The sequence below is a fragment of the Anomalospiza imberbis genome, chromosome 11 (genome assembly GCF_031753505.1).
Source record: "Anomalospiza imberbis isolate Cuckoo-Finch-1a 21T00152 chromosome 11, ASM3175350v1, whole genome shotgun sequence".
In the NCBI taxonomy this organism is placed as follows: domain Eukaryota; kingdom Metazoa; phylum Chordata; class Aves; order Passeriformes; family Viduidae; genus Anomalospiza; species Anomalospiza imberbis.
The window spans coordinates 11,318,013-11,458,292 of record NC_089691.1 but is presented as its reverse complement, the minus strand read 5'-3'; the positions used below and the strand labels follow the sequence as shown (position 1 = coordinate 11,458,292).

At 48.9% G+C, this 140,280-nt stretch overlaps 3 protein-coding genes and 4 long non-coding RNA genes across 13 annotated transcripts; 3 read left to right on the top strand and 4 right to left on the bottom strand.

Annotated features, from left to right (window-relative positions):
• Positions 1-19,540: 19,540 nt before the first annotated feature.
• On the bottom strand, positions 19,541-20,458 carry DNAJB8 (DnaJ heat shock protein family (Hsp40) member B8). Its single transcript, XM_068201926.1, has one exon. The coding sequence runs from the start codon at positions 20,280-20,282 to the stop codon at positions 19,647-19,649; it is 636 nt and encodes a 211-aa protein (XP_068058027.1). The 5' UTR covers positions 20,283-20,458; the 3' UTR covers positions 19,541-19,646.
• Positions 20,459-68,665: 48,207 nt separating this feature from the next.
• LOC137480684 (uncharacterized) lies at positions 68,666-75,703 on the top strand. 3 transcript variants are annotated; one of them, XR_011003030.1, is made up of 5 exons: positions 68,666-68,889; positions 70,913-71,053; positions 71,345-71,452; positions 71,994-72,139; positions 74,670-75,703. It is a non-coding gene; the product is annotated as an uncharacterized lncRNA (long non-coding RNA). The 3 variants fall into 3 exon arrangements; XR_011003031.1 differs by having other exon boundaries at positions 71,946-72,139; XR_011003032.1 differs by lacking the exon at positions 71,345-71,452 and having other exon boundaries at positions 68,672-68,889.
• GATA2 (GATA binding protein 2) lies at positions 73,528-85,751 on the bottom strand. Its single transcript, XM_068201925.1, has 6 exons — positions 85,306-85,751; positions 84,265-84,752; positions 82,970-83,569; positions 80,114-80,259; positions 77,038-77,163; positions 73,528-76,209 (listed from the first exon to the last, which is right to left on the bottom strand). Exons 2-6 carry the CDS (start codon positions 84,491-84,493, stop codon positions 75,910-75,912), a joined length of 1,401 nt encoding a protein of 466 aa, XP_068058026.1. The 5' UTR covers positions 84,494-84,752; positions 85,306-85,751; the 3' UTR covers positions 73,528-75,909.
• On the top strand, positions 84,234-95,991 carry LOC137480683 (uncharacterized). Of its 2 annotated transcripts, XR_011003028.1 has the most exons (3): positions 84,271-84,372; positions 90,528-90,579; positions 90,910-95,991. It is a non-coding gene; the product is annotated as an uncharacterized lncRNA (long non-coding RNA). The 2 variants fall into 2 exon arrangements; XR_011003029.1 differs by lacking the exon at positions 90,528-90,579 and having other exon boundaries at positions 84,234-84,372.
• Positions 95,992-112,709: 16,718 nt separating this feature from the next.
• Positions 112,710-129,058, top strand: LOC137480681 (uncharacterized). 3 transcript variants are annotated; one of them, XR_011003026.1, is made up of 3 exons: positions 112,710-113,937; positions 117,792-117,909; positions 128,949-129,058. It is a non-coding gene; the product is annotated as an uncharacterized lncRNA (long non-coding RNA). The 3 variants fall into 3 exon arrangements; XR_011003027.1 differs by lacking the exons at positions 117,792-117,909; positions 128,949-129,058 and adding an exon at positions 114,268-114,634 and having other exon boundaries at positions 112,710-113,449; positions 113,563-113,937; XR_011003025.1 differs by lacking the exons at positions 117,792-117,909; positions 128,949-129,058 and adding an exon at positions 114,268-114,634.
• Positions 129,059-129,469: 411 nt separating this feature from the next.
• Positions 129,470-130,636, bottom strand: LOC137480680 (uncharacterized). Its single transcript, XR_011003024.1, has 2 exons — positions 130,007-130,636; positions 129,470-129,831 (listed from the first exon to the last, which is right to left on the bottom strand). It is a non-coding gene; the product is annotated as an uncharacterized lncRNA (long non-coding RNA).
• Positions 130,637-132,516: 1,880 nt separating this feature from the next.
• Positions 132,517-140,030, bottom strand: RPN1 (ribophorin I). 2 transcript variants are annotated; one of them, XM_068201922.1, is made up of 10 exons: positions 139,742-140,030; positions 139,071-139,135; positions 137,562-137,868; positions 137,100-137,309; positions 135,947-136,139; positions 135,518-135,617; positions 135,103-135,241; positions 134,816-134,935; positions 134,113-134,358; positions 132,517-133,103 (listed from the first exon to the last, which is right to left on the bottom strand). In XM_068201922.1, the coding sequence occupies exons 1-10, from the start codon at positions 139,967-139,969 to the stop codon at positions 132,921-132,923; spliced, it is 1,791 nt and encodes a 596-aa protein (XP_068058023.1). In that variant the 5' UTR covers positions 139,970-140,030; the 3' UTR covers positions 132,517-132,920. The 2 variants fall into 2 exon arrangements, with proteins under 2 accessions (XP_068058023.1, XP_068058024.1); XM_068201923.1 differs by lacking the exon at positions 139,071-139,135 and having other exon boundaries at positions 139,742-139,968.
• Between the last annotated feature and the right edge of the window lie 250 nt (positions 140,031-140,280).

Here is a 140,280-nt window from a genome sequence, read left to right as displayed (position 1 = left end):
AGTCCATCCGCCCTCTGTTCTGTAGCATCTTTTTCTCTCACCTTTTCCTTGCCTTACCCTCTGTAGTTTGCCACATTTTTTGTCACACATTCATGATTTGAGTTGAACTCCCGGGGCAGGGACTGTGCTGTGGTGGTTGCCCATGGAAAGCCATTTATCCTGCCATGGGTATGAGAATCATTTAGGGATATTCAAGAGCTGCAGTCCATTTTGGGGCTGAAGCCTGAAAGCTTGAGCTGGGTGCTGTTTCTAATTAGTTACATAGCACCCATCTATTGCTTCCTACAATGCTCATAGGTCTGGTTGCCCTCAGTTTCTTATTAACTTTACTCAGCATCCTCAGTACCAGGCAGGTCTGGTCTCCAGTAATATACTAGCCTAGCAGGACTCGTTAATATTTTTAATATATGCACTAAATGCTACTTTTATTAACAACTGAACAGGACTGTGATTTACAATTAAAATAAATACAAGATAATTTATTAGAATACACTATTGGGGTCACAGCCTCCACGGGGCATCTTTCTCTGTTATACTATCCAAGTACTGGAAGAGTTTATTACAAGGTTTACTATGTGGCATCCAAAAATCCTCTATAAAAAGCTTTTGATTTGCACCTAGGAAAAACTTTGAAGAGAAAGGAAAGCTGGAGCCCTAGTTCTTTGTAGGAACACTGGTGTTTCCCTGAAGCTGGAACCTCTGTACAGCCCTGGCCATGGTCTGTGCCCCGCAATCCGCTTTGCAGCAGGAACTGTGAGGAGGTTCCCCAGGTGGTGGTGGCCGTCTGTCGCTGTATTCTGCTCTCAGGCCTCTCTTGCCCTTTGAAGATTCCCCATTGTTTGGGCTATTAACATACTTTCGGGGTGGATGTTTATCTTTTTTGAAACTTTACAGCAGGCGCATTGTTAAAGCAAAGCCCGAGCAGGTTTTTGCAAGAAAGAGCCACAGCCCTTTGGTAAGCCCAACGCAGCTCCGAGGAGCTCTTCCCTTTATTTGATCAGCTTCTAAAACCTAACAGTTCTGTGAGTAAACATTTATAGATCAAATCAAAAGCTCGCAAAAGGAAGCACTCTCGATAGATTAGAAGCTAAACTGATCTAAATTAGAACAGATGCAGAGATAACCTTGCCTGGCTAAAAAGCATATACTATCGGTTGCACACAGATAATTAAATGAATGAGCCTTTTTCTATTGAACAACTGATGTGCAATTGATAAACTTAATTAATAATTAACTTTTTAATTAAATATCAATTTAAAACAAGTGTGGTAATGTGCCAGTCGCATTTAATATTACTGCCTTTTCTTCATTACAGAACTGTCATTAGGGTTATAGGTATGTGTTTAAGATGCCTCCATGCACTGCAGAGGGAGTAAATGCATCCGCTGGGCACTCGCCAGTGAAGAGCTGGTGATAAACAGCAGCGACTGGAGACAAAGCCAGCAAGCAGCTTCAGAGAGTCAGGAGGAGCCACAGATAAATGGCACACCCCTGGATGCAGCTTCCTTAGCAGCAGAAGGACTTGGGTTTATGCCCTTGTTGCGTATGAACAGAGGTGGCAACAGGTGCAAGAGAGGTGAGCCCTCCTTGTATCTGCTCTCTGGGAAGAAAGTTCTAGCTTTATGAATGAAGGGGCTGGATGAAGTCAGCACTTAACATCTAAACCCTGGCCCGTGTTTAGGGGAGAGAGATCCATCAGTTATTGCCTTGTTTCAGCAAAATAATCCTGCATAAGCGAGGGAAAGCTGCGATTTTTTTGCATGTGTCTTCTCACATGATGCCTTAGTGCAATTCCTATTAGTGCTAATGGGGTAATTGGCTCCCCTCAATGTGAACTCCCTATAATGCATCCACATAACTTGATTTGAGAGTGTAAATCCTATTAGCCTGAATGGCGATCTTTTCTGCCTCTAATTTACCCATTTGATCCTGCGAGCACTAACAGCCGATCTCGTCTCCCTTTGAAAGCGATAAGTAGGCATCTGACTTCCGCTAAATGGTGTTTGCAAACATTCCTGGTGCTATCACACCTCGGAGACGCTGCCCTGCTCCGTGGCCCCCCTGAGCCTGCCTTTCCAAACATCTGTGCACAAGGGATGTTCTGCCGGGCCGCCAGCGAGCGCCTGCTTTTCGTCTGGCTCCGCGGGGCAGCCTCAGCTCCCGGCCACATGTGGCGGCTGCGTGGCTGCATCGTGCCGCCCGGGACAGCGGCGGGTGCTCGGGGCTCCCCGGGACACCGGCTGCTTTCTGGGAGTGCGGTGTGTGCCGTCAGATACTGTGGTGCTGGAGGCTTGGTCCACCGGCTGCTGCTCCCGTGGGATGCTGGACGTTTGGAGATTGCAATAAACACACTGCATCGAATGAGAATGACGGGGAGGTGATGGCTTCTTTGCTGCAGACTTCCCCCTCTACCATCCACTGAGTCCATGCCTCATCCTAACTGTACTCCTTTATTTTTTCCTCTTTGTTTAAAAACTTACCTAGGGAGCTCAGCTGTGATTTACGTACCTAAATACAACCAAGTATATTCAAAGCACACAGCTCCTCTGCAACCTTGGCATTTGGTTCCTCCCACCTACCTAGTAAACACTCATAAGAAGCAAAGGAATACTCAGAAGGCAGGAAATTGAGTTTGCAAATTTGTGGGGAGAAAAAAAAAGGTGAAAGGCTGCAAGAAACATTTCCCACCAACTCTGTGTCTGCTAGCAACAAGGAGAAATATTTGAGCACCTCACTGAGGATGTAAGAAAATCTTTTCATGGTGGAGGATCTGAGTGAAGATCAAGGGTTGCTTTTATTTGGTTGTTAATGTCTTGATTTGTTTCCAACCAAAATAAGTAGGGTAGAGGATAAACCAATGGGCTCTGGATTGTCCTTCTGCAATGTGGGGCTTGAAGCCAACTGGCAGTGACTCCTCAGAAGGTACCATCATGGACACGGCACCAGACACCTATCTGGGCGGAATACACTGCCGATGAAAGCATGATTTCTTTTCCTGCTCTGCCTCATAAGAGGATATTCTTGCTTCTCCACATGTGAAGGGAAGATGGGTCCCTCCCGTGGGGAATGTTACTGCTGGCCACCACTTCCTCTCTGAAAACCCCATTTGAAAAGGAGGAAATAGTTGGTGGAGGAAGTTCCTGAAAAGGAATCTTTCAAATTCTTATTTTTGTCAGGTTTTTTTTACAGGGGACACCCAATACAATGGAAATAATTGGTAGGGCTGTCTCAAGTGATGGAAAAATTGCAGAAAACTGCAAAGAGTGTGACAGCAAGAAAACCGGCTTATTCTCCATTTATTGTACAATATTTATCATCAACCCGTTTTGTATATTTTGCTTTCTTTTGTGTAATCTTATCATCACTGGGGTTGAAAACGATGTAATTTTTGCTCCTTTGAGTAGTTGCCAAAAAAGCACTTACGTCGGAGTATTAGTGTATCATTTGGCTAGCACATCACATAATGGTTTTTTTACAGCAAGTATTTAGCCGTGTTTTCATCCTGTGGGAAAGAATGATGGGTCTGTTTTGTGAAAATAAGAGCTTGTGGCAATGTGGACATGCAAGAGATAGAAACATAATGCAACAAATTAGTTTCAACACAGAGAAATGAAGTAGTCCAGGCTCCATATACATTCAACAGTGCTGGTTTCTTTCTCTCTCTTTTGTCTCTCCTTTTTACTCTTATTCTGAAATGTATTGTTGGCTTTTATGGGAGAACTTTGCAAGGAGAAACTATTTGAATTCAATGAGCTGCCTACTTGATTCAGGCATGAAGATGATGTATACTTGTATACATATGTATGTTTATGCAATGAATGTACACATTTAGGTAAAAATAGTAATTATGAGCACGTGAGAGAGAGAGAGAGAGTAGTTCTCGGTTCCAAGTAAGTATGACAAAATTAATCCTTTTTTTAAACTCAATGCAAGTTCATGGAGTTATTGAAAGAACCAAATTTGCTTTATTATAGCCTGGACATACACTTTAGATTTTGACAGCAGAAACAGTATCGTGAAGCAAAAGAAGTCTGAACATTCTAATTTCATCTCAGAAAATGAAGACCTGGAGCAAAAAATAATTTGCCTTTACATGCTTTAGAAATAATTAAGCAGTTAATCATTGCAGTTTGAGGTGATCCCATCATATCCCTCCCAAATGTAGTTAAGTGAATCTCTATTATAATCTGAAACCAAACATTAACTTGCAAATCATTCATGCTGTGATCCCCATCTTTCCAATCTATGTGTTTTACAACCTGCCTTAAATAATAGTCAATCTCACCTCTGTCAGAAAAATGTTAGAGTTGCTGTTTTAAAGTTCTCCCTTTCTTAAACTTTATTTATTAACTATCTCAGTAAGTTGTGACCAAAATTTCTATTTCTTTGTATGAAAAATTCACCAGAATATCTCCCAGCATTTGCCATGTAACTGTATAATCAGTTTGATGTCCACCTTCCTTTTTTCCAGCGGGCACTTACCCATTTGTGCAGTTACATGCAGATTTGTATTTTGTCATGTCTGAATTCAGACCAAGAGTCTGGAGATGCCAAGTACGTGCCTAACTTATGCAAAAAGGAGTGGAGCTGAGCATATGGCTGCATGGCTCCTAGGAAAAAAAAAAAAAAACCATTTAGCAAATTTATTAGGGCTTTATAGTTAGTTATCATCACTAGTTGTACTAAAATACAACCGAAAAGATTCCATAGCAGAGACTTCATGATGGAATAGACCTTTTGGGTGTCTTCCTGTTGCTAATTTACAGCCTTCCATAAGTTCCAAAAACATCTATGAATTGTTCTTTGAAAGCCTTTCATCCTGAAGGGTACTGGGAAACCACAGAGCTCATTGGTGTTGGCTGAGTCAGGGTGCTCAGAACCTGCCCTTTGGGTGCACGATCTTCCCTTTGAGCTAAGGGCTTTTATTGTAACAAAAACATGCTTGAGAAGGGGTTCTCCAGACTGCCTTAGTACTTCAGGATTATTCTCCATGGAAAAACTGGAATGCCCCTGCTGCACTACCATAAATGAGTCATTAGAAAAATGAGATGGGAGGAGGGGGGATGAAGACTCTTCTGCAATCCCAGCTCAAGCATGAGTTGTGGCTTGCGGGAGGAAGATGCGCCCAGGGTTTTCCAAACATTTGATTTCCCAACCAAGGAAGTGAGCAGAGCTTCACCTCTCCTGTGCTATTTGAAGAGTGATTAAAAGCAAAGGAGAGAAGGTGAGTCAACAGTGACTAAAGACCATGCATAAATTCCTGACAAATGGCTGGCAGGGGAGACACAGAGCAGAAACCTGAGGCAGCCTGGTTTTACTTTGAGCAACACTTTATCTTCACTGAGATGTCACCACTGTGTTATATCATTTCCTCCCCACGTATGGCCACGGAAGAACAAGACCCTCCCATAATGGGACAGCACAAGCAACTGGGATAGTTTTCATGGCTGCCTTGGGGTGCCATCAGCTATAACAGCACAAAGATTTGGGGCAGGAGATATAACACAGGGAGAAGAGCTAATAAATGACCTTTCTGTGATTGAGTTTAGCTCACCAAAAAATAATAGGTGAGGTAAGAGTTTGTTCATGAACTGTGTCCTGCCAGAAGGGCATAACCAGGCATTAAGGTAGATGGGAGCAAACTTGCCACACTGGATTTTTTGGAGTGCTTGTGTTACCCTTGATAAAAATCTTGTTGGTATTTGGAGCAGAATACCTCTGAGAGACACTTAGCCTGGCTCTTGCTACACTCTTCCATTACTGCTAAAATCCTAACTTAAAGTTATTCTTGCTTAAAAGGAAAAAAAAAATATTTTGGCCTGGAATAATCTCCTAAATTTTTAGGCGTTATTTTTCAATATCCATGCAGAAATGACTGGTGAAACGGAGCTTCCTCAGGGTTCCCTGTCCTTGTTGTGCCAGCCATGTGTAAGCTGCTGCTAAGCCCTATTCCCTGCTGAGGCCTCACCATGTGGATGCACACCCCAAATGTGCAGCTTGGATACAGCAGTGACCATCTCTGCAGGGCTGCACACACCTCGAGCCTTCCTTGTCAAAGTCTCCAGAAGGAATGTCTTGTGCAGAAAGAGCATTAAATGAAATATAAGCTTCTAGAAGCAGCTGCTTGCCTTTTTTTTTTTGGGGGGGGGGGGGGGCGGGGGGTGGGCACGGGGAGAAATACTTCCTTACCCCCAGTGAATTCATACAGATTTTAGAAAAATATGCTCTTTCGTAGGATCTTGTAAGATGGCAGGAGCCAAAGGGCCCTGCGGAGCCTTGTGTTGCAGTCAGAGTTCAAAAAGGTGAGTTCCCCTGAGAGGGAAAGATTGGTTTTCTTGTTTAATGTCGTCTCTTGTTTAAACTTAGAGGTTTGAATAGCCCATTTCACTTTTTGTTGGTTTTTTTTCTGAAAATGTTTATCTTCATGTCTGAAATATTTTGTGAACTTTGCTTTCCCATCCCTGTAAAAGGTATCTCTTAGATAAGTTCCTATTTCTTGCATTTTCCATCTATAATTGCAGAGATGTAAGAGAAAGAATGTGCCTTTTCATAGAACAGTTATTTGACATGAAGTTATGGTAAATATATTTGCTCTGCTTGTTTCCTATTTGTATTGACTTTCCATTAATATCCTGGCATACACACGCATATATATGTATACGAATATGACTGGCAGCAGATAAAACAGGCTAATGGCAGAGAATGTTGGGGGGTGAGGGGCAGCTTTAAACTCTTTTTAGCGTGTTTTCCTAAAATTTTTGACCACCTAAATGGGCATGTGACAGGTATGTTTGCTAGGAGCCAGATGAAGGATTTGAATTTCAGTTTTCAGATGACAAATGCTGCAATGAGTGATGCAAATCATGAAAATTAGTTGCAGAAAATTTTAAAAAATGTTTCCAAAACAATTGCAGACTCTTTGCTTGCTGTTCGCAGGGAGAAAGCAGAATTAATTATATGAATAATTTGATCCAAATGATTTGTCCAGTTGCTGAAGGAACTAGCAGGATGTCCGGACTTGTGAACTAGTTTGGTTACAGCTATAATGATGAGGAATTAAATGCAGAAAAGCTGAGGGTTTTTTAAAAGCAGTTCCCAAGTTGCTATATTGTTTTCTTTAAGTTTCTGAATGAGTGTTGCTGAACATTGGGAGCGCTGAGCTCAGCAGAGAGCTCAAGGCTGGTCACCACAGCAGGCAAGGCACACAGGGGCTGTGCACACCCTGTGCAAGGCTGGCAGGAGAGCTTCTCGTGGTCCCCTCTGCTGCAATTCAGAGAATCTGTCTCATCCTTTTCCACCGTGAAAGTGCAAAGAGATGACAGAATGTGCTCAGAGGGCTGTTGGCACTGCCCTTTGGGGATGGCTGGGCATGGGGGTGCAGGCTCTGCTGGTGCTCTGCCTGCTCCAGCCTCACCACCTGTGTTGGTAAGAAAAGGCTTTTCCAGTCTAAAAATAAGCAGCTAGTGTCTGGAGTCTGTCTGTGGGAGCGTGTGTCTGATATGTAATTTGAACTTGATTGCAAGGGCCTTGTAACCTCTCCTGGAGCCCGCTCCCCTCTCCCCCAGGTGTCCAGGCTCTTTGTGAACCTGGGCTCCGCACTCCAGACACCTCCAGCTCCTCATCCCCTGTTATCTGTCGGGCAGAGATGACTCACAACACCTTATCGTTTTAACTCCTCTGCCACTGCTTTGCATGTAGCTACTGAAACTCATTTATTTAGCAGCCACTGAAACTTGACACTGATGATGATGAGCAAGGGAAGGCAGAGACCTGTTGTTTCCAAGAGTGAATCTTAACTGCAAAAGCTTGATGTTTGCTGCAGAGCACTTTGGGAAAGCTGTTGGTGTCTTAGGATGTTGCTGTTATGAATGGGGCCAACTTGGAAATTAATTTTTGGATCTCATCTTCCTTGCCTGGAAACTTTTGAATCTGTGGTGTTGACAAGGAAATCACAAGGAGAAATTTTTGCTTGTGAATTGCTTATTCGTGCTGGAACCTCTCCTTATCCAGACTTTGGATGCACCATTTAGTTAGAAGAAAAGTGGTACTAATGGGGAGGTAGACCAATGAATTTTGGTGTTGATCCCATCACCAAAAAGCAGATGCACAAGCCAGACTGTAACTCTGCTCATGGTGCTGGCTGAGGAGGGTTTCCATACAGCTTGAATAAACTATGTCCATCTTGGTTCTATTTTATAGCATGGAAATAAGAGTGGATTTGGAATATGTAGTTGGAAAACCAGGTGCAGCATTGATCCAATTTCCATTTCATCCAAATAACCAGACCTTAGAGAAGGGGTTCTAAGGGAAACAGGTTTGGCAAGCAATGAAGAGGCCCGGTCAAATTTCTCCAGTACCAACAAACTCCCCTGGCCTTCCACATATTTCAGAACCATCTCTCCATCTCAGGGACCCCCTTGGCTATGGGGTTTCTGTGTCACAAAGGCTGGCTCTGGCAAACATTTTTAGAATCACCATCTGTCAGCTTTTCCTTCAGGGATCCCCATTTACAATAGCTTGTATCCAGGCCATGTGCAAATCCCACTGGGCTGAAACTTGGCCCTGCACAAGGTTGGCCTGGATGCAATTAACAAACACAAAATTTATTCAATTTAGTTTGGCCAAAAATATAAGATTCTTTTGTTTGCAGATGCTGAAGTTTAGATGCCTTTCCAAACTTATCAAGGACAAGGAAACCACTTTGGAGAAAATAACAGCCAACCAACCACTTTGGAGAAAATAACAGCCAAGCCCAAAGTCATCCTAGAATTCAAATTGAACTTGAAACCTATGCACCAAGTAGTTTGTGAAGCTTAGAAATTAAGTTCATTTTTCCTGATCCATTTTTGCTGCTGTCATTGAACTTCATTGTTCTAACTGGCCTCTAGATAGAAACACTGAAGTATCAGAAGAAGAAAACCAGTCCTTGCAGCATCTAGGGGGGTACAGCAGGAAGTATCAGAAATCTTCTGGGAATTTTTCAGTTCCAGGAGATTCAGAGAAATATTTGACCCAAATCCCAGAGTTTAGGGGTTAGGACTGTCTTGGGAGCATGTCTAAACTGCTTTGGTCTGGAGATGTGGCTAGAAATCTTGTAAGATCAAGATCTGTCTCTCTTGATTTTCCACCCAGGCTCTCCAGTTTTTAGGTCTTATCTGCCAGACTCAAGCATGATAAACCCCCTGGTGCCTGATTTATCTGTCTCAGACCAAGGGCTGAGTCAGCCTTCACATCTTTTTTCCTCAGCTCTCACCAAAGTGCCAGACCACTTAATTAATTCCTACCCTCCATGCAGGTATCCCACAGAACTACTGTCGAGGACTCGTGCTTCCTTCAAGCTTTCAAGTCCTGCCTGCTCCACTGACACTGGTCCAGGGAGGTTGCAATACTTCTTCCCAAGCTAAAGGGTGGGATGAGGCTGAAGGGTCCTCTGCACACACCCAGCAGCAAGCAGGCCTTGTACAAAGAGCAAATGCAGTGCATGGCATTAAATACTTGCATATAAACATCCCCCCGACTGTTTCTGTCAGAGAGGTAGTGCTGGAGGGTTTGTAAAGATGATCTGAATTAGTTAAAGGGAAGCTGCCCCAGCCATCTCCAATGAAGCAACATCCAGAGGCAGTGGGATGTATGGCCACCCCTTCTCCATACTTCTCAAACCTCTCTGCCGTTAGAGGAGGGGAAGCGGATCAGGGTTGATAAACCCACCCAGTGCCCACTGCAGCAGCCAGCCCATCACTGTCAGAGGAGATAGTGTGCTGTTAGTATGCTCTGAGTATGCTGTTAGTATGCTGGGGCTGTGCAGCTCCTCTGCCATCTTCATTCACCTTAGAAATGTGAAGTTTGAATGGTTTATCTCTATTAATCACCAGCTCAAAAAGCTTTGTGCACCAAGGGCCGCAGATAATTAACTTCACTATACTGCTTGTCTTATCAGTATCAACCTCTTGTCCTCCTGTGAAACAGTTAAAACCATCAGCCCCTTTTTACTTTTCCATTTAACTCTAATGCTTTAACACTGATGTTCTAAATGGCCCTGCGATTCATACTTATTAGACAAACCTTTCTTTCTGCATCGCTTATATTTTTTGATAATTGGCCATGTATGTTTCTAAGGGGATCAACAGCTTTTCATGCCACTATACTAGTAATTAAAGATTTCTCACAGTCTTTCAGATTTCTCTTTACCTTCTTTTCTTTGATAAGTATAATTTGCTGTTTAATTGTGGAGGGAGTGGAGGGAGAAAACTGGTAGTAGCAATAGGGTGACTGCATAGGAAAAGGTTTTGTTTAACAAAATTCTCTAATTTAAAAAAAAATCTACATTGTTTCCTATTTTTGTTCCTTGTCTTGATGAAATTACCATTCTTCCAGCACTGTAAAATGTTATAATAGTCAGGGGACGAAAGGGAGAGACATGACAGAGAAGTCCCATGGGGCTCCCTAAGAGCACCATCTTGCATTTGCAGAGGATAAAGTGAATTTTAGACAACCTGTTGGACCTTTTCTCAGTTCCAGCCAGAGGTGAGTTCCACTGTGCCAACAGAGAGAAGATGCTGGGTCTGGAAGAGCCCCATTGCTTTCATGGCCATAGCTTTTTCCCTAGACATTGCCTGGCTTGGGAGAGGTGTTCTGGGAGCCTTGAGTTAGTGCTGTGGGGGGAGGATGGGATGTGGAATACAGAAATTCTGCTGCTATGACAGCCCATCTAGCTCCGTTTGCACAGGTGAGGCCATTTGAGCTCAGAGGTCCCAATGCCTTCCGTCTTCACCAAAGCCACTCTGAAAAATACTACTCAATACCTCCCGTTGTAATTCTTAAATTAATTAATTCTTCCCATGTACATAGGTTAAAGTGGCATTAATGCTCTTATGGGACATACCTAGTGCACACTTCTAAACCGCAGTTCCCAGAGGTGTGTGATGGGAGTCTCTTTAGCTTTCCTTCAAAACAAAACATTTATGCAGTTGAGCAGAGAAGGACAGAAGTGTGACGCCAGTGCCCTGAAATGATTATACAGAAAAATTCATCCAACACTGTGTTTTCAGGCTTTTGATTTTTACAGCACCTCTTAGTGGGGGGAGGAGGTGGGAGCAAAGGGAAGAGTGAAGAGCTGATTCAGATTTTTGACTGTTGGATATGGGCAACGTGTGGTGCTGTGCTCCTCCAGTCATTGTGCAGCAGCCATTTCTTATCAGTGCTAGTGTTGAATTGCAAACCAAGTTCATGCAGAAGTCATTCACTTATTTTTTGAAGGAAGAATTCATACAACCTGTGATCTATTCTGGAATTATTCCCCAACAGGGAAGGAGGAAGAAAAAGGCTGGTGGTGCCTCTGCTGTGAATAATTCATCCCATCCTACCAGCGTGGGTGCTAAGTGACCCCTTTGCTTGGCCCCTACTGGGGCTGGGGAGGAGGGCGGGATGCCTCCCATATCTCCGTTCGCTGCTGGGGTTAATAGGGGCACTCAACACACACAAGCACACTCTAAGCAGGGTCAGGGGGCAGCCAACACATTGTGACCTAAAATTTGACAGCTTTTACTCATTCCACGTTAGGTGACCCCACTTCTCTTTGGGCAACTGCTTTGCCCGATGCCTGTGCCTGGGGTGCACAGTGCTGCAGGAGCCTGGCTGGTCCCCTCTGAGCACTGGGGACAGCAATGTCCCCTTGCACAGATGCATTCTTTGGCCTTATATTCCATATCCCAAATTGCCACCCAGTATCACCAGAGGAAATGAAAAGCAAGAGCAGCTGTTGAGTGACCAGCCCCTGTCTCTCTGCCATCTCAAGTTGCTTGAAGATGCTCATTTCTAGATAATTTGTATTTCATCCCACCAGGTCCTGGTGCTGTGTTGCAGCACGACAACCCTTTACAGCTCACCACAGGGCCCTGACAGCATCCGGGCTGCTGAAACACCAGGGAGGGACCTGACCCTGGTCAGCCCACGTGTTACCATCCATCTCATCCAGAGATTTATTTTTGGTAACTGCAGTGTAAATAGTGGTAAGATCTCTTCTTGTGCTCCAACCAACATCCCTGAGAATTCTCACTGATGCTTCAGTTTTCTCCCCTTCCCCTGAGACAAGGCTTTGAGGGCAATTCTCTTATCTCTGCTTGTTTTGTTTTGGTATATTATGTGGCAGAATGTCTCGAGGTGTCTCTCCTCTTTCCTCCTTTCCAGTTGTCTGTATCCTCCATCACTTTGTCACCCTCAGATGCTTGTTAGTCTCTCTGTTTTCCTCCTTGTCCCTACTTGGTCCATTTGTCATTTTTCCTCAATAGTCTACACTCCTTCCTCTCCCACTTCTTCTCTGCCTCTTGTTTCTCTCTTGTTTCTCTCTTTCATTTTTTCCCCCCTAGTGTCGGAACTTCTTTCTTTGATTCCCCCCCTCCACCTCCCACCCTTTATAGTGCTGTTATCTGTGATTTTGGCAAAGAGCACATTTATTGGGGAGGAATATCCCCATGGCAACACAGCAGATGGTGACTTTTGATTAACTTGGCTTTTTTTTTTTCCCCGACTGCCAAATCACAATCCGTCTTTGAAATTAAATCAGGCTGTGATAGCATCAGTTGTTCTGGAGAGGGGACGAGAGAGAAACAAGACTAAAGTATTACAGCAGGAGCCAGGATGTAATGCAAATTCATGTTTTTTAACCCCAGCAATAAAAACCCCTGTTCGTTGTGGGAACGGAAGGGACCACAAGAGAGGGAATAATAAAATTAAAAAATTAGATTAAGAAAATGTTATCACCCTACATGGTCTCCTCACTTTGACCACACTGGAACGCGTGTCTCTAACACCAGTGTCGCTCCTTGCCAAATCACTTGATGCTGCTGGGCCTCATTCTGCAGCTGCTTTAACACCATTGAGGGTTTTCCTCATGCCTTGGGTAGTGGGAAGAGGCCAGGTTCTTAAATGAGCAGTTCAAGCAACTATTTATTTACAGGAGTGTAGTGTCCAAAGTGGGAAGGAAAGAATTTGCAAGCAGCAGGAGGAAGGCAAGAAAGCAGCTCTTGGAAGGCATTGGAGGGAGGTGAGAGGAATTCAGGATAAAGTGAGGAAGCAGAGGAGCTGGAAAGGTTGGATGGCGTCACTGAGCCAAGATGCTGAGTGATCAAGGGCATGGGAAAGTGAGGAACTGTCTATATTGGCACCAGGGAGGTCTGAGCCTGGGGAAGGAAGGGCACAAAGTTCTGCCAGCCACGAGGAGAGAGTTACAGGGCATAGCCCCATGGAAGATGGGAAAGCAGATACTGAAGTCAAACAGTAAAGAACTTTCTTGAATGCTTGAGAAGTGGGTGGTATTCAAGTCCCATGAGCTCCTTTGCCTGGTGCTTTTTGGAGGGTGACCAAAGGTGAATGCAATTGAGTGCTAATTGTAGCCAAAGATAAAGGAGGGCTTGAAAATGAAAGCTGGAGGAGATGACTAATGACCCAATTCATGGGTCAGTTCAATTTCATGGGAACTTAAGCTTGTCTCAGGCTGGAAGGCTGCTGGACACTATCTCCACTTACTAATGTTCCCCATACAGGAGGTTACAAAGTGGTTGTCTGGTCTCAGCACTGACTCCTGTGGATGAAGTGAGTTTAGCAGTTATGGCTAAAGGCAAATGGTCACATTCAGTCTTGGTGAGGTTCAGATGAGATAAAGGAGTTTTGTCATAGAATCACAGAACACACTGAGTTGGAAGGGACGCACCAGCTTATCAAGTCCAACTCCTGGCTCTGCACAGGACACTCCAACCATCACACCGTGTGCTAGAAAACAAAGTCAGAAACAAAGTGCTTCAAGGGTTAAAAACCCTTCCTCTCTGGGGTTGTAGCATGGTATTTTCTGGTACTGTGGAGAGCAAGCACCCATAAGCACTTGGCACGCATTGTGTCAGCCTTCAGACACTCATATTCTGTCACTAGGTTCTCTTCTGCCTTCACAAGGAGGCTCTAGCTTTTCATAGCACAGCCTGATAAAAATGTTTCTCCTGGAGGAGCTGCTCTTAATGTAGGATTCAAACCTGTACCTTTCTGCAAAAACTTTAAAGATATAGGATTGTCCTGTCCCTTACATTAAAAGGAAAAACGGAGAAGCTCCCACTATGCTTTCTGAGCAGCAGTTCATATTTTCTTACTCACTAGGAGCTCTGGGCCACCACCGTGTCTCTCCCACTGCTTATTTTTAGTCAAACTGGTACTCGTACCTACTCTGCTGCAGGGGGCTCTGGGGGTTGTTAAGTTCTTCCAGAATAAACTTTGTCCAATAGATAAAATTTTGCTGCAGATGTTGTTTCTTCTGTTTGAGATCTCAGTTCAGGAGTGTTTTGTGTATGCCAAGTGTTAGATCTGATGTTTTTTGAGGAGAAGATAAGATTTAGGTGCAGGAGATGAATCAGGTAGGGATGCCACTGGAGCTTAATTGGCAAGAGATATTGCAGGACCTGAATCTCTCCTGTGAGGCACAGGCACAAGGGAGAGCTCCAGTCTGCAAGGGTTCATGTGTTGGTGGGAAGCATCAGAGGAGGGTTTTGTGAGCACAGTGGGGTCTAAACTGCTGTTTAAATCTCAGTTTGATAGACAGGGGTATCTAACCCATGACTCATTCTGTTTAGATGGCAATCCTCATTCAGACAAGCATTTGTAGCTGCTGGGTGCTGTTTCTCCCCATTTTGGTCAGATTGTCATTTGGTTTCGTGCCCTAGGCACCTTGCCAGTGGCTGTCTTTCCCCAGATCTCCCCTCGCCTTTCATGAATGTCTTGTAATCATGCTCTTCCCTTGCGTGCAGCCCCCAGGGTGGTTGGCATGCAGCGTGCCAGGGTGTAGGAGCCACAAGCCGCATGCCTGTGCGCTTGCTCTGCCCCCTGGTACGGCGGTGCCCCAGGGTCTGGTAACATCCAGCGGGGTGCGGGAGCTGCTGATGGACAGAAGCCAGGCCTGCGGCGTGCCCTGCTCGGCTCTCCCCCTTGGCTCAGCATGTGCTCCCCGAGGGTCCCGGCACGGCGAGCGCGGATCCGCAGGGCTGCGATCCAGCCCGTAAGCGCACAAGGCAAAGCGGCTGCAGCACCGCGACGGAGAGCTCCCGCCTCTCCGGCCTGACACCACGTCGTTGTGTATTGATGCCATGACACCAGCGCTCAAAATAGTATCAGGACAATTTGATTTCCTGCAGATCTCAGGATGGGGTCATAAAAACGGAGACTGTTCTGGAGAAATGGGATAGGGTGGAAATGTTTGTAGTGACATCACTGCCACTTCCATGCCAATGGCCTCCTACTGCTGTGAACATGTGATTGTGATTTTGCTGCACGCTCCATCAGAGAAGTGCCAGACTGGCTGGGGAGGGGGAGAGAGGGAGAGAGGAGAAGGGGCGGAAATATTCTGTTCTTGTATCTCAATTCAAATATCTGACAACAGCCTTGCAGCCCAGGGTTCTGCGTGATCAGGAGTGGGCCCATGGAGCTGAGACTTTTCCCAGATCAGCAGAGCTCAGGGCATTGCAGCAACCTAACTGGGGGCTGAATAAGGACCTTAATTTTATGGTGGAGGGTCTTGGTCTGCATTGGTGTGCTTCAGTGGAGAGTTGGGTGGTCTTGTGCTCACCCTTCCTCACTGGTCCCATTTGCTTCTTATGTTACTTTTCTTGGCAAGAAAAGACCTACAGGCTGAAATATGGCTACAGCAACAATTGCAGACCCGTTGTAGCCATATTTTAGGCCATTATAGGAAAGAAAAGATCTCAGTGTTGGAGCTTCACCCATGAAGCAGAGAACAGCAGGGAGGGATTTAAGTAGCTGGGGATACAGGAGGAGAGAAGGGAGAAAAGAAAGGGAAGAAACAGAACTCATCACCAAAAATAAAACTAGATTGTGTCTGAGGACATTACAGGAGTAAATCTCATGTCAGTTACTCCACAAACAGCACTGAAAGCTGCAAAGCCCATCTTGCTAGCAAGGTTCCATCCTCCCCAAGCAACAGCCAGTGGAGATCAGCCCTGGATGTGCCCAGCACATGTAACCTTATGGGGCTGTGGAGGGGAGCAGTATCTGCAGGGGCATGAGCAAGCAAAGGGATCCCGCTAATGCACCCGTCTATCAGATTAAGCTGTCAAAACCCAAACCACTTCCATCACTGTCCAAGGAAAGACTCTCACTCTGCTTAATGGGATGTCTGTCCTGTTGTTGTCACTCCAGGGAGAGTGGCCTCTGCCACCACCGTGTGCAGCCGGCTGTGAGTTTAAAATCCTATTAAACAGAGACTAACAGTTGCAAAAAAAAAAAAAAAAAAAAAAAAGCAGGTATCCCCTAGTGGGGATTTAAAGATGTTTAGACATAATTTAATTTTCCAAGCAGATGTCATTATTGTTAAACAGTTGCCCACTTGATATGTTCAAGTTGTTGGCTGTAATTGCTAAAATTAGCAGGTCTGCATAGAGCAAAGGTCAGTCGGTTAATATCGTGATTTAGTATTTTATGAAGTAATTCCAAATGCTTTTATGTATGTTTTTGTTTTTGCAGCCTAAGCCCACATTAAAGTAGTTGTGGGCCCTGCTAATAAAATAATGACTCAGCCTCTCAGTGCAGGCTTCTGGCTGCATTCAGGGATGGAGCTCGAGCCACCCTCACTCCCTGCTCTGCCTGGTGCCCCAGGCAGCCAGGGCCACACGCTTGGGTCTGGAGCTGCAGTCAGAAGGGAGGCTTCCAGCTGCCCCCAAGTGTGACATCTTCAGGCAGAACTGGTGCTGGAAATGAGCCCATCAATCCAGCAGTGACTGGAAGGATGATGGGCTGGTTTCCATCAGCAGAACTGGAGTTGGACAAGGCAAAGACTCACAAAGTTGTGCTGTGGCTGGTTGGACATCTGGTGCTGCCTCCTCTGGTGCTATGGCTGCTAAATGGCATGAGAAAAAGTTTTTTAAAACCCCTTGAAGGTGTTGGTGCTTTGTTGGCAGGCTCAGGGTTAGTATGATCCAATGTCCTGGAACAGAAAAGGGTTTGCTTCCAAGCCAAGGTGTGTTGGGGTTCACTTACAGAACTTACAGAATAGGTTGGGTCTCTGTTATTTACTGTAACAGAGACAACACATTCCAGGGGTGATTTGGGCACACCTGGCAGATTTATTGCTATTGCAGGAATGCAGGACTTTGCTAATGCAGATTGACCTGCTATCTTACCACCAGACCTTCATGATCTTGGTTTGTTTTGTTTTGGTTTTTTTTTAATCTCAGATATTTAGCTCACAGAAAGTGCTGCGAGGTGCTCTGTGGTCTGCAGTGCACAGGAAGAAATGGAAGAGGATCTGTAGGTCCTCCTGGACTCGACACTTTCTGGGTGAGCTGGGTCCCTTCCCAGTCTGTGTTCCCTTATTCCTTCCAGCAGGTTTGGGTATGTGCAGCTGCCAGAGCTGCCCCAGGAGATCCCTGCTACTGCAAGCAGGGATCGACACACTCTGACCCACAGATGGAAAAAGGAAGAACTTGCTCTTAGGTGCTCCTTTAGATAGTAACACAGGAGAGGGAATTACTGACACAGGCAAGAAAGGTCTAAGATATATATACTCTTGTATACCTTTGTCTCAGATCAGGAAATATTGATGTGCGTAAATAAATATCCCATTAGAGACAAAACTGAAGCAAAGTTTTAGCCCTAGGAAGCTGAAAAGGTTGAGAAGCTGGGAATTCAACTCTGGTCCAGATTTCCAAACATGTTATTTTGATCAAAGACCATTTCAGTTTCCAATCCAAAGTGTGCAGCTTGATTTTTATCACTGTTGTTATTATTGATCTTTTTGTTTGTTTGTTTTGGGTTTTTTTACCTTGGACTTCCTCTGAGGCAGCATAATGTAGACTCAAGAAGCTATCTCTCATGAATATGGTGTCCACAGAAGAAGTATTGGTAGAAATACTGACTTGTGTTTGCTCTGACCAAAATAATATTTCTGTATCAAGCCCCTTAAATATTTGCAGTTCTCAGAGTCCCAATGTCTGCAGGACTGTTGATGGCTCCCAAACTGTGGAGGAGCAGCAGACACGGTTTGTCCCTGCACGGAGGTTTTCCCTGCTCCATTGCCACTGGTCTCCCTCCATACACCCAGCATGTAGTTAAGCTTCCACTTGCTACACAGTGCTGTCTTTTTCTTACTGGGAGAGGGGCTTAACAGCCCTTAACATAACAAATACAGTTTTTGTCTGTTTTTCCTTGCTGGACATGGCATAAATTGCTAAAGATGGTAATTTAAGCTACATTTGTCTTTACAAGAGAAAAAGGCTTGAATAAGGGGTGGCAGCATTCTGGCTAATTTAACTTACTCCTTAATGCTCAGAGTCCTTTACTAGCAACACTACCTCACAGTCTCCTTCAAAGCACAGGAGTCTGTTATTCCCATTTTACAGCAGAGGAAACAGATGCAAAGACCTGCCCAAACGCAGGCAGCAATTGCAATCTGGATTAAAGTGAAAATGTCCCTGAAAACTAGTTCCAGTCTCCAGGGAGACATCACTGGGCAGGGAAAGCTGGGAAACTCAAGGGAATGTAGCGTGGGACCAAAAATAAGAGGTGTGTAAGATTTTAAATGCTTAAGGTGATCTGGCCAAGCAAGAAACAAGGCTCAGCAGTTCATGTCAGCCCAGGGGAGGGCGGAAACATGGGGAGTGTGTTCCGTAGCTCAGTGGAGGACAAGAACAGCGTGCTGGCAGGCTGTGCAAGAAATGCATTGTGAACTGGCTCTTGCAGCTGTGAGCAAGACAATAAGGATGGTAAAGCATCATCTAAGTCTTCACATCCAGCTTTGCACAAAGAGGCTGAGCTAAACTCAGCCCCCTGGAATCTGTTGGCTCATGGTTTGAATTTAGCTCTTTGTGTTTGAATGACTCCAGGCAGAGAGGGAATATAGATTGTCCCAGTCCAAGAGCCAAATTCACCTTTTCCCTGCTCAATTTCAGCCCCTGAGCTATGCAGTACTTCCATCAGGGTGTCTGGTCATAATTTGCAGGGCATTCTCAAGGAAGCCCCAATTTTCTTTTACAGTTGGAAGAATGATGTTTTATTCCTTCCTCTGGTTTTTTTTTGTTTTCTATGACATTCTCTCTTCTCTAGGCTCCCCATGTCCCACTGACCCCTGCTAACCTTCTTGCTCATGTATAAAATTTTTTTCAATGGATATACATCTTCTCATACACCAAAAGTAGGAAGGATATTCTTCACTTAGTATCAGGATTGTGTATGTGAGTCACATAAGGCTTTATTCATCCAGTTGGTAGAATTTAACACTGGCATCTCAAGGAGTGGGAAGGGAACCTATAGCTTGTTATAGGGCTCTCTTACGTGTCTTCCACAAACCAGCTTGTCTCCTATTGCTGTATTAATCAACTTGGTCTCTTTGGCAAACCAGCAAGGTTGCTTTCACATGTATCTGTGATATATATTTACTGAATAATCACTGTCACCTCATTCAGGCTTTGTGGACTCACACTCTTTAGTTTAGCATAGCCATATCTTTACCTGTGAAATATTTTGTTCCCAACCATTGAGAAGTCTGCATCGGTTGTGTCATGAACTCAGCATTTATTGATACTGTTTGTAGTAGATCTCATCAGTTGAGCTATGAGAGCACATCCCACAGCTTGCAGTTAATGCTTGTGCTGGTGACATTAAGAATTCAGGTAGTCTCTCCCATTGATTATTACATACTTCAGCTGGCCATCTTCTTCCACTTCTTTTGTCTCCTGCCCATCCTCAAAGATTTTCCGGGTGGTGATGATCTTGCCATTGATCTCTTCAGTAGTGGTTATCACTGTTCTGAGACCATATGGTCCAGATGTGTTTCCAGCAAAGAAGGAGGTGGGGTGCCCGCTGGGACAGAATGAATTCTGTTGCACAAATGGCTCCCTGAACCTTCCTTCTCTTCCACTTGTGCTCTGCCAGGTCTCACCATTGATTCTGATGTCTAAAGGGTTCAAGAAAATACATGTAAATGGATACATGCCTCCAAAGACCTCTTCTTGATGGGGAAATCCATGATGGAAACCAAAGCTGTTATAACCCGCTACAGTTCTCTCTCTGCGGGCTCTGCTTTCCTCAACAGACTGGTCATAGAGTGATCGCTTCTGAGGGTCAGACAAAATCTCATATGCTTCAACAATTTCTTTGAATTTCTTCTCAGCTTCCTCCTTGTTTCTGGGATTCTTATCAGGATGCCATTTTAGTGCCAGTTTATGGTAGGATTTCTTAACAGCATCCTGTGAGGCATTTTTTTGCAGTCCAAGGACCTTGTAGTAATCTACCATCTCAGAGGAAAGCTGGGGTTGTTTGGAAGATGCCTGCTTATCTCTCTTCCACCAAGGTTGATCAGCATGCAGAGACTCCTGGACACCCAGTGACACTGCAGTCCTCGGGAAGAGAGATGTTCAGTCTGCCCCATGAGCTGCTCTGTCCTGCTGCAGTGCAAGGCCACCAAGAGCTGCTTGACCACAGACATTCTTTTCAAACCTGTTGCTCACAAACCATGACATTGTGACCTCAGAGAGGGTTCAGCCAATCCTGGCTCAGTTGTCCTGACCACATTCCAGGGTGAGTTGGTTGTCACTGGCCTTCTGTTTATAAATGTAGATCATGCACATGCTGCTGCATCTGCTGGATGTAACTGTGCTGACACAGCTGTGATGTAGGACTGCCATAGAATCATAAGATGGTTTTCATGGGAAGTGACCTTTTTTAAAGGTCATCTAATCCCTGCCCCCTGCCATGGGCAGGGACTACTTCCACTACAATTGGTTGCTTAATACCCCAACCAAACTGGCATTGAACACTTTCAGGGATGGGACATCCTCAGCTTCCCTGGACAATGTCTTTCACTGTTTTACCACCCTTACGACTTTGTCAGGTTACTTTTTGCCTGAACCCACCCTACCATGGGATTTTCAGATACACAGTGTGGATTCATGTGCAATCCAGGGAAGTGTGGTGTAGTCAGGTCATATTATCCCATGGGACATCATTCCTTATGGCAGCAGCTATAGGGAAGCTGCAGTTTGGCTACCCATAGTTCAGAAAGAGTGTGGACAAATCAGAGAAAACCCAGGGAAAGACCATAGAATGTGACTAAGGGATTGGAAAATACACTCTTGAGTGACAGACTTAGGGAAAGAGGAAGTTCAATGTCAGCTACATCACAGTCAGCAAGAACCTGCATGGGAACAGAAATTCAGTGCCACAGGGATCTTCAGCCTCCCAGACAAAGCAGTTGGAAGGTATCATTAGCCAAATTTAAATTCAAAATACATTGCACATCCTTCTTTATGAAGGTAGCAAATCACTGAAACTTCCCCATGTGGCCATTTTTAAACCCTGAGTGTGAATTTTCCTAAAATCAAGATTAGATGAACATCATAATCTTTTCTGAAATTATAGACAAGCCTAACACTTTCAGAAGAGCCTAATTTTCATGTGGGTAGTAAAATAAATTCCCAGAATTACCAACCTTAACCTCTTTCCTATGTGCCTTTTTGGATACCTGTCCCAAGGTGTGTATGCATGTACAACAAGGATGACCCAGGAACTTGACACAGGCAATCAAATCTAGGGTTATCCTGCATCTGTTTCTATTCCTTGGATTTGCCATTCTGGTGGGAAATACAATATCCTCAGAGGGAAACACTGCATGAAGAAGGTCTCCAAGGAAGTGCCAATAATGAGAATTCATCTGTCTGTAACACAGTGTCATAAACACCTACTAACAGCAGCATATGTTGCAGATCACTGCCCTCTTTTCCATTATCCCACACTTTGGGAAGAAGTCAAGAGCCAGCCAGACCAAAGAGCATGTGCACAGCGTATGAGCTGGCTGCTGTCCTAGCACACAGCCGGGGTGGGGGGGCTCTGAAAGGAAGGGGCAGTCATGTCAGCCTAGAGAGAGCAATGTCACAGAAGGAGGAAGGCGATTGAGCTGACATGTGTTGGGAAAGGTATTTGTGCTGCTGGTGTTCTCACTGGTCAGTGATGGGGCAGTAGCACGGAGGCTCTTGTTGGATTTGGGCAGTAAAAGTTGCTGCAGGGCAGTGCATGTGTGGGGGCTGGAGCTGAAGGGAAGTGCAAAGGAGCAAATGAGCTCATGGTCCTGTGGACTCACCTCACTGGAGAGATCTCAGCTTTTGCCTCCTTTGGCACAGAAGTCTTCTTAATTACAGAGTAGCTGTGCCACGTGAATTATTTTTCTGCTGGATGTTGTTTGTTCTGTAGAAATGGCAAAAGTAACCTGGGCCAAACAGCAAGCTGCTGCAGCCCATTTGTGCTCAGAGGGCTCTTTGCACTCCCAAAACACCCTGAACTGGTCTTCTACACTGAGGGAAGAGCTAAGACTTGATCACTCACTCAGACTGTAGTCTTATGCTTGAAATCTTCACAAAAGGGACTAGATTTTTTAAGGACTGTCCATTGGACTTGAGGGTGATCCAAGCTTACCACTCATAAGTCCCCAAAAGGTGCCAACAGCTCCTAACCACTGCCAGCACAGTCCTTCTGCAGATGCTTGGCAGAAATTTCAAGAAGGATTGCTGTTCCTACTCTCTAATACCTAGAAGGGAAAATAGGACATCAGAAAAGTCTGTTGGAGAGGGTCCCAGGCCAGTTATCAACTTTGGGGCTGTGCACGGAAGGGAGGTGGCTGCTTTTTGCTGTGTCTTTGCAAAGAATCTCTTCCCCTACTTGCTTTTGATGCTGCAAGCCCATTTCAGACTGGCTGGCGCACTGGGTTATCTGTCTTGGATTTAGTGCATCCTACCCAGCTGAAAAGTAGGGAGTGTTTTTCTCCTGTCATCCCCAAACGGAGGATGCTCACTGCCTGTCTGTCTGCTGCCTGCAGCAGGCGTCAGTGATTAGCAGCCATTCAAGACAGGCCACTGCTGTGAGCCAAAAGGGTTTGCAAGGAAAAAAGAAAGGGTCAAGGAGAGGCAGGGAGAAAGGGAAATGAGACATACACACATCAAGTAACTAGACCCAAACTGGCCTGGCAGCCCCATCCCTAGAAACCAAGGCTTTGAAATGAGAAATGTTTTTCGTATCTTAAATCTCAAGTACAAACAATAAAAGCCCGCCCAGACTGTGTTCTTTGAAGAGAAAGTACGAGTGACCTGAACAGTGGTTATCAGCAGCGTCATTAAGATAAACCCTTAACATGATTTAAAGCATCCGAAACTGAAGGCAGCACTTTCAGATACTAACAAAATGGTCTGACATTGGGGATGAAAATCAATAGTAATCTGATGTCACTAAAAATACTCAAAAGTGTCCCATGGCTGATGGAGGTGAGATTAGTGTAAATATTTGTATTCTAATCAGTGGCACGCGAGGGCTGGAGGCAGCCTTTCTGTCTATTTAATTAATGGAGTGGCTTTTTAAAAGGATCCTAATCATATGTGATTGTATCTGCTTATCAACATTTTTGCTAATTAGATGATATGGAGGCAGTCACTCTGCTAATTCCCTCATCCAAACAGCATATCCTGCACAGATAAAGTACAGTCTCTTTTTAATAAGAAACAATCATGAGACAGACTAACCTTAATGGTGCTTATTATCCGAGGATCTTTGGGATTTTCTTTTCTACCCGCCCCCTCCTTCCTTTTCCTTCATTCCCTGTTTCAGTATGCCAGATGGATGTGGATGTAGCAGTACCTGTCCCCCCCAGTTCCCCACTCCAAGCACTGCCATGTCCAGCCTTCTCTTTCCTCCCAGCCAGATATTGGGACTGTAAGGGCAGGGATTATCAGCCAGGTTAGGATGGGGAGCAAAACAGAAGGCACTACACAGCAAAATGTCCCAAACTTTTTGTTACCCAGATGACAGGTGACATGCAGCCCCAATCCCTGATCTTACTCTTGGCACCCCAGTGAGCCCTGGTCCAGAAAAGATTGAGTGCCTCCAAGTTGTGAAGAAAAAATTATATTAGTATTTTGATTAGATTAATATTAGGAGCAGTTTCTTCAAGGAAAGGACTGTCAAGAATGGGATCAGGCTGCCCATCAACCAGCAGTGGTTGAGTCACCATCCCTCGAGGTATTTAAAAGCCATCTAGTTGTGGTGGGTTAGTGGTGGGATTGACAACACTGGGTTAATGGTTGGACTCGGTGATTTTAAAGGTCTTTTCCAACCTAAAGAATAATTATTATTGTTGTCATCATGGTCTTTTTCTGTTTTAAAAGCATCTGAGGGCAGAGGAGGTCTACACAAGTGATTTCTCATCAGCCCTGTTAATTCTGTGACAAGACTGGGGTCCTTTTATCTAAATCAACACAAGTCAGAGACATTTGTTCCAAGTTCTTTGACTATCCAAACAAACATGAGTCGAGCTTTGCTCCACAGTCAAACTGTCATTAGATGTCTCCCCGTGGGTCAGCCCTGTTGGGGGTAATGCTGTGCTCGGCCTTGGAAATTTGCCTTGAAGATGCCTCCTCACCTCTCAACTAGATAAGGAGAACCCATCCTGAATGTGTGTACCTCCCATCCCAAGAGCATCCGGGTGGAGCAGTGGAGAAGGGGAGGGGCCTGGCGCTTAGTTTCAGGAGGTCTGGAGTTTGCCTGCTGTTTTTGCAGCTGTGATTGTTGAGCAGAAAAGGCTTAAATGACACAGGTTCCCCACTCTGTACAGGAGGGATCATCAGCATGTCCTGAGCATTGATCCCATGTGTCGGGCTCAGCATGGCCATTGGACGTGGGATGGGAGATGGGGTGGCTCTGGGGAGTGCTGACTAGAAGAGACCCCCAGAGACTGGGACATAGAGCTGGATCTGTTTCCAGCTTTTCTGGGACTCAGACTGGGGCTTAAGACTAAATCAAGGATCAGGCAAGAAGACAACCATCTCTTCTGAGTGGTAGTGGAGAAGGGCAGGAACCTCAAAAAAACATTATTTTTTGAGATATGAAGATAAAGAGGCCTGGTCCTAGTTAGTGGAGTCAAGAATGAGCCTGACATGTTTTTTATGTTAGATAATGTCCCATATACAGGGCTGGACCTTGCTTCAGTCTTGGAAAGCCCAAATGCTATTGTAACTCATGTCCATTGACTCTGACCCCAGCGGAGCTCAGAGAACTTTGGTTTCACTGACTGGATCATCTCCATGTGTCATTGGCAGTGTCCTCTCCAGACATGGCTATGCTGAAGCTGTACTCAGCAACACAGTTGGCCGGTCCTTCTACCACTCCTCTTTGGCATGGTCTCTGGCCCTAAATCCTCTCCATGTAACACACAGGAATTAATCCAGTATTGACCACTTTCCCAAAGGGGTTTCCTGCTGCTTGTTCGATGACTGAGAGCTACAACTTGAAAAGAGGAGGGGCTTGTGGGGCAAGGATTGCATTGCAAGCCGTTGAGTCCTGGGGCTTAATGAGGTACTGCTTATCAGCAAAGCATGCTTATCTGGAGCCCGCCAGTGTACCTGCTCCAGCCCCATCATGAGTGAACATGTTTTACCACCCAGTTGCAGGGATCTGGGAGCACGGTCAGATGGCACAGTTCAGCTGATGTGGGGTAACTCGTGAAGCCACAGCAACTTTATCACTTCACAACATCCATACATAGCCACAGCCTTGAATCTTCGCAGGGAAAGAAAGGATGATGAGTTACTGTTCTGGGATTTTCTCCCTGTTTCCAGTCAGTGGGAAGTGGTATGTGGAGCATTCATTTAATAAACCAGAGGGGAAAAGCTGTAGATCAGCTTCTCATTATTTCAGTGCTGGCTCACACCATCGCTTGGGCTGGTGCCTGACAGTTCAGTGTGTTATTTGAGGCCACTCAAGCATTCTGCAGAAATGATGCCACCCTCCTCTGAAAGCGTGAGGTTCATCCAAGCAGGGAAGGCCTGACTCCATTAGTAGGTTTATCGGTGCTTATTTCAGCTCCGTTTGAGGCCTGTGAGGCACTTGAAGAAGGTGCTCCCTTTGAAGACTTGTCCCTGTTTAGAGTCAACTCTCTAGCAGAACACCTCCTGGAGATGTTTTACTGATGTGGACCTCTGAAGTAAAGTAATTCTGTACAGGTAAAAAATGCACCAGTGGTGCTGGTTTGCAGGGCAAGGGAGGAGTCCTAAGTGGTACAAAACCTAGGTGAGGGTCCCAGTGATGTGCACACAGACATGCAGGAGAGATGGTAAGTGTTTGTGCCCCTGTATTTTCTAATGTGTTATACCTACATCCAGCAAGGGGGGCCTGGACAACCCAGGTAGTAGGTGAGGGACTGACCAATTACTTTAATTGGAGTGGGAAATGGATAAGAGCACTGAAACCATCAGGAAGTATGTTCTGGTCCTGCCCATGGGCACATTTTACATAGGGCTGACGGGAACAGTGAAATTTCCACACTGCCTCAGCAAAGGTTTAGTCTGAGTTTATTGCTGAGATTAAAAGACTGGAGAACACAAATTGTAAATGTGATGACTTAAGAGCTCATAAATTCAGTATACAGCCCCATTCCAGAGAGCCTGCATGTGGTGCAGTCGCGCTGCCTTGGGCTCATGAGTTGCCCTTGCTCCCATTGCTCAAACCCACACCCTGCAGGGAGCCTTCTGCCCTGCCTGGCTCCCAAAACGTTGCATGTGTGTGTGTGTGTGTGTGTGTGTGTGTGTGTGTGTGTGTGCACAGATGCTTGGAAACAAACACACACTGGCCAGCGATGCTGTCCTGCCTGTGCACACTGGGAGTTTGCTGCTTATGTACAGACGTGGACTCCCTGCTGCTGCTTCAGCCCAGAAACCAGCACTAGTGCTGGAGCAGTATTTGCAGTCCCTGCAGTGAGGGAATGAGTGGAGGTCCTTGCAGCTAAGCTCCTGGGAGGAGAGGCAGTCGCCCCCTCACTGAGGAGCCATTTGCTTGCATTTACCTGCTATCCAAGCGTCCTTGCTTGGTGCTTGCAGAGGAGCTCCATGGTCTTATCCATGTCCTTGTGTGTGGGCAGCAGGAGTTGCATGGGCAACTTGGTCCCACACGTGGAATCAGCCAAAGCAGCATCACTTCTTGAGTGGAGAATGCCAGAGTGGGAATGATAGAGCTTTTAGAGAGACAATGCACAAATCCTTCCCCCAGTTTTCCACCTGTATCCCCTACACTGGGGCCAGTGACCCCTGTGAGCAGAGGGCTCAAGGAGAACTTTTTGGAGCAGCGCTTAATGTGTCGAGCTGATTCTGAGGTGAGCTGTGATTAGGTTTGTACAACTGGGTTGCAGCTGTCACTGAGCTGGTCCAGGACAAAGTTCCTTGATAAATTGCCTAAGTGTTGTAATCACCTTTGGCATTATGTGCTTTCCCCCCTTTTTCTAGGAAGATGGAGAGCTGGAAACCAGCCTGCTTCTAGGATTCACCCAGCCCATGCCAAAGACACAGCTTTTGGTCTGGGACCCTTAATGTGGGGATGAACACCCAGTGCCAGCCTGGCTGTCCTGCTGAGGGCAGAGCTTATGCTAAGCATAGTCTGAGCAAGGAGAGCTGGGGACAAATCCTGGAAGAACACCAGAAGATACAATGGAACGCTTTTGTTTCTGGCCAAGTGCACCAAGCCCTCAGCACACAGTAAGCATGAAGGGGATGGGCTTGACAGTTGATTCCCTGTCCTTGCACAAGTGTCCAGGGGTCAGTTCTTGGGGAAGGCTGTGCTTTGGCTGTCTGGAGGTAAGCCTCAGACTGCTTTCTGAAAAACAGTGCCCTGCAGCCCCCTGTGCACAGGGCCCAGCACCAATGGCATGTGTGGGGCAGCACTGAGGCTCCTCTGAGTACCAGAGTTCACTTTCAGGGACCAGCACAGGGGCCAAGAGCAGCACCTGCAGTAATGCGCACCAGCCTTTCAGCAAAGCTAAGTCCTCGAGTTCCTGACATGTTTCTCTGAAGAAAGTGGCTTGGGCCTCCCCAACAGCATTGCTGGATGTTTCCCATCTCCCAGGTCCAAGCCCAGAGCACACAGTTTTGGCAGTGCTTTGTCTCAGAGATGGGTCTAGTCTGTGGGGAGAGCCATAGGTGCTGAGGGTGGTGTTTTGTACACCTGGCATTTGCTCATTTCTCAGACCTTCTTTTACCAAACGAGGAACAGAAAAGGGGGAGGTCACTGTTGTTGGTTTTTTTAAATAATTTTTAATCAGTGTAAAATCCACTTTCCTGCTCTTTTGCTTTTGCAGTAGATGTAGCACTCTTGCCACAAGAGCATGTGCAAATGTAGGGCCGTGGGTGCCTGTGTGCATGGCTGGGCAGATGAGGTTTGGGTGCAAACCCAGAGGCACAGGTCCTGCCTGAGCAGACTCAGGAACACACTGTGTATATTGGCCAAACCATGCTGCCTTTTCCTACCCTGGCTGGGCTCTATTTGGCAGTGTTGTGGTCTGGCAAAAGTGTCTTCCCTTGCTTCTCTCCACCCCGACCCTTGAAAACTTTGGAAATTCACCTGAAATATTTGCCATTCCTCAGCACCCTATGTGTGTGACCCACCAGAACTGTCCTTTCCCGGGACTCTGAACGCAGAGCAGAGATAACGTTTAACAGGCAAAAGCAGATGAGAAAGAGATAAATGAATAAGGGGAGGGAGGGGAGGAGGAATGCAAAGGTATGTGGCTGCATGTTGTACTGTGTTTATGCATAAACAGGCTTGCTTATCGATATCCAGATGTAGGCATGAGTGCAGGGTAATATCTCCCGAAACAATAGGCGCTGCTCGGCTCGAGGAGCGCTGCCTGAGCCTCCCTGTCAGATGCTGCCGTGTTATCAGGTTGCAGCAGGCGTTCGCATCTAATCAGGGATCTGAGCCCCGTGAGCCGCACCCGGGGGTTTCGGAGACTCCTCCGGGCTTCAGCCCACTCTGCTCTCCGAGGGGAGAGGGCAAGAGGGGACAAAAGGGGCCAAGCATCTCCGGAGGTGATACTGGTGTGTCTGGCTGTCCGGCTTCACGCTTTGGCAGGGATACAGGAGCTGGTGTTGCCACCACATTTTGGCAGGGGGGCACCGGGGTGACACTTAGGACTCGCCCAGCCCCAGGGAGGGGAGAGTATGGCCAGAGCTGCAGCAAAGCGCTGGCTTTGTTCAGCCTGGGGCAGAGAACGTCACAAGGACCAAACTGGCCACTTCAACCCCATCTTCTGTGCTGCAGCAGGACAGGAGTTGGCCTTGGGGGCAGAGCTAGCAGCCAGGGCACTTTTCTCTTTTATTTTCTTCTGTGTTTTTAAAGAAGGCCGCCAGAGCAAAAAAACTTACAAAACCTTCTTCCCCGCCACTCCCTAGCACCAAAACGCAATGGCCACTAATCTTAACGTGGCTCATAACTGCAAATAGCTCTGGAACTAATTAATCTGACAGTACCGCGGCTGCCTGTGTTTTTCACCAAAATCAATTAAGAAAACGCACATCTCCCCTTCTCCTCCCGCCCCTCCCTGCACCGCCGCGCGGAGAGGCAGAGGGGAGAAGGGGCAACCAGGACTGGGCGCTGCTTTCCCCGGGCTCCCGGGGGTCAGGCTGGGAGTGGAGCGCCGGGAGCGCAGCGAAAGGGGATTAACAAGGTGGGGGGAGGGATGCCGCTGGCTCCTCACGACAGGAGCTGGGATGCTCCCTGGGGACGGGTGGCGGTGGGAAAGCTTGATTGCCTCATGCAGCCACGCTGTGCCGCGTTCCTCCCTCCCTCCTGGCTCCCTGAAGAGCCCTGTGAATTGTCATTCCCTGCCAGTGCAGAGGGGGAATTGGCCGTCGGGCTCTCAGAGCATTTTTTTATTTGCATGGCTGATGAGCCGCTCCAGAAGGGGCTGCAAGGGAGAGGCAGGTGGGAATTTCGGCACTGTTTGCTTGCCAAGCGAGCGCAGAGGTGTGTGTTAAAAAGGATTCGGCAAGAAATTTAGGGAGAGAAATTTTGCATTTTGTGGGAGGCAGTGGTAGGAATGAGAGTGGGGTCTCATGCAATTTTTAAGGCTCCTGACCTTGGGGCTCCTTGCCCAGGCAGGTAAAGGCAAGGAGTGTGCCAGAGGGGCTGCAGCTCCTTCTGCCCTGCACTGGGTGTGGGGTGGGAGGGTCTGAGCTGGGGCGGTGTATCAGCATCACACCACTTCCCAAAAAATCCAGCAAGAGTAGGACCCCCCTCTGCGCTTGTTCTTCTGGTTCCACACCCAGATGGAAAAGAAAGCCAGATCTGGGATAAATGGGTTGAATGATAGCAGGGCTTCATGAGCAAGCAGCTCCCCAAAAATGCTCTTCTCAGGGAAAGCCAGACAACTGCTCTTAAGAAACAACATCACACCACTTCCCAAAAAATCCAGCAAGAGTAGGACCCCCCTCTGCGCTTGTTCTTCTGGTTCCACACCCAGATGGAAAAGAAAGCCAGGTCTGGGATAAATGGGTTGAGTGATAGCAGGGCTTCGTGAGCATGCAGCTCCCCAGAAATGCTCTTCTCAGGGAAAGCCAGACAACTGTTCTTAAGAAACAGTAGTGAGACACCTGGCCAACCTGGGTAAAACCTCTTGAGCATTATTTCTGTAAATGCCTCCATTTGGCCCATATCACCTCCTCCCATCTCTATTGAAATGCCCTTCTATTAATAAATAACTCCATTCTCCATTACCCCATCTCCACAGCTCACGTTGAAGTAACTGGGAATTTGGGTTTGGTTTTTATAGACATTAGAAATAGATTTTATCTTTATTAAGGGTTCTGTCTCCACCACTCCAACCTTTGCTCCATTGCACAGAGCACAGCAGTGGCTGGAGCAGAGGAAGCAGGACCCTGGGCTGAGCTCAGCAAGGGGAGAGGAAGGAGAACCTCTTCCTGGCTTTGGCCGGGGCAGAAGGGGTTTAAAAGGGCCAGGTTCTTCCCTGTACATTGGTGACCTGTGAGTATGTCTCTATAGCATGGTGTAAAGTGCTTGAGAAAACAAGGGAGAAAATGTGAATGAAGAATATCTAAGAAATTTTGTATCTGAAAGATTTAGTTCTCAAGGGTTTGTTTGTTTTGCCTTTGTAGTGTCTTGGAAAATACCTCTGGGGAGGCCTACTGAATACAGTTGTAGGGCTGAGCCACCACATGAATTTGAGGAAAATTTTCTTTTTCTAGGCTCTGGGTTGCAAACAGTCCCTGGAAAATATTTGAGTTTTAAGTACATTGGTTGGCTGTGATGGGGCAGGGAAGTCACAGGACAGCATTTTAAGGCCAGCTTGGACGGCAGCATGGTTTCTGGCATTGAAACCAGTGCATGTAAATTAGAATTGTGGTTTCCATGAATACTATCATATATGGATTGGAAGCTGATTTTCCAAGGGCTGTCGTGCCAGGAAAAGTTGTGCTCTCACATAGCCCCAGGCAGCGAACACAAGTGACACAAACATGGTGAGGGTGAGTTCATTTACAACTGTGACTGTTCAAAAAGTATTTCTAAAATTTGCCTTCCCTGCTGTTCCTCCCCCATCCGTCCCCCCCGTCCTCCTCCCCTTCCAGCTATGCCAGAGTGAGCTCGGAGGTTTGGTATCCAGCCTTACTCAGCGGCTGGTGCTGGGCTGGTGGGGCTCGGCGCCACAGCTGCGCACCTGGGTGCAGGTAGGCTCCAGCAGGGTGGGGACTGGATTCTTTCCTGGCCCCTCTCAGCAAACAGCTCCTGCCCTGGAGCCCTACGTTCCTCTGCCCTTATCTCCTGTGCAAGGCAAAGCTATAAATGTTATTGGCCATGAAGTTATTCATCCCCTTCTAAGCTACGCATATGCAAAACAGGCTCTCCTGCTGGAATGGGTCTCCATACCAAGAGTGGGTGTTTAACGATTTTTTTTTTTAATAAAAATCTCCAAGAAAGAAGCATATTAACATATAGTAATATTAATAGCACTGGATCTGTATAAACCTAGTTATATATGTTACCACAAGTAAATAACCACAGCATTTCTTACAAGGTAAACATACTGTAGCTACAGGGATGGCTACACTGAGGTGCAGAGCAATAGCCCAGCTCGTCTGTGCAGCTGGCAGTGGAGACAATAAGGAGGATGTTGAGTTGGGACATAGGTCCTGCCTTCATCACGGGCACAGCCCATCCCCTTGCCATCCCTGTCCCAGGGATGTGGCATTGGTCCTGCCCCTGGAGTGCTCTGCAGCCACACTGGCACACAGCAGCCTCTGTCCCAGTTGGATACAGCGACATTCTTACCAGAGCAGCCCGCAGTAGTGGGGGCTGTCAGCAGAGACTAGAATTTCAAAACTCAGAAGACCCCACTGACTTCTGGGAGTTCATAAAATTCATTTTGGTTCATACCTGCTGTTGTTTTAAAGTCATTATTTTCTGAAGAATGATTCAGTTGAAGAAAGAAAGGAGTTATTTTATTGTACTGATAACTAGGAGAATTCAATGATATATAAAGGGATGGGAGATCTGTTACATCTCTCTGACCTCTGAAGATGGAAGAAGCCATTCCCCCATTTATGGCATGTCTCCTATTTTATTAGACTCAAGCACAGGCTGTATCAGTTGTTCCCTGTTTTTCCCCCATTCTGTTGATGGCTCAGACCAAGATCAATGCTTCAAGCCAGCTGAGCCTGGAAACCTCTGCATGATCCAAGCAGCAGTTCCCAATCAGTCCCATCCTCTTCCCTTCTCCTGCTGCAGGGCAGTTCTCTGCAGAGGGTGTGGTACGGGGGTGAAGCAATGTGGGACAGGGCTTTTCAGGGAAGCAAATGTGAGACCCTGGAAAGCTTCTATCCCACATTTCAATTTCCATGGCCCAGCATCAAACATGTCACTGCAGCCTGAGCCCTCATGGGCCTGATGGAGGAGCAAAAAGAGAGGGCTGGAGGCAGCAGATCCTAATCTTTATTAAATAAGAACAAAGCTTATGCCGGCTAATGAGAAAAACAAACTGATGAAAGATCCAGCAAGCTCCTCAGAAGGACACAAAGAAATTCTCTCTGAACAAGAACAAGCTAAAAATATTACCGAATATTTATTTTCCTGGCAATGTCTTCACGGGCTCCAGATTTGATGCCGCTTCTTTGGGGATTGGCATGGCAGTCACAGCGACTTCAGAGGAGGGTACTCCAAGCTCTGCGTGACGCCAGTCTGAGTCACGGCAGATACAGCCAGGACGTGAGAGCACGGACTGCCTCGGTGCTGTGAGATGACAGCCGGACCCTGTACACCTCTGCTTCTCTACAGGCAACAGAATATTCACCAATGGTTTATGTCCATCATCTTGTTTGGAGCCAGTGAGTAAGAGCCAGAGATGCCACAGACACTTTTCTCCAGTTTCATTTCCCTTCTCAACACGGGCCATTGCACACAAGGTGCCAAGGCTTGCAGTGATGCTGAGCATCCTCTGCATCATGACTTCAGACACATCAGGGACAACTAGCTAGAAACTTGGGGCACTAGTTGTCTTATCCAGTTCAAGCTCACAAAGTTTCCCCAAAAGAAACCTGCCCTGGTCTCCTCCCTGCAGCAAGATGCAGCCTAAGGAACTGTCATCAGAAAGGTATGGGCCTCATTTGCAAGCAAACCCAAAACCACGTGAGGATGCTCTGATTGCACACGTAACATGAATTCCAAAGCACAGACCATGCCTGGGGAAACCACCAGGACAGGGAGTATTGTAGGAGGTTGTGATCAGCCCAGCATGCACGGTGAACCCCAGTGAGCAAAGCTGCACCCACACAGGGGTTTGCAAAGATTCAGCCAGCCCAGCTGTGCTGTGTCTCCTGCCCTTGCCACTTCCCCTGGGCCCCCATTAACCTCTGTCCAGCCCATTATCTCCAGAAATGGTTGGTGGGAGGCAATGCCATTGCCGTGCTGGGTCAGACCACCCAGCCAGGGCACACAGCTGTGGGGGCTGTTCAGGAATCAACTCCCAGGTTCACAGCTGCACCCCCTTTCCCATACAGACTGAGCCCCAAACCTTAGTATTGAGTACCCAATGAACTTGGCTGAAAACATCACTTCTGAAGGTAAAAGCAGTGCAGCAAAAGGGCCTGCTGTTCCCCCTCTGCTTCTGCCTTCACTGACCATGAAACTTCAGCCTCTGCACTTTTAATGTACTGTGGCTGAACTTGTTGCCAGCAGGTCAAAGGAAAGATAATTTACTCAGGCTTTGATTCATTTGATACAGTTTGGGGTGAAAATGGGGAGGGGGAGGATAGGAGACGAAGGCAGTAAGTGGTGGCAAGGAAGGAAAGAGGTTGCCTGTTTGTGTGGGAACTGGATTAGTATGAAAATGACAAGAGGACTTTAGCAATACCAAGAGCATTTTGATCAGAGCAGGGGCTCCCTGTGCTCAGATTGGCCATGATGGGCAGGAGGCAGCTTGAGCATTTGTCTGGAGGGTGCTTTATATCTCTTTCACTGATTAGTAGATTGGCAAGGGGAGAGGGGTGTTTGTATTCTGTATTGCCTGGAGAGTCCTTTTGCTGCTCAGGCAGGACCATGGGATGGTCAGAGTTCCCTTCTGGCAGCTAGCTCTCATGTTTGCACCTCCTTAACACCCTCCTCGTCTTAGACCCTTTACCAGCTCCCGCATGAATTTCCCTTCCCGTTTTCTTGCTGGAAGGAAGCTGCAAGGCTTGGAAGAGACTGATGAACCCACCTGGTACTACAGGTACTCCCCCCTGCTACAGGGGACTTTTTTTCTAGAGACACATTAGAGGCACCAATTGTCCTACCAATAACTGGAGCATGAAGAGCTCACAGGCACCAAGGATGGGCTGAAATCAGGGGAGCACAGCCCTTCCCTCACATTGCTTCTGGCTGTGCTTTTTCATGGCAACCTGGTCCAGCTCAGCTCACTAGCCTTGTCCCCAGTGGTGCTGTGCAACCCACAAAATATTGTAAAAATTCCCACTCTCTACCCTGCTCACTCCTTTAGTCACCACCATAAGCCTTGCAGAAGTCAAGGGCCATGCTGAGCCTCTTGATGTAGGTTTTCCTTCAGGTACCTAAGCTTGACTTGGCTATGGGCTTCAGGACAGGACGAAATGGAAAGCAGGAGCCAGCAGTTTTTGCAGAGAGCCCCTCCTGATGGCAATGCCTTTGGATCACCTCACGGAACTCACTGGGCTGTGCCTCTTGGACCAGTCTGATGCTTTCAAACACAGATTGCTTCCCCTTTTTTGTGGGGGAAAATAGAGGAAAAGGGCAACATCCCATGTGAGAACTTAAATATTTTACTCTCCTGCTTTTGTCCTGACTGGCTGCTGTTTATACAGGGGTGAAGAGGCCAGGAGGAAGCAAAGCGATGCGGCTGCTGTGGTTTCAGTTCTCACTCCACCTTGCTACTGAGAAACTGGACCTGTGGTTTGGTTTGTGGCTGGGGGGGAGGAGGAATGGCCCTTGGATCTGATCCCTGCTGGGAAGGCTCTTTCAGTCCCACAGAGGCACCAGCAACACCAACGGGGGCTGGAGAAAGAGGAGAGGAAACCAGCCCCCCAACAAGCCCCACTCCAGCAACTCACGGTGCATTAATATTCACCGCAGAGCCAGGGGTGTAAATTCACCACTATCTCCTCGGAGTTTGCCGTTTATGCCATTCATTTCACATAGATGTCACTACTGCCTTATGAGCACTCCTCCGAGCCAGCCGCTTAAATGGACCCAGTGCATTATAGTAATGGAGTAACTGTATAAAAACAATGAAATCCAATCTCTTTAAACTGATTTGATGTCTGCCTGAACCACAACATTTCCTGCTAATGGCTTCCTTCATTTTGTAATCATGATCTCCACCTGATCAGATTACAGCTGTTTTTAATTACAAAGCTAATAGAGTTTGTAGGCAGTGTCAGGCAGACAGCTCATGCCTGGGGTGGGCACAGGGTGGAGTGGAGTTGGTGGGGCTGTGGGTGACTGTTAACACTTGGGAGCAGGGGGCAACTAGGAGGGACAGTGATATTTTTCAGCATGGAGCCAATATGCTGCTCTCCAGGTCAGTCTCTGTGACAGCAAGCAGCCCTGGGTTGTGCTCCTGCTCCATGCTCTTGCCACCAGGCCAGTCATGCGCTGTCTGCCTGACAGATGATGGAGTATAGAAAGAGAAAAGAAAAGAACCAGACCAGACTAGGAATGCATGGTACCATTTGACTTTGGCAACTGATGGGGCAGGAAGGAGCATTGCAGATAACTGACAGTGGAAAAAGCCCCGAAGATTGATGTCTTTCTTATGGGATAATGCAGTCAGCTGCTGGATCTTCATCCTTCTCCTCAGCCCAAGAAGAGAAACCTCAAGGATTGTGTCCACAGCACCACCCTGTCCCCACTGGCCTTGTTTAGTCCAGCAGTTTGTTTGTGCATTGATTACTCCATCTCTCTGGGCTAGGGACATGGATCAGCATAGCTGCAGGGAAGGGAGAAGTTTGAAAGAGCTGTTCCCAAGCAGTACTGGGCAGTGATGTTTGTATCCAGCAGACCGTGTGCACGCACTGCAGGCGAGCTCCAGTTTGACGCTAGTGGTGGAAAAAATCCCTGTGCGTGTTACAGTAGTGCTGGGTACCTTGTGTTGATGTTCAAGATTCAGCTGAAGCTGGGTGAAAAATCTTGGCAGAGAAATAGCAGCATCTCCCTCTCATAACTCTCTGTCCTGCCACATGAACCTCTTTTCCTGGGCTGGTGGAGCTACTCATGTCTACCAGAGCATAAGGCCAGGCAAGTGGCACAGCTGAGGTGCCTGATTACAGAGCTGGGGAAGCAGGGAGCAGGGAGGTGCAGCACCCCGAGGCAGCCCAGCCCTTGGGAATATGTTCCTGAGCACCAGAAGTGCCCTGCTCAGTTCACTCTGCTGCGGGAGGCGCTCATCCCTTGCTCTTGCCGTGCCAGAGCTGCACATGTTGTGTGATGCATCAGCTTTGTAAATGATTTAGGGTCCACATCAAGAGCCCATCAATTAGGTACCCTGAGACTTAATTATTTAGCTTGACAGGAGTCTCTCCCCTTAATTTCATTGTCTTCTCAGTCTCCCGTTTCAATGTGGATTCTCTGCTGGGAAGGGTGCACTGTTTCTGCTTCTTCTCTGTATTGCTCAAACTCATCTGTTTCCCCCTTCCCTCAGCAGATGAGGAAAACGAGACCCAGATATGATTCCAGGGCAAGGTGAGGGTCTGTGCCCTTGCACCATCACTGCTGTGCTCTGCCCTTGAGTTGTGTCAGGGATTGGACTCTGACACTGGTCTAAATGAGCAAATTTAGGAGGTTTTGGGGATGCTGTGGGTGAGATGGATGCTGGGATGAATTTCTGTGATTTCTAAACTCCTTTCTGACAGCTGGTCACCCACCAACAGACAATGAAGAGAGTTCCTGCAGCCCTTCCAGGTGCTCCCTGGCAGCAGGGGGATCCTGCCTGGGGTAATGCCTGCCTGTTACACTGGGAGCCATCAGCACATGCCATCATTCACTCCTCTCTTCCTCCCTGCTCTTTTCTTCCCTTCCATTTCTTCCTTTATCTGAACTTTTAAACTTCACGTCTGGTGCAGATTTTTGCAGTAACTCAAGCCTTTGAGAATTGTTAATGCTGGGCTGTTTTCACAGCGACATTAAAAAGCACTCTAAAAATGTGAGTATCAAGTCAGTCACTGCTGCTGGGTCGTGACAGCCGCAGGAGAGCAGAGGTGAGAGCAGTGGTCATGCTGGAGGGGCACAGCTCAGGCAGGCATGGCCCTGGATTTGACAGGATTTCCTCTCCTCACCGTCTCCTTGCCATATCTTGGTATGTTTTTAAGTATGTTTATTTTTTGACCCTCAAAAACTACCTTTCCCTAAAATAAATAAAACTAAGACCAGGAGTCTAGGATTTTAAAGCAACCCTACAATAACAAAGCAGTGTGTGCAGATCAGTTGTCACCAGCAACCCTACAATAACAAAATAATACACGCAATCCTATACAACGCTGAAATAACCACTATGGGCATGCGAGGAAGGAAATATATTTTCCAGTGTCAAGCTTAACAAGACTTTGTTCTGCAGTAAACTCAGGGGTCAGAAGGGGGATATAAGGCCCAAAACACCTTGAGCGGTGTATCTTTAATGTCACGCAGCAGGCAGGGTTGTGGGACACGCGGCAAACACCACTTCGTTAGCGCGGGGTTTAATGGTCTGGAAAAGGAAAAGAAAGCGAGGGTTTGTGATGAAACAGGAAGTTCCCTCAAATCCTGGAGCCTTTGAAGAATTGTCAAAGGAATGAGAAGTCTGAATGTTTGAAAAGGCTCTGGGTTGTGGAGCCAGAGGGGGCAGGGGGACAGAGAGGGAGGCATCGGGCACAGACCTTCTCCTGACCCACACTCTGCTCTTTGTTCCCCTTTTCTTTTTTTTTCCTTAAATTATTAGATGTTTTTTTCATTGCTTATTTTTTTCTATCTCTCTCACACACATGCACTTTCATAGGCCAGCAAGAATTTTTTTACAGTTTCAGCAAAGCCCCACTCCTACTCCATGGCATTGCTGGTGTGGCATTTCCCACACCTTGCTGCAGAACAGCACGTGGAAGTAGCTCTGTGATCCAGGCTCTGCTCATGCATGACACATAAACCATTGTTTTGAGGAAGTGTTTAGAGAGTTTGAAAAGTTCTGGTTAGCTGCCTTTTTCATATTTTTTAATTAGTTTTTTTCTGCCTCTTCTATTTTTTGGGTGTGGCATTTCTGTGTGGCTGCAGGAGCACACAGGTAATGCTTCCACTTCTTGTAGTGCCTGGTCAGCCAAGAGCAACCAAAGAAAATTCCTGTATGATTTCTGAGGCATTTTTCTCAGCATTTGAAATGCAAATATGCTGAAAAAGAGTAGTTCAGTGGCTTAACTATTACTAGAGGGAATCTGGTTGCGCAAAACTGGTGATGATGGTGATGATAACAATGATGAAAGGCTGGTTCAGGGTTGAATTTAATGACCTGTGGTGTGCTAGTAAAAGGGCCTGGAGACTAGAACTGGGAGAGATTCTCAGCCAGCTGAAGGCATCAGGAGTATGCCCAGTGCTGGAAGGGTATCTGCAGGCACGTCTTCACAGGGAATGGGTTTCATTTCCTTTCAAGTCCAAGGTGAGGAAGATGAGCTTTTTCTTCCTATATACTGAGGGAAACAGGATCTGCCCTTCCCAGGCAAAAACTGCTGGTAATGAGTTGCCTTTTCCCCTTGCAGGGTGCCCTCCCCAGTGCCCAGAAATGGCAAGACATGACCAGTGAGGTGGTTGAGAGGGAGCACCCAGCTGCTCTGTGGAGAGGGTGAGCCTGGTGAAAGAAGCCTGGAGGGCTTCATGACACTGTGCTTTCCTCTGTGCTAATTGTACGCTTGGGACCAAATTTAGACTGGTGTAACTCTGCTGAAATCACCAGGGATTAGTTTGGCCTCTGGTGGTTCCATTGTTTTAGCTAAATGAGTCAGAAGAAGCAGTATATTCTTATCTGCACAGAGTGGGGCAGTGGCAGTAATGGCTCAGCGAGGCAGACCCCAAAAGCAGCGTGACTGGGACCTGGGATCGGGGCTTCCACGAGACAAATGGGGCTGCAAGAGGAAATGTTTTGACATTTGGGTTATAGATGGAGGCAGGCTCAGCGTGGGTGCGAGTGGTGCTCACCGCTGCTGCAGGCAGAGGGGAAGGGGGCTGGCAGGTTCCCTGAATATTTGGCGGTGCCGTTTGGAGTTCCTCAATTCTTCGGCCATCGGAGAGGGAAGCTGTGGCTCTGGAAGGGGCACGTGGTGTCAAAGGGGACTTCACACCACTTCCCGGCCTGGCGAGAAAGGGAGCCCAGGCTGGAAACGTTCAAAAAGCACCGGCTGCATCCCTGGCTGCTCGTGCTTCTGCCAGCGGCTGGGTGTGGGGAAGGAGTGATGGGACAGAGCACAGGCTTGCACAGGGCTGGAATAGATGCTTTGAGCAAAAGTTTTGACTGCTAGCCCAAGGCAGTGTGCTGGTTTAGCACGTTATGAATGCCCTCAAACACTTCTGGGAAATTGAGGATGATTTGGAAAACCGCGATTTTTCCACCCCAGGTCAGTACAAGCTGTTTCCAAGCAGAGAGGTGTTTGCTGGAGGTCCTGCAGGAACTGTGTGCCTCACCCAGCCAGCATCCAACCTTGTGGAAGGCAATTTTGGAGGGGCAATGGAGATGAAAATGTTGTTCCCCTTCCCATGCCTGTTTCTGCACCCCATCTCCCCTTTTCCTGCTGTACCCACTGGACAGATGAGCACAAGACTTCAGTCTCCAAGGCTGTCAACCTGGCACATTTTGCCATGGCCAAACACTCTTTAAAGCAAGTACAAAGGCAGATCTTCTTCTGAGGATGGAGATAACAATAGGTGGGAAGGGCGGGGGAGAGCAGACCTGGAGCCTCGCTGCTCCCAGCGCTCCTGTACCTCCACAGCCTGAACGGGCGCATTCCCAGCGTCCGGAGCCGGATAATAAGCAGAGCCACAACAGCTATTCAGGAGGCTCTGACCCTGGCTAGGTAACTACATAATGAGCCTGTTTGAATTGCTCCCGTCCCTGCCAAAGGGGTGGGATCGGGGGATGCTTTTGTTTGCAATAATGAACCTGTAATTATGCTACATTTCTTGGTTTTAGCCACATTCTGTGTGTGTTGTTCTCTTTGTATTGACAGATTTATGGCCAGGATACGCCGCTGCACCAGAAGCCGTACGGCACCGTGTGGAGACTGTCTGACTGTCGTCTCAGAAAGGTGTGGGGAGACGAGACGAGGGGGGTCTTTGCACTACCTCAGTCCCTGAAGGGTTAAATAAATGTATTTAAATTATTACAGATGGCACAGGTGCTGCCTTCCCAAAAGTCACAGGTTTCAGCAGGGCAGGGAAAAAAAATCTTTTAGGCTTCAGGTGAATTAAAATTAAAAAAAAAAAAAAAAGAAAAAAAAGTAGGGAACAAAATAAATAGTACATACCAGACTTCAGCTCCAAGGCGCTCAATAAAATTACACTTTGAAATGCAAGGATTAAGCAGAGTAGGTGACAAGGTGACTTTGTTAACAGGCTAATCTCTTGCCTTAACAGAGACAGGGGATTTACATGTGACTGCACAAAACTGCTTTATGGTCTTCTTTCCAGCTGGAGGATGTAGGAAGGGGGAAGGAGGAGATGGGACAGGTTTGCAAGTTTTAGAGCCATTTCTAAAATGGGCTTAAACTATGTTTTTCTTATTGTTTTAGGTTTGTTTGCGGGTTATTTAAGCAACTCTGCATGGAAATATGGCACCAATAATAAGCTGTTTCCAAAAGGTCCAGGTAGCTGATGATGAAGATGTACAGAATAATGAATAATTGGGTAAAACCATTTGTGGTGTGATTTCTTCCTAATGGTTTTATTTGCTTTCTTATAAAATGACAACCAGTATCATGGGCTATTCAAAATGCTATGTCAGGACTACTTTTCTCTGAGTCTTTCTCCAGATTTCAGCACTTCTTCACCGAGGAATGTGTGAATTCTAAATCCAGGGTACTTTTTACAAATGGCCTCTCTGTTCTTGGGCAGAGAAGGGAAGAAATATATCTATATATATATTTAATAATTTAAAAATTAGAGCTTTAGGTCCTTACATAAATGGAAATCAGTTCAAAACTTACCCAGGCTTCTTTGTCTCTTGATAAAAATGACAATGAGAAAACCAATTCCTGCATAGGGTTCATCTGAAATTCAACAGAAAACAGACTGAGTATGTTCTCTGGTTTTAAATAGATCTGGTGAAAGTATTTATCATGTTGTATTTGTTGCAGCATATCTGGGGTATTTGTGGTGACTGCAGACAGAAGAACAGATTCTGTATGGAAACTTGGTGTCAGATCCCCAGCCCATTTACAGATTCATGTGCTGGACCATTTCTGGATGAGATTTCAGCTTTTTCAAGTGGGTGAAGATGATCTCATCTAAGAGGGCATGGAAACAGACATCCTAGTGAGGGAGGGGGAAGCTGTTTTTCCTTTTGCTTTGATGCTGGGGTAGCAGGAGGGAAGACAGTTTCATTCAGAAGAGTTGTGCACCTCACTTGAGTATGACTGTTTAAACATTTTCAAACAATCATCCAAAGAGATGTTTTGCTGAAAAAATTTCAAATTATGTGGTTGAGCATTACCCCTCAGGGTTACATGCAGTCCTGCATTTCAAGCTACCTTTGCAGGACGGTGAGTGTAAAGGGCCAGCAGTCCATCTGCCCAAAACAGCCATGGCCAGCTTGTCCATGGACATGCCAGGAGGTCATGGAGCCAGCAGGAATACAGGCAGAGGTCAGAACTGTAGTGGTGTGGTGGGAGGAGAAGTGGAGGGATGGGACAGGGCTGTCATCCAGCATGGCTGTCACCATTTCCCATGGGGAGCCATCCAACTCCCTCAAGAAAATATTCAGCTTTGCGTTGAGTTCAACAAACTTGATGAAACAGCAGGTCCAAGCCTGCCCCTCTGGAAATCAGGGATAGCCAGAGCACATCCTCCACACAGCTTTTGGATGACAGTGGAACTCATGCTCACCACTGCCCAAGGGTTTGAGATTGCACGGGGGGCCATGCAGGCAGCCATGTGCCAGCTCCTAGCAGGGCTCATCAGAGGCAGACTGCTGACTGTGAGCACACCAAGCACTTTCTCGAGCATGGAGGGAAGAGAAAGTAAAAATTACCCACTTTAAAAATCAGGCACAACCTCAACTCTGAAGTTTATTTGCTGTTTGAGTGCTAAAACATATTCAAATTTAGCAGCAGACACTTATTCTGTGCAGGAATCTGACCAATTGTTTCCCTTCTCTCTCTTGTCCTTATACCTTCAATCATTTTGACCTTTAATTGGCCCTAATTTGCCCACAGACGGCCCTGGGACCCTTCAACACATTTGCTTGTAATTGGGTCTCTTTGTTATTTTTCTAGAGAGCCACTGTTGGTTGTTTCTTTTTGAAAACACTGTGGCATATCACTGAGAAGCCGCTTTAAATGAGCCCTGCTGGAGGCCAGGAGAGCCCTGTGAAAGCCCAGCAGAGAGAGACAGGGCTATCTAAACGCAATTATCATATCACTGTGAAAACGTGAAACAGCCTGAGCTTAAGCAAACATCACCCGCCCCTGGCTGAGGGAGGTAAAAGCTTTGCTGGGAGGTGCGGAGTTGAACCCATGGGAGAGGTTATCCTGCCATCACACCTTTCACCCAGCAAAGCAGGGAATGTCTCTCCGCCTGTTGCTTTCCGCGGCTGCACGTGTAACTGGGCCATGTGTTTTCCTTGGTGGTTTTATTGAAATTCACTTTATTTCAGTGTGATGGCTTGCAAGGAATTGCTCTGGTACAGCCACGGGGCACTACTCTGCAGAGCAGGAACAGGACAGCCCAGGAAAGGAGCAGCAGCAGCAGCGAGCGACTGCCAGCAGGCAGCACCGCCCCAGCCAGGCCCTGTGTGTGCCACTAATCCGGCTGTGGCCACAGTCTGCCCTTAGCCCTGCTTGTAATGTCATCAAGATCTTAACTGTCCAAAGTGAGGTTAGGACAGTGAGGGATAATACAGCAGCCAGATAACATCTGCACTGCCTCCTGCACTAATGGACACTTGCTCTGTAACGGAGCCTCCGCGCAGTCAGCCCTGCAGCACGGAGACCTCTCGATAATATTTGGTCCATGCAGACCTTACAATCATGTTAAGCTACAGGGCTGTTGAGCCTCTGACCACAGATTGTTGTGCCAATGGTCCTCTTGGAGTTTGAAGCTGGTGGCCAAGAACATGGGAACGGCAGTATGTTCCATAAAGCTGTTTTAGTGCCAGATCCCAATTAAATTTACTTTCCATGGCTTACAGCATTCACACAGGCAGCACCCACAGACTCCGCTGCCTTGGGACAGGTTGGCAAACTACGTCTCACATTGTACAGAAAGTCAAGTGAGCTGTGGCTGGCAGGGCTGGAGCTAAGGCTGGATTTCTGCCCTGCGGAGGGGAGTTTTTTATTGGGTCAGTCTATTTGCTTGTGGCTCCAGCAAGGAAAAGACACAGCTGTTTTCACCTGGCTGGCACTTGTGGAGGACAAATGCAATTGAGGAGGATGTGCTGCTCTACAAAGGTAGCAGGCATGATGATGCCTCCTGTCCCTCAAGGTTATGCACTGAGGCAGGCATGGCAAGGTGGTGTAAAATGTAAGATGCACGTTTGGAAGGAAGAGAGAGTCCTGCCCTACCAGCATGGCTGTTAAATGTAGCTGAAACCAGCAGAGGTTAACTTTTAAAAACAGAAAAATCTCAAAAGTCCTCCATTGCCCCTGGATAATTCTTGATCTGTGGGGCTGGAAGCTGTAGTTTCTAATGGTCAAGGCATCTAATTGGAGTTAGACATCTAATTACATGGATGGAATTAGCTCAGTAAAGTGAGTCTTATTTAGTTGGCAGCTAAGCTCCTCATTATTTAAAGTTCCTACCATAGTTTGCCAGCACATAACTGGCTTTCAGGCACTGGGGGAAGAAGACCATCAAAGTGTCCCCATTTCCTCCCCAGGTCAGATCATGCTCAGCCAGAATGATGCGAAATGGTCAAGATTCCTTTGCCCAAATCTCTACCAGCTGGGACAGTTCACCCAAAACACCAATCTCCAAATGCAGCTGGCACAGAGAGACTCCAGGTGTGACTGAAGTGCTGGTTTCAGCCCAGGGATCAACTGCAGTCCCACAAATGCAGTCAAAGAAATTCCTGTTCTAAAGGTGACATGGAGCCAACAGGCGTGAGGGTGAGGTTTGGGATCCACACAGTGCACCCAGGCATGGCTGGGTCCTTCCTTGGAGGACAGACTGGGCATAGAGAGCACGGTGCTGCCAAAGCAGGGCTGGACACTCTCGAGTATGCAACAGTGAAGCTGGGAAGCATTTTGTAGTTGTCTTCAAAATCTGCATCTCTCTCCTCACCTTACTGTAATTTTTTTTCCCACCATTTTTCTGATGTTTCTGTCCAGGTTGCTTAAAATCCAAGACATTTCATTTCTGCTAATGAGGTTCTGGTCAGATGTGGGCTCTTACTGGGGTTCAGGAATGGATCCTTGCTGTAACACCCCAATCCCTTTACAATGTCCTGGCAGATGCTGGTCCTCATAAGTATATTTAGATACTGGATCCTTGCCCTTGAGCTCCAAGTGGCCAAGGTTTTTGTATATGCAAATATTTGCCAAGCCAGAGCTCCATTTGTATTGCCTGTTTAATAATTTAAGTTTACATTTAAGTTTCTGATGCTCTGTTAATTTTTTAAATCCAGACATAATTTTAAGGAAAGAGGTTTTTTGCTTTGCTTTTTAAGCAGATGTCTGAAGCATCACTTGTGAGATCAGCATGTTGCTGTAGTAGTGGATGCAGTGGTTTGAGTTGCTGTCTCTGTTTTTGATCAATAATGAAGGAGCAGGAGAACTGTACTGCACAAAGTTATATTGTCCCATCACCAATCCTGATGTTCTTTTGTCCCAGTGGCTAGGACATGCTTTCTGCTGTCAGAAAGGTCTGTGCTTGGTGCTGCGTCAAAAACATGGTCAGCTGTCCTGCCTCTGAGCAAGACAAACACACCAGGATATGCCTGCACATGCCAGCTCCTCTGAAAAGCCAACATCTCTCAGGGGGCTTGAAAGGAGCCCTGGCATCTGTCCCTGGCACAGGAAGATGTTCATGTCATGGACACCCTCTGCACCACCTTGGTCAGATCTGGAGAAAGAACACAGTGGGGACAGCGGCATGGGAGTTTGTTCCTGCTGTTCTCTGACAGCAGTGGGTACTGGTTTCAGGGCTGCTGTTCAGCACTAGAAAATTCCCCTTTCAACAATTCTCTGTTTTATTAAAACAAAAAAGCTTGAATGCTCAGGCAGGAAGAAGTCATTTTTCCAAAATAGACAGTGATGAATTTGGGAAAATTGGAGGGAGGCCAAAGAATTATAGCAGACTGAGAGCTGGGTGACTTTCCTGGGAGTGACCAGGGAAGATTTCAAATCCACCAACCCCCCCTTCCCCACCACTGCCACAGAAGAGCTGAAGCCTTGGCGAGCAGAGGAGTCACTGCCACCACTGCTGCTTCCTTTTCTTGCTGCCAGATAAAGAGGACAGACTCTCCTTTTTCACTCCATTCTGCTCACACAATGGGCAAAGGGGATCAGTGCCAAAATTACAAGTGTGAGCCCTTAATGCATCAGGTTGAACAATGGGCTTGGAGGCGTCTGCCTTGTCGCGAGGAGCAGTACAGCTTAGTTCTGACTACCCAGTGCCATGGAAAAAAACCTCATTGTCCTGGCAAAATGCTCCCCAGAATGAAAACACCCTCCTCCTTCTTTCTTCAGCTTCCTAATGGGAAGCAAAATAACAAACCAGGCCCACAATTAAACCAACATGCCACTAACTGAGCTGAGCTCAAATGTAACAGATGTTGCTGCAGTTGGACCAGGCTGGAGGCCGGGAGCAAGCCACGCTGGCTGGCTGCTGCTCTGGGGATGCTGTTGCTGAAGGGGTTTCTTTGCCACACCACAGCCTTCTCATTCCACCAATCTTCCTTCCTTTTTCTTTGGTATGCCTTTTTTCTTGGTCTCCTCCTCATCCTGGTGCATCCTCAACTGCTCCACCTCATCACGTTTCATTCACCACTTCATCAATTTCACTTTTTAGCACTCAAAACCACAGGTTTTGTTTCAGAAAAGCTCAAGACATGGGGTAAAGCCATGTCAATTAACTGTTTAGGCCAAGCTAGTATAGAAGAATAAAAGTATTCTTTTTCTCCATTTCATTTTTCTCAATCTGTCTTGTCACTGGCACCCAGGCTCCACAAGCCACCTCCCAGTTCCTGCAGTCCCCCACTAAGTTTGATGGCTGTGGTGCAGGTGACTGCGAGGCTGTAGCTCAGCACACCTGAGATTTCCACCCCAAAAGTGCTTCTCCTCCAAATATTACAGGCATCTCTGCAACACAAGAAATTTGGTGTTTGAGAGGTGATAGAGATGGCTAAAGAAGGGCAAACAAAAAGGGAAATGGTGTCCTTTTCGTGTCTGGCTGAATCCATCTTCTCTGCAGCTTTAGAACTCTGGTGGCAATCCATGATGGGAGTCTTATTACCTCCAAGGCTTAAAGTCCCTGACTCCCCACCTGGCACCAGCTGACTGATGCCTCTGATAGCCCATGCACCCCCTCATTTATGAGGATCTGTTCCTTCCAACTCTGCGTCAAAGGGACCAAAATAATTTGGCACAAGGCAGAATCAGAGGCTGCCTGGCCTTGTTTGTTCCTCAGCAAAGCTGTGCAAGGCTTCTACTGCTGCTAGAGGAACAAGAGGGACTCAGGGCTGGGCGACAGCCCAGTGGCACTCCAGGGCTGGGGACAGACTTCACAGTCATTCCCTAGAGCAAAGCCTCCTTCTCTCATCCAAGAGCCACAGTCACCAATACCTTCCTGAGGTGTTTGGAAGAGGAATACAGGGCTGTACATTGGAGCAGCTGTGCCCACACACATCTTTGGCTTGTCTTTTGTTCCACTTGCTCTTGCAGTTACAAGGCCCTGTGCAGTGGGGTTTTGCTTCACCCTAGGCTGCTGTAGCACTGCGACTTCTGTGACTATTAATAGAAGTCTAAGGAAGTAAGAAAAAATAACTTCTCTTTCTCCTTCAAGCAGGGAACCTGGAAGATCCCTTAAATCTTTCCTGAGGTGTCTCAGAACAGGGACTGTGCCAGCACAGAGGCCCTCAGACCCACATGCCACCAGCACAGTTTGGGACTGGAGCATCCCACACCTGCCATGCTCAGAAATTCTATACAGTGGAGGAGGTAAGAAGCTCAGAATGAAACCTTGCTTGGTTTACCCTGTTTGTTGGGCAGGACAGGCTGGATAACCTGGGCACAGCAATATTAAGCCAACACCACCCCTCAATGCTCTGCTGTGGTAAGAAACAAGCCAAATGCACAACTGTTATGAACCAGGGCTGCTAGTTCAGCAATCTGATGGTCAGAGTGAGAACAGCACAGACACAGAGAGCTCTAGCCAGAGCAGGCTTTTATTGCTCCCAGTGCAGTGCTGAGTAGTATTTCCACTCATATGACAAATTTATGAACAAGCAACAAGGAGCCTTTGGCAGAAAGCATCCCTGTTGTCAAAACCCCCTTCCAGGTGAAAAAGCAAACCAGTTCCAGGTGAACATGCAGGTATTCCAGACCAGGGAGTTACTGGAAGTAAATCAAAGCAAGCCAACCAACTATTGCTTTACTTATCACCTAAGATTTGGGGATTTTCTACTTTTGAACTGCTTACACTGACATAAAGCACTTCAGATGGAAAATTTGATGGAGGTATTGGGTTTTACTTCCTTTTTCCAGTTGATAGACACAATACATGCACATAATGTGACTGCACTTTGATAAATACAGCAGCAATTTTACAAGGCTGGCTCTTTTAGAACAGTTGATTACATGAGCTAAAATGACTAGGAATTACCATCCAGAAGTGGATGTCAAATTATCAGACTTCAAGTAAACCGGCCCTATAAAACAGTGGGTGCTTTTTTCAAAAAATCCATCCTTCATCTCACTGCCCTTTATTCTTCACCCCACCCCCTTTCTCTCATTTAAAACACAAATTTGCATCTGTTCAGTTCCCCCACACTGTTGCCCACAGCATCTTTTATTTTCACAGCAGCTTGGAAATGCAGATTTTGTGACTAAGACCTAGAGAGACACACCTAGTTACAGTAGTGTATCTGGGCTGTGGCTGCAGAGCAGCCTCCCTCCTCTCACCAGCTCTGGGGCTCACTGGATGCTGCTCTGAGCCTGTTCAGGATGCTGAGTGACAAAACTAAAGCAATTTTTGGTTCTGTTAGATTTTATGGCCAGCTCAGTGTATTGAGGCAGTTCTTTACAAGGTCAAGTGAAAAGGGGGGGCAAAGAGGGAGACAAAGTAAGAGAGTGTTCTCAGCAGAGAGATTGGCTGGGGATGCTGCAGAGCTGCTGCCTCCAACCCTGTTACTTTAATGCTGACACATTATATATCCAGTATGGATGCTTGTTCTGGTTCTTGCTCAATGCATTGACCAGAACATGCTGTTTAAGAGAAGTTCTTCCCTTAGTCCCATCCCAGTGAAGACCTATGTGGTATCTGTATTTAAAGCCCATTTAATTTCAGTCTTCTGTATGCAGGACTATTTTGATAGAGCTGGGGAAGTAATGACACAAATAGTTGACAGCACAAATAGTTGTGCTGGCAGATCAGAAGAGGTGGCAACCCCTGGATGAGAGCCATGAAAAGCAGCTGTGGACAGACACCTCTGCACGGAGTTTGACTGCAGCTGGAACAGGATGCACAGCCTAGAGCTTCAGTCAACATTCCATCAGGTCAAAGGAAGGGGAAGAGTGAATCAGTCCAGAACAAATGAAAACTATCCTGAATGCTGGCTCATAAAATTAAAGGCAACTTTTAAAATCTCAGGAAAAAAAAATTGGCTAGTGTTCCACCACTCTCTTAATTCTGTTGTCATTCTAGCACCTGGCCTTAATTCCCATCCCAGACAAAAGTAGAAATACCAGGATACCACAAGTAATTGTTACTGCTGTAGCTCTTCAGGTCAGGAAGAAGCAGAAGTAGTGGAGATTTCTCATGAATTATCCTGCCAGTTTCTAAAAGTGTATCTGTACAGTCTTGAGTGTCTCAGCCTCTTCTAGAGCAGACACTGTAAGGTACCAGCAATAGCACCATTTCTGATTGTGACTCAGTCCAATTTGGCTGCAACATCTCAGATGCCTCATGCCATGGTCTCTGGAGCTCTCCACGCACAGCTTCATGTCCAAGTGAGCATTTACTGGAAAAAAAAGTAAAGTGAAGGGGTAGCACCCCCTGTGACACAGAGCAAGAAATGAAGGCAGAACTGAGTGAGACTAAAAATGCTGTGTGGTGGCAATTCTAAACCATTGTAACAGCCCTCAGGAAACCTGCTACAAACCAGAATAGCTTGTGACAGCCCTGTGGGGCCAGAGCCAGAGCAAGGAAGGTATCAGCCAGTTCTGTCCCCATCACAGAACTGTGACTTGGAAAGAAAGGGACCTGTTTTCTCTCTCTTGGAAATGGAGATCCACAGATGCCAGATTATTAGGGCTCTTTTAACAGAAAATGCAAAACACAAGTATCACATAACCCTGCAATCTGCTCACCTATCATCCAGCAATTACTTTCTTTTAGATCCTTCTTCTGTCCCTCCTGGAAGGAGCATTCACTTTTGTAGAGCATTGGCAATGAGATGCCATGCTCGTGCAGGCCTGGAGGAGCCTTGCTTTTTCCAGTACCACCATCAGGATGAAAACATGGCCTTTTGCTGCAAACAGACCTGCCCATAATCCTCAGGTCACTGGTGATAGCATGCCTGACATCCACTACAAACATTCCAGGAGTTCTCTTTGATGCAAAGCCCCTTTGGCCATGCGCTTCCATGTGAGGCAGCCTCCATCTCTTTGCATTTCAATCCCATCCATCTACAGCCAATCATCTGGGAATCTTGTCACTTGCATGAAGTCCTCTGCTCCATAATTACAAGGGCCAAAATAAGGTCTTTACATGGTTTGTGAGGTGATCCAGGTGATGAGGATGTGACCTAAGGTATCAAATCTTCCAGCAATAAAGGAGCATCATCTTAGCTAATCCTCTTCAGGTATGTGGCAAGCACTGGAATGCACCACTTTTCTTCCTCTGGCTTGATATAATTACTTTCAGTGTTATTTAAAGCTCTGACTAATCACAGGCAATGGCCAGGTTTATAATGCAACAGTGTGTAGCCTGGAGGAAATTCTGACATAATTGCACTGTATAAATTCCCCCATTAGAAATGACACTGCATTAGAATTGTGTATGAAGCAGCCATGGTCCAGTCAACTGGCTCTGTGAAAATCTGTCTGACCCTGTTGATATCTTATTGATGCTTCTTACAATGATGAGACTGTTACATGACAGCAAATGGAAGCCAAAGGCTGAAGAGTCTCTCCTTTCCTCTTGATGTCTTTTAACTGTGGTTGTTTTCTTGCCTGGTTTTCTCTGTGTGAGGCCTTGCTCAGTTATGATCACTCTAAAGTAGAAAAAGAAGCATGTGGTTATGGTACAAATCACAAAAGCCCATAGAAATCCTGACTGGGGTTGCATCATCTGCTTCAAGGAGCAGTTACTTCCCTAGGTCCTATCCCTTCACTGCAGTGGGATTTTGGGCCATATTAGGATTTGTTCCGACCTGGCATTGCCTTGCTGCATGGCAGGGTAGTGAGAGCCAAGCTGCTCTCCTGCTGGTTTTAGCTCATGCCAATGGAGCAGCGTGGTGTTGTGATGGGCTAATTTGTCAGATCCTGATATGCTACTCTGCAAAATATTTGCATGATATATTCATTTCCCACTGCAGTGTTAGGGCTGTGGCACATTTGGACAGCCTGGGAAGAGGAAGACTGCACCCTTGGTTGGGAGGACGATGATAGAACCCTCAGGACCTCCAGTTGCTTTTGGGCAAAAGAAACCAAACATCTTTCCAGTTTTGGAGCACTGATTCAATGTAGGTCAAGGAAGGATTATGACCTTTTCAGCCATTATCTTACATAAGGATCAGAAAATAAAAAATAATAATCCAAATAAATTCAATGAATATTGGCTATAAAAACAAAAGCTTGTAGAGAACTTCAAAGCAGTTTTATCACCTTGCTGAGGAAGGTTCAGGAGGGACCCACTGAAAACATATCTTAAACAACAGGCTTTCTAGCAGCAAAATAGCAACAAATGGTGATACGGTTCAGAGGTTGGGATAGGGCAGTATGATTCCAGCCTCCCTCTAACCTGGGAGACCTGAGCTAATTTCAGGTATGGGGAGTGGGATCTGGAGACTTTTCAGATTTTCAGTTTCAAGCTGACTCAGGAGACCTGCAGGTCCCCAACACTGGCAAACTTAAGAGATAAATGGAGGGGGGGTTTATAGTTATAGCTGGAAAAAAATCCTACCTGTAGAGGATTATCCCTTGCAGTATGTTGTCTATGCCAGTTAATTTACAAAATCACAACAACTGAGTTTTGTTGTGAAGAAAGTGAGAAAGACTATTTTTTAAGAGAGGTATTGACACCACTGTTTGGGAATCTTTGGGGCTTTATGCAATACAAGTAACATTGGTGGCATTTGTCCATTTTCACCAGCTAAGAGATGAACTCATTAACCCCCACCCCAAAATCTGAGGCAATAATGCCTTTTTGTTTCTTTGTTTTCAGCATCATCAGGAAAGCTGTGATGTGGATGCACCACACAGTCTCCTTCTTAAGCAGTAAGTAATGCCTCTAAGAGATTCTTCCTAATGGTAATCAGAGCCTGGAGCAAAGTACTGAGATGCTGTTGCATGTATGGAGATAGTGGGGTGGCCCCTTGCTGGTGTCCCCACACTGAGCTGGGTTCCTATGGGAATACAGTGTTTTCCCCAGTCCTCACCTCTCTGGGGTGCATGCCCTTGCCTGGGCCAACACCAGCATGGAACAAGTTAGCACTGCTGTTCCCTATGGCAAACTAAGCTGTGGCTAAAGGAGTATTTGGATACCCTGGGCTGCCAATTCAGAGCTTTCCTAAAACCAGCAGTAAAATTTGCCTACGATTCCTTTTTAGGAAAAGAAGGCTGTAATATAAAATCCCATTTTCTGGGTGTTAAAAGTTTACAACCCACATCATTAAAAGCGACATTCTGTGTCTAACTTAATGTTTGGTCTTCAGGAAAAGCTAGGAGGAAAAGAGAAGGTTCCCTGTTTGTTCTACAAAATAGGAAAGTGGTTGCTTTCTATACTGTAAATATGCATTAGAAAGCTCTTATAGGCTCGTGCTGGGGATTTGATGTTTTTAACTGACTACATTCCTTACATTTTTGTATAACTGCCAAGAAAGCTAAATAAAATGGCTTTTTTAGTGTTTCCTCTAAGAATAGCCCCACTTCTTTGTAAATATAGCAAAGGAATTGTTGATAATAATTCTTTGGGAGAATAACTGGTGTTATTGATGTTAAAAGTAGAAAGATTGCTGTTTCTCTGTCTCAGAAACAGAGCTAACCAAGTAGGCTGGGACTTCAGAAAGCCTGAGCATTCCTTGGCCAGTTACTGAAATTAGACTGGTTTCATTCCTGTGCCACAAGGTGTAGAATCAGCACTGAAACTCATGTAGAAACAAAAAACCCCAGACGCTAAGATTTGTATTTTCTTTCAGGATGCAAAACTGAACTTTTTTCCTCCTTGTCTGCATTTCTCCATTTGCAGATGGTTCTGCCTTCTGCCAACTTACCCTGAAAAACTGGGGTTAATTTACTCAGTTTGATTCAAATGTGCACAATTAACACTTGGGCACCCTTAAACCTTTGCAGTGTTAGGGGAAGTCCCACCCTCTGGAGATACCAGCATGCAAAGACTGACATTCTGAAGTTGAGCCAAAGTTTAGACTACAGAACCCTGGCTATTACTTGATTGACACCCATCATATATATGCCAAGACCCTGGATGTGTTTTGTAATGCCATGCAATAAACTGGTAGTAAAGCCAGGATTGAGGCATGAGAATTTGAACCAGCCTGTGCCATGCTTTGACTGCTAAACATTCCTGCCATCCAGGGTTACAAGAAGGTGGAAGGCTCTTAATCCACTTGTATGTCCCTTCCAGGGGAAAAAAAGCTACAATTATTTTTTTAGGGTTGACTGAAAGCATCTGTCTTCCCTGCAGTTGAGACAACCCCTCACAAAGGCTCCCTGTCACTGACCAGACCTGCCCTTCAGTTGAGCATGCAGAGATTTGGTGCTTGTTCAGCCCAGCTTTGTCAGGGCCCGTAGCCCTCGCCAGGATTATTTTTCAAAACAGAGACTAAGTGGGGCCAGGCTGTAGCATACAGTGCCCAGACACTGCCTTCTGTTTGTTCTGAGTCTGCCTCCTCCCAGCTTCCCCAGTTGCTCCCTACCTTTGCCATAAAAGCCGCTCAACGGTTGTTCCTGATTCACCTTTGCCAGTTGCACACAGCATTTTATAGTCGTCTGTGATCATTTACGCTCTCATTTACTTCCCAGAAATACCCCAGTCTCTTTAGTTATTCCTCATAGAGGTATAGTAGGTTAAAATAGGGCAATTTTAGTCATGACAGTCAGTGCTGTCATAACTGGATTTTTTTCCTCTATTGTCAGTTTAGTTACTTGCTCTTTTTGTCAGTGAGATGTCCACTGTGCCAGATGGAATTTGAAGGCAAGTATCCTGGCGTATTTTGAGCCAAAGAAAGGTTCTCTGTTTTATCTTTAAGCCTGTGCTTGTGCCACAGCTTTGATGATATCCAAAGCTACAATATCTCTAATGACAATAAAATTCATGCAATCTGTAAGGGAAAGGCTTCTCATCATCTCTTCAAGTGACTAGTGAATATGAGGTGGTGAAGGGTGGAATGCAGAGTTCTCACCCCATGAGGACTTTCAAAATTAAAAAGCTAAAACAGCTCCTAGTGGTCCCTGTATCTACCAATTAAAGCAAATAAAAACTCAACCAACACCACCAAAACCCACTTGGTTTTTATCAGGATTGGGAGATGACACAAAGGCTGACTACAGCGTTAATGAACTTGTCTGTGGTTTAGGAAGATTCAGATCCTTCTACTGTTGTTTCCAGTATGCATCTGGGCTGGTGGCTGCTCTGTTTGTGTTCTTAGATTTCATGTTACCACTACTAGTTCCAAATTTGGGTGGATTTTAGCAGATAGAACTTTGTTTGGGTCTAAATAGCAGCTAATTTAGCAGGCTCCCAGAACTTCAATTCCAAATGAGGACAGAATTATGAAAACTGATTGTCCGATGAGATTTCTGCCATTCAAAGTCAAATTCACATGCTAAACTTGATTTGTCTATTCCTTTTACTACTCTTTGGAAAAGTCTGCACACTGTGATAAGGACTGTGTGGAGAATAGGTTAAACGTTGCAGATATGCTCAAATTGGTGTTAAGGAGAGACCCCAACCTGGAATCCAAACCACTTTATGACTTCTGCATAACTGGATAATTGAGCTGTAATGGGATGCAGAGTGTTTTCATGTTTGTCTGCCCATGAGCGGCACAGCTTCTTTTAAGTTGCCCGGACTACAGGCCCCAAAAGATCTTATACTAACTATGGGATAAAATGTCTATTGCCTGCCTGAATCCCTCCATGTGCCTGAGTGAGAGGGATGTGAGTGAGGGCTGAGTTCCCAGAGTGGGTGCAGGGAGCACAGTGTGAGAGCGTGCAATGCTGTTCAGAAACATGGCTTAAGGTCAGACTCCACTCTAAAGCTTCCCCAGAATCCCAAATCCTCTTTTTATATGAGTTTCACTCAAACACAAACAATTAAAGAATTTCATCTTCTCCTACTATGGTGGGAAAGCTTGGATGCTTCTCTGGTCTCTTAACTTTATTAAACAGCCCCAGAGTGTTCCCTAGATGAGGGTCCTGCCTGGCTTCAGACAACCCAAATCTTTGTGTTTGCTGTGGATAAGTTGGTCTCTGATGCCAATTGGCAGCAGGGAAGAGAAATAACACAGCTTGTTGCAAATAAGAAAAAAACTGAGGGGCAGCTACAAGCCTCGTGTGTGCTCATATGATTGGAATGATTTGACAAGGACTCCCATCAATGGCAGCATTTCAGAGACCTCAGCTCAGGCCATTGCACATCTCCACTCTCTGTGTCCTTTTACATTTCCCCTACTAAAGACAGCACCAGCCAGCTTCAGAGCTTAAGCACCATATGTTCTGACCCCTGCCTGAAACACAGGGAGGTGCTTTTTGTCGTATTAATTTTGGAATTTGCCCCATTAATAGGTACAGTCTGGTGGAATGGAGAGAAACATTCCTCCTGGGCCAGATTGCTCTGGTCTCCAGCAGCTCTCTCATCACCAGGGGTTTGTCCAAGCGTGCAGTATGTTAACATCCTGCCAGCTCACCTTTCTCGAGCTGACTCAAAGGCATTAGTCCCACCAGTGCAAATAAGGTGTCTGCCACATGTCTGCTGGTTTCTTCCTGGTGCACTGAGGCAAAGCAGCCTTTCCTTGTCAGTCATTGACCAAAACTGTTGATTGTGGAACTGACTGTGCTGGTTGTAGACGATGCTAAAACCTGTTGAAAGCTGGGAGGCAAAGGTGTTCTCTTTTTAAATGAATAAAGCTCTAGAAGGAATTTTCCTGAGAGCTTATTTGATATCTGGAATTGAAATGCCTTTCCTTCTCCAACTCCACCTACTCAACACTCCGAGTCACAACCAGAGAGCCTTTAGACACATTTCTCCTCTCCAGACTACCAGCATTGGAGTTCCTCTGCATTTATTTCTAGACAACTGACAAATATTCCAGGTGAGTCCAACTTGAATTTGCTTGCTGAGTTAGTGCAGTGGACTTAGTTCAGTCTAGGGAGAATGTAGCAGTTGGAGGACATTTTCTGGTCTGTCTGACACTTCTATCAGGGTTGAGCTGGAGGAAGTTTGGTCCAGTTTGGTTAAACTCTTAAAATTGCAGCCAGTTCCTGAACTGCTTGTTAAAGCTCAGGTCTGGTACATCCCACTCTATGTAGGTGTTTTCCGGGCAGCACCCCCTGCTCTGTTTAGCAGACAGTTCCCCCCTTCTACTCCCCAGGAGCAGGCTGAAAGGGATTTCTGGGTAGCTCCAGGCCCCTGAATCACCCAGACACCTCATGACGACCCTGCCTCCCAAGAGAAACACAGCTGTGCCAAAGGAAAGCTCAGCCCAACATCTGCACGTGCCCAAAGCAGCACGGACCTGTCACTGCTAAATCCTGTCACAGGTTCTGTGGCTGATGAAGGACCTTGCATTGCAAAATGCACACATAGAGAGCAACCCCATGATAAGAGATGCTTTTAAAACACAAATCTTGTTGAGATGAGTGGTGAGCCCAGTTCTATCTGTATCTTAAGACACAGATCCTGGTGGTACTGATAAACTGCTGGAGTGAGAGCTTAATGCCCCTTGGCTCCTGTAGGAAATAGGACCTCTACTAACATTTGTAAATAAATATCCTCCTGTGTCTTTACACACTTAAATACCTTTGCAAACCTGGCTCCTTGCCTGTTTCCCATACTTGACTGCTGCTTCTTAATGTTTGCAGGGTAGCAGGAGCAAGAGCTCAACTGTAATTTGGGGTTGAATTCTGTGCTGTACAGGCACAGAAAAAAGGACCTCTGACTGCTTCCCAGCATCCAGGTCTTGTTTTAAAAACAACCTCCCCTGGTTTGTTTGTAATTTTTTTATCTTTTATTAATTATTTTCTTGTTTCCTTTGTATTTCTGATGCCCCCAAGCTAGAATACCTTTGCTGAGCTCCTGACTGAGCTAGGCCAAGCCTGCCACATGGAAAGAACTTTTTACCTGTGTCCTGCTCATCTGCAAGTGGTGAGTGTGTTTGGAGTGAAGCTGCAAGGGTTGAAATGAAGGGTGATAGGGGTAATACTGCACAACAGACTTTGTGCTTCAAGATTCCCACTGGGATTAGGGAACATGAGCACTGCTGGAATAAAAAGCAAAAGTTTAGACCACAGAGGACTGAGCAGATGCAAACATGTGATACAAAACTGGAAAACTGTGCTCCAAGAGAGGCAAATGCACTCCAGCTGTGCCTGGAGTGGGTGGGTCATGCTTTTCCTGTGCCCAGGCTGTTTATTCGACAGCAACTACCAGGATGGGCTTTCCTCCAGGTTTACATCGAGGAGTATGTCATGTCTCTTGACCCCTAACTAGGTAAAAGTTACTGTATTAATAATCCACCAACCTGGGGTTCCAGATTGAGTGACAATTTGCATCCATCCCAAACTTACATAAACCCAAACCACCATAATTTAAAGAAAAACTTCTTGAGCTGGTGTTTCCTGTGAAATCTCAATAGAAGTGTGTCTTCTGGGTGCTTTGATGCATTTCAGGTTCATTTTGGGGCTCTGTAATTCATGGCAGCTGGTTCTCTGATTATTTTATATTAAGGACCAACTTCCAGTAACATCAGTGGGAGCAGGATTTCAGCTCTAAAGCTATTATTAACTAATACAGCACAACAATGCCTGGCTTTCGTTCTGTTTTGTTTTCTCCCAGGGTCGGAACGTGTGTGTATCCCATTAACTCTGTCCTCACTGCTCTCAAGATGTTCCGCACAAATGATTTTATTTTTTTTGTAAGAAAATATATTTTACTAGGCAGTTTTATGAGAACTGACAAAATGCCTCGTAAATAACCCAGCAGGAAATATGGGGTAAATAAAATTTTTACAACTTCATCATAAACCTGAGAAGTCTTTGGTTCCTTTTCGAATGGAATGAGCAAGGTATTTCATTAAAAGAAAAGACATGCTCTCTAAAGCCCAACAATTATAGACACAATGCCTTTTTAACCTGCAATTCAGTCAAACAGGTTTGGTGGCAGTGGAAAATGTTAAAGGCCCTGTTTTGATAGTTTGGGTCATGCTCACCACAGATCAATTTGTAATGTAGGTTCCCTACACAGCAAAGCTGGAGAACTTGTGTGTGCCTGACCTGTCCCCAAAGTATCCAGGACCTCTAAGGAAACACCTATCTGGGAGAACCTGCTTAGGACAGGCTGAGGCTTTCTGCTGCCTTTGTACAGAAAGCCACATGGAAAGAACTTTCAGCCCCATCTCTGAGTATGGGGCTGTGCCTGGACTCCTAAGTGCAAAGAGAATGCAAACAAATATGGTCCTCAGGTCTTCAGCACAAGCCTAAAATGCAATGATTTGGTCAAAGACCAAGAGTCTGAAATATGCTTGGAACAAGCCTCAGTCCTTGAACTTTGTGTGAAGAGGGAATCCAGCTCTCAGGAGGAGGATCGATGACTGTAATGTTTTGACAGGGTGGGAAGACAGGAGGGGGTGTCACTTTTGAGTTCTTTTCACTTGTAAAAACTCATATTGACATTCATTACTATTTTCTACTTGCAGTGAAACAGAAATTGGGCAAAATACAACCTGTTCCTGGGTGCATAGTAGGTAGGGAAATTACCTCCCAAAATAAGTGCTAAGGTGCCATTGTAGGCCTGCATTGTCTGATGAAATAGCAGATGAGGTGATCTATAGTGAAGACCTTTGCCATTTCTCATGCCTCTTGTTTTCTGATCCCCACCCTATTTGTGCCACCAGCAGGGCTAAAAACTTGAGAGAGGGCAATCGTGGAAAGGCTGGATTTCACAGAAGCGTTGGAGATGTTGAGATACCCTTGTTATCTTCCCTGAATTGAGAGCAGACCAGAGCAGACACCACCACCCAGGCCTCACCTTGCTGGCACCACAGGCTGTACTCCACAGCCAGGGTCCCCACCTCTCCTCGGGGCCATTCTTGCATAAAGCCCACCACTCAGGGTGGTATGGGCCCCACCTTCGCTTGGAGGCACTGCTGCATTCCCTGCCTTCCCTCCCAGTCCCTCCCTGCTAGATAGCCCTTCCCCACCTACTCACCAGATTGCCTGGGTCCTCGGGACATCTACAGCAACTTCCTACAGCAATGTCATGTGAGGAAAGCATCTAAAGCTTTTGCAGCTAAAATGCCATGTAAACAAAGAGATAAGTTCACCTCACCCCACACTCCAAAGCTCTTGTGATATTGATTTTTTAACGGCCACCAGCCACACTTTGGGAACAGGACACCTGCAGGAGAGCTGGTCCCTGCACCAATAGGTACAGTCCTTCAGCCTGATCATAATGCTGAGTACTCGGAGCCCCAGCTGGCTCCCAGGCCAAGTCAGGGTATGCCTGGCAGATTTACCTGTATATGGGCTCCAGTGTCTGGCATGTTGTCTGGAAAGCCCCGTGCAGAGAGACAATCACCACAGCTTTCCCTAAAGGAAATTCCATCTTGGCACTAAACATCACGGTGGTATGGCACAGCACAGCCCTGGCAGAGCAGGCTGGGCTGGTGCAGGGCTCTGCCCTCCCCCAGCAGTGGCTGACAGCATGTCAAGGGAAATTGGATTTTCAGTGGGACACGCTGCTTTAGTGAGAGCCCATATGTTCCTGAGTTATCTCTTCTGAATTTCCCTTATTGTCCCAATGCCTCTGTCACCACCCCCCTGCCTCTACCCTCTCCTCAGGCCTCCATCGTGATGCAGAGGTTAAATAAAATATCATTTCCTTCTAATTTAGCCTTTGTCTTTGGCAATCAAAATGCCCTTCAGGCCCCTGAGGATTCAACCTTCCAGGTCAGGGTAGGACATGGGAAACCCTTTCCCAGGCATTTCACTGTAGATAATGTGGCTGATTCATGAGATCATTAAAAGTGCTGCCTTCTGCTGTGGCTGCTGCTTTTGGTGCTTGCCTCTACTTCCTTTTCCCTCCCCACAACACCACCTCTCCTGGTCAGATTTTGCAAACCATCTCCTGGGAAACTGGGAGCCACAGGAGGAGAAGAAAAATAAGAGCAGGTTAGATCTACTGCAGCAAAGTCTCTGTGCACGGGAGAAGAAAAGCTGTGTGAGTCCAGAGAGCAAAAGAACTCTGTCCCTGCTCTAGGAGGGGCTGAGCCGGGGAAGCAGCAATATTTTGCAATTCTGCCACTCCTGTTTGAGCCCTGGAGTGCCAGAGTGGACAGAAGAAATGGGAGGACTCATGTTGTGATACTGCTGGGCAAATATAGCAAGAGATAGGGGAACATGGCAAATCTGCCTCTAGAAGCATCACCTATATGTTATTTGTTACGTTGAGGGTGCAATAAAAAGCAGCAGCATGTATTTTTATTTTTTATAAAATCCAGTATCCTGTTCAGCATCTTTGTGGAGACTCCTCTAACATAACACCCAATAGAGATAATGCTGGTAAAAGAACCAGTGGTGTAAAGGGAAGACCTATAAAGGACAGTATATAATTTCTAATGGAGTGTTGTTATTTTAACCTTTCCTTCTTTGTTCAGTTTTATGTATTTGAGTTGAAAGTGCAGAGGCAGCAGGGAGATAGAAAGCATTAACTTCACCCTGTAGCATGCAACACAGGTAAGGGGGAAGGCGGCCTTATTTTTGTCACTCATGTGGTCTCCAAGGTAAGTAGGATGTGTATGGAAGGAAGGTCTCTAGTGCTGGTGTCCCACACATTTTTCTGGCTGTGTTTGTCCATTTCTGACATGATTGAGCATGCAAATGTGCGGCTGGGGAACAGATGATTGTCATGTGTTCTAGGACTTGGCCCCAGGTATCTTCTCACTGTCTACTCTGGACAAGAGATGCAGTAGGGATGCAGGAAAAGGTAAACACTGAGTAAAGGACAAGGTATGGGTTGTTTGTGTGCATCCATGGTAATCCATGGATTAAGAACTCTGTATCATTTGTGGATGGATCTGTAGGGAATTAGATCACAGGACCCTTTCAGAAACACAATAAATCATCTACCTACCTATATCTATCTATCTCTATCTATGTACCTATGTATTTATGTATCCATCCATCCATCCATCCATCCATCCATCATCCATCCATCATCCATCCATCTTAAAGCAGCAGCCTCCTAAACATCTATTTAAAACATTTCAAAAAGCCAAGCTGGCAAGACCTGAAAATCAGAGGGAGACAGCAGGGTGGGGAAAGCTCCTGAGAGCCGGGAATAGAGGACAAATGGTCCCCACCCCTGCAATGGTCCCAGCCCCCATTCTCACCCTGCTAGCATCTCTCCCGTTGGTAAACAGAGACAGACAGGCAGGTTTTCACCTTGTCTCCTCAGACAAAGGAGCTGGCCCTTTGTTTCACTGTGTGACTCCCAGGCAGATGGAACGTGCCTGAGGGGTCTTGTTCAAGGAAAGGCTCCAGTATGCAAAACGCACCCACAGGCAGACAGGAGAGGGGTGGGTTTCCTCCTGAGAAGGACCTGGGTGAAACAGTTTTTGTCTTCTGATGGTTCTGTTTTGACTTTGAGAAGACATAAGTAGTCTGTAGTTTTATTAACTGAGCCTTTTGTTTTAATAGAAACTGAGAAGGAAACCTGGCATTTGGAGCCAAACTTTAGTTCTGAAGGGGGAGAAAGCCAAAATCTTGACGTCAGAAGTGTGTGCATATTTCAAATATTTAAAATTCTTGCACAAAATTTCTTAGGAGGTGAGAATCTGACCCATAAATCTATTCAATGCAAGCTTTGCAAAGTACTAATATTTGCCAATCCTTGCTTTCATCCCCAGGGGATTTACTGGTTTTTATTCTTGTTGCTTTCAGTGGAAGTAAAAGAGGCAGACAGAGGAAATAGCCAAGCCAAGGAACAAGAGTTGATGAGAAGCCCATAGGTAGTTGGTAAGTTAGTCTATCACTCAATGGTGTGTTTTACCAGGTCTTCTTCCAAGGCCATTGAACCGTGTGTGGCCTAAGCTGGATGTATGTGCTTTCTCCAGCCTCCTACAAAACACAAAACACCAAGCTGAGGCAATTGCATCTCTGAAAACATATTGGTTTCTTGTAGGGAGTGTCAGGCACTGCATGGGGACATTCATTTCCATACCCAGCTCTACTGTGATGGCAGCTCGGATCTGCCCCTGTGGATGGGCAGTCTCTGGGTTGAAACCAGTCACCATCAATGGACCTGTTATTTGGAGATCCTGGACTGGCTGGTAACAGGAAGATGCCCACAGTGCTGTTGGCACGATTTGTCCCCTTGTTTCATTATTTTCCTTCCCTACTCTGACCTATTATTAACAGACCCACCTTCTACCTAGTGTTTCTGTTTCCCCTGATATATTTGTAAAAGGCCTCTTATTCTCCTTAATCCCTTTGGCTATAATTAACTCATTCTGCATTTTTGCTGCCCTTATCTTTTCCCTGCAAGCCTTAACTGACTGAATATTCTTGTTTGGTTGCCTCCCTGTTTTCCATTTCTACTAAAGGTTTTCTTTTTAATCCTCAGATCTCTGAGTAGGCTTATTTCTTGCATTTTTCTTCTTTATTTACTCTTCTTTTCCTCTCCCACCTTGCTGTGTAAGGTAGACCCCATCTACCTTACACACATCTCAGGATGTGTAGATCTCAGGACTGACTCACATGGCACATTAGTTGCTCCATTTCTTAATTCACTTTAACTCATTCACTTTTTTCCTTTGGCACTATGCAATTTTTTTCTTTGCAATGCTGTATTTGCCCTTCCTTCTTAGGAGGTTCCTACCTTCTCAGACAGTTCCTTTCTTTAACCCAATACCTTTTGTTCTACAGAAAACATTCAAAATAAAAGTTATTTCTTTTTCAGAAAATATTATTTATTCAGGGTTTACTTTGGACCCAGAAAACCAGAAACCACTCACTGGTGCTCAGTCCTGGGTGAGGGCAGCACCAACTGCCTATGGCCATGCCCACAGCCAGTCTTGCTGGCCTTGGTCCCTGTCATCACTCTTAACAAAGCCCATGGCAGCTTTTTTGCCCTTTACTTTCCTCCAGTTTCAGGCTTTGCTTCTCTAGTGCTGCAGTTCAGCAAGGTAGAATGGGGAAGGGAAGGAGGAAGAAGTTTGGGGGTTGTTTTACAGGAAAAAAAAAATAGTGAAAAGGCAGTCCTCTGCATACATTGGTGGTTTTGCCACTTCTGTTGCCTGATCCACCTTTTCAGGCACACATGAGGAAACTTCTGAGAATTGCCCTGGGCTGGCCCAGAGCACTCCTGCAGCCCCAAGCACAGGCCAGGGGGACACGAGCACAGGCCAGGGGAGACAAGGGGAGACAGGAGCACAGACTAGAGGAGACAGGAGCTCAGGCCAGGGGGACATGAGCACAGGCCAGGGGGACATGAGCACAGGCCAGGGGAGACAAGGGGAGACAGGAGCACAGACTAGAGGAGACACGAGCACAGGCCAGGGGGACACGAGCACAGGCCAGGGGGACACGAGCACAGGCCAGGGGGACATGAGCACAGGCCAGGGGAGACAAGGGGAGACAGGAGCACAGACTAGAGGAGACACAAGCACAGGCCAGGGGAGACAGGAACACAGGCCAGGGGAGACAGGAGCCAGGCCAGGGGGGACAGGAGCACAGGCCAGGGGAGACAAGGGGAGACAGGAGCACAGACTAGAGGAGACACAAGCACAGACCAGGGGAGACAGGAGCCAGGCCAGGGGGACATGAGCACAGGCCAGGGGGGACAGGAGCACAGGCCAGGGGGGACACGAGCACAGGCCAGGGGAGACATGAGGTGCCCGGCAGGCCGGGAGGGGAACAGCGAGGCCAGGCTGCTCCCAAACACACACTCACGCATGCACACCTACCAGCCTCCCTCCACAAAAGAGGCTTCTTTCATTTCCTGCGAGAGGAGGAGGTGGGAGAGAGGGAACGTGAAGGCTGCAAATTCCTCAGCCACATATCTCGCCTCCCTCTCCTTTCCTATGCTGCCTGCCAGCTCCACGTTCAGGAGCTGCAGCTCCTGCTTCCCATACAAATAGGCAAGGCTGAACAACTGTGCTTTTAAACCTTGCGAGACATTCTGTTGCTTTGGGGGTTGTTTTCTTATCACAGCATTTGTGTGCTTTGCCTGTCAGAGCCACCTCAAGGCTGCTCTAACTCCAAAGGGCCAAGTTGCTGGGAAGCTGGTTTGGAGCACAGGCATGCCTTGTGCTGTGGTTTAAGTATTTTTTTCCACCCGAGCTGCCCCCTTCTTGCCCCCAGCCAGCCTCAGGAAGCTTGTCTTCATGCATATTGACAATTACCCTGTGCTGGAGCAATGCTTTTCCGAACCTTCAGCTCTATACCTGCCATTTCAAAGGGATATTGTTGTCAAGCACTCAGCTTGTCACAAAACTGTGAGCTGGAGAAACTAAAGCAGCAGGTGGTACCCAGGTGTTTTGGGCTAATCCTCGGCTTTTCTAAGGCAGGGTTCCTTTTCCCTCACGAGTAACTAGGACAAGCACAGGAGAGGCAGAAGGTGTTTCTGTTTCAGTTATTTGGCGCTTGCAGGCTTTCCCTTATTTTATACAAAGTAGACTGTACTGCTTCTCCTGTGTCAGGGACAGACATTAGGGGTGATGAGCGAGATCTTATTCTCTCCAGAGCTGTGGCAAAACAGCTCACACCAGCCACCCCAGGGCTGCTGTGGCTGTGAGGAGGTGGTGTTTCTTTGCCTGTTCAGAGCATCCTGATGCTGTGCTGTGGCTCAGTTAGAGCCACTGCTGATGGAGGGAGTCCAGCTGCCTCTTCTGTTTCTTTGCCTGACCCTGGAGGCATAAATGAGTGGTATCAATCAGAAACAATGCCTGAAAGCCAAGTAGATTTGGTGTTCATCTAAATAGGGGAAATCCTGTGCACTGAGATTTCAGGACCTGGTGGCTGGAGTGCAAAATGCATGGAGAGAAAGCGCACTTCTGCAGAACATTTCCTAAGACATCCAAGGACTCTCTGAAACCCACAAAGCCTGCCCTAAAACCACAGCTGCAACAAAAGAGGAAGAGTCCACAGCAGAACTGGGAGCATATTAAACCTTGCAAAATCGGTCTCTTTCTGTGGTGGGGAGCATGTGTATAAATATACATATACACACGGAGAGAGAGCTGTGCTTTTCCAGCATTGGGGCTAAAAGTGAAGGCAGGATGTAGGAATGCTGAGCAGGGGTGGTGATTTCAGACAGGGCTGGATCAAGTGCAGTGGCCTGAGCCATTGGCTTCACAAGGAGAATGACCAGTCTTCCGAGGACCTAGTGCAGTGGATTTAAAGGATTCTAGGTGGTTTATAAGCCACAGAGGTAAATTCAGCAAAGATGTAAATGGGAGAGTGAACCATCAGAAAGAGAGCAGCAAGGATGAGGGTGCAGATGAAAAGCTGTACAAGTGGTGCAGAGTGCATAGGGTAAGAGGAATGTAAATTTCCAAGTGACACTAAGGAAGAACATAGGAAAAAATGTAAAAAGGCTGTGTTAAAATATAGCTAGCTGTCTAAAATTCCAGTACCATCTCTGTTCTTGTCCTGACACCACTAAGTGCAGTTGCTGTTGAGTTCCAACTTGTGCAGGCTCCTATGAAAGCAGTGTTCCAAACTGACCCCAGTGACACTGCCCAAGGTGGCTGCTTTCCTGGAAGTTGAATCAGGAGCTCAGGGTTAACTCTGTGATGCAGGACCTTTGCTGGGCAGGTGTGTGTCCCTCCTGAACAGCTTTGCTGGAGTTGGAATGACTCTGGCAACAGGGATCTTCACAAAGAAAGGAAATTCACTAAGTCTGTGCCTGGACACGTTGTCTGTAAGAGCTGTTGCTTCATCTGGAAAAGCCTCTGGGTCCATAGTGCTGGTGCACACTTTGGGAATGTGCCTATGGTATGGTTTCCAGTCAGAGCTGCATATTTTGCCTGCTGCATGTATTCAGCTGCAAGTTTCCATTCTTGGCATGTGACCATGTCCAAGGCCTGCACTAACACAGATTAATGGATTGCCCACAACGTGATATGATGTAGAAAAATTCTGCCTTAACTAAGCAGGCATAGACTGTAGGGGTCTGAGTTAAGCAGGTGTGGAGCCTTTTCTAAATCTCAGGAGTCTCCAGCTGCTGGGCACAGCAAACTTGCCTTCTGAAGAACTTTAGAAAGCACAGAAGAAGGAATTGCACTGGAGATCCTTGCTGCTATCTCAATTCTTCTGAGCAGAAGGTCAGCAGAAAAACAGCTACTCCATGCTATGTCTGGACTGCAAGCAGACGGGCTCCACTGGGCAAGCCACAGCCCTGATTCCGTGACCACCTCATCCAGGCCAGGGATGCGGTTGGAACTCCCTGACCTCCTTCAGCCCACACACCCAATCTTTCTTCCCAGGAAGTCAGATCAGAGCTGCTGTAACCATCAAGATGGAAGGCCCAAGGAGTGGCTGAGACCAGGAGTTACAGCAGTGTTGCTATTTTGGGATTATCCATATCTTGCCTTCCACTGGAGCAAAATTCACTTTCATATCCCTCAAAGTCAGCTTGCTGTGGAATTAGTGAAGAAAGAGAGTAAAGCAAGAAGATAATGCGGTGGGGGAGCATTTCTTTGCCTCTTTTCTGGGTGGAGGCATCCTCCTATTCCCGCCACTTGCAGGACCAGCTGTGATTTCTCGCAATGCAATGCCAGACACAGCCATCACTCTCTGGGTTCCTTTCCCTTTCATTGTCCCTCTGGAGAACAGGACTCTTGTTAAAAACCCTGCAAGTATCATTGAGAGCCAGCTCTATTATTCCCTAGCCAGTGAAGCAAGACAGGCATACTCTCCCACAACCTAAGGATGCCCCTCTGATCTATTACCAATGGGGCTATCTTTAATGGGATCAGAGCCTGCCCTTTTTCACATCCCACAGGGACAACACCTGCCCACCAGAGAACAAAGAAGAAACCTGTTGTGATGGGAAAAAAGAGAGAGTTCTCTCTAGAGAGGCAGCAAGGCTGTTTGATTAAGAGCATCTTTCTCTCAGCCAGCTGGTTTGCTAGCAAAACAACCAACTAGACTTCATCTTTATGCAAGAGAGAAAATCTCTGTGGAGTAAATGCCATGAGTTCCATTGTCTTCACCTATATAAACCACAAGTAATCTGGGGAAATATTTGCAGAAAAAGAGTGTAGGAGCAAGAGGAAAAATATTTATGCCTGACCCCAATATTTAAAAAACATTTTAAAAGTGTAATTTCAGTGCAGCATTTGAAATTCTGCAGCAAAGAGATCTATCTAGAAGCTTCATCTCTAGCTCGTCATCCTCAAAAGACACAACAGTTACCATTGCTGTACATTTCTCTGTAGCCCCTGTCTTTGCAGCGGTGCAGCATCCCAGTCAGGCAGGTCAGATGTGTTTTCTGCATTAATGTCCTCTGGAGACTGTCCTGTGTGTGCGCATCTGCCCAGGAGTGCCCTTTATCTGTAGCACCCCCAGTCCTAGGGCAAGAAACCAGGACAGGACCAAACAACCCCCATCTCCTTGACAGTGATGCCAAACTCCAAACCAAACCATACCTTTTTTTTCTCTGCCTGTTTCTAAAATTGGAGACCAGGCTTCATTGCTGGTGCTTATCCCATAAGCTGCCCAGAAGAAAACTGGGATATGAGCTCAGGTGCAGGTTCCAAGGGGGTCAGAAGAAGGTTGCCTATGACACAGGGGCCTTTGTGGTACATGGTTCATTAGCCCAGTCCAGATTTGGAGTGGAAGGACTCAGGCATGCTTGGGTGTCTTTGTGCATCCTAGTTTCTTTGGCAGTTTGGTGACTCTCGCAGAAGTGCAATTGTGAGCAAAGTTTTATTCCAGTGGATGCAGCACGTAGCAAGAAGTTCACCTTCAGTTAGAAAGTATCTTAATATGACCTTCCATAAAAAAAAGGGGCATTGTTTTGAGTTTTTAAACAGCTGCTGTGTTCCACCCCACTAATGGTTGCAATTCAGGAGCGAATAATATAAGCCTTAGATAAACACCCGGTAAAATAATTGGGATCTTTCCTGGCAGGGGGAAGCAGGCAAGTTACTCAACAAAAAGAAATTATTATTCTCACTGAGTAGGAAATGAAGTGTTCTCCTTTTCATCATCAAGTGGGCTGTCACACAAAATCTCTCCCCGCCCTTCTGGAAGCAGCCCAATGCCATTTGCAGTGCTCTCTTGCCATCTTCACTCTCATAGGAAGCCAGAGACTGTTTTAGTTAGGACTCATGTATCTTCTCTGTTTTCCCTTCCGACCTTTGTCTGCTTCTCCATCCCATTCCCGGTCTTCTTAAAAATAACCCTTCCAACTGCTGTTCTACTGGTCTGTACAGGAGCAAACACCATCTCCTTTCTTGAGGCAGCCGCGACATGACCGCTAGACGCAAAAGTTTCCCCCACCCGCTCCCTCCTGCCAAGCTCCGTGTGTCCCTCGGTACATGCTGTGTCTGCCGGGCTGGGCAGGACTGCAAAGCACCGGGCCTTGGGTCTTGGCCTCCATCGGATGAACAATTTCCCGTTGAAGGTTACTCACTTCCTGTTTTCCGTATTTAGATAATCTGGGCCTATTGGGAGCTTTGATTTTTTGTAAACTTCAGCTGTTTTAAACGTTAAGTCGCGGGAGACTGAGGTAAGGGGAAGGAGGGGGAAAGGCCTGGAGACAAATTAGGGTTATTTAATACTGGGACTGTGTTCTCTCTGCAGTGTTCTAGTGACCATTAGAGCATGTGAAAGGAAGGTCAGGGGCTGACAGCATGGGAGATGGCGAGAGAGCTGCTTCACAATGGGCCAGGGCTGGAGGCACTGCGTGCAGCTCTGCGTGTGCGTGGGGCTCTCCGTGAGGGTGTGTGGTCAGCACTTGGAATCAGCCGGGGGATGCCCTCCAATGACTAATGTCTCCAATGTGTCATCTGTGCCACAAACAGCTGTATGGAGGTGGTAAGAGCAGTGCAGCAGCTCCAAAGCAAAGGCAGGGAGGAGCTTCTAACCTAGAAAGTGCTGTGCCCTTTCCCGGTGCCTATCAGTACACACCACATACTGACATTTGTTAGAACTTGCCCTGAAGTTTGCTAGGCTGGAGCAAGTTAACACTTGTGTGGAGCTGATAGGGCAGGTCATGTCTTCTTTATGCCTGCTTTGCAAGGGTAAACTGAGGCACAGAGCGCTGTAATTCTGCTTGTTATCAGAAAGTGAGTGTGTGAGGGAATGGGGTGAGTCCTGGCACCAGTCAGGCAGTGGTCTGCCTCCAGAGATGTGCTTTTTCATCAAGAACATATTTCCTGTGCTGCTGGGAGTAATGCTTGGAAAGAAGAAAATAGTGTGCAGTCCAGAGTGCCTGTAAGCTCAAAGGTTATGCGAACAATTTTGGTCTGTTCCTTTTTGTTCATCTAGTTCTCTTCTATCTGTGATTAACTCTCAACATTTTACTTCCAATTTTTTCAAGGATCCACAAAAAAGAAATTAAAAATAAAATAAAATAATGGATGGGCTGAATAAAAGCAAAAGTGTGTAAAATAATCTGTATTTTACAGGAAAATCCAGTAGGGATTGCCTTGAGATCACCCCAGCAGTATAACCAGCCACCAGAATGTCGATGTGGGCAAGTGGGAGTCAACTAAAGAACTAGAGACAGAAAATCACAACCAAATAGACAACAAAATGCCCCAGGTAAAGAAATCTGCTGTGTACTCTCTGCCTGACAGAGAGCAGGCAGGAGCTGAATCAAGAGCCAGAGGAAACTAAAAGCATTGGGGAAGACTTCGGTGAAGCAGGTCTTAGAAGAAACAAGGGTCCATGTTCACATTCTGGCATTGATAGGCCCAACTCCAAATGATTTACACAGGCTCTTGACCCTCCTGAGCCAGAGTCAACTTTCCCCCAAATAACTCCCTGCAGCCCAGAGTGCAGAACCACAGAGAGAGGCGCGTGCAGGACACAGGCAAGTGGCTGTTTTCTGCCTGGTGCTGCTGTATAGGCTGGGTTAACATTATACTTCCCTGATTCAGGTTTTTATAGACCAAACAGTAGCAGTTCCCTGCCTCAGTGGTATGTCGAAGCCTTTCCCTGAAGGAGGGGTTAGTTCACTATTGTGTTTCTACCTGCTGGAAGTTTTCTTTGCTGTATCTCTCACCCTGCAACCACATTTTGTTAAGATGTGCTTTTGGTGCTCAGAAATGCAACTTAGCTCTGACTGCAAAGCATCTCCAATAAGTTTTCTCTGACAGGGGTCCTAGACCTCCCAGCAGCATCTTGGTGCAATGTGAGCCCTGGATTTAGGACGAGCTCTGGATCTGGCAGAGACACATCAGAATGAATCACCAGGGCTGACTGCAAAGCTGGCACCACAGAGAATTGCACCCAAAGCTGTTCAAGCAAATGGTGTCTCTGAATTGGCAGCAGCCGGCTGCCCTGGTGCTGAGGTTTGATCTGTTAGACCCAGAGCAGCCTGATTTGCACTCATATAACCATGCTTAAAGAACAGTCACTTACTCTCACTTAGAAATGTTTACTTGCAAGGACCAGATGGCCCAGGGAATTGGGCTAAACAAAGCATTTTACTTCTAGGTCATGCATTTTAATCCAGTCCAGGTTGGTGATAAATTAACATACTCACCTGATAGCCACTTTTGGCTTCATTTTTGGTTGTTTTTCAGGCTAAATTTCCAGGGGAGATGCCTCACCACAAAATCTCCCTCTCTGCCCTGCCACAGTTGGTCCTGATTTGACTGTCTCTGTGGAGAAGCCAAGGATCAAATGCTCCATGGCGCCAGACTGTTTTCTTTTGCAGCCTGCAGGTAAGGGGAAGTTGTCCTATTTCTGGCTGTGTCACGCCTGCTCTGCGGATGGGCAGGAGTTCAGTTTGTAAATCTGCTGCCCCAACCCTCTCTACCAACGTGAAATTAATTTTTTTAAAAATGGGAAAATGCTTAATTGCAGTTGACATATAGGCACTCTCTGCTATGAACTTTACATGCAATCACAGATAACAGCATCAAAATTAATGCCTGCTTCCCACTTGTCCTTCTATAAGCAATAAACATTTGGCAAGTCAGTAAATAACAAAATTCTCATGTGGCCATCTACAGGTCACCAGGATACTTAAGAAGTTTGCGTTAATTATACCATGTTTGCCATCAAAGAGGGGATATTAACCCTTTTGAGCTGTTGCAGGAAAGCAGTGGAGCCATTTGAAAGTAAGTAAAGAAAATCTTGTCACTAAAAGTGCAACCTTTGCAAAATAATAATTAAAATAAAAGGGATGTTTGAAGCAAAAACCTCAGTAGACATCATGGAAAATACAGTACCTTTTCAGCTTCCCTTTTATTTATTTTGTATTTTGACATCAAACACTCCCTGTAACCTAATCTTCTTGGCTTTTGATGTGGCCGTGGAGACATGACAATTAAGCACCGCTTAAAACAATAATCCCAACAACAGGAACCAAAGGCAAGTAATGTCAGGGTTCCCCCCTCAAAAAAAATCCTGTCCCCCAGTGTTTGGTGGTAGTGAAAGGACTATAAATCCCAGTTTGTTGCCTTGATATCTGCTCTGTGCTTACACTTTACGTTGAACTTTACACACTTGCTCCATTTCCATTCCCTGCTGTTTGTTTTTCTTCTGCTATGCGAAATGTCTGGAGACAAACACAATACACACATTGCAGAGAGATGGTTTGATCTTTCACAGATTAGTGCCACCTGACAAACATGGGATTATTTATTATCTGTGTTGCAGGAACTGCTGAAGCCCCCGCTCAGAGAAGCACGCCCCTCCGGGCGCTGGGGGTTGCACCACCCCTCCTGACAGCCTGATGGATTATGGCCCCAGTTCTGTCAGTGGATCCAACCAAACCAGCAAAGGGGCAGAGAGGCAGCCCCCAGGTAAGCCACCATCACAACCTGAATGGGATGTGTACTGTGCAACCAAAGCAAATAGCTTGATTATTCCAAATTTTAAAGAGATATTGCTAGTTCTCATTTCTCAGCTATTCAAAGATGGAGGGAGAGAGACTGAGTTTAGTTATGATCCCATTTTAAACCTGTCTGAAAAAGAACGTTTCTTTTCAAATGAAGCTTGCACAGTATGCTATAAACTGCCTTTTTTTTTTTTTTTTTAATGGGTGTTTGCACTAAGCCTTGCTGAACAAGTTAGAGAGATGATTAACTCCTCTGAAATGATGCAGGAAGGCCTTGTCCCAGTTGCGTGTTCTTCCTTCAGCACGCGGAGAGCTGCTGTGGCTCCGTGGTATTCACAAGCAGGGCTTGCAACCAGGGCTGGGCAGGAGGCTGCAGGGGGAAAGACAAGCACTGCTGGAAAGGGCTGGAATTCACACACACACACACACACTGAAAAAGGAACCCAGGTTATTTTTTTTTATTTTTTCCATAATGAGTGAAGAGTTATTCCCAAGCTGGTTTCCACAGGGGGTCAGAGGAGGAAACCCAAAATTCACTAGCTGTTTTCTTGAAAATATTGTTGCAGCGGCAGCAATGCCCACCTCTACACATGGCAGGGTGACCTTGCAAGACTTTGCTTCACTTTGTAAGGCCTCAAGGGGTTCCTTCTGTGAGTCAAACTCGTCTGTGTGATGAAAGCAGCTGCAAAGTTTTGGTGCCATGGAAGATCTATTTGGTAAGCACTTTTCTCCATCCTCACATGCCAGTCCATGTGCACATCTCCCTGCACTCAGGGCTGCAGTCCTGTTCCCAGGGCAGCACTGAGCAGCTCCAGGCTGCTTGCTCCCTTCACTCCACTGATAATGACAAATGGCAAGAAACAGGTTTCCAGGTGTTGAGTGTTCCTCTGGAGAACTTTCCCTGGCCTAATACGGGTCCTGCCTTGAAATCCATTAAGCAGCTGGCCTCTTTTCTATGTTTACAGTGCTTTTAAAATGTGTTTTTAATGTAAAAGTATTTCTCCAAACACTTTAATAAAACACTAAAAAAAAAATTCAAGAGAAACCACAGTTAATAATCTCCAATGTGGCTGCTCCCTCAAAATTTAAACTAGCTTAGAAACTTAGGCACACTTAACTGCATGACCTCGTCACTCCAAAGCAACACTGGAGAATGAGCTTTTGTAACTGTGCTTCCAATACTAAATCATTCTTTAACTACCTTATTTTTGTCCTACCCTGCTAGGTTTTCGAAATATCATAGCCTGTTCTGCATGAAGTATAAGCTCATAATTCTACTGGCAACAATGACGATAATTTTTCCTCTCTCCCTACTAAAAGCAGTTTTTATGACATGAAGCAGGGCACAGGTAGTTTCACAAAAAAGGTATTTATTATTCTTAGCAATATTCACCTTGAAGGAATATGAGGAAAGCATACACTTTTTACAGACAATATATAAACATGTTGTACATAATTAACAATAATTTAGTTCACTAATCCAAAAATAAGCAAAATAAAAATTAAAATAAAAACAGAAAATACTGAAGATTTTTTTTTATGCTGATACAAGTACAAAATAATTTAAATCTCAACTGCTGTTGTCTATGCTGCAGTGACTGACAATATATTGCACTTTGTCAACTGTATCAGTAATCCCTGTCTTTCACCCACACCCCTTCCCCTCTGCCCAAATCCAACAGAAATTTGAGTTGGGTACAACTAATGTACAACTGTACCATTCTAAAAGGTAAAAAGTAAAAAGGACCTAATTTTTTACCTCAGTAGATTAAAAATTCTTATGATTTCTCCCAACCAATTTAGTTTCCCATTTATTTCCACTTCTTTACAAAGTGCACCTATATGCCTACACAGACCAAAAAGAGGAAAGCAGGATTTTCATGGCTGCTTGGTTCTCAATTATAAAATACTACATTTTAGTAGGCTTAAAAATTACAGGCTTAAAAAAATTTACATACATCCTTTTTTTTTGTTTCACTCTATTTTTTTCTTTAAAGCAGGACTTTTGCAGTAAAGATACAATTTGGCTTGATCCAAAAAAAAAAAAAAAAAAAAAAAACGAAAAAGAAAAACCCAACAACAAAATAGTTAAAATTTAAAAAAATAAAATAAAAAGCTTTTCACAGAGTTAAGCTTACGTGGTTTACATTATCAAACCCCTCCGTTCATTGGGGCATTTTCATCAGAAGTATACCTAAATATGTACACTGTATGTTATACTGGAACTTGTGTTCACGAGAGGCATCAGATCATAACAATCAATAGAACACACTTCACATTGGCAATAGCTTTGTTTTCGGTCATTTACGTACAATATGGTTTCATAATGGGAGATTTAATTTTTTTTTTGTTCTTTTCTTTTTTTCATATAAAATCCGCTATGGAAAACAGACGTTCCCCTTAGAACGATGCTTTCCCTCAGCTGTGTCTCTGTGTCTGGGATTTGATGGATGTGTGAAGCTCAAACTGATTGTCTCTCTTTTTCCCCTCTCCAGTGATCTCAGCCTCATTTCTGCCCTTCCTCCCAGTGGAGTCCACCGGGGGTGGGTGCCTGAGACAGCACGCGCTGGCTGCATGTGGATGTGGTGGCCACACTGCCCAAAGTTTACCCAAGCAGCTAATCTGCATTATTAAGCGACAGCTGCCAACACAACAGAACAAAATGCTTTAACCTCCAAAGTCTGTGAGCAGGATGGTTTTTGTGACCCATTATAGTATTGGCTGTGCTAGAACTTATACAGGCATTTACCAAAATTGTGTTGCTGCTATCACCCCTTGCTAGTGCAGGATTGCCTTCCCCAGAGTTTTTTCCCAACAGTTTGTCTGACCTAGGTTGTCTAGTTTGAGAAACAATAGGGTAGTTGGGAGAGGGGCTCTTTTTTAAAGTAAATCTTTCATGTTAGGGAGAAGAATGAAGGAATTGTGTCAAAATAATCACCATCGTGGGTATATTAAAATCCCGTATTACAGCTACATTTTTGCTTTGTTCCTCGCCCTCGCAATCTTTTCCCCCTTCCTAGTAACTTTGGTATGGAAGATAGATGGAGCTAATCCAAGAGGGCTGTTGAGTACATTTCCCCTCTCCTTGTTTTGAAGGCAGCTTTTCTTACAGGGTAGCCATTGCAAATGACAGCACAAAAACATGCAATCAGAGGGGCTGAGGCTTTTTGTGGAAAACAAAATAAATATGACTTTGTGTCTGATTTTAAAACTTATGGTTTAATAAAGATGCCCTTTTCTTTCTTTCTTTTTTTTTTTTTTTTACTTTTCTTTTTTGGCTTTTTTTCTTCTTTTTTTCCCTATCCCAAACAAAGTCCGCAATAGAAATCCAGCATGTCTGGCTTCCAGTGAGCCAGTTCCATCCTGCGAGGCTGCTTATATCTCTTTACAATATTCACAGTAATAACAAAGAGAGAAAGGAAAACCAGTTCCGAGCCTTCTCCTTCAGCTTCTGCCATCTTTTGCTTCCTGCTGGACCATTAAGTATCGAACAGGTGAGTTCTTTTTTCTTATACCTGAGGGGGCAAAGTGCATTACAGGCACCACTACACATTTCTGCAGAAGACCCATCATTTTCAAGGTTTTAGTCCAGCATTAAAAGTTAACCACATGGGAGCAAAGGTCTCCTTTTGCCATCCCTACATTCTCCTCTTGGCAGAACATTGTCTTACTGGGTGTCATCTTAGGCAAGTCCCACGTTCTTAATATCTGGATGGGTCTCTTGGTCATCAGGTTTTATCCCATGGCTGTAACCATGCTGGATGGGTGTGGGTGTCCAAATGAGATGCTGGAAGATGGGTGTATGGGGGTAGGTGTTGGTAGGATGTGTCCAGAGTGGCTGAAAGGTGGCAAATGCCCCATGGGTGCCATGTGACTGGCAAGGGCGGCAGCGCTGAAGGGAGACGACTTCTCCTGCATGCACTTGGACAGTTCCTCAAAACACTCAGAGCCTTTCTTGCTTTTCTTTGATTTGTTGGACATTTTCCTATTCCTGGTCTGAATTCCTTCCTTTTTCATGGTCAGAGGCCTGTTCACCTGCAAGAAATGAGAAAATCAGGCTCATGCAGACAAAATGACCTTATTGTGCAAAAATGAAAATATTTGGACAGCCCCCATGTGTTTTTCCTGGATGGAGACCTTTTTCTGGCCAAAAAAAATGGTGTTTCTCTCTGCAGAACTTGTTTATATTGATTTGTTTAATAAAACCACACACACAAAAAACCCCTAGACATGAAAAACAAATTGAGCTGAATTTGGCAGCTGATGACTCTCTTTCCCGTAGGCTTACCCTCAGTTCTCATTAATTTCCTAATAGAAGATCAAACTAGGAGGCACACACTGACCCAAATTCAGTCCTGAGACATGAGCAATCTTGTACCAGTAACCTCCGTTACCTACAGTGTAAATAACGTTCCAACGTATCAAGTGTTCCTGCTTAGGATTAATTTCTTTTAAAAAAATTAAATAATACAACAAAGCCTTAGATACAATTTATTTTTTAAAAGTCAAGATGAAGATAGCCCATCAGGATTAATTTTTGCACAGAGCCCATTCCAAATGGGCTCTGTTTCTGGAGGGAAACAGCACACAAAACCCACTTAGTTCAAACCAAGTGTGGCAGCTCTGTTTTGCCTGGTTTGCCCAAGCGTTAGAAGCCAAGCTAATACATTGTAATGTCACTGAACTTAGCATCACTATGCTGACAAAGAACGGCTGTCACTTCCCAGGGGAACCTTAGAGACGGGGAAGGAATAAAACAACAACCAAACCCCTGAAACCAATAAAAGCCTAGTGTACGCCATGCAGTTAAGACATCAATCCACACTAGGCAAGCAGCGACACATGAGATGAGTAAATACTCACATTGTGCAATTTATAGTAGAGTCCACAGGCATTACAAACTGGGTCCCCGTTTGCATTACGTCGCCATAAGGTCGTGGTGGTTGTCTGACAGTTGGCACAACAAGTCCCTGCTCTCCTGGCCGCTGACTAAACAAAAGAAAAAGAAAATTAAAATGTATCACCAGGTGGAGGGAGATCATGAGAAAGGTCAAACTGGACTCTATTTAATTTGGGGAGAATTTGTTACTAAGATTTTACGGAGCATCAGGGCTGGAGGAAAGCTGCTGTAGATTTTAAGTTTTATGGACATTATGTTTTTGTTTAAATTTAAATATTCTCCTATGCAAAATTTCAAGCCCCATGCCACTCTGTGCAAGTAAGGAGAGAAACAATGAATCTGATTCCACAAACAAAAATTTTAGAGGGGGAAAAATATTCTTGGCTTTTTCACATTTTCCCTTTTCAGGATTCTAGAATACATCATGAAAATGCATTTGCCTTTTTATTTTTCTTTAATGACAAATTTAGTCTTTGCCAATGTTGGGACTGGATTTGAAAACAGGGAATCTTCAAGAATGTGATTTTTACCCCTACTCTGGCCCTTGAAAGGTGAACATAAAAGAAAATGAACCACATTACTTAGCTGGGTGCAGTATTTATCAGAGCCATCACTGACAATTCAGTTTGCATTTACAAGTGAAAGGGAGAAAACAAAACCGGCTCCAACTTTCTTTAAATATTTAGCAAACCAAATTTCATGCCTTGCAGCAATGATTCCGCTGACCCCAGTCTGCCGCCTCTGTCCATACTTAGTTCCTTGGCTGACAAGCCCTCAAACAACTGTCTTAAAATTAAACAAAAACGCCAAAAAATCCACCACCCTTTCATAAAACTATTGTTCTGCTGAAATCAAGGTGAGGCGAAAGAGAAAAGCCCAAACATTCACCCGCGTCCCAAAACAAGAACAGGAAAAGTAGAACTGCAGGCGCCTGTGATTCCTGGACAGGCTTTTGTCTAGCAGACCCCACGATAAAGCGTCCTTTGTGCATGGACAGTGATGTATAAAGTGTTATGGACAGACTATCTGCACCCCGTATTTTGGGAAATTATTTTGTTTTAGAAACCTTCAGCCCTGCCTCTAGAAATGGTCCAAACACCAAGTCCATTTTGTGCTACTGAATTAATGCTGAAGACTCAGTATTTTCTTAAATTGGAGTTTACTTCCTAAAGCGTATCAATCACGGTCGTTCCCTGGGGGCCTTGCTCCCTGGATATTTCTGCAATTAGCCGTGGAGAGCCATGGGGTGAAGCCCAGCAACGCTCACAGTAATGCACAGGACATCTCCGTGAGCAGAGCCAGTCCCAGGGCAGTGGGATTCCCAGAGAACTCGGTGTGCTTCCCTGCCCACCAGCCCCAGCGGGGAGCGGGCACCGCTGGAAGCACAGCTCGGCCCGCTCACCGAAGAGGAGCACAGGGTTCTGTTCTCACTTGCACTTGATTTATGCCATGGCCCCCTGTAACTTTCCCAAAGCTGATGGACGGCTCAGCAGCTTTAGGCAAGAATCAGGCCCTCAGAGACTCATTTATTTTGGTGCCTTACTCGCCTGTGAGAACAGGCCAAAGGCAGAAAGAGGGGGTACCCCCTACTGCAAATGCACTCATGCAACCCAAACACAATTAATGCCAGACATCCAAATGCTGACATTATTAATACGATCACTTTGTTGTTGCATGGCAGATGAACAAATTCCCAAAGATGGCCACCTCCTCTCCCCCACAAACAAGCAAACTACAGTGGAAAAAGGGGCAATAAACAAAGCTGTAAATCAATTAAAACTAAACATTTAAACAGCTAAACACTAAAAAAAAACCTCTCTAGTGCCCCCCAGACCCCGCACAGTGAGCTAAGTATAACAGTCTCCCAACACACTCTGGAAGGTGGAGACCTGTGTTTGCATATTTGAGATGGCTTACTGATACTCAGCTATGCTGCTTAACTCTATGGCCTGTCCCATTCAGCCTGGAAAGCACTTGAGCTTGAGAGACGATAATGTTACACTGTTGTCTTAACATTTTTCTATATGTCAGTCACTTTAGAAGGCAAGTCATTAAGAAGCTTACATAGCTGAAATTCTGACTCAGGACAGAAATCTTCTATATCCCACCCCAGTTTTAGAACAGTAATGCCAATTTTCTGCTCTCTAAACCTCATTGATATTTGCCCACGAATAGCTAGGGGACTTAGGCACCATAAATCACAAAGCTCCAAAAAATATATTTATTATTCTTAGCATTTTACGCATTATTTGCGGAGTAGAGTGTATTAGAAATTTCAAAACAGCAAGCATGACTGGCAAGGCTTGCCTATAGAAACTCTCTAAAGCTTTTAGAGTCAGGAAACAGATACACAAAGTTTCATTATCTTTAACGTACAGATATCCGGATAGGAAACTACTACCAGGAGCTTAGAAAGGACTTTTTTTTTTTTTTTTAATCAGTCAAATGAAAATACAAAGTATAGGTGACTCCATGGAAAAATAATAGGATTTTTTTTTAACAGTAGGGGATTGGGGAGGGAACCAATATTAATATTGCCAGAGAATATAAGAGTGAAAATTACTTCATGGCTTTTATACAAATAATTTTTGAGTAGGGAGCAGTAGCTTTGACTCATCTGATTTGTTTTGCTTTTCTGGAGCTGGAACTTTTTTTTAGTACATGGTGGAGGACATTCATGCTCATAACCCTTTCGCTCCCAGTGTGTGCCCAAACCGTCCCAAGAGGCCAAGTAAATGAGGAATTAAATTAAAAGCTGTCATCTGAGGACAAACGGGGAGAAGGACACACGATATCCCGCATGCACTGTGAGCGGCAGGGAGGCTTGGGACAGAGGCGGGCTGGCGATCCTGCCGGGATGGGGGCGGAGGGGGAGATGTGCCCCGAGGCACGGCAGTGACCTCGCCGTGACTGACCCCAGTACAGTACAGCTCGGCTCCACGCAGGGGCTGAGCGGAGATGAGGCACGACTGACTCGTGCCTGTGTGTGGTCCCGTTGCCTTATTTATCCCCAAACCCAGGAGAAATAAAGACACCTACCAGCCTTCGCTTGGGTTTAATGAGAGGTCGGTTTTGCCCGTTCATTTTGTGGTAGAGCCCGCAGGCGTTACACAGGTAATGCCCGGTGCCATCTCTTCTCCAGAGAGGGGTAGCAGTGGCTCCACAGTTCACGCACTCTCTGCCTTCTAAATGGAAACACGAAGAAAACAGATTTCTTTCTTTAAAAACTAATTCACAAAATCTTTTTGTATTGCCTTTTAGGCATTTTTCAGAAGTCAAAAACGGTGAGTAAATTCTGTTAATTAAGCACAACCAGACAGCAGTGACATCTACAGTACAGGCAGCAAGGAGCTCAATGTTTCAAGAACTCCCAGGTTCCAGTGAGTATTTTATGTCATGATCAGGAATAGGCAGCACTCTCTGCAAAGTGAGAAAGAGTGACACTCTTATTGTGTCAGATGGAAGTTATCATTTCAGCAAGAACTCCCTCAGTCTTCACTGGGCACCGCTCCCCTCCCGGATCTATTGCACTCCGGTGGTGAAATCCTGTGTTCCCCTGCCACAGAAACACCCATGCACGTGCACACAAACACACACTTGCAAATACACAACACGTTAAAGAGAGAGTCAGAGGAAGAGGTTTTCTAGAAATAAATCTAAGCAAAAAGACCTCAGGTTCTGCACTTTATTTTTTTTGTTGCAAATGCTACCAGATGAGAAAGTAGAGTCGAGCAGACTGGGAATGGATACAAAATACCAGAGTCTCAGTTATGATTTTTGTCCTAAAGGCATAAAAATGCTGTTAATGCTGTTCTTTGAGAAAGTTCAGTTTCACTGGACATTACTGTAAAAAACAGGCCTGAGTGCTTTTCTGTTCTGTGATTTTTCAACAATCCAGTTTGGATTTGGTAGGGAGCAGTTTACCTTCATTATTAGTTTTTAGTACATTGTGGTAAACATGGCATTGTAGAATGGCTGCATTAACTAAAACACAACATGTAACTCCAATATATCTGTTTCTGCATCAGAAAGCTTCCTACTAAAAGTTCATTTGCCTTGGATGGTTTGAGGGCAGGTCTGCTTAATATAGAAATCTCTCTTAATACCGTTTATGCAAATCCTACAGTATTTAACTGGAAAGGAAATTCTTTTTGCTAATAACTGAAGCAGGCCATGTTGAGTTCAGCGGGGCTCGTGTCTGCTTTAATCTAGGGAGTGGGTAGCTTTTAAACAACACAGTCTAGAGTGAGAAATGAGGGGAGCTTTGCAGCACTGCATTTGTAGCTCTTGTCCCTCCTAGGGCAGGAAGCTGCAGGAGTCGTCCTGTCGTGAGTCTTAGTTTTCCTACAAAAACACTGAGTGGTCACGAACTTTCCCCAGTTCCTTACACTGGGAGCTCCCTTACAGAGGGAAAAAAAAAAAAAAAAAAAAAAAAAAAGAGAAAGAAAAAAAAAAGAAAAAAAGAAAGAAGCAACTGTAAAACAAAAGAAAAAAGATCCTTGTTTTCCCCCATCTAAAAATCATCGGCAGCTATGGGACAAAAATTTTTTAAAAAGCTACTCATGATCCCTCCTGTCTTTAGAGACCTGGATCTTGAATCAGTTTCCAAACTCAGGAGGTTTGGGCTGCTCATTGCCTCTAGCTTCTCTTCTATGCACTAAAAATGCACACACATAGTAGCAACCGCCTGAAAATAACGGCGGAGAAAGAATGTATTTTTCCCTTCCGAGGCATCATTTGAAACAGTACTGATGAGCTTGTAAAATAGCTGGTATTTTTGTTGCAAAACTCGTAAGAGATCACATTTCTAAATTATTGTCTACTTAAATAAAAACATGTAGTGTATTCATAAGTGAATATGTTCAATGCAATACATATGCAAATGCCTATAGGGCCATTTATTTTTAAAGGGCTAAATTCAGCCCCAATATATTGGAGTTAATTTCCTTCCATCGGTGAGAATATTAAACCAAGAAGGTCAGTAGAATTACATAAATTGTCATAATTTGTGTCTAGCTGTATAACTACTGCGATTTCAAAGTGGGGTCAAAACTTTGTTCATTGCCTGATTTACAGATTTAGGACTGCACTTTTAGAAGAAATGCAAGGAAGGGTGGTGAACATGGGAAAGGTCTGCAGGCAGTCGTTTGGAAGCAGAGATAAGTCTGATTCAGGGTAAAAAAAAAAAAAAAAAAGGTGGGGGGAGTATTTTCAAGTTAAAGTTAAGCTGGACTAAGTTAGCAGTGACTGGACACCTTAGTCTTTTGCACTGGTATGTAAACTATATTTGAACTTTTGCTCTTGTAAAATGCGAAGGGAAAAAGGCCCTTTGCGATCTGAAGGGGACAGGCCAGGGAAGTTTCGCTTTCGTCTTGCGCTGGGGCTTTGGGTGGTGTTAATGAAGACATGGAAATTACGGAGGGAGAAATCCCTATCCCTGGAAAGTCCCTATGTGTCATCCATGAGGGTTTGCCTGACTTGAGGGAGCAGGGTCGAGCCTGAGCCCCTCGGGAGCCTGAGGCCTGCTTTTCTCCGGTGAAAAGGGTTCGGGTTTCTTTCTCCATATAAATCCCTCTTTGTACAACGAGGTCTGCTGGCTCAGACTGCCCTGGTCCCGTGCCCCGCGGCCCGTTCGAGTGCCCTGTGGCCAGTGCCTGGGTGCACTGGCACCCCCGGGAGCCCAGTCCAAGCTCCATCTCCTACTTTTAAAAACCCAGAAAAGCAGAACCAAGCAGTCACCTGTCCCTCTGTCCCGAAGAGGGCCAACACAAGCGCCCAGCTTGCAGCAGCCCGCATGCTCACCCCAACAGCCGGCGCAGCCACCCGCACGAAGCCCCGGGAGCGCGGCCCTTCCAGCCGGGACGCGGCGGGAAGGCCACGGGGTGCGACACTTACCCGAACAGGACCTGGCCTTGCTCCGCGGCTTGGGGGTGAAGCTGGACGCGGGGCCCCCTAGAAAGCTGCCCGGGTGGAAGAGGCTGCTGCTGTAGTCGTGGGCTGCCGGCACGTAGGAGGGGTAGGTGGGGATGGGATGGTGGGTAGAGGGCTGGGCCCCCATGCTGCTGAGGCTGCTTCTGAGCGGGCTGGCGCTCTCCATCTTCATCCCCTCCGACAGCGACACTTGGTACTTGATGCTGTCTTTGTCCTCCTGCCGAGCCCCGGCGGAGGAAGAAGGGGAGGCGGCGCTGGTGGAGTTGGGGTCGGGGGACACTTCCTTGGGAGGGGTCGGGGGGAAGCCGAAGAGATGGGAGCCGGAGTGCGAGGCCGGGGTGAGCGAAGACACGGAGGCTGTGCTGGAGGTGCTGCTGCCCGGGTACACCGAGATGGCCCCAGGCGCTCCGGCCGCCGAGGGGTGAAGGGGTGTCTTAGTGAAGGGGCTGACGGTCCAGGGGTTGTGGTGATGGGCAGACAGTGCCGCCTTGCTGCTGTCCAGCCAAGGGATCCCGGGGCTGTGGATAAGATGAGGCCGGCACATTTGACTCCCGGTCAGGCGGGCTGTAGAAACACAAGAGCGTTTGGGGTCAGCGTGGGGCGGCTCAGCCCGGAGCGGCTGGGGAAGACCCCAGCTCCCCGTGGTTGGGCAGCTCCTCGGTCTGCGGGCAGCCGGAGGACAGGCGGAGGGAAGACTGCACAACCCGGGGAAGAGCAGCGGGCTGGTGCAGCAGCCCCTTCTCCCTGTCCCGTCTGAGGAGATACCAGCCAGCCCGGCCAGAAGGAGCAAGGGGAGCAAGGAGGGTGACTCAGGCAATCCCTTTCCTCCCACTCCATTCCTGGGTAAAATGCAGCAAACCCCTTTCTGCTCTATCTTTCTGAACCGCCGTAATGCTCTCTCTTCGGCTCCTAAAAACACCCCCAAATAAAATCCATCGCCGGTTTGAATCGGTTTGTATTTTGCATCCGGGAAGTAGCCGTGTCTGAGAAGTTTTAGCCCGTGCGCACACTGTTTCCCCTTCCTCTCTCACCTCCCCCCTTTCTTTCCCTCCCCTCCGCTAGCCCTTGGTTATCCCTTGGGTTAAAATCCACTTGTGCCTGCCTGTCTATCCTGTTTTCGATCTCCTTTTCCCCGGCTCCGACACACCGAAGCGGCCGCGAGTGAAACTTCTCACCCCCGCGCAGGACACCCGCGGCTCGTACGGAGGGGCCCGGAGCGCTGCCGAGACGGCGGGGAAGGGGCCGGGGTGCTCATTTACCGTGTGCCTGGCTGTAGGAGACCCTGGCCCGGGCATGGGCGGAATTGGCGTAGTAAGGGTTGCCCTGGGAGTCCAGGTGGTTGAAGAAGACGTCGACTTCATCCGGAGGTAGGAGCTGCGCTGGTTCCATGTAGTTGTGAGCCAGCCCGGGGTGGTGGCTGTCGGGGTGCTGCCCGTTGAGCACGGCGTGGTGGGCCATCCAGCGAGGCTGATCCGTGGCCACCTCCATGGCCTTGGGCCTCCCCTTTCACCCACCCCCAGGCCAGGAGCGAGCGGCGCTCGGTGGGGGCGGGGAGTGCTGCTCGGGGGGTCGCTTTTGGCGCTGCCTGGTGGGTTTTAAGAGATTGGGGTGGCTTTTCTTAGAAAGAAAACCGCCGGGTGACTGGAGCGCGCCCTCTGAGGCGTGGGAGAGGACCCCTGAAGTCAGCGTGTCCCTCCGTCAACAGGCGAGGAGCGGAGGCAGATCCGGGGAAGCGCCAGGGCAGCACCTGTAGGGAGAGACAGGAGGGGTTAGCAGCTCGGCAGCCGTGGGTGCGCTGCTCGCCGGGCCGGCTCCCGGCCGGCTTCTTTTCCCAGAGGTACATGGAAGGGGAGGGGGAAGCAGAGCCCCTCCTCCCTTCCAAAAATATCCTGTCCCCAAAACTCCTTGCCTTGCTCTCTCCCTGCTCATTGCCCCACAAAATAAACAAGAGATCCATTTCAAACTCTTAACACACACACACACACAAAAAAAAAAAAAAAAAAAAAAAAAAAAAGGAAAAAAAGGAAAAATCGGGAAAAAAGGAAATAGTTTCGTTCTCCCCCCCTCGCTAGAAACGTCAATAGGAGTTTTTCCAGCTGGCTTCAAAAGCGGGGTAAAAAAGGAAGAACGGCAGAATTAATACAGCGTAGTTCTAGCAAGAACTCCAACTGACACAAAAGGAAAAGTAGAGAGAGAAATAGGGAGGGGGTAGAGAAGAAGAGCGGAGAGAAGAGTGTTTAGAGAAAGCAGCGAGTGCGCCCTGGCAGTGGCGCGGCGACCCCCCCGCGCCCCACACTTACCCGGCGCGGGAGGCTGGGTGGCGTTGAATGCCGGCGTGCAGGATGCGAGTGCAGCAAAGTGGGGGAGAACGGAGGGGGAATAAAAAAAGCGAAGAGGGAGAGGAGAGGGGGAAAGGCAGAGCGAGCGCGGGAAGAGCAGAGGAGGTTGGATAGAGAGTGTTACTCAGATGGCAAAGCCGCTGCTCTGGCCGACTCGGTCCCATCCCCGCGCATCCTATATGAGCGCTGGCGCCAGCTGGCCGCGGCGCCGCAGACGGGCCGGGGTGCGCAGGGCCGGCGGCCGGGCCAGCCAATCCCGCCGCCCCACACCGCCCCCAACCGCACCCCCGGCCCCAAACGGAGCCGGCCGGGGGTGGGGGGGGAGCGCGGCAGACCCCCTCCTCCGCCCCTCTTCCCCTGCTCGCAGCATCTCGCCAGGCAGCGCCGTGGGGGCTTTCCCCGCCCGGGCGCTGCACGCCCCTGCGGGGCGGGGACGGCAAAACAGAGGGGGTCCCGCCGGGGAGTGCGGGGATGCGGAGTGGGGATAGGGGGGTGCCGGGCGAAGATGGAGTGCGGGAAGGGCTCAGCGATGAGGCCGACTCCGCCGGGTGCTGCCCCGCCGCTGAGCCGTGACTTTCAGCGCCGCCGCCGGGATGCCCGGGGCTGGAAATCGGCACCGGGGAGATAAATATGCTAAAATCCCTTAAATCAGGCACACCAGCGCGTAGCCGGGAGCGGGACAAACCTCAGCCCGGTCACATTAATTTGAAATAACTAACTGGATCGGGAAAAAATAATTCAAAACAAGTAATTGCGAGGTTCCGCGCCGATCCCAGAGACCGACGGGACGAGCAGGGCCCGGGCAGCGGGGCCGCGCCGAGCCGGCTGCAGGGCAGGGAAGGACCCTGACCACTCCCCGGCCCCTAGTGCTCGGGCCAGACCCGGGCTGGGGTTGGCTGGCAACCCTGGGCCCGGGCAGCCGAGCCGAGCCGATCCGGGCCGGGACACAAGGACGCTGGGACGGAGTATAGCCTCCCCGGTGGGGCTGCGACATCGCTAATATTTTTTTTTTAATTTTTCCCAATCTCACACTTTTTCCTTAAAATAATTAATAACAAAAACCAAACATCACAGTTTCAATATTTGCAATTACTCGTGTGCTCTGGGGCGGGGAGCGGAGGTGCATCCTCTGAATCAACAGGCGTTTTCTGCGGAGTTTGTGGTGCAGTTCAGCGGCAGCAGCCGGGGCACCGGTCTGGCCTCGCCACCCGCGAAGGTGCGGATAAACCGGTCCGCCTTTGGGGCGGAAAATAACTATAATGGGAAAGGCACAAACAACTCCCCGGAGCGCGGCCGGGCGCTGCTGCGTGTCCCGGTTCCCAGGCGCTCCTGCCCCGTTCCTCAGCCGCAGCTTTCGGGGAAAAAGGGAAGCGCTGATCGCAATCCTTCAGCCCTCCTAGCTGGGCGCGGGGAGGACGCTGTCCCTGCCCGGGGATCGGGGCGGGGGCGGCGGGGAGCAGCCCCTCCGCTCGCCGGGCAGCGGCCGCGGCTCCAGCCCGACGGCGCGGCCGGGGCGGGGGCGCGGGAGCGGTCGGGGCCGTGCGGGCTTGTGCCGAGCCCCACCGGGGGGCTGCGGGCGGGGGCAGCGGGGCGGCCCCGAGGATGCTGCTGCTGCTGCTGCCCCCGGAGCCGCCCCCGCGGCGGGCAGCGCTGGGGGTTGGGAGCTGGAGCCGGCCTCCCCCGGCCCGACCGCCCCAGTCACTACGACGCCGGGGCTCTGACGTCACCCGTCACTGCCAAATTCGCCAGGAAATGAACTTAAAAAAAATAACAATAATAATAATAATAATGACAATAATAATAATAAAATTCTTTTTCCTCGCTGCGGAGCACGTCTGGTCGGAACGACGCGGGGCTCCCTCTCTTACTATTCCCCCCCCACCACTCGTTGTTCCCCTGTAACCTTCCCCCAAGGGACTCTCAATGCAGCCCCCCGGGGGAAACCCACAGCGCAGCCCGGGGGAGCGGGGGCCATACTGGGGGACCTAAAGGTTGGGATAGGGGGAGGCGATTATGCTTTCCCCCCTCCCCCTCCGCATGCTCTCCTCTGACGCCTCCTCCACCCAAAGCCCGGGTGTCCCGCTCCTCCCGGCCCCCTGACCTCGGGGCTGTGTGGTGGCGCCGGGACCGCGGCGCCCCTCGCCCCCTCCTGCCGCTGCGGGGGGGTCGCAAGCGGTGGGGCCGGGCAGCAGCTCCTCCGGCGGCTGCCGGGCGCGGAAGGGGCGGTGGAGCCGGGCTTCTCCCGGGACGGGCTGGTTGGCCCGGGCAGGCCGGGGACGGGCGCAGGGCCGGGCTTGGTGGGAGAGGGGCCGGGGTTCGGGAGGGCAAATGCGCCCCACGCTGCGGAGCGTGCCCGGGAGCCTCAGTCCGGTGGTGACCGGCAGGAAAGGGAAACAAAGCAAAAATGTTTTAAAAAATGAAAAAGGGAAAGTTAAAAGGCAGAGAGAAAACCAAGTGGGATTTCCAGGAATCCGCCTTCTCCCTCCGAAGCGATTTACTTTCTACATGCACCAAAATCACCCAAGTATCGCCCGAAAATGGATTTTTTTAATGTTTTGAAAGAATGGTAACTATAAAATAAAAGCGGGCCTTTTCAAGTAGATCCCCTCGGCGCCTCGTTCTACCCACCGCCGGAGGCGACCGGGGCCGGGGTGCGCCGTGCCCGTAGAGTCCCGGCCGGTGGAGCAGAGCGGCGGTCAGCCGGGATCACCCGGGCCTCCCTGCTCCCGCTCCCGACCGCCAGCGAAATCCAGCTCCTCGCTACATGCTTATTAATTAATTTGGATGTTTTAATTACTGCCCTCCTGCCATCAGCACGGACACGCGATTTTGGGGTTTTTTTTTGGGGGGCGGGCGGAATGGGGTGGGCTGTTTGTTTTAGGCAGGTGATAAAATCGCAGTTAACGAGCTGATAATTCGTTGGTGTTTGTTTTAAAAGACAAATTGTAAAGATTAATCAGGCGGCTTGATTTATGGCGAGGCAGACCCCGGCGCTGCCCGGCCAGGGCTCCCTGAAGCCCCCGTCTCGGGTTACCCGAGGCCCGGCAGGCGAAGGAAAACAAAAGGGGCGAGCGGGTGGCGGCGGCGGCTCCGGCCGCGCCGCCTCGGGACCGGCTTCCCCGGCGCCCGCCCCACCTCCGGGCCGGGGGTCCGGCTACCAACTCCCCGCCGCCGGGTGCTCTCCTCCGGCGGCCGGCGCCTCTCCTCGCACCCACCTCTCGCCTTCTGCAACCCCTCCCATTAAAACCCTTTGTAAAATAAATGACCCCTCCAGCAGGGATGAAAGATTTCTCCCGAGAGACCGGCTAAGCTGGGAGACTTCCTAACCGGCCAGCTCGCAGTATGTTGGTTTATTTTGTTTTATTTTATAATTTTTTTTTTTTTTTTTTTTTTTTTTTTTAATTCCCGACGTCTCCCGTCCCCGCTGCCTGGTACTGGCGAACCGGGTGCCGACTCTGGTCTCGGCCGCTCAACGCCCCGGCGGCACGGCAGAGGTTTTTAATTGAATTAATGCACCCACCGGGAGCAGCAGCGAACTGCGCTGGCTGCTGGAGGCGAGCGGCTTAGCTCCGCTCCGCAGCCCGCCGCTCACACGGCTGGTTAAGCAGCTCTTCCCTCAATTTTCTGCCAAAGCTTCCCCGGAGAGGGTCCGGCCGGGCCCCACTCACCCCGCGCCTGCCAACCCCCTTTTACCTTCTTTCCCCCCTTCCTCCTACGGGCACTACGGGCTCCGTTTTATTACCTTTATTATTATTATTATTATTATTGCTGTTGCAATTTATTTTTCGCTTTTAATAAGGGAGCTTTGCTAGATCTGGAAGCACAACTGGTTATTTTAATTTGATTGACAAGTGATGTCATATCATTAAGGGAGGGGGGGAGACAACATGTTTTAGCAACAGTTAGCAGTGCCATGTGATAGAGTTGACACCTATTCTTGGGCAGAGGAGAAAGCAGAAAACAAGCCGGCGCCGCACACGGACCATTTATTTACATGTCCGGAGAGGGGATTCTTCCTTTTTTTTTCCCCACCCTTCCTTCTGTGTATTTGGATCTGGGAAAAATTGTACCTGAGGAGAACCCCCAGACCCCAGGGCACGTTCTTGCAGACAGCCCTTTCCTGGGGTGCCCCCGGCTGCCCCCAGGGCCACACTGTCCCGGTGCACTGCCCGCTGCCTCCCCGAGGTGCAACCCACAGACGCAAGCAGGGAGGGCAGGAAAACTCCGTGAAAAGAAAGAAGAAGAGGGCGATAAGTGCTCTGTGCTTAGCACCGCACGGAGCCGCGGCGCTCCCGGTGCCGGCGGGCGATTGAGAGCCCCGGGCGGGCTGGGGAAGGCGGCTGCTTGCCGGCGGGGAGGGGGCTGGGAGGGCCTGCTGTGGCCGTCCCGCCCCTGCTCCCCCGCAGGTTGGGGAGCGGCCGGCTCTGCCAGCGGCTCCCACCCGCCCGCAGGTAGGAGCCCCGGACAGCCGGTCCCTGCCAGCAGCCCCCCAACCTGTATCGGGTATATTTCCTCGGATTTTTTGGAGGCGAGAAAGTTCTTGCTTTCTGCCTTAAAAAAAAAAAAAAAAAAAAAAAAAAAAAAAAAATTGTCGGTGTTTTCGGCCCTCTGGTCTTGTCTCCGCTTTGCTTTTCTTCTCCCCCGTCCTGCATTACTAGCTCGTATTAATGGCTCCTGATAGGGTTATAAAGTGACACAGTTACCTCGTAACCACAAGACCCTTACTTAAACTGCATTAAGGAAAAACAAAAATATTTTTTAAAAAGCGCTAGAGATTTTTTTTTTTTTTTGCTTATTTTTGTAAATACGCTATCCCCCCAACCCGCTGAGGATTTCTGCGGTGTTTTTACCCCACCGTGGGAACCCTCGGTCCCAGTCTTGCTCCCGCACACGCCTTCACCTGCACTTTGTCCGCAATTTGCCTGGTGCCCGCAGCCCCCCGGCTCGCTAGGCTGCAAAATAAAGGGGAGGAAAAGCCTCAACTAGACCCCAGCCTGCCCACAAAACCGCCTTTTGTGTAAGTTCGCGAAGAGAAATGCATGCGTGGGGAAGGGGGAGATTACACACGCGCAGCTTTGTCCAGAAAGAGGTATAATTTTCTTTTTCAGGCGCTGCCAGGAAAAATTTCGTTTGCAGGATCTCTCTTTAATTTTATGTATATATTTTTTTTTTTTTCTTTCAAGGTTATTGCGGAAGGATGTTTTGTAGGAGAGAGAAACGAGGCCGACCCCGCAGGTTTGATTTGTTTGTCCTCAGGCAAAACTTTGGTGGGGAGAAACCGACCCGCCACGGTAAAACGGGACTCGACTCACGCCCAGCAACGGCGGTGCCCCGCAGCCGCCTGCCCCGAGCCGCGGGGCTGAGCCGGGCCGGAGCTTAGACTTCCGAGGAAAAATATTTGCGTTTAATAAAGATGCTCCGTGCGCCGGGGAAGAACAATCCCCGCGACAGAAATTCGCACTCCCTTAGTGAAATCGCTTTTCTTATTGAAATCGCATCAAAACCAGGCAGGCTTCGCTCCTGGGCGCTTCTCTTTTTTTATATTTTTTTTTCATTGCCTTCCAGCCTGAGCACCCCAAAGCAAAAGGAGGATAAAGAGGTGAACTTTGTACATACAAAAACAGAAAAAAAAAAAAAAAGGCGAAAGGGTGAAAGAGTCGGCGGAGAGGAGCGGCCGTTCCCCGATGTGCCTGGGTAATTTTAAATCATGCAAAGCCCCGTAAAGCTGCCGCACGGGACTGGGACGGGAGGACTCCCCGGCAGGCAGGTGCAGAGAGAGCGGGGCCGGGCCCTGCCGGCTCTCGGGGCAGAACAAACCCTCGCATCTTTTTTTTTTTTTTTTTTTTCTTTTTTTTTTTTTTTTTTCTTAATGCCCAAATCTGCCAACAAAGGGAGAGAGGAGATAGGATGTAGCTGCGGGGAGGGGACGCAGGGCTCTCTGCACACCCTGTCTCCGGGAGATCTCTGCCTGGCCGCCCTGGGTGAAATGCAACTTTCCAAGATGGAGATTTAAATAATCACCCCAGTGACAATGGGAAAGGAAAAAAAAAAAATCAAAACAACCAACCACAGCCCGGAGGCCCCGCTCCCCGCAGGGTGCGATGCGGGGAGAGCCCCGCCGCCGGGCAGAGCCGGGGGAGCCCCGCGGTGCCCCCGGGCAGACTGGCGCTCCCGGCCGGCTGGGAGGCGGCAGCCCAGGAGGTCCGGCCGTACTGGGGACATTTTTTCGTTCTTTACAAAGCCTGCCAGATTTGTCCCTGGGGAAAACTGCCCCAAGACAAGCGCTCCCGCAGCGGGACCCGCACCTCGGTACTGGCAGGGCCGCCCCCGGGCCGCGCAAAGCCGCGCTGCCGCGGCCCCTTACCTTGCTTCTCGCCTATCCTCGTTTTTCTTTCAGTTCTCCGCACGGTGCATGGGAAGCGTCAGTTCTGCTCCTCGCGGGGCCGCTCCGCGGGCTGGGGAGGGGTTCGGCCGCCAGAGCCTCCCCGCCTGCCCACGACGGGAGCGGCGGCTTTGCCGCGGGCGGAGGGTGCGCACAACCCGGCGGAGGGGCTGCCGCCGCGCACGCTGCTGAAAACTGGCAGCAGTTCCGAGCTGAGCCCTTTTTTTTTTTCCTCCGTTCCCTCCTTCCCCCCTTCCCTTCCTCCCTCCTCCCTCCCTCTCCTTTCCTCTCTCCCTTCTTTCCCTCCCCTTCTCTCTCTCACTCTCCTGCATTCACGGATGGCACAGCGAGCCACTGTGTATTTATGTACATAATACGGCAGCTCGTCCCCTCCACTTCATTTGCATCATTACAATATCTGTACAAGCACATCACATTGTCTGTTGCTTGCACCTTTTGTTACGGTTGCTGTCACAGTCTACGCGACTTGACTTTCATATTTTAAATGAATTGATATTATACCAACAACACGCACTCACATCCCAGGCGCAGGGAAACCGGGCTCCGGCGCGGCGGGCGCCGCAGCCCCAGCCTCTCCCGAGCCTCTCGTTTCTGCCTCTGATACCAGGGAAGGTGGGCTGGGGGGAGACGCTTCATAGGATCAATTATTCCTATAAATTACTCCTAGTCGTATTAATTTTCTTTCTCCCTCTAGTGAAGGAAATGCTTTGGGAGTCATGGATTTTTTTTTTTTTTCCATTGACCAGCCTGGTTTTTGTATAACCTCATGTTTCTTCTCACACCTTTCCCTTCCAAATTCAGCCTTTCGGGCGATGCACCTGCATGTAAGTGAGGCAGAAGAGAAGCTGGGAGAGGCACAAGCAGATATTACGCGACGAGTCGTTGTTATAGCTAGGAAAAAGACGGTAAAACACGTATTTCGTAGAGCACTAAGAAATTCGGCCAGAACGAATGTTTTCGGAAATGTTTGCGCGCCGCAGCCCTGGCTTGGCAGCCCTCACCTGCCGGGTATTTCCCTGCCGGTGCGTGTGTGTGCGGGGCTGGGGGCTTCCCTCGCCCAGCGCCCGCTGCCTGGATGGGCTGACGGGCGCCGGGGTCGCGGGGGCCGCGTCGAGGCGACTCGGGGGGCGCGGCGCGATTCTCCAGAGGGGGGGACAGGCGGGACCCCAGCCCGAGGCTGCAGAAAAACCATATTAATACAGAAACAAAGGCCGGACCGTCCGGTGGGGGCCCTGCGGGTGGTAGGGTAACGAAATATGGTTCGGGAAGGGAAGGAGAAAAGTTTCGCGGGAGAGGAATTATCATCATAATGGAGGTAAAAATGTGAGCAGGGAAAAGAGGGAGGGGGATCCTATTCTGCTGGCATTTTCTGTCTGTCTTTGTGATATGGTTCGGGGGAAAAAGGGTCCTTGATATGCGGCAGATAATTCTTATCAGCCTCACGCAGCCCATTTCCAAAGTAAGTGTTTTAATTACTCCTCCTGTATTACCCTTCATCCTCTGAGAGAAGATACATCACCAGATTTATGCAGGGGAAAAATACAAAAGAATGTGGTATTAAAATACATACATACATATATCCCCTCTTTTTTCCCTTGTGCCCAGGAGGAGGGAGACGCTGTCGGCAGCCGCGTCCTGGGATCGCCCGGCACGGAACGACTCCAAAACGAGGAACTGTCGCTCAGGCGGAAAAACTACGGGAAAAGTGGGGTTTGAAGGCTGCAGATTTTTCCCCAAGCGGGGTCAGACGGGGATGTGCGAGCCGGGGGCTCAGGGGGCTGAGACCGGAGCAGTGCCCACCCGCGCTGTGCCTGCTCTCCAGCCGCGCTGTCCCGGGACAGCCGGGGTCACCCCTCCTCGTGCCACCAGACACATTGGGGGCCGGGAGTCAGGATTTTCCCCCCATGCCCGCTGGAAGAGAAGGATGTTTTTCTTTCCTGTTAAGTTTTCGTACTAAAGATGTCATCTGAAAATATGGGAGGAAGGGGGACCGTGCTCTGCTCTCTTTCACGGTAACAACCATATCATATTGAAAAATATGATAGACAGTAGGGAAAGATTTCCTCCCCTATTAAAAAAAAGGAAAAAAGAAAAAGAAAAAAAGGAAAAAAACCCAACCTTTTCAATATTGATTCAAAAAAAAAAAAAAAAAAAAAGAGGGAGAGAATTTTAAAAAAGAAGAAGCAGCACCAGCAGCAAGGAGAATATAGGCTCAGCAGCTCTCCAGGTTAGCTTCCTTATTATTACTATCCAGGGGTAATTTTTCATCTCTGCTAGCTAATCTTTGTTCCTTGTGAAGATAATGAATAGCCCAATCCTTATCTCCTGGGCTCCTGGAGGCTGCTGGAGAATGGGGTTGAACAGGGTTGAAAATTGGTTCCAAAGTGCTGCTGAATAAATGGTGTTCCTTATCTCTCGCTTCCAGATTATCGGAACCCTTTCAAAACTCACACAACAAATACAGCCACCGCATCTAATGCATCATTTACCAGAGCAGATCTCCGCGTTTGATCGGCAGATAGGCAAAATCTATGTATTCCTTGCTTTACTTAGTATGCATGGATGCGGGGCTGCTGTGCACGAGGGTTGCCCCCAGCCGGGCCTGGGACACCCCCGAGGCTCTTGGCACACGCGGGTCTGTGCTGTGGATTCCGTGGTGACAAGAGTGTCCCCTGCCCATCCCCGATCCAGGGGAGCAGGGGGGGACAACAGCTCACCGTGCAGGGTGCTGCCACACAGCAGGCTTGGAAATCTGCGCTTGCTCTGCCGAGGTACTGGTGGCTTTGCAGGGAAGGGAGAAGAGTTGTGAACATCATCCTGGGCACCTCAGGCACCTGCTCACACTCACACTCACTCCTGCACCCACAGCCTCCTTCACCTGCCTCCCTGGCAGTCAGAGCTTCAGGAGTGATGAAGTGGGTGGCAGCACCTCTGTCCCCACGCAGAAAGCCACATCCAGGCTCAGCTGTGTCCCAGTCCTGCCCCAGCCCTCAGCAGTCTCAGGGTCCAGCTGGGTCAATCTAGTGAAAACTCTCAGTGCTCCCCCCAGCAGGTTCCCCCCAAACCCTGGCCATGGAGCCCTGCCAGTCCCTTGGGTCCTCCACAGGCTGGGCTGGGTGATCCCTCCACCTCCCAGCCGCAGGCAGAGAAGGGCACCTGAGACAGCCCAAATTTGGGAAGCAATTGGTGATTCTGAGGGACAAAAATAAACCTTACAGAAAGGGAGTTATTTGCTCCTAGAGTTAGTGTGAAGTCTGTCCCTTCCAGCTCAGGACAGTATCAGATTTTTCTTCCTTTCTTTCTCTCTTCCTCTCTTTCTCTAATTCTCTCTTTATTTCTTGTTTCTTATTCTCTCTCTTTTTTTTTTTTTTTCTTTTTTTTTTTTTTTCCCCTCCCAGAACCTATTTATATAGCAGTAAATGCTTCCCAGTCTGGGTGTGCAGCTCCCAGCTCCAGAACAGGAGATCCCCCAACCCAGAGGCAGGGACAGATGCCCCTTTGGCTCACCGAACCCTTCTTTCCTCTGGCAGTACCTGAGCTCGTGCCCAGGAACCAGACAAGGAAACGTTTTATTCTGCACCACTGCAGCACATGACATGTTGCTAGCACTGCCCTGGACCCCCAGGCCAGAGGGACAGCAAGATTCTGGCCTGGGGACAGGACACCCACAGTCTCCTGGTCCACTCTGCCTGTCCAGCAAAGCTCATCTCGTCCCTGCCTGGAAAGAGAGAGAAACTTTCATGGGATGTTGCAGGCAAGCAGCAGCCCCTACCCGTGCTTGAAAGTTTTGCAAATGTTCAACTTGTACTAATTTTGTATGGCTGTATTCACAGTTGTTCTCTGTAAAAAATGGACCTGTGTTAGTTTATTAATAACCTAAACATTACGCATTAAAGACCTATGAGTGACACAAGATGACAAAAAGCTGTATTTTTCCAATATACACAAGCACACATTTAATAACCTTCTATTGCATCTCAGCTAGGCCTTCTCTCTGATGGTTCCCATGGCAACTGAGATAAAAAAGCAGCCATTTTCCATATCTCTATGAAAGTCTATTATATTGCAGGATTAGTTCATCTTCTGCTAAGGTCAAACACAAAGTCATACAACCTGAAATATTTAGAATCCATGTACATTCATTTTTTTATATGCCCTTTCATTTTCCACAAAAGACTGGGCTCCTCTGAGGTTTTATTCCCCAGAAAATGCTAAGCAAAGCAATAAAAAAATCATGATTAGCAGCTGATGAAAAGTTCAATTGTTTTTTTTCTCTCTTTTTTTTTTTTCTCTCTCTCTTTTTTTTTTTCCCTTAAAAAAAAAAAAAAAACCACTATTGTTGGGCAGATAGTGCCTTCCCCATTTATCTCTATCAGCAGCCGTGATTGCAGCCGATACCTGCCGCCTAATTGGGCTGGGAGCGATTCGCAGGCGGACGGCGGCACCTTCCGGCAGCGGCGGGTGAGACGCGGCGGAGCCGGGGCACGGCGGCGCTCGGGGCCGGCCCCGCTCAGCAGCCGCGGCCCGCCGGGAGCGGGGCAGGAGCCGCGCTCGCCCGGGGCTCCGGGTGCTGCTCACGGCGTACCCCGGGACGGCACCGCTCGAGTCCGCGCCGGATCGAAACGATTCATTTAATCCCGCTGCGGGCTCCAGCACTCCGGAGTCTGCGTCTGCTTCTTTCGGCGGGGATGAAACTTTTTTATTTAGTAGTGCAAGTAGGTTCCCGAAGAATTTCACCCGCGAGACTTAGTTATTGCAGGCTTGCAGGAAAAAAAAGGGGGGGAAAAAGTGTTATACACGTCTGAGTGGCTCCCGTGAGCCCTGATCTCTTTGCGGGAAAGCGAAGTCACTTTTCTTTTTTTATGAAGGAGTTGGCAACGTAATTCAACCAAGTCTTGGTGACACTTCGAAATGCAATAAAATAAAACCTGGGCAGCCTTCAGACAGTTTGAATGGTGACAAACATGTTATCACCCATGCCATGAAGAACTATGGTTCACTCTTTTTCCAAGGTCACTTCTGAAAACCTGGGAAATCAGGGGAGAGAATTGGTGCACGTGGCCATTCATACTTGTGCCTTTGTTCACAGATATGTGCTGCAATGTGACATTTATTCCAGCCCCCTTTTATGTGGAAAAATAGACACTCTGGAAATATGTGGAAATGGGGAGAAGCTCGAGGGTGGCAAAAGGATGGAAGATTTTTTTTTTCCTTTTTCCCCATCCTTCCATCCCCAGGAGGCCCCACAGGGGTGTCCCAGTGACCCCAGCCATGCTGTTGGAGCAGCTCAGGAGGGGCCAGGTGGGGGTTTAGCAGGGATGGTGTATTCCAGTCTATCCCTGGAGATGATCTAGACCTGCTGCAGAGTGGTGCAATGGGACTGGGAGATCAGAGCTGGTGTGGGCAAAGCCAAATCCCAGCCTGACCCTGCATTCTTCCACTGCCTGAGCTTCCCCCAGCCTGGGTGAGGGCACAGAGGTGTTGCCAGAGGTCAGCACATGCCCAAGGGTGCTTTCAATAAGATGTTTGCAGGTAGGTGTTGCACAGCAGTTGCCAGAGCCATGCCTACCTTCTGAAGGCAGGGAGCAGCCCCTGCTCTCAGCAGCACACCTGGGAGGGGATGCCAAGGGAGCTTCCCCAGCTGCGGACCTACTAACCCGGGCACCTGTGCACCCATAAAAGTCCACACCTGCACCTTCCCCTTCCTCTGCTCTCTGCTTCCTTCTGCTGCTTTTGGGGGAGCAGATGGCTGCATTTTTAGAGCTAATATAAACCCACATATTTTTAAACTTTGGATTTTTGGTGGTTTGGGTTTTTTTAAGGTGGATGTATTTTTAGTCTCAAAGTTTGGACTAGAGAGAAGAAGGCTGGAAATGTGTCCCAAGCTGAATATTTGAAGGAGGAATCGAGCCCATCACCAAACACAGGTGGGTTTCTTTTTTAAGTCTCGTGGTTTCTTTTTTCCCCTGCTTCATCCTTGCCCTCCTGGTCAGCAGCTGACATGGTGGTTGCATACCTGAGGTCTGTGGTCCTGAGAAAGCCTTTAGAAAGCTGGGAGTCACTGCATTCCTCAGCTGAAACACCATGTTTGAGTATGGTGTTAGCACCCACTTCTTGGGGTTGTGGTGTTGGTCTTTTCTCACAGCTCTGGCTCTCTTGTGACAGCTGCTGCTCTGACAGGTAGGGGCTAAGCTGCCCCAGTGCTGGTAGTGTGGGTGTTATGGAGGAACTGTAACAGAGTTCACTGTGGGCATCCCTGTCCTCTAGCAAGTGGGGATTTTTGTGTGCTGGGGTCCTCTGGGGCTGCTGGGAACTGGAATGGTGCTGGGTACCACACTGAGTGCTGCTCAAACTCAGCAAAAAGGGGGAAAACAAGTCTCCTTTGGGCTGCAAATATTTAGATTATTTCCAGTGTCCAGTTAGTGCTGGGGGGAGCCTGGAGGATGTGGGGTTGCTGGCTTTTTCCAGGAGCAGGGTGGCTGTTCATGCTGGGAGAAGTGGGCCCCTTCCAGCCCCAGGGGCTTGGGAGGCTTGGCAGTGCCACCAAGGGGGTGCTCTCTGCTCCCCTCCCCAGTGAGCCAAATGCCGTGTGGTTCGTTCAGGGCCATGGTGAATGCCCCAGTTTGGCCCCTGGTTGTTTTTCTGTCTCTCAGTGACATCTGGTGCATTGCTGTGAGTTCCCAGAAAGAGGCCCTGATGGAGGATGTCAGGGTAGGAAGAAAGGAGCTGACCTTGCTATTAAAAGGCAACAGAAATGGAAATGTTTCAGGCTGTTTCTAGTTGACGTGTCTGGGAAGAAAATCTCCTTGCTCTGTTCCATCAGGCCCTCACGGGTAGCTTTTCTCTGCTAATTGTTCACTTGATAGGAGATGCTTAATTTATCCTTGTGCCCATTGTACGGCTAAAGAGATCTTGTGGAGTTTGAGGGGGAGTTAAGTCCTACTGATCCCTCATGACTTTGTACATTTCTGGTCTCATAGTGGCACCAACAGCCCTGATGCTCTTGGATCAAAGATGTTGGTCTTGAATGGGAAGAGTTTGGGTCCCGATCCTGCTTTGAGTCCTAAGCAATCCTGTTGAATCCAGTTCAGCAACCCCAGCAACATCTCTTTAAAGAGGGAATTTCTTGCAAATCTCTGACCCCTGCTCTGAGCAGGGTCCAATGGAGGAAGGAAGCCTTGCCATTGTATGGCTGTTCCTTATGATGTGGGAGAAGTTGAGTAATTATTGAGATTAGCAAGAATAAGCTTTGCTTACAGTTTGAGATGAATGAATGTTTTAAACTCTCTTGGGTTGTTGGCTGAAATCACCTGTGGCATCAGTGCAACATCTGTATCCATTATCTGGGCAGTAGAAGACTAACATTGCTTGATGCATGGCATGAACTTGATTTAAAAGGGCTTTCCTTCAATTTTGTTCCCCAGTGCTGAGCGATCCTGCTGGGTGATTCTGTGGGAAGCAGGGGCTGCTCTGCCTGCCTGGAAGGGAAGGGGAGGATAGCATGATAGGCTGTGCTGGATATTTGGAAAATGACCAACTAAGAGCAGCACACGTGAAATGTGACTGGGGTTCGACCTGTGTGCCAGAGGACAGCGTGCGTGTGGTGACAGCATAGTGACAACAGGCAGCCATTGGGATGGAGATGTACAGATAGTCCCTGCTGGCCACAGAGAGATCATCTCCCTGCTTCAGTCTCCTTTGAGCTGTCTGACAGCGTATCTCCAAAAACCTAAAGAGTAGCTTAGCAGCAGAGGCATAAATCATCCCAGGTGCCACCTACCTGTGCCCCAGTGTGTGGTGCTCAGCGCTCTGGCTTTGTGCAGGGCCTGGAGTGAGCTGAGAGCCAGCACTCACCCACAGTGTGGGTGGTGCAGGGGGCTTGGTAGCAGCCACCAGAGCCAAGGATTTAAATGAGTAAGGCCAGGAGCACAGGCAGCTGCTCTTGACTTCAGCCACAGTGCTTCTGTTGTTCAGACCAGTGTTTTCTAGCCACTGCTTGTGGACATGTCAGTGGTGCTGCCAACAGCTGTCCCAGCAGGACCATAGCAGTGGGAAGCATCAATGAAGCGGCTTCCAGAAGCCATGGGCACAGAACAGGGACAGCCAATGGCTTTCTGAGCTCTGCCTTCAAATGCTTTTTGATGATGAAAGTGGCTCCTGTGAGATATCATCACAAGCCCTCTGGTGCTGAGCATGGGTGGGCACTGCCTGGGCTAGTGGCCTGTGCTGCTGTGGCAGTGGCCAAAGCTGGGCAGTGAGGCTAGCGTGCCCCAAATGGAGAAGACTGATGTGCCCAGTGCAGGAGCTCAGGGGTGGGCTCTCCTGTGGGGTTTCTCCATCCTCAGTGCATTTAATCTCTCCTGAGGTGAAAGCATCAGCTTCACCATTGTTTTCACTCAGCATGTTGGTCTTGGTCTGTTCTTACTGTCTTTAACACTGACAAATCCCTGAGCAGAAGAGCACCTAATGACTTTGTTTTACACGCCACAGAGAGGGGAGATGGCATTTAAGAGACTCCAGGAGCCTCTCACCACCTCAAGGGCCTGGCCTAGGGCTTGTTGGAATAAATCAGCCTGGCATGTCTCTGCCTGTCCTTGCAAAGTGTGTTGGAGGTTTTGTTTGCTGGGCTAGAAAAACACATCCTGAGAGCAGGGCAGGAGCCCAGCTCACCTGCCACACTCAGGTAAATGGTACATGAAGGGGCAGAGCTTCATCCCTCAAAGCCCCTGCACATCTGAGCCACTTGCAGTGCATCACTCCAGCCCTGCACAGTCAGGCTGGCGGGTGGATGCAATGTCTGCAACTAGAGCATCTCCAGGAAGGCCCTCTCCCCTTCAGAGACTGAGAGAGCTGATGCTGGGAGGCAGAGCACGTTGCCTTTGACTACTGTGGGCTCTTAAGACCTACTGGAGCATCTGGTTTGGCCTCTGATGGGGACAGGACATGGCAGCAGGGGATGTTGGAGCTGCTCCACCAGCTGGTTCCTCTGCTGTGTGGATGTGTAATGCACACCAGCACAATATGTGAATATGTGCTGTGCAGAGTGTGTGACTGTGGATGCAGTATTTATTTAGGTGTTGAAGGTGAAATGAATCTCTGCCATTTCCCTCTAGGCTGAATCTTTACCTGCTCTCCCAGCTGAAAGACAACACTGCTTCTCTGTACCATGGGAACGTCCTCCCAGCTCAGCGGGATGTTTGCTGGATTTTGGGAGTAAAGCCCTTTTCCCTCCACACCCCCCAATGCCAACCCCCACTCCCCCTAACCCCCTCCTCACTCACTTTTGCCTTCATTTCCAAAGACTGGTGGGGCTGCCACTGCTCTGCCTCTTTCCCTTGTTTTTCCCAACTGTTTTGGAGCTCAGTGGGTGGCTTGGGAGAGAAACCTGCCCAGATCATGAAAGCCATAGAAACACTTCCTATGGGGCTGATAAAAGCAGGGTGGTGGTTTTCCTTTTTTTTTTTTTTCTTTCTTTCTTTTTTTTTTTTTTTTTAATTGACCAGAACCCAAAATAGCCCTTTCCAATGCAACAGATACGTCACCACCCAGTCACCTCGACACAGTAACTGCAGATCCTTCTGGATGATGATGCTTGATGCTCTGGAGGAGGCAGCCAGGCTGCTGCTCCTCCCCAGCATGCACAGGTGAAGTGGGAGCAATGGCACTGGGATAGGTGGAGCCACTGGGAGCATAGTTCAAAGCAATGCTTTCCTTAACCTGTTGATCTCAACCCTTGCCTGCTGGGCTGTTCTCAAGGCTCCTAAACAAAACCCATCCTTCATTAGGTAATGTGGCTACATTTTTTTTTCAGAATTGAGGGTTTTTTTCTTAGATCACTTTTTTTCACCAAATTAAGAGGGAAGAGAAGGGGAGGAAGGGGAACCCCCCAGCTCTTGTCTTGGTGACTTGTCATGCCTGCCTTTAATTGACAGACCTTGTTATTAATGTTTTCCAGCCACCTCTCTTCCAGGGCTCAAACCTCCCTTTTAAAGCCCTGTCATGTTACAAACTGACATGTGTTGACTTTGGCCTAGGAGAAGCCGGGCCCTGGCTGTAGGTAGGAACTGCATGTGTTTAGTCTGGCTTACATTTTATTTTCTCCTTTCATCAAATTAGTTCAGCTGTATTTTTTTTTTCTGAAGGAAAGAAAAAAAAAACTGCTTGACAATCTGAGGCTGTGGGTTAGAATTGCAGCATTGCATTAAAACAACAGAAAAATAGCTTACAAATGTGGGCTGTGTCAGGCCTGGTGGAGATGGGGCCACTGGAGCAGGGATGGGAAAAGCTGCTGCAGGTAAACACTATCTCTATGGAGGTACAGAGATTCCTCCTGCAAGCCCACAGCCCTGGCTGCTTGTCTGATTTATTCCAGTTGATCTTGTTGCATTCAGCCTTGCTAAAATTAGTGCTGTCCTTACTGCACCAGGTTTATTTCTCCACTTCTTGCTCAGCCCAGTCAGCAGTCTTGCTGGGGGTACCCCAGTTCTCCACCCTCTCAGCCAGGCATGTGCTGCAAGCCCACAGAGTGACCACTGGGCTGGAAAGCCAAGGCAATCCTGCTTCTTGCCCATTAAATATCTGGGATTACAGGTTATGTGGCACATTTCATTGGGATAGCAGTTAAGATCCAGACTGCATCCATCGGGGATGCTCCTGTCTCTGAATGTGGAGTGGAGGAGTACCCAGACACTGGGGAGAGCATGTTCTGCCCCTGCTCTCCCAGGTTTTTACCTACACCTTAGTGCCTCACTGTGGGAGGCATCTGGTTCCCTCTTCCTGTATTTCCCCAGGTGCTTCAGAGTTAAATGCACCCAAAATGTCCGTGGGGTTTGTTTATGTAGGACATCTCCCCAACCCCAAGTCACCGAGGACCAGGAAGCACCAGGTCCTGTTCTGGTGCCAAAGGAAAAGCAACAGCTGAAGCTTCAGGGAGTCACTAATGGGCTTGTTCACCATCCTGCCCACACTGAATCCTACCCTGCTCTGCCGGGGGCAGATGAAATGGAACCCGGGGCTGGAAACAGTGCAGGGGGATGGGGGGGAGGTGCCCCAGAAGGGGCTGCCAAGAGGTTCCATGGGGGCGAGGGGAGACACCTCTCCTACCCACTCGGGCATGGCAGTGGCTGTTACTGTCCTTAAAAGTGACAAATGCCTGAGCAGAAGGGCACCTAGTGACTTGGTCTTCCATTCCACAGAGAGGGGAGATGGCATTTAAGAGAGCCCAGGAGCTGGTGTTGCTTCTGCAAGGAATGACTGCCCTATCATACCCAAACAGCACAAGTGGAAAATAAATAAAGGATCCTCCTTTGCCCAAAGGGCATGTTACAGACAACCCATCTTTGCCTCCTGAAAGGTCTTGCAGGTGGGTGCTGGTTTAGCATCTCCCCTCTTAGCAATTCCAATGTATATCCTTTTTCCTGCATCTTGTGATGGGTGTTTCTATGGGCCCCATGGGATGCCCATCCAGCTGACCTTTATCCTCAGTGCCCACTAAGACTGTGCCAGACACACCATCCTGGCAGTCACAGCCCCCCCTGCCTGGATTATCTCTCTGTTTTTCATCTGTATGGGCAAACAAGAAGAGGTCTCATCTGTGATGCTGGCTGCCCCACAGGTGCCACTGCAAACTGGGGGAGCCAAAGGGTTCCCTGCCTCCCTGACTGACCCATACAGAAAGGGCTCCCCCCAGAAAGTGTGGAGGGATTTGGCACCAAGACCTCTTCTCCCCACAGCCACAATCCCTCTCCAAAGTGCCCACCTGGGCAGTTGGACCATACACACGAGGACCTGACTCCTCATGGGGGGGCTGAAATATTTTCTCACAGTTACTTTTGTAATATTAGTGAAATCAAAGCAAAACGTGTCAAAATTCCCATTAAGACACATTTAACTTCCCTTGTTCCTAGACAAAGTGCCTTTGCCTGGAGGCAGGTTTCGGGTTTGCTGCACGGCCGTGGGAGACTATTGGATTACAGGCAGCACCGAGCCAGAGTTTGCTTTCTTTAGGGTAAAGGCTTTTCCTAATCAGGATCAGTTTAATTCTGTTATCTGAATTATTAGCTTCGCTCTGTGTGCAGGAAGAAGATGAGGGAAAGGAGACTGTTGCTAGAAGGGGAGAGGGTCTGAGCCCCAAAGGGAATTGTCTCTCCTTGTCTGGGACCTACTGTTTGCACTACAGAAGCTCTGTGTTTGTGTTGTAGGCAGTGATGGATGGGGGAGTCTGTGAAGGCTCTCCAAGGGCTTTGCAGCTCCAGGTTAAGGCTCATTGTCTGGCTTTGCCATAGGTGAGTGTCAACCTGATTTACTGGTGGGGAAACTGAGGCATGGGGCAGCAATCAGGAATGTGGAGCTAAGCTGCCCTCACCTGTAGAGATGTAAGATGAACTTGTCATTAAGTAGAGGATACAGCAAAATCCCTTCTTTCCTCCTGGAAAAAAACAGCATCTCTGCATCCTGGCTCATGTGTCAGGGGAGAATGTTTGGGCCTTACCACATCCTTGCTTTGAAGAGGATACTTTTTTCCCCTTTCCTTTTTTCTCCCAGGAGTGAGGGTGTGTATGGAAATGTGAAGGGAGTGTTTTCCATGTTATTCCTCCAACGTCCTCACCCTGTGTCACAGGGTCTGTCTGTGGTCCCCACTCCATACTGGATCTTGATGCTTGTGCTTGAGACATACACAATGATATCTGCTTTGAGCCCAGGCCCCCCAGGGAGCATTTTGGCTGTCAAACCTGCTCACAAGGCACCAGACAACAGCAGCAGAAACAAATAACCTGTTGGGTACTGCTGGTGGCATCACAAGGAGAGTGGGATGGGGAATGTTGGTGTGGTGGTCCTGGGGAGGGCTGGCCCTGAATGAAGAACCTGGGCAATGCATCCTGAGTGCCCAGGGAGTGAGGTTTGTGTTCTCTGTGACTCTGAACAGACTGAAACCAGGCTGCTCAGAGGCATCAAAGAGAAGCTGGAGCTTGCCCATGCGGGTTGCAGCCAGCTCTGCTGCCTGAGTGCTCCCAGGTGGTTCCTCAAGATGAGGGTAAAGTTGCTACAATGAGGATGATCCCAGCTTTGTTTCACCCATGCAATTCAGGGGAGAGGGGAGCCTCACTTCAGCCCAAGAGCTGGACACCTGCTTGCCCAAAGGTAGCACCAAGACACTGAAGATGAGAGAACCCATGCACAGGTGGTGTGGTCAGGACTGGCCAGGTTGTCAGGGCACCATTGGGGTAGCTGAGACTTAGAGAAGCATGCCAGGATTCCATTGCATCTGATTTAAGAGGTAATATGTGAGACTTTCCCCATCCTATAGCAGTGAGACACCTCAGCTTAATAAACTCTCCTCTCTTTGATTACAGTCAGGCCATGGTTATTCCAAGGTAGCACCGAGGGAGTGTGTGTGCAGAGCTGTGGAAAATAGATGAGATGTAAAGGGCTTGGGGAGCCCTTAGCAGATCTACCACTGAGATCTCACTGGGTCTTTATAAGGTTTTCTTACTGGGTGTGTTTTACTGGGTTTTTATAAGGTTTTCTTAGCACCCATGAAGAACAAGACTCACGGGTACATGAAGAGTCTCCAGCCATAAGATCTGGGGACAAAAGAGCTGCTTGCTCCCTTGGGAGTGGGAGTGGGAGCAGGGAGATCATCACAAGGCAGGGGAGTGATGTGAACAGCACCATTTCTCATCAGTGATGGAGAACATGTGACTGGACCCATACTGGTCAGCATTTAGGGATCCCACACAGGGCAGAGCTCGGCTCCAAGGTGATGGAGTTTTTCATAAAGTTTTTCAGCTTTGTTTTTTGCTGGCATAATCAATCTTCTGCAAGAGATGCTCTCTGCTCAGCTTTCTGACATTATCTCATCCTCGCTGTTAAGTGCAGACTGAAAAAATGTCCCAGCACTTTAATTTTCAGACACTTAAACTCTGAGTAACTTTGAAGCCTTGGTTCCATGCTTCCCTCTGTATCCACATCTCCTGGCTGATGAGAAGCTGTTGCACAGGGAATTCAGCACCTGTCTTTGATGTCCTGTCCCTGTGAGGTGCTCCTGTCCCCCATGGCTGCTTTTGTCTACCAAGTCTTACAGGTTCCGAGTCAGAGATCATCTCTTTCCTCCTAAGTCAGAAGCTGATGGTTTCATGTCTGAGTCCAGGAGCGCAGTGATTCCTGGAGTTCTCTTTGCTTGGCCTCCTTAACCTGATGGAATCACAAGGCTGGCTCTTCTGCTGGACCCAAATTTTTTTCCAAATAAGGTAATTTTGTGGGGATACTGCTGTGGGGTGTGCTAGCTTGCATTTGTGATTGTGCTGTGAATTTAATTAATATTGTTGAGGGGTTTGCAGTGTGATGCTGATGTGCAGGTTGATGTTGAGAGGTGATGTTACTTTGGGTCACTACTGGGGGCTTCTGCCACAGAGCTGCTGATGTCCAAGATGTATGGTACCAGCTAGGCTAGGCACTTTGAGCATCTTCTCCAACATCCTCTAGTCCAGTCATGTATCCTGAAGTCCTTTCTCCTCTTCTGGAAAGAGGCCAAGAAGATGGGAGATGGCATGAGCTCAAGTTAAAGGAGCTTCCACTTTCTGGCATGAGCTGCTGAACCAGCATGACAAGGATGACACTTCCCAGGGCCATCAGCTGGGACAGCCCACAGCCACCCTCAGCAGCTGTCCAACACCTCCGCTGTGCTCCAGCAGCGCTGCTTCCCAGCACTGCTGTTGCCACCTCAAGCCCTGCCTTGCAGCTACTCCTGGTGAGCACAGACTTTGTAGTTCCTGTCTGGGCATTTCATGATGCGCTGCCACCCACCCATGGGAAAGGGACCTTCTGAGTGGGCAGAGCTCTGAGCAAGCCTGCTGGGCTGTTGTGCCTCCAAAGCTGGCTGGTGCCGGCACCTCTCACCCCAGGGTGCCTCACCAAAATAGCTGCTATGGAAAGAGGCTTGGTGACTTTTTTCTTTTCTTTTTTCTTTTTTTCTTCCTGTGCTCAAACTTCCCCAGATCTCCTTAGAAGACCCTGGCATATCATCCTACAGATGTGGCATAGAAGTCTTGGTTGCAAAATATATCCGGCATGGCAGTTGGCAGTGTTGTGCAATCTCCATCAACTTACGGAAACCACTGTGAGATACTATTAAAGAGGGACTCCAGCCCCATCCATCACTCCAGCCACAGTCACATGTCCCACTGTCAGGCAGAAGGGCACAGGCAGCACAGGGACTGCAAGCACCAGGAGAGCTTTCCCTCGCAGTGGGTGCTCTCGTGCAGGGCTGGATGGGATATCAACTCTCTTCCAGTCCCCTTCGCTTTTCAGACCTTCTCTGTTGTGTTGCCACCAGTATCCTGCCATTAGATATTCTCCTTCAGTGTCTGTCACTGCTGCTGGTTTCATACCAGTGGTCAAAATCTGTGTGGTTGTGAATGGCTATGGAAAGCTCAACAGTGAAACATGGCAGAGATGATGGTTTTAGTGGCCCTGAGAGGCCAGGTGTGGGATGGCAAAAGGAAAGCTGCCGTTCAGATCCCAAGTTTCCTCCTTCTTGACTCAGCAGAGACCTTCCCATTGGCTCCATGGCCCAGCTGTCCCCTGTGGCAGTCAGTACAATGTGCTGGGCAGGCAATAGGGCACCTTGCTCCCAGTGATCCATCCTGTTTCTGTTCTCTGGGGCTCTTGCTAAATGCCCTCTCAAATAAATGGGGCCTTGGCTGCGAGGGAGACTCGTACAACAACCTGGCTCTCCTGGATTGCCAGGAACATGAGCCTGGACTGGCAACATTCAGCTATGGGCAGACTTGGGCAATGGGCTGCAGCACACAGTTCTCACTGCCTCTACCCATCCCTGTCCTTGGGACACCTTCCTCACCAATGCCACGGGCTGTGGCAGAGCACTGGGAAGGGATAGGGTGCTGATGTGAGTGGCCATCGCTTACCCTTCGCTGCTGAACCCTGCTCAGCATGGCCAGCTCTTAATCACCGTGGTTTATTGCTGGCACCTCCTGGCTAGCTCAGTCTCTCCTCCTGAGCTGCCTCTTGCCCTTCTCTCTCTCTCTCTCTGCAGGCATATTAAATCACCGAGGTCTGCCCAGGAGAAATTGCTGCTGCTCCATTACCCTGCTGTCAGCATCCACCGCACTTGTGAGAATCAGGTTCCACATCAGAAAATAATAAAGGCAATATTATGAGCAGAGGGAAGAGGAGATTAAAAAACCCGTTTAAAGAGCCTTCTGGTCCCCATGCTGTTTATTGCACTTCATAACTTTGTGTTATTTTTGTTGTCACTGAAGTTGGACTTTTAATTTTCCTCTGATCATCAGGTGACTGGTTTGTAATTTCCCTATGGCTCAAAGGATTAAAATAGGTATTTAAAAATACCTGTTGCTCCCCAAGATCAGGTAGTGATACTTTCTTTGCTAGTTGGAGCGCTAATTAAATACTCTATTTAGCTCAAACGCAGATGTGGAGTGCACTGAGTCCAGCCCCAGGGCTGAGCCAGACCCACAGTGGCAGTGATAGAGCTGCTTGGGAGGACTTTGTGTCCCAGTGCTCAGCTAGTTCTGTTCTCCTTGGGATCTTGCTGCCACTCTTATGTTTATCCATGACTTTTGGGGTTTTTTCCTTTTTTTGTTTTGTTTTTGTTTGGTTTTTTGTTTTTGTTTTGTTTTCTGACATTATTTACTTTCCAGGATGTTTCAGTCAATTTTCACCCTTAATGACTTTGACTAACAAGGCTGTTGAATTACACAGAATGGTTTTCATGCACTGACACATTTGTGCTGTGGGTTGGCAGACGTATAAAGTGAGGGTATTTAAGTCCTTTGGCCAAAACTGCCATCTCCTTCACCTTCATGCCAAGTGCTTTATCTGTGATAGGATTTTTGTGGCTTTTAAAAATTAATAGATAACTGCATGTATAAATCCCATGAGCTGCAAAGAAATGCTGGGTGATGGTTATTGAGACTGTGGGTGTGCACGGGCACGTGCAGCCCTGGTCCAGGAGATCATGTGATGTCCAGCACAGACATGTGGCTGCTGCCTGCCTTGATGGCAGTGCCCATCTCTGCTCTGCTGGGCTTGTGTTGTACTTACCCGGCCAAGAGGGTCAAGGCTACCTGGGGTGGTGTAACTCATTTTATTGCAGTGCAAATCTGTGGCGAGCCTGGAAAGTTTCACTGATGTGAGTCTGGGATCCATCACATAAGCAGCTCTGTCTTCTGCTCCAGGGCAGGCAGCTCCAGCTGGCATGGCCACAGGAGAGGGGGATCAGTCTTGGAGATGTTGGCTGGAAGCCACTCCTGGAGGGCTCCAGCCTGAGAGTGCAGGACTGTTGCTGATCCTAGATCAGCTCAGCTCTGGCTTTGCTCAGTCAAGGCCGGCAGACCTCCAAGGATGGCTCTCCTCTCTGGGGAGCCAGCCCACAGCCACACTCTTGTCCTGCCAGCTGCAGGAAGGGGCAGGTAGAGACTAGAACCCTGTTTTGCACAGCACTCGGGCATGGGGCAATGGCAAACACTGCTGGTGTGAGGGCCTGGTGGAGGCAGATGGGCCATGACAGATGTGGTTTCTGGCCTCTACATGGCAGAGCTGCCACAGGCACTGCTGGGTGCCCTGTCCATGGCTCTGTGTTGGGTTTATTTATTGCCTGAGATGTGAGTGCAAGTGGAGCTGTGCTGTGCACGCTCACAAAAGGAGCAGGAGGTGAAAACCCTCTGCAGGAGCCACTGCTTCATTTTACTCTGCCATCCCATTTTTCTTCACCCTGCTCCCTGGGCATTAGTGTGGGCAGAGTTCTGTCACCTTCCCAAGAGCAAAGGTGTTGCCTGGGTTTGCTGGAGATGAACCCAGGTCCAGCCCCTGTTCCCCTCACACTGCTCTACCCAAGGGCCACCATGGTGCTTGCCTGGTGGGAGGAGAGCAGAGCTCTGTCTCACCTCTGGTCTATCCCTCTCCCTTCCTCCAACCTCAGGAAGCCACATATGGCACCACCCCAACAACAAGTCACGCTGGCACCAGACACTAAAATTAAAAAAAAAAAAAAAATTTTAAAGTTTCACATGTTTCTAAAGAAAACTCCAAATTGAGCTTTCCCAGCTGGAGGGTAGGGGTTGGTTGCTTTGTAATCACTCTCAGCTTACTGTTGAAAACATCTTGGTCAGATTTTTATCAGTGCCTGAACAGAACAGCCTTGGAGGACTGTCTCTGGGGAGATTAGGTGGTTACCTAGTGCAGAGTGAGGCGCTGCTGCCCAGCCAGCTGAGGTACATTTCAGATGACACTCATTTGATGTGTGCCTGGGGACTGGCATCCCTGGTGTTCCAGGGCTGTTGCAGGTGCCTGCTGGCCTGGGGAAAGCCTTTACCTGTGGGGTGATGCCCACAGTGGGGCATAAGCATGGAGTTAACTCCTGTTCATGGTGTGAAGGAAGGGCTGGGGATACCCAGAAGGCAGGTGGGATGAGTTTATCCATCCTCAGACTGTTGTGAAAGGAGAAAAGGGCAAGAAGGTTCAGGGCTGCCCTGTGGGAAGAAAAGTGATAACGGGGATAAGTCTTGAGCTGTGCAGAGAACCCTGCAAAAACCTGACAGGGAGATGTCTGTGCTGCAGAAACAAGGTCGAGGTGAGACCAAATGGTGTGAGGAGGACTGGGCTGGAAGTGGTGAGATTTGATCTATGGTGTAGCTTAGCTTTGGGGCTAAGTTGGTCCCAAGAAGGTTGCAGCATCTTCCAGTGACAGTGACCAGGGCTGGCAGAGGAATCTGCACAAGAGGAGATGGATTTGAAGAGCAAGAAACTGTTGGTGCAGGCTGGGATAGATGTACAGTGGACAGGGAGGAGATGAAGCTAGTTCCTTGGAGGGGAGCCTGGGTATGGGTGTTTGGTGATGGGAAGGAGCGAGGGTCGGAAGGCAAAGAATGAAGAGCCCTGTTCCTATCAGGCAGCACAGCTCTGTGAGCCCAAACCCTGCAGGTGTGAACCCTCTGCCTGGCTAATGCAGCTGCAAACTGGGAGAGCCTGCTGGATGCTCTCCATGGAGAGTGACTCCCCACGAGCCCAGGCACCAAGAGGGACACAGTGGCTGAAACTCCCCACAGCCCCAGCGCCAGTGTCATCTCCACAGCCAGGGTTTGTGCCATTCCTCCCCTCTGCTTTCACTGTCCCGTTCTCTTCCATACCCTGTGGAAAGAACACAAGCACTTTGCTCCAGCAGTAGCACAAAGCAGAGGGGAAGGGTTGAGAGCAAGGCCATGGCTCGCACCAGCCCATCGCCACCTGGGCAGTGCCGGTGGCTGGGCTGGGAACACTGAGCGGCACTCAGAGTTTCCAGTAAGGCTGTGGCCGTGGCGGGGGGCAGGGACAGGGGCAGGAAACATGCAGCAGGAAGCTGGCTGCTGCTGCCCGGCATTCCTTCGCGCTGGAAACCCGAGTCACGCTTCCTGCGGCCTGCCGGGACAGCCTCCACCCCAAGCAGCGCCTGCCACCGGGCTGGGTGCCATAGGAGACAGCACATGCACGTTTTAGATGATTTCGTTGTGGAAATGAGCAGTGCTCTGCTGCTCCTGTTCCACCTCACGCTTGTCACAGCGTGTCTCCTCCATGCCATGCATCCACACTGCCCACACAGATGTTGTTTCCACGTGCACCTCTGCTCTGCATCTCCTGGGCTTCAGCCCTGGAGAAACCCAAGCTGCTGTGTTTTAGAACAGTTGGCAACAGACCCATCCCTAAGGGATGGTGCTGTTTCCTTTCTTCCACTCACATGTGGCCCACAGCTAGGCCATGGCCAAGAGTGGAGCTTGTTACCCTGTTCCTTCCAGCTTTCCCCGTTTCCTCCTGTCTGTCCTGCTGCTTGCAATCCAGGCAGGAGGATGAGACTTTGGGCTTTTCCCCCAAAACCTCTTCCACACTTATGCTTTGGGTTGTTTCCTGCATTAATGTGCATGTGTTTTAGCCAGAAAGACCTTAACTGATCAATAATTATTGTGATTCCTTTTGCTTTCCTCCTAGACCCCTGTGATTTGTGTTCATAGACAATTCCATTAATCCATCCACCAGTTAAGTCTGGACTCTGTGCTGGCACAACAGCACACCTCCGAGAGGGCTACCAGCTTTGTTCTCCTCTGCCAGCCCACTGGGTAAGTTCAATTCTCAGCAAGAGGCTTATATCTGAGTTTACTCTTGCTCTAGAAAGTCCATGCAGTGGCCATGTCCTGCTTCATTTCTCCTGGCATCCTGCAGTCATGCAGAGCCACTGCTGCACCTGCTTGCAGCATTGCTCCTCAGTTGCCCTGTCCCTTCTATCAGCATGCAGGTGAGTGCTCTGTCTCGGTGTTGATCTCCATTCTGGATGGAGCTGAGCGCTGTCTGTGGAAGTGTGAGCAGTGGGATGGCTGCAGGAGCCTCTGCTTCAGAGCTGGACTGACACAGTTGGCAAAGTGGGAAAGCAGATGGGCACAGGTGATAAGGAAAGTCTCACTGGACAACTTTTTGGATAGAGAGTTGTGGTGTACAAGCTGACACATGCCCACATGGCTTAAGGGTGCAAACTGGACTTACTGAAACCCCACAATTCACAGCAGGGGAAAATGAAATATTCCCAGCCAGCATAGTTGAGGCCAGCACCATGATTCTCAAGGTCTAGAAAGCCTATTTTTCTGTGTTCTCTCATTACAGTATAACTCTAGCTAGCCTGGAGTATAAGACAAGTCTCTTCACTGCAGCGTTTTGCCAGCACAGCTCTGCCTTGGAGAGGGTCAGTGCTTTAGCCTGCAAACCCCCAGAGTGTTTGCCTTGGCAGTCCTTGTTCTGGCAGCATAAACTTGGCCCACCGGTGATCTCTGCTGTCTTGGCAGCCTTTCACAGCGCACCTGGAACCGGACTGATCCCTGTTTGAAAGCCAAGCTCCACCTGTGACCTTCACCAACCCCCTGAGTGCAACCCAGCCTGTGGGCTTTGACGGCGCTGAAGCGACTCGCAGCAATCCACAATGAACGTGGTCCACCTGTCCCTGCCATCTCCATCCAGCAGCAACCCCCCCAGATAAGAAAACTCCCCAAACCACCCCCCCGTTCCCCCCACCTTGGCCAATTTCCCCCTGCAGAGGGATCACCCTCTGCCAACCTGCGGCTGTAGGAAGCGGGAGCGCGGCTGGTGGCTGCGGTTTCCCAGGCGGCTGCTCTCCCAGCCGAGATTGCAGGGCTGCAGTAATGAGTTCCCCAGCCCTCCGAGCAGAGCCGAGCCGAGCCGAGCGCACAGCACCGCGGGGCCAGCGGGGCTGCCAGGGGAGGAAATCCCAGCGCTTCGTGAGCTCCGCATAATCACAGGCAGCAAGGAGCAGGAAGCACTTGTTAGGAAGGAGCAAGGAAACAGAGCCGCTGCCTCGACCCAAGCACACCTTTTAGGACCGGAAAGTGGGAGAAGGAAGGCATAAAAGTGCTTTGAGCTTTCGCAGAGGATTGCAAAGGGCAAAGGGTGAGGGGAGAGGGAACAAACACCGGCAGGGCTCTCGAAGAGGGGGCAGCCAGTGTGTGCGTGCTGTGAAGGGGACTTCATGGTGGAGCTGCTAATTAAATAAGAAAGGCTCGTCTCCATGCTTGTTAGGTTAACTCAGCAGGGATATTGCAAAAGCAAATTCCTCCCAGCAAGTGTAATTAGGGGGCCGGAATTCCTCTGGTTCCTTGTCCTCCCTGCGAATCCTGCTAAAGCCATCAGGTGAGGACACCGGGTGAGGGGGGAACATGCAAGTCCTGTGCAATAACAACCCCCTCCCAGCGTGGCAGGGGTTTCGGATCAAGGCTTGACTTTTTACTCTCTCATTATTTCAGGGTGGTAAATACACATTCAAGAAAACAGGCTCCATCTCCGGGCTGGGTCGTAGGGCTGCTTCCCCCAGGACAACACGCTCGTGGTGAAGATGGAAAGAGGACTGTGAGGGGTCTGGATGGGGCACCAGCAGCTCCCAGCTCACGGGATTTGGGAGGTGTCCACTCACAGCATGGCTGTCCTGGATGGTGCTGCTGATCCGCTTCACCTTCCTTGCCAAGGGGGTCACACCTCCAGCCCAGCACAGCAGGACATTTCATGTTTGCCTGGCACACCATGGCATGTGTTGCCGTGCTTGTGCCAGTGTTGCCTGAACAGGCAAAGGACGATGCTCGTGGGGGACAACACGTGTCCTGCCTGGCACTAGGGGACACCAGGTATGTCTGGGAACACAGGGCCAAGGGGAGTTATGTGGCATGGATGGAAGGGGAGAGCTGACTGGAGGGGATGGAGGGCATGGTTGGAGGGTGAGGGGCTGGGAGAGGAAATGTGGGGGAGGAGAAAGGGTGAGCCTGGGACCTTAAAGAGCAATTAGTCAAAGCTGAATTGTTTTTCTAAACTCTTAATGAAAACAAAGAGTAGGGCATGGCCCAGATGGTGCCAGGGGATCAAATAAATGTCGCACTCAGGAAGCAGCTGCTACTGGGAATGTTTCCTGCCAGCCCTGCTGCTGCTCACAGCCGCTTTTATTATTTGTTATTTTTCAGGACTGCAGCTGGGGTTTCCCTCCAGCTCTGTGGAAATATGTTTAAGGCTGGCCCATGCAAAGTGCCTGTTAGGGCTGGTCCCTGGCCCTTGGCAGCCCTGGGCATGCAACCTCCCTGCCTGGCATCTGCTGCCACCCTTCTTCATGACAGAGCCTCTGATGGAGGAATTTCATCCTCCATCTCCCGCCCAGCCTGGTCCAGCACCATCCTTGTCTCATACCTTGTGTGTCTTTATCTTGTGTAGGGTTTTACCTTTTTTGTCCTGTTTCCCTGCTGCACCCAAGCATCTGCCAGGGTGAGTTCAACATCTCTCTGTTACATGTTGTTGGTGTGAATGACCAGAATCAAGAAATTTTACTGAAATGAACATTTTGGACATTGTTTTTATCTGCCTGCTGGATTTTGGAGAGAGAGAGAGAGGGAGGGTTTTTTATTTGGCTCAGCCAAATGAGCTCCTAGCCATGAGCTGGCAGCCATATGAACTGGCAAAAGGTAGCTGAGAGAGGACTTGTGACACAAGCAATTTGTGGAGGCTGGTGTCCCTTTGATGGAGGGGAGGGTGGCTGACTGGAGGGGCACTGTGTTCTGTCCCCCATGATGGCTAGTCTCATGCAGTCCACCAGCAGACCCTCTGCTCCCTTTTTTTGAAGCACAAAAGCCGTGACTATCTGACATGCATTTTTTTGTGCACATCAGTTATGTAAGCTCAATGTGCGTGTCTCCCTGTTTTTCTGGGCTTTTCAAGGCCCCTAAGAATGTGTGTGCAAAGACCTGAACTGGTAGAGAAAAGGGTTTGTTAGTGCTACCACAGAGGGAAAGAGCAGAACATGCACTCAAGCCTTTATTAGCCAGCAGAGACTCTACATAGGCCTGAATCTTTGTGGCACCAAATAGTTGGACATTGCTTTGTAGGGCAGCTGCTCCCAGACCAACATACCTCTAAGACATAAGGAACATGGTGGTTTGTGTATATCCAAGTATTTTATTGAGAGACCAGATGTAGGGACCACTCAGGTCCATCCTGAGGAACTGTGTGCTGAGCTCCTGTCCCTTGCTTATAATACACAGAAAAAATATGTCAAACATGCCTAATCTTTGAGAATCTCATTTTCCACCCAAGCCCTGCTCTGTGTGCCCAGGAGGATGAGCATGGACATTTACCTGAGGCTTGTGACTGGCTTTCATCCAGACTGGGGTCAGATAGCTCCAAGCTGGCTCTGCTGCTCAGGGATGGGGATTGCCCCAGACAAGCAGCTACGAGTGTTGTGTGAGCTCCCAAAGGCAGGGAGGGAGCTGGGCGAAAGGAAGCAGCCATGGAGCAGTCAGCACCAACTGGGATGGTGAGAAAACTCTCCGTGTGCCTGGGGCTCAGCAGCACAATGCCAGCACGCTGGAAGGGCAGGAGTGTTTCCCTGGAGTCCCAGGAGTTTTGCTCCAGCCAGGCCGTCGGCTGTGGCCATTGTGGCAACTTGGAGATGCCCACTGGGGGTTTCGGGCTGGGTCAGGGTAGGGGGTTGTTTCCCGACTGTGATGGCCAAGGCTGTGCCAGCTCATGCTGGAGACACCACTTCCCTGCCCGTCACAGCATGTCCTGGGATTTGTGGTTACGTCCTCAGAGCTGTTTGATCCGCTCAAATCACAGCTGATCAAAGGGGCAGTTTACGAGAACAAAACACTGGGTGACTTCCTCCAGTGGTGCCAGAGGCAGCCCTTTGGAAGCGAGATACAAGAAAATAAGACATTTTTTAACTACTGAGTGTCTTGGCTCCTCAGAATAGCAGCTTCTGTGGGACAGCCCTGCTGCATGGCCCAGGCAAGACCCCAGTGAGGGAGGTTTCAAAAAATATAAATGAGATATATATATTCTGATAGATGACCTGATTTCTCTTCTACACACACACATTTAATAAACTGTGAATTCCTGTATTTCAGGCTTGTGAGCCAGCTTGGCTGCTGTAGTAAGTCAGAAGTGAAAGCCCTCAATTGCTCATCTACTGAATAAGTGCAGAGCAAAAGTCCAATGGGCCCATCAGATATGGGGTTTGCACATCAGCTGGGAGAGGAAAATGGCAGAAAAGTGGTAGCCAGCCATGAGAACCCCATTCCCTCTATTTCAGTGAATGCTTTGCTTTTTAACATAGGACAATGCTCTCAGGCACATGGTGGGATTCTTGAGGTTGTCCTGTGCAGAGCCTTGGACTTGATGATTCTTGTGGGTGACTTCCAACTCGGGATATTGTCTGACTTTATGATTGAATTATCTTTGCTTGGTCAGCAGAAGAAAGAGCTGGGTAGTGATGGCTGTCCTGGAGCAATAAGCATGCAGTGGTGACCACACATTGCCATCCTGCCTGAGATATTGAGAGTGTCACCAGGTGGGAAGAAGCTTGTCCCAGGTAGGTGCTGTCAGGCTGGATCTTGGCTGTAGACTCTCCTGCGGTCCCTGTGCTAGGTGACCTTCCTAAGTTTCCTGATTATCTTTTTGACCTGTCCAGTGAATTGGGAGGTTTGCTGATAACAGAAATTGTGTTGATTGTCATTTCTGGAAGCTGGAGCATCCTCTGGGATGGTTGCATCAACCCTGATGGTCAGGAGTCAATGGAATAAATTGGCTTTTCAGTGGAATTGTGTAGGAGAGGCTACCGCTCCAAAGGCTGCTCAGGTAGAGCTTAGGGACCTTTCTGTGCTGGTCTGCGTGTTACCAGAACATCGAAGGCCAAAAACTTAATTTCTTGTTGCATGGGAGTGGGAGGAGATGGGCAGAGAGTGGAAAGTCACCCAGTGGTGGGAAGCATTAAAAAGGGCTGGGCAGAGGGGTGATCCCCACCCACCCTCCATGCTCTGGAAAAGCCTTCTCCCCAGGTAGAGGAGGAAACTGGCGGTGATGATGTGCTCCGGATGTCACTGTGCAATCAGGGAGGCTATTTAGAGGTCACTAATTGATTAGGGCAGCCACAGCAGGAGGAAATTACTTCCAGGAGAGACAGAAAACCACACTGTCCAGCCAGCTTTGGAGAGGTCTCAGGGAGAGCAGAAAGTCCTGAAACAGTCAAAACACTTTGGAAAGAGGCATTTCTCTGCCATGATGCTTGACTTGGGATATGGTCTGGAGAGAAGTTGCCCACCTGCCTGTGCTGGTTTTGGGGACCCTGGGGTATGGCAGAGCTTTTGGTCTGGGAAGCCCCTGGAGATGCTGGTGGTTGTACTTGGTGCTGGGGCATGAGATGGAGCTTTTGGCACTCTGTGTAGCCATCCCTCAAGAGACTTATTATTTCTTCTGAGTTTCATTTAAGAGACTCTGTCCCCAGGAGGGCTCTCAGGATTAATTAATTAAAAGCTGGTAAGTAGAATGGATACCAGCTCAGAGGATGCCTTAAATGCCAGTTGATGTCCACCCAGGCAGGATGCTTTTTTTTGCTTTGACTCCTTGAGACACATAGATTCCCTCCAGTCAGAGGCTGACCTCACAGTTAGCCATTGGGCTACTCAAGCCAGAGCATCTCAAATGTAGCTTTGCCTTACAGCCTGGAGGATGCCAAGCTGATCTCAAGAATAAACCTGGGCACTGTCCTGTACTGTGACAAGGGAAGAGCATGTTTCCTGGAGGTGCTGAAGTGACATCCCAGCCTGCAGGGGTGAGTAGTGGGGAGCTGGTCCTGCATGCTGGGACTGCCTGAGGCGAGTGTGCTGAGCTGGTGAGAGCTGCAGGAATGCACTGTCTCCGAGTCTGCTCGTTTGGAAATGGTGCTCTTTTCAACGGTTCTGTTATCAGATGGAGCATTTCCTTCATCAGTGTTAATATCCATGTAGTGAAACAATGAAAGGGCTTCCTATCAGTTCCAAATAGGACGTGAAAAGCTCTCAGCGTTAAGAGTAGAGGATGCTGGAATAGGGCAATGGGAAACGCCTGAGTCACTGAAATGCCTCTTTGATTCCATGAGGCTGATACGTTCAAAAGGGAAGAAGAAAAAAATAAAAAGAGAGAGCAGAGCTAGTTAATGATCTGCGGGACAGAGTACAGGAAGGGGCAGCAATTGCAGTGTGGGCTCTGCAAAGGGGAGTCACAGGGGGATGTCTGGCAAAGGCTTTGGAAAGTGGAGAGTGCAGCAGGGAACTGAGCACAGTGAGCTGTCTACTTTGTTTTCAGAAAGGGGGAAGGCATGATGGAGAAATCATTTCCCAGCCTAACCCTGTAGCCCTTATCCTGCTGCCACTTGGCCAGTGTGTGCCAGCTCAATGTGGGAACAATGAACTGCAAAATAAACTTTTAAATCACTGTGATTTAATGATGCCCAAAGCACTGCAGATTTGGAGTAGGGGAAGGGAAATACTGCTTTGCAAAGCACCCAAGGCCACAAGCCTACTGCTCAGAGGATCTGAGACTTACCATCATCTGTTGTCCCAACTGGGGGACATGCACAGCCGCTTTGCCAGAGCTGTGCCTGCAGGCCGGAGGGAGGGATTTGCTGAGGTTGGGCAGCACCTGCTATGCTGGGGCAGAAGAAGCAGGATATCCCGAGCCCACAGAAATCCCTGGCCTGGAGTAGGGCAGGCAGCCAGGGCAACACACTTTCTGCTCTTTACTGCAACTGAAGGTCTCTCTGCCTGTCTCCACTGGCCAGGTGTAAATCTCAAGGCCACCAAACAAACGCAGGGGCTGTGATCTGTGCCAGGTCAGAAGCTGCGGGCAGCTTTTTTGTTGTTACAGGAAGAGCTGCAAATATTTCAAACATAACCTGTTTTCTCTCTCTGTTTTGCAAACCAGCCTGAGTTGCCTGCAGGCAAACAGCCCAATGGGCATAATGGCAACTGCCTCACTGTTCTACCCAGGGAAATTCCTCAGTGGAATAAGTTGGAAACTGTGAAGTGGAGGAGGTCAGACTTGCTCCTTCATGGTGGTAAGAACCCTTGGCCATCAAAAAGCAAACCACACAGAAGCAGGTTTCTCCCCACTCTGAGAAGCACCGTGGTGGGCTGTATCCAAGGCTGCTCCCTGTGTGGGGCGATGCAGCAGTGCACACCCTAAATCATTCCTCTCCTGGCTGCATGGCCACAGGTGGGATATGTAGAGGTGTGCAGGAGTCCCTCAGAGCCTACTTTTCGGGGCTGTGTCCCACCCCCCATCGTGGCTTGCCCAGGAGACTCCCCTGTCTCCCTGCTTCCCTCACTCCATGGGGCACCCAGTCCCAGGGAGACCCATCTCTGGGTGATGTGCAGCACACGCCGTCCCAGCACAGCTCCCATCTCACGCAGGACAGAGCTGCCCTTTGTGAAGAGCAAGAGGGGAGGCGATGAAAAGCCGGGGGGAGACGCGCAGAGGCCGGAGGGAGCGCAGCGCCGGGGCGGGGGCCGCTGAGGAAGGCTCGCACACAAAGGGCCGTCCTGTCTTCACACCTGCAGGGCGGCAGGGCGCTGACAGGGACAGTGACACCACTGACAGCGGCTCGTCGCTGGCAGGCAGCGGCGAGGCGCTTCAAATAAAGGCAAGCGGCGCGGTGACAGGAGACAGGGGCTTGGCTGCAGAGGGGAAGGCAGCTGTTGTGGGCATGGGTGGGGACAGGGATGGGTGGAGGTCGGGCAGTTGTCGCTCCTCCTCTGTGTCTGCATGTACAAGCCTGGACAGTAATTTGATGTGAATCTAGAGCCAGGCTGTGCCCTCGGCTTTCTGTGCCATTTACACCCAGGCCTGCAGGGTGGGGCGAGGGTTCTCTGAGAACCAGTGTGCAGAGTTCTGTGGGTGCTCAGCAATATTTTGTCCCCACCACACGTGGATGAGTTTCAGCATGGAATTGTAGTGGGCACCCATCACCAGAGGGGGATAAGGCCCAGCTAGCAGCCCTTTCCTTGCAGCGTGCACCAAACCTCACCACTTCTAACCCCAAAATACCAGAGTGGCCCAGCACTGTGTCTTGCTCCCCAGGAACTAGGGATCTGGTGCGGCAGGATTGCTTCCTCTCACTGGGGCCAACATCTCTTGGGTCCTGCTCCCCTCTGCCTATTGTCACCGGTGTGGGGATGCCTGTGGTCACTTCTCACACATTCCCCCGCGCGTGGGGTTGAGCAGAGGTCAGGGGTGCTGGAAAAGGAGGGTCCTTGCGTTAGAGAGCAGGCTGTAGATGCGAACATCTTTCGTGTGCCTTTGAAAAGCTTGGCGTCTCGGCCGCTTTGGGGACAGCCGGGCCGGGGCTGATCCTCGGGAGCGTCAGGCAGCCGGGAAACGCGGGCGGATGGTGCCCTCCGGCGGCCCCGGGGCCGGGCTCGCCGCCAGCCCGGAGCGCAGCCGCTGACGGGGACCCTCCCGGCTCTGGGCCAGCGAATTGAGATGTCCCTTCTGTTCTTTCAGTCTGTAGGGATACTTTCCCTCCTCTGGTCTCTGCTTTTCCCTGGCTTCCCGATGTTGGTCCCTCAGCCCGGGGAGATGCTGTGCGAGCATCAAGCTGTGGAGCCAGACCCCTCCCTGGAGAGGACCCTGGGGTCCCTGCAGCCCCAGCCTCTGAATCGCCCCCAGGATCCCGAGCCTGGCCGGCTCCCACTCAAGGGGTGCTAACTGACCCTTATCTTTAGGTTCAGGAAATCTGGGAATGATCTGGTCCTGGGTGAGCAGTGAAGGGGCTGTAAAGGGATGGGGTGACCCTGAGAAGAGCCTGGTGGGGTGGACACCCCAGCGTGGGCTCTGTTTGGTGTTTGGGTGTCCCCACCGTGGCTGCTAGCACACCCAGCTTGGGCCCTGAGTGGACCCAGAGTGTCTCTTTCCTGTCCCAGCTGGAAAGGGCTGGGTCCCTGACAGTTTTCCTGTTTGGGTTACACCCCACTGTTCCCCAGCAGCCTGTCCCTCACAGGGTGGGTGGGGAGGGCAGCTGCTCTCCTGCTGGCACCAGTGGTGTTCCCCATACCTCCTACAGGAGGAATGGAGGAATATTTGGGCTGGGCAAATTAGCCCCTTCTGAGGTCTGAGCAGCCCCCAAGCCCTTTGTGAGGTTTCCTGAGCCACTGGCCCTTGGGTCTCTGGGGAAGGCACGTCCCAGTGGTGGCTTGGAGGCACTTTTTCCTTCCAGCTGGATTTGCTGCAGCAGGGGAAAAGGGGGGGTGATGGGTGCCTGGAGCCCCCTCCATCAGGCTCTGCTGGCTCGGCCACGTGCTTGCACCAGGCCAGTGGTGACAGATGTCTCCTGGAGCTGTCACAGGATGACAACAGAGGACGGAGGCTCCCAGCCCTGCCTCACAGATGGGCTGAGGCAGGGCCACCTTCAAAGCAAAGCGTGCATGTTCCCCAGCCTGCTGGGATTACAAAATTAAGGGCTGGTATTGTTTTCTCAGTTTCAGAGGGGGTGGATACCAGGCAGGATTAGTCTGGCAAAGCTTCCCAATGTGCTCAAAGGGGCACAATAGGACCTTGAAGAGAAGAAGCTGCACTGATGACAGACAGAGGAGTGTCTCTCAGCAGCCTCTGCCTCCTGACGCAGGCGGGATGTGCTCAGAGCAGGTGCTGCTGCTTTGTGGCTCTGTCTCTGCCAGGACACCCTTCCCGTGTGCTCCAGGACCCCCCAGCACCACTGGTGCTGTGGGCAAGCAAACAGGGCACAGGCCTCTCTGCAGGGGAGAGAGGAGAGGTGACGGGGTGGTGATCTGAATACCTCTCTGCTGCTGACAGTCCAGGTCACCCCTGCAAGCCCCGGGAGGTCTCTGCTGCCCACCACTCACTGCAGACAAGGGTGAGCCCTTTGCCCTGGCAATGTCTGTTCACAGGGGATGAAGCTGCCTGTATTGTGGGCCAGATGTTTGCTTTTCCATTTCTTGGTCTTATAAATTATATCTGGGTCAAGAGGAACTAAATTCACTGTTGGACTGGGGGACTCTGACAATACCTTGGAGCAGGGGGAGCCCACTGTGGCAACCAGCTTTTTCCCAGAGCATCTGTGCGACACAAGGCCATCACTGCCATCTAGGAGCTCTGGAGACCCCTGGGATGATGGGATGTGTGGAGATATCAGGAGAGCCTGGGAAGAGGGGCGACATGCAGGTAAACAGCTAATGTGTGCATAGGGGTTCTTTCTTTTTTTCTTAATCATTTGCAATCAGGAGCAATTAGAAATAAAACCTGGAGAGCTACGAAACCCCTGTCTTCCTGAGTTGCTGCTCCCCAGGGCTTTCCTGCCCAGAGACCCACATCAGCACTGCAAGGGCTGCTCTGTGCTTGGTGCAGTTGTGGAAAGCGTGGTCACAAGGGCACTGGCAGCCTATGCAGGCAGCCAGCACTGAGGTAGCACCTTCTGCCTGAAAATAGGTCCTCTGTGGGCATGGGTAGGGGGCTAGGTCTCCTCAGGGGGCTGGGGGCAGGGGCCAGGCAGACTGGATGCAGCTCCAGGAGCAGGGCTGTAGGGAGGGTATTACGTGCAGGGTGTTGTTTCCCTGTGGTGAATGGTGACATCCTGGGCAGAGGGAAACCTGTGTCCCCAGGCTGCTCTCCTGCTCTGTGAAGGCCCTTTTGTGCTTGCCCCATAATGTTCCTTCTTATGGGATTTTTGGTGACGTCTTAGTAACAAGAAGCCAAATCTGACTGAGTAGAAACCTGTACCTGAACAGATCTACAGAGGTCAGCAAAGCAGTGCCAGGGGCATTTACTGCAGCACAAGGAGCTGCTCTCTCAGTCAGCTGCAGTGATTGCCTGGGCTCCTTGTTGAAACCACAGCCTGGCAGCACCAGCTTTTGTTTGTCTGTGATAACTTATTAGCTCTGATAACTCGTTAAGTGGCAGGGAACTTGAGCGTGTGCCATCACCTGCCTGGCCCAACTCTGCCAGCATGGGCTTGGCACCATCCTGCTCTGCAACAGCCTGTGCCTGCTGAAGGCAGGTGCCACGGGTACACCCAAGCTGCCACCACAGAGCCTCTGCCACGCTCACAGCCTGCCACATGCTGGGGCACTGCAAACCAGGCTGAGAACCAAAGAAGCTCAACACATCTCAGGCTTCCTATCTACCTAGCCTCAGGATGACTGGCTTGGAGCAGAGACACCAGCTTCGGGCTGGGCTCTCTTTGGCGTGGCTGCAGGGGATCTTGCTGTCAGCGTGGTCTCATGGAGCAGCCAGAGCATCCGTTAGGCTGCATGGGGCTGACATGCCGTGTTTGTGAAACCCACCACGCTTGCGGTTGACCAGAGCGCTGAAATAAGCCCGTCCGGAATTGGTGCACTGCTCTGTATCCTGATGTGGTGAGCAGCTCCGACTGGTGAGGGTGGGGGCAGCCCCACTGGGGTGACTGGTGGCAATGGGACTGCAGGAGCTTGGCAGCACCAGCATTAGGACCACATGCAGGGCCCCGCCGGCGCCCGGAAAGCTCAGCCAGGCACTAACGGAACTGTGATAAAAATGAATGTGACCAGGACAGCAGTGCAGGGGAGATTAATGTCAGATTGTCAGAGGGGAGGAAACTGAGGCAGACAGCACTCAAACAGATACTGGAGCACATTTTGGGGGGGGCAAAGGGGGTAGATGCTGCTTTTCTCAGCATTGCTGCATCTGCAGATCTGCATCCCCCCATTACAGCCTTTGAGGAGAGAAGAAGGGAGAAAAGGTTTACCTGAAGTGTGTCTACCCTTGTCAGCCCTGTCCTGCAAATCCTCCCACCTCTGCAGGCAGGGGACCTGCCCCTGTGTACCAGCCTGAACAGGAACATCAGCACTGCTTGCTGCCTGAGACCTTGATGTGCATCTCTTGTGGGTCCCTGCCCAGGCCGGGTTTGCTCTGCTGCCTATCAGCATAGCTTTGACTGTGATGGGAGCACTCTGTGCTGCGAGAAGGTGCTTGTCCGTGGCTGTGTTAGAAGCAAAACTCCCCTCCTCACTGTTACCAGCTGCTCCGGCTTTGCCTGGTTGTTCACTATCTCCCCCACTGCCTGGTCCCGGTATCATCACAGCTTCTTCAGGACCCCACAGCTTCCACCCATGCAGCTACAACAGCCTCCCAGAGGCCTCCTTTGCTCCATCACCTTTGGTGCACTGGTTTTCCCTCTGTCCTCCTTGCTGCTCTGTCTGATGACATGCTCTTTCCCTCCTGAATGAGGCACTCCATGTCCTTACCTAGCCTCCAGTGTCTCACCTTTCCTCCCTATTCCCATCTGTGCCCTGGGCACTTTGTATGTGTCTCCCAAAACGTATCCAAGCCCCTTAACCACTGCCCGTGGCACCATGCCAAACAAAAAGTCTCACTGGGATAAATCAGAGAAAAACAGCCCTAAATCAAGATTTAAATAAGTAGTTACAGGAGCTGGGGTCCAGTAGGGCTATGTCCACCCTATTCACAGCTTTGCCCTATCTCCCTCCCTCATCCTTCCTATTTCTGCCCTGTATCCCTCTCTGCATGCCTAGTCTGGGGTTCAGCTCCGTGGCCGGCTAAGCCAGCAAAACCCTGGAAACGCAGGGGAGCCAGGTTGTCCCTTTGTCCCCGCAGCGGGCGAAGCGTGGGCCTGCAGGGACCCCTGGTGGCAGCCGGGAGCCGGGGGACCTTCGGGGGCAGCCCTGCATCCCGCGGAGCTGGAGAGTGCCTGCATCCTGGGGGCGGCCACGCTGGAGTCTCAGAGCAAGGAGGGGGCTCCTACCTACAGCATTCCCCCAGCAGCCGCAGCTCCTGCTTTTCTGCCAGAAGAAAAAGAAGGGGAACCAAGGACTTTTTTCTCCCTTGGGCTGGATGAGGAGTCAGGGAGAGGCATTTTCCATCTCAGTATCTTTCTAGTCGGGTTTCCTTCTTCCCTCCTCGCGGGTCTGCAGAGGAGTGGGTGGAGGGGCCGGCTGCAAGCACATGCTCCTGTGCCGGCCGAGCTATTGTGAAGGTGATGCTTGCTCCGGCTGAGAGGCTGGAGGTGGGCAGTGCCAGAGTGGGAGCTGACAGTCCTGGGCACAGACAGCAGGGGTGAGTGACAAAATCTTCTTCTGTGACCACTCAAGAGTAAATCATGTAGGAGCAAGGGGTGCAGTGCCTGTCTGAGCTGTCTTGTTCCCTCACTACATGTGTTGGGTATCCAGGGATGCTGAATACATGTGATGAAAATTGAAGTCCACTTGGAAGTCATCAGTAAAGTGTAAGGACAACAAATTTTGGCACTGTCCTCAATAGAATTGTTGCCAGTTCATAAAGCTGCCATGTGAAGGCACCCAGTGGCACAGAAACTGGTGTCCCAAAGGTAGCAAAAGCCTGTTCTAATTCTCTGGCATGGGAATGTGCCAAGGTGGAGGTTACCCCCAGTCTTATGGGCAGAGCTGACCTAGGACCCTGCGTGGGCCGTGCAAGCAAAGGCAGGGGGCACTGTGGGCGCAGGAACCAGCAGGGGTGGGCTGAGAAGGGAGGGCAGGTAGGGTGCAAGCCCAGCTCACTGTGCCTGGGATGGGCATCCTCCTGTGTTCCTGGCTCCTGCAGCTGCTGCCCATGCTCTGTACCCATCACTCACAGAGCTGGTGCTGTTCACAGGGTACTCTCGGACTGTTGGCTGGGATAAAGCCGGGAGGTTTTTGGATCCACCTACTGGAGAGCCGCAGCCTCATTCAGAAGTGAGTGTCATTCATTTATCTGGATTATGAGGAATCCTCCAACCCCTGTAGTTTTGTCCCATGACCTCCTTTTCAAACAAGCCAGGTGTTATGTATCCCAAACAGCACCCCCTGATATGAAGGACCAATCTATCAAGGACACTCAGCTAGGAATCTCACTCTGATGCTCTGGTTGTCTTATTTCTTTTTAGCATTAGCACCTCAGTAATTCACCTGCCCAGAATTGGTACTCACTTGATCCTCTACCTTGATCCTCACACCTTGTCCCACATCATGTGGATGTGCTCTTTTATTACCAGCTTCTCTAAATCCTCCTCATCATCCCTCTGTGAATGCCTTGAGCTTGTATAATCTTCCTGTGTGCCAAAGAGGCACATGAGGCACCACACGAGAAGTGTGCTGGTGTGCACATTGAGCAGCAGAGAAGTGTGGTTTTGGCTGCCTGAGAGCCTGAGCAGCTGGATTTGGCTGAGGACACTATCCTGCCTTTTAGTGACAGCAGCCCCAGGGGCTGGCCCTGAGCTCCTCGCTGTCATTTCCTTCACCAGTCCCTAGTTCTCTTTGCACAGCAGGTTTACTAAAGAGGTGCCAAGCATCACCATCACCTTCCCACGCCTCTTCCCTCTTCGGAACCACTGCCATTGTGATGCTGCTCTGTGAGTGATGACCATGAAAATTTCACCATGGGAGAGTATTTGGTAAGCCAGCATCTCTGGACTTTGGTCCAAGCCCAGCAAGCCCTGGACCACTCCAGTCAGGACCAGTTCAAGAGTCAGAAGGCAAGAAGTACCCATGATCTTTTTGCTTCTGTAGCTGACTGAGAGCAAAATGTCCTAATGACAAGCTCCAGGCAGAGCCTCACACAGCAACCCACTAACCTTGTACAGTCAGGAACTGTGAAGGATGGGGGGAGACCAGCAGGAAGTGTCTCCAGCAGCTGGATGTGGCAGGGTGTGGTGGTCAGAGGCACAATGACATGGAGGCAACCAGCAGAGCCTTCATGCCCGAGCCAGCATCTCCCCTCGGTGGGGAGGGACCCAACACAATGTGCAGTGTGGCTCCTGCCGTAGCTGTGAACTCACAGCTTCTCTGCTCTCCACCTCTGTGCTCTACGAGGTATTGGGGGCAGCTCCTCTGTTTTGAGTGTCCCATGACATGCTGAGCTCAGAGACGTGGCATGCTCTCGCGTCACTCTTTACTGGGGTCGGCTTTCGCCAGCCTGAGCTGTCGGGCTGAGGCAGCTGCATCCCTGCTGGCCAAGCGATGCTCTGCACCTCAGGCTGTGCCTCGTGAGCCACTGCCATGCTCAGCCCTCCCATGTGTCCCCATGGGAGAAGGATGCTCTCGATCTTTTTTGGAGCCCCTGGCACAGCAAAGGCTTCAGGCTGGGCACTACAGAGAGCCACACAAGTGACACAATTGGAGGATATCCCCTGACATCAGAGCCATCAAAGCTGGGTCTGCCATGGCAGGCAAGGCCCACACTGACCCTGTGGTGCTCCTCCAGCTTCAGTGTGCATGGCTGCTGTCCTTGAGAGGAGGACAAAACTCAACAGTGCAAATTGGAGCCCTGCACAAGATGGCAGTGGGGCTGGGCAGGAAGGATGGGGGTCCCAGCGAGCCCACCATGTCCCCAGTGGGGTGGGCTGCCTTGGCTGTGCCTCAAGACCTGGAGCAGCCCCAGAGGAGCTCCCTGTGCCTTGAGGACGTTTCCTGTTTGCTGCCCGTGCTGAAGCATCGGCCCTTCAACCGCCACCAGTCCTCTGCTTCCGGCAGGGGCTCCCGCCCGGAGCCCCCCTGCATTATCAGCTCACCAGATGCCTTTTTCAGGATACTGTGGTAAAACTGTGCCGGGCAGGCGCTGTCATTTGGGGTTTTCTCTCGTGTCAGCTTTGAAGACAAATTGGACGAGGAGGAGCAAGAAGGGGGGAAAGAAAAAATAATAAATTTAAGCAAAAAAAAAAAAAAGAAAGAATGATGCTCGCCGCCATCCTAGGCCAGAGCTGGCCCATGTGCCAACGTGGCAATGGGTCCCCCAAGCGGTGTGTCCAGCAGTGGCCAGGGAGGACAGGGCAGGCGGGGGTATCCAGTATGGCAGTGCCACTCCCCTGGCACTGTCGGCCTCTAGTGGCAGTGGAGGCAGTGAGGTGTCATTGCAGCGCCCTGGGCCTCGCAGGCCCCACCAGCACCACGGGGATCTTCTCCCATCCCTCTGTGCACTGCTGCCCACTGGGACATGGTCCTCATCCCAGTGCTGCTGCCTGTTAAGACACGGTCCCGCTCTGGGACACAGCCCACCTTGCACTGGTGAGGGAGCGGGTGCTGGGAAAGAGGGTATGAGGTATCCCTTACCCTTTGGCCAGAAGCAGCTCAAACTGACCAAACCAGTCTCTGGGCCTCTGGTCCAAAGCCACCAGATGGTGCTGAGCAGCTGACAGACTGGGTAGACTGGGAACCAGGCAGCATTACTGGGGATGGAGGGAGGGAAATGGTGAAACAGGAGATGGGAAGTCTGTCTTTCCATTAGTGGAGCCTGGCAGGGAATGTTCACCAGGTCTGCCATGGGGATGGGGTACCCAAGGTTGTGGGCCTCACTGCAGGAATGGTCCGGGGACAGACCATGGATGCTGTTGACCCTGAGCACTTGCCAAAACTTCCTGTGCTGGTGCAGGGTGTGCACAGGTGTGATGAGGGTGAGCTCCTTGAGGCTGTAATGCAGCAGGCAGCATTAAAGCATGACTCCTTGCATGGCACTGGCACGTGCTCCAGCTCTGCTTCCTGCTGAAGTGGCAGGGTCAGGTCAGCTGGAAGAGATAAAACAGGTGTGCTTTTGTACGTGCTCCCCCAAGGTGTACAGAGATGTGGCAGCCCCAGAGCCAACCACAGACCTGCAGGATTTACTCTGAGTTAAGCCCAGTGATTTTCTTTTGTTGGATGAAAAATAAATAAAATGTGGTTGGTCCTTGCAGAGCAGAGGGGAGGTGTCAGCGTGGGGAGGGGAGAAAGGGTCCATAGTATGGAAATAGTACCGGGCTATCCCCACCCACAGAGGATGGATGAGGGGCTGGCTAGGGCCACAAGCTGTGGGTGGGAGTTACCAGGCACTTAATATAAAACCTGATTTTTTTTCAGCCCTTGAGTTTGAGCATTCACTGGAGGATGGGTTGGACCTCCTGTGCTGGTCTTCAGTTCTAGATTTTCCCTTGGAAGACTGTAACAAGAAGTCAAAGAGGGAGAAGCTGTTCTCTGGCTGCCTGGGACCCCCAGCTGAAGTTGTTGGGTATCACTTTGGTGAGCAGGGGAGGTGTGGGAAGGTGGTGGGAGCAGTGAGATGTCTGTGCAAGGCAGGTGGCTGTGCTGTGCTGGGATCTGAAATCATGGCTGCTCGCTTTCACCGGCAAATCTTGCATTTGTGTGGTTTCCTTTTCCTTCTGCTCCGTACAGTTTTTTTCTTCCCTCTTCATTTTGTTTCTTTTGCTGCAGAGGCAAATTTCAGTCCTTCCAACCTTTTGACACCAAAATCTGTGCAGGAATAAAACTAAACACAAACTCCCAGAGGGGCTTAACTTTAATTACATGTGAGATGTTAATCTGCTGGAGGGTCTGAAGTGTTCCTATATTTGAGCCTTTCCTTCTGCTGTTCTGCAATCCCCCTGGCAGATGCCACCCAACTCCTAACAACCTCCCCAGGCTATTTTCTCTGAGCAAGATCACAAGTGAACTTTCTAGCTTGGAAAAGCTTCAGTGAAGAGCAGCAGACAATCCTTCAGCAGCTCCCACCTCTCTCTTGAAGGCCTGGCTATTTTTGAAGACAGCAGGAAAATGGAAATGGTCCTCTCCACCAGCTTGGGATTCCCCCTGCCCACAGGTCTCAGGTTTGATGGCCACGAGTGTGGGTGAAAGGAAGAGGAGCCATTGTGCCGAGATTCCCTGGTGGCAGTGCCTACATCCCAGCCCAATGTTGGCTGTGATGCTTTGGGAACCTGCTGGCTCCAGTTCCTCACACTTGATGACCTGCCAAGCCTGGAAGAAATAGAGGCTATCCTTGCAAAGCAGCAGCTAGAGTTCAGGGAGATCCCCCCAAAGGCAGCCAAAAATGGTGCCAGCAAGGCCAGCCCTGGCCAGGGACCTGCTGGAGTGGCCCAGGTGGCAGAAACCAGCATGGTGACAGTGTCTGGAGGAATAAAGCAAGCCCCACCTGAGCCACATGGATGAGAGACTGAGCTCCCTGATGACTCCATTTGGGCTGCCCTACAGTAGTTCCTTCCTGTCCTCAGTGGGCACCTTGGGTCACACATTTGGCAAGGAGCATCACCCGGGCATGTCACAGAGTCTGAGCAGGGAGATCATTTGAAAACCTTCTTGGATGTATTTACAGTTTGTAAACCCCAACCACGGGAGAGAGATTTTGAAGCCAGATCCCCCAGAGCCCTCAGAGGTGATGAGGAAGACAGCAGATAAACAGGTGGCCACCTTCCCCCCACCCCATGGACTGGAAGCTGCTCCCTTTAAATTTGGCAGAGACAAACAGCTACAGCCCTAATTGGTCCATTTGCTGCATCAGGTGTTGCTGCTCTGCCTCTCCCCTGGCTCCTGCAGATCCTAAGCTCCTGGTAGGTCCTGTGATTGTTACTTTTATTCTCATTTATTCACAGTAGTAAATTTGCAGGAATCCAGAAATGGCTCAGGTTTCTAGGTTGCTCTGCTGCTGTGTGTTTGTTAAAAGGTTCCCTGATGTATGTGCTGCTGCAGGAGCAGCACTGGGGCAGAAGGGGCTCAAGGGAGCAGTGTGGGAGGCACGTCCCCCCAGGGAGGGCAGCAGAAAGGAGCTGTGTGGAGAGCAGTGAGGCATCACTTCAGCACCGGCTGTTTTATTCTTGGCCTCAGGAACTGGAGCAGCTCTCCTTGGGGACCAGAGGCCTTTCTAGCTGGGGCTGCCTGCATTCATCCTATTTTTAGCTGCTGTCTTTGCAGATGTGGTTTCCATTAACAAGCAGTATCTGAAGCTGCCCAGTAGTTTTATGGGCTCAGGTGTATGCTGATTGATCAGATCCCCTTGGGATAGAAAGACAGACACTGTCAACCCCACAGGGCTTTGTAACAGGCACCACAAGCTCCACTGTACCCTCAGGGGTCTGAGCTGCAGCTCCAGCCAGGCAGAAGTAGTATCTTCTGAAGGGTGGCAGTGCTTTTCCTCTGTTGGGGGAATGGAAAATACCTTTGGGATCACCACTTTGATCCCTCTTCTCATCCTCTGGACCTGCCTGCTTTGGCTGGGGGCAACCGGCAGCCCTCGCCTGGCTTTGGATGCACCTGGTACTCCCCGAGTATGGTGTGTGCTTTGGCTCAATGGATTAATGACAATTTATTTGATTTTAGCTATTTGCAGCTGGTCAGGCAGGACTCACTGTCTCAGGGTGCCCCATAGCACCTGCACAGGGAGCAGATAGGCAGGGATTTAGGTTTGCTCGCTCTGCTGCCAGGTGAGGTTTGTGGGCATGGGACAGAGCTGGCACCTGGTGACAATGTGGTGGGTGCCTGGGCTCAGGCCTGCTGCAAAACACTCCTGACTAACAAACCACTTTGGAAGCTGTGTGGTCTGGTGCAGAGGGCTTTCCAAGTAACTGCATCCTCTGTACAAGGAGCAAAGTATCTCAGGAGAGGATAAAGACAACTTTTATCTTGGATAAAAGGGGTTAGTATGGAGCAGAGATAAGTGTGTCTGTGACAGATCTGGGCTATGTAGGTCCAGGACAGAGGGACAGCAGTGCAGGTAGCCTGGCAAAGGGCTAGAAGGTGTCCTGCTGCCTGTGCATATCCAAGCACAGGGCCTGCAGGCAGCACTGAGCCGTAAGGGCTATATTTGCCTCAAGCCAGTGTGCCACACAGGGTGCCAAGGTAGGTACTGTGGCAACCTTTCACTCCTCAGCACAACCACATTTGGCACTAGTCTCCTCATGAGCCACTGCTCTGTGGGGCAGCCATGTGCTTTGCCTGGTCTACAGGCAATCTCCAGACTCTCTGCAGAGTTTGCTTCCCACAGGGAACTGCAGGTGCCCACTGGAGAAGGCTACAGACCACTTAGCACCCTTGCCCTGCACATGCAGCCACCCAGGGGCAGCTGCCACCACCTGCAGTTCAGGGCAAACAGACGGACACACAGCCCCTTCTGCCCTTCTGGTTTTTTCTGTAGGAGGATCTCTGAACAACTATGCCAGACAAAGGCAGTAGGGGAGAACCATATTGCTGTCCCTACAGCCACGTCTGGGGTATTCAACAGGGGCATTCAACAGTAAATCAAGGCAATGATACACCGGAAAAAAATCTTAGGAGACATATATTAGCAGGGGATAGCATACACCCCCCAAGGTATCTAAGTGTGAGTAAGGACCTACATGGGCAGCACAAGCGATGCAGGGATTTTTGTCACATGCAGCACACAGTAAGAGGATGGCAGGAGGGGTTCTGTTGTTTTCCCCCTGTAAGGGTGTAGGTGCATGCACTGGGGAACAAGGGCTTGGCCTTCTCCCCTGAATGGGTCAGGGCTGTATGAGGTGGCAGAGCTCTGACTTCTGGGCACACAGGAGGCAGGAGTGGTCAGGGCTGAACTCTGTTCCACAGGGAACTGCACTGCCTGGCTGTGGGCACCCAGGATGGGGCCACCCAGCCCCTCCACCTCCCCCCAGCCTGGCACAACATGTAGACGCAAGGCAGTGACTGTTTTATTTCAAAGTAGAACAAAGGTATCTTTTATTCTTTCCAGAGCTGAGACATTCAGCTTTGCCATAAACGTGTCTGTGCTCAGACTGGCTCCTTGTGTGCGTTTACTCAGAGCACATTTATACAGGGCAAACCAAAAGCAGGAGATGTTTCATAACTTGGCTGAGTCTCACCTCTGGTAAAGAAATCCCATTACCCAGCCAAACACGATGGCTTGGTTCCTTGCACAGCACGTGCTGCCGAGCAGACAGGCTCTATAGAAAAATCTAAAAACAAAATGCACTTTCAGACATTCCACATCAACTTTCCCCCTAATTTTGCTGGGAATGAGTTTTGGCTCCAAGTGTATCACTCTCATCTCCCTTCGTACCTCTGCAGTTGTTAAAGCAGAGTTACAGTGCATCAAGGATGTTGTCGATTTTGGAGACCAGGTCCTGGCGCTTGTTGGAATGCATCTTCTCGTTCTCAATGTACGTGTCCTTCTTGAGCTTGCCTGCCACCAGCCGCTCCGCCTCTACCGACGACTTCAGGACCAGCTCCTTTACTTGGCCATCCAGCTTCTGAATCTCACTTACCTGGCAGGGTGACAAACCCAGGGAGCATTAGAGGAGACAAAACAGAACAAAACAATCCCTACAGTGAAGCTGGAATAGAAGAGATGGCAGATGATAGCACTGACTTCATCTTTTGCTAAGTAGAAATATCTCTGATCCCTCAATGTTGCTTCCTGACCCATCACATTATGAGGAATATTCCATGAATGGGTAACTAAGGAGTGCAGATAAAAGAGCCTCCAAGGACCCAGGAACCATACTAGCAAGACTGTTAGAGTATTTAATGATGGATTTTAAAGGCTTCAAGCTAAATCACAGTTCTGACAGCTGGAAGCTGTGTCCCTACAGTTAATGGTGTGTGAGTGGTAGGTCTGCAATGACAGAGCTACTCTTTGAGTTAAATAACAGATTAACCAGGTGGCTATTGGCTAAATGGACCTTAGAGGCTAAAGTGTCCCTCACTTGGGGTTAAGTGGTTGTTTCAGGTAAGTGTTAAAATACATTGAAGGAAAGGACAGTGGGTGTGTGCTCACTGTGCCATGGCTTTCAACATGGTAGAGCAAAACACTCCCAGAGGAGCATCATGTTACCAAAATTCTGTCAGCACCAAACATAAATGTGCAAGAAAATAAGAGATGAGGGAGAAGATTTTGGGTTGACTGGTGAGAGTAGTAGAGTCAGAACTGTTAATTTGTTGATAGTTTCCATTTTTTGCTTAAGTGTCACTGCCATGAGCTCGATGAGAAGCACCAGGATTGTGTTACAAAAGCATTAACCTGTACAAAAGCAGCTGGTTCAAGGGCTGCTTACGAAACAGCACAAGCAGCTGTTCACCAGCAACAATTACATGGCTGCATAACTGAGATTACTGCAAAAATAAGTTCTCACACATCCTTGCAGAGATTAAGCCATTTTCAGATGAAAAAAACCCAACACTGACTGGCTACAGAAACGCCCAATTAAAACTCCTGCAGAATACTTGACAGAGCCAAGAACAGGAGAGCTTATAAAATAAATTTTAATTTCTTACTTTATCACATAAGTCGGAGCCTTCTGTCTTCAGTTTAGACTGCAGAGAGGCTATTTCATTTGTCAGGGCCTTGTGTTCCATCTCCAAAGACTTTTTGCCACTGTTCAGGGTGGAGATGTCCCGTGACTGCTTGTATTTATTCACTGCTTCATCAAAGTGACGGTACAGCCCAAGCCTCTTGTTCACCAGAGTAAGCACCTGCTCTGTGATGCAGGCAACCTTCATCCTGGCTTCAGCAGCTGGATCCTGCAAGAGGACAGCAGGGAAGATCAAAGCAGTCGTATCTTTGACCTGCATCAAGCCATGCCTGCAATCTGACACAGGACTGTTATAAAAACTGTTCCCTCTCCAATTAAGTCAACTGACAGTAATTAAGTGAATGGTGCAAGTGCTGATTAGGGCAAGCACCTTTCAGCCCTCAGTCCAGCCCAACAAATAGTTTAACAGTGAGAACACTGCAGAGGGAGAACTGCAGACATCCCTACTTCTCAGGGGGATTCCTTTTTATGAAGCAAGCAAAACTCTAGTTAGCTATATGACACCAGATCAGCCCTACAGGAGCACCAGTGCTCAGGTTGAACAAAAACAGAATTTCAAACAATCAGTAAATCATTGGAATGGCAGGAATGTTCAGAGAGAATTACTGGCAAGAAAAATCACCGAAATCTGCTTATATTCCCACAGGGCTCTTCATCATACAGACCTTGGTGATGGAGAAATCCAGCCTGACATAGACAATCACAGTGAAGAACAAGATGTAAAAGGCTCCAACTACCAAGAGAGGCTCTTGCAGCATCAGGATTTTGTTGAAGGTGTAATGAACCTACAAGAGAAGTTCCAAACACTAAGCAGTGCTCCATGTTACTGCAGGGTTTACTCCTCTGGCAGCAGCAGAACCACCCAAGCAGTCCAGTAAATGTCTATTTCTTAGGTGCTTTGACTGAGCTGCTGAATTCAGAGGAGGCACAACTGCTCAGAGGCCACACTCACCACAATGTCCTGGATGTGCTGCTCCACCAGGTTGCTCTTGTGTGCCACAATAACAGGACGTCCAAAAGTGTCCAGATATGTGTAGTGAAGCTCGTCCGAGGCACGATTGATTTCATAGGGGCTGTCCACATGGATATTCCTGTGGATAAAACCAGACAGTCCCATATGACTCTATGGTGTTTGAGATGATGTAGCCCAAGACTTGTCTGGGCAATTGTAGCCTCTAGCATAAGGTAAATTATGGAGTTTAAACAATGCTCTCTCTACAAGGAAGTAAAGCTGTGTTCCAAGATCTCCTCCATCCATATGCACAGTCATGGTTTTGATTCACTGTCCCCAGGCCATTAGAGCAGACTGGAGAAGTGCCACCAACACAGCACTGTCTGCAGTAACAAGCCAGAGGAATCCCACTTACTTGGCTCCTTCTGGCAGGACAATCTTGACAGTCAGAGAGTCTGTAACTTGCTCATCAAACACGTGGTCAACAAACCTCATCTTCAAGGCATACTGATCACCTAGAAGTGCAGAGCACAGAGTGGTTACAGTTCCTCAGAGAACAAGGGACAGCCTTGAAACTTGGCTTTCACCCTCAGCAGGAGCAGAATTTGCATGGATAATTGTGCAGCAGGGGGCACTAGCTCACTCAGATATATTTTAACCAGATGTCTACAAAAACCTGAAGGAAGCACAAAAAAGGCAGATTTGCATATTCTAGAAAAAAATAGCTGGCAACTGTTGTTGCTAAGGTCCTGTGTACCACGGCTTTTAATTCTTTTCTCTACAGCAACTACCTTTAAATACACAGGAGGATGTTTTTGTATTCCCTTCCCCCTCAGGCACCCACCAAGATTGTAGAGGTATTCATAGCTTGGCAGGTTATAGCCAATGATGTAATGGGTTTTCCAGCCCCCAAAAAGCGGGAATCGGGGACGGATCTCCATCTCCACAGAGTCATCCAGGACAAGAAGGTGGCTGGTAGAGATGTTCCCAATTTCATCTCTGTAATAGACGTCCTGAGCAGCAGCTGGGAGAATGGTCTGTATGGGGAGAAGCAGCAGTGAGTGCATCAGAGGGGAGTTACTTCCAGGAAAACTGGCAAAACCAATAAAGGCTGGTAAGCATTGAGAAACTGTGCTCCCACATGAGACATGACAAAATGGCCATTCAGTTGCACTGAGTGGTAAAATTGTGCTATTATAAGCAATCCCACAAGTGGCTGCCAGCACTAAAATCACTTGGCCTCCAAATGAATGTACTTTCTCCAGCTGAGTTTCAAACTCCCCAGACAGCAAGGGATCATCATGCTCACCAGGACAGCAATTCCCTTTTCACTCCAACTTGCTGCCCTAGCTGACTGGGCTTGCTAGCTTTACACTTAGCAAAATGAGATTTCTGTTTGGCTGCACCACCCTAGAGAATTACAACAATCAATCCTGGAGACTACAAGCAGTGAGAAAGGTTTTGGTTCGGATGAGAACACATAATACTTTTTACATCTGGCTAGCAGAGCCACAGCTTTAATTCTTGTTGAGTGCTTTGTGAGCAAGGAATGAATGGGTAAGTTTCCAATTAATACTGTTCAACATGAGGAGGCTATGACAGAGAGGCAACTCTGAAAATAAGGGGGTGGGGACAGAATGAATGGTCCTTGGACAGTGGAAAACCCAAAGCAGAGATCTCAATATAGGGGTAAGGGATGTAGAGGGTCCCTGAGATTGGAAGGGTGGGAATGTGGAGAAACACTACATGCCCCAGTACGTGCAGTCTATTGGACCAGCAAATGCAATAGAGTGTATAACCTCCTAATGCTGCTTCCAAAAGCTATCCCTATCCAGCACAAGCTTTCTCTGGAAATAGACCAGAGTTTTAATATTCCCTTATTACTGGGGTACGGTTATCAAACAAAAGGCAAAGGACAACCACAAGTTTTTTCTTCCTCTGGGGATCTAAGAAGAGGGGAAGTCACTGTTATAAAAATACGTTTTCAAAATGTCAACCTTAAAAGACTTGACAGAAGAGATCCCACTGTCTGGCTGTCTCTGGTAGTCGTATCTGGAGAAAGGGCCTTTCAGCACTGCTCCTGTGTGTTTTAAATCAACCGTCTCTTCAACCGCAATGTTACCCCAGTGAGACACCTCAATGACTCGTGTCATGCTGGTGATGGTCAGGAAGGGACTGTTATTTTCATAATGCACCTTCAGAGTGTCCTAATGAGGGAAAAAATATAAACTGTCAGATCTAAAGTAAGTAGCAAGCTCCCTTCACAACGATCCACTCCACATGCCACAGAGAACCCTCCTTGGCAGATGCACATGTTCCTGGCACACAGTTTAACTCATGGCTGACCTGTGATTTCTACATGAAAGCCTCTGCTTCCCACTCTCCAGCCTCTGAGACACATCTTCCATGTCTGGAAGATGCTCTCTGCAGAGCCACAAACCCTCTGCACAGTAATTTACCTGGCTGTATGGAGGGATGTCCTTGAAGGGGCCATATTCAATCGTGTCCTCACTGCGGGAAGGGTTGCCCAGCTTGGTGTAACTCTCCACATTCCTGGAGGCCAGTTTGACACGGGTTGTTTGAGTCTTGGTGACGTACGGTGAGTAAAAATAATGATTTCCTTCAAAGACCACAAACTGCTTCTCACTTTGGGTGATGTGGGTGGGATAGGGCTGCAAGACGTGCGTGAAAACCATTTCAACAGAGACACGGACCTTGGCTCCTGGGGCCAAAGGAGACGGCAGCTTCACTGAGAAGAACTTCCCACTGCAAGGGAGAAGAACACGTAAGTCATGGGGGATCTCCCTTGAGAGAGCATTCAGACCCACCACTGCAACATCCCTTGTGGACAGGTGACCATGTATCACGTGCATAATGTGTGAATTGGGCAGGTATTTTACTTGCTCCTCCAAGACATAGAGATGTCTTGTCCCAGCAGGTGTGATTACTGTGCTGGGGAAGCAGCACAGGCTGAATGAACTGTGTCCAGGCACAGTTACAGTCTTTGCTTCACAAAAAAACACCTAGTTCCCTTTTGGGAAGAGGAATGGTGACATACCCCTCCCTAATCCTGCATTTATAAAGCTTCAGCAAGAGTTTTTTCCCATTCTTCTCCAGATGACAGGAATGATCTGCACCAAAGGAACCATGGGCACAAGTTCAGAAGACAAATCACAAACATCTTAAGCACTTGTATCCATAAAGTCTGCTCATTCTCAGATTTTTTCCCACAGGATTTGAAATTAAGGAATGGCCAGAATGGGAACAAGGTTTTGGACTGAAGTTCTACACAATGGATTGAGACTCCACCAAATCTGTAAGGATTTGGACTGGACAGACCGAGGTGATGCCAGAAGCAAACATACTTTATGTCATGCCTGGTGGCCCAAGGGCAGGATCACATGAGACATCCAGCCTTGTCAGAAGCCAAGGTCTACCCTGGCAACTTAACTCCACAGCTACTGTACTCTTCAAACCCAGCTGCACTGTGCTTTTGAGTCACTGTACAGGCACCGCTCACCTCCCAGCTCTCATGGCTCAGAAAACACCTGCCTGCAGCACCTACATAATATTCCAAGCTTGGCAGTACAGAGCCTGATGCAAACAGCAGCATCCTCTCTCCTGGCAGCAGGAAGAGCCTGCACTGGGCCACGGTACCCAGCACTCTGTGGTGCTCTACACACTGCCTCAGGGCACTAAACTCTCTGTAGTCACCACTGCCAACCTTCTGAGAGCTCAGGATGGAGTAATGGGTAAGAGCATGACCAAATACTTCTCTCACCTGGTGTCCCAGGGGGCCAGGGCACTAATCAAGGCACTGAGTACAAGAGACTGAGCACAACTGAGGAAGAAAACACTGGTGATCTCTAGGAGCATGGAATTGGGGGAGTATCTCTGCTTCACTGTGAGGACAATTATGAACTCCCCATGCACAATGCTAGGCATTCTTCTTAGAGGGTGATACTCACCTTCTGCCCTTAACTTTGGTCTCTTTCACTTCCAAGGCGTTCTCCTCCTCTTCCTCACCTTTCACCTGCTCCCAAACAACATACGGGATCAGTGTGCTGTGTGTTCCCGTGTTCCCTCAGCCTGGTTCCCAAGCTGGCACAGTCACCATAAGTTGCACAAATGAGAATATTGATCAAATCCTTTTGTGATTTCCCTTGTGACTGGGGAGTGAGCAGGCCACGAGCAATATGGCTTCACCTGTCAGGGTATACTAGAGAACTCTGCATACAGATATACTATAGAACACTGCATGTACCTCTCTCTGCTGTATTTAGAGTTCATCTAAAGTGACAGTACTTCTGGGGCTAGGACAGAAGTATTGCCGTCCTGCTCCTCCGACGCTCCTGTGGGTAAGGGCCGGGCCCCCGTCCGTGGGGCTGCCAGCCCTGCTCCGTCCGTGCTGGCGGCGACCCCCGCCCAGCCGTGACGGTGTGAATCGCCCCCTCATCGCCCCCCAGGCCTCCCACCTCCGCCCTCACCCCGCGACACCCCCCCCCGTTCCCGGCCGGCTGCGGGATCCGGGAGCGGCGCTGAGGGCCCGGCAGTGCCGACGTGTCCCTTCGGGCGCGGGGCCGGGCAGCGCCCGCGCCTTCCCCGGGCGCGGCGCTCGGTGCCCGCTCCCCATGCTCACCTGCACGCCCAGGTGGGCCAGGCGGGGCTCCAGCCCGGGCTCCAGCGCCAGCAGGAAGGTGGAGGAGGCCGCGCCGCCCGGCGCATTGGCGAGGCTGAGCTCGGCCGAGATCTTGGCCAGGTGCGTGCTGAGGTCCAGCGAGCGCCGCACCTCCTCCAGCACTAGATTGGCGCTGGCCCCGGCGGCCGCCAGGCAGAGGAGCAGCAGGCGGCACAGCAGCCCCGCCATGGCCGGCACACAGCGCGGGGAGGGCACAAGATGGCGGCGCCCGCGCCGTACGGGCACGGCACAAGATGGCGGCGCCCGGTGGGGGAGGAGGCGCGCGATGGCGGCGCCCACCAGCGCTGGAGGCTCGGCCCCGCTCCTCCCCGCCTTCCGCGGTGCCTGAGGAGAGAAGCTGGGCGGGCTCTTCCAGAGGCCCGGGGGTAGTTTCGGCTTCGCGTAGTTCAGGCGCTTCCCGGCGGCCCGGCCCTATCGGCGAGCTTGGCTGTGCTGGCGGGGCGCTGGGCCCCTGCCCTTGCTGAGCTCCCAGGCCTGGG

What these genes read in the sequence shown, in the direction of transcription:
- DNAJB8 (XM_068201926.1), bottom strand. Translation starts at nt 20,282, where the DNA reads ATGGTAGATTACTACAAGGTCCTTGGACTGCAAAAAAATGCCTCACAG.
- GATA2 (XM_068201925.1), bottom strand. Translation starts at nt 84,493, where the DNA reads ATGGAGGTGGCCACGGATCAGCCTCGCTGGATGGCCCACCACGCCGTG. An exon ending in CAAGGCCAGGTCCTGTTCGG is followed by an intron (nt 80,260 to 82,969) that starts GTAAGTGTCGCA and finishes GTTTCCATTTAG; the next exon opens with AAGGCAGAGAGTGCGTGAAC. An exon ending in TCTACTATAAATTGCACAAT is followed by an intron (nt 76,210 to 77,037) that starts GTGAGTATTTAC and finishes CATTTCTTGCAG; the next exon opens with GTGAACAGGCCTCTGACCAT.
- RPN1 (XM_068201922.1), bottom strand. Translation starts at nt 139,969, where the DNA reads ATGGCGGGGCTGCTGTGCCGCCTGCTGCTCCTCTGCCTGGCGGCCGCC. An exon ending in TGGCCCACCTGGGCGTGCAG is followed by an intron (nt 139,136 to 139,741) that starts GTGAGCATGGGG and finishes GTTTGGGAGCAG; the next exon opens with GTGAAAGGTGAGGAAGAGGA. An exon ending in GCTCCGACTTATGTGATAAA is followed by an intron (nt 133,104 to 134,112) that starts GTAAGAAATTAA and finishes TCACCCTGCCAG; the next exon opens with GTAAGTGAGATTCAGAAGCT.